At 43.6% G+C, this 132812-nt stretch overlaps 16 non-coding genes across 16 annotated transcripts; 8 read left to right on the plus strand and 8 right to left on the minus strand.

Annotated features, from left to right (window-relative positions):
- Window positions 1–6239: 6239 nt before the first annotated feature.
- TRNAT-UGU (transfer RNA threonine (anticodon UGU)) lies at window positions 6240–6311 on the minus strand. The gene has a single exon. It is a non-coding gene; the product is annotated as a tRNA-Thr (tRNA).
- Window positions 6312–13396: 7085 nt separating this feature from the next.
- Window positions 13397–13468, plus strand: TRNAT-UGU (transfer RNA threonine (anticodon UGU)). Its single transcript has one exon. It is a non-coding gene; the product is annotated as a tRNA-Thr (tRNA).
- Window positions 13469–14487: 1019 nt separating this feature from the next.
- On the minus strand, window positions 14488–14560 carry TRNAR-UCG (transfer RNA arginine (anticodon UCG)). The gene has a single exon. It is a non-coding gene; the product is annotated as a tRNA-Arg (tRNA).
- A 9652-nt stretch (window positions 14561–24212) lies between these two features.
- Window positions 24213–24284, minus strand: TRNAT-UGU (transfer RNA threonine (anticodon UGU)). The gene has a single exon. It is a non-coding gene; the product is annotated as a tRNA-Thr (tRNA).
- Window positions 24285–30763: 6479 nt separating this feature from the next.
- On the plus strand, window positions 30764–30835 carry TRNAT-UGU (transfer RNA threonine (anticodon UGU)). The gene has a single exon. It is a non-coding gene; the product is annotated as a tRNA-Thr (tRNA).
- Window positions 30836–36119: 5284 nt separating this feature from the next.
- TRNAT-UGU (transfer RNA threonine (anticodon UGU)) lies at window positions 36120–36191 on the plus strand. The gene has a single exon. It is a non-coding gene; the product is annotated as a tRNA-Thr (tRNA).
- A 3148-nt stretch (window positions 36192–39339) lies between these two features.
- On the minus strand, window positions 39340–39412 carry TRNAR-UCG (transfer RNA arginine (anticodon UCG)). The gene has a single exon. It is a non-coding gene; the product is annotated as a tRNA-Arg (tRNA).
- Window positions 39413–40995: 1583 nt separating this feature from the next.
- TRNAT-UGU (transfer RNA threonine (anticodon UGU)) lies at window positions 40996–41067 on the plus strand. The gene has a single exon. It is a non-coding gene; the product is annotated as a tRNA-Thr (tRNA).
- A 4371-nt stretch (window positions 41068–45438) lies between these two features.
- TRNAT-UGU (transfer RNA threonine (anticodon UGU)) lies at window positions 45439–45510 on the plus strand. The gene has a single exon. It is a non-coding gene; the product is annotated as a tRNA-Thr (tRNA).
- A 7603-nt stretch (window positions 45511–53113) lies between these two features.
- TRNAR-UCG (transfer RNA arginine (anticodon UCG)) lies at window positions 53114–53186 on the minus strand. The gene has a single exon. It is a non-coding gene; the product is annotated as a tRNA-Arg (tRNA).
- Window positions 53187–59814: 6628 nt separating this feature from the next.
- TRNAR-UCG (transfer RNA arginine (anticodon UCG)) lies at window positions 59815–59887 on the plus strand. The gene has a single exon. It is a non-coding gene; the product is annotated as a tRNA-Arg (tRNA).
- A 3835-nt stretch (window positions 59888–63722) lies between these two features.
- On the plus strand, window positions 63723–63795 carry TRNAR-UCG (transfer RNA arginine (anticodon UCG)). Its single transcript has one exon. It is a non-coding gene; the product is annotated as a tRNA-Arg (tRNA).
- Window positions 63796–70477: 6682 nt separating this feature from the next.
- TRNAT-UGU (transfer RNA threonine (anticodon UGU)) lies at window positions 70478–70549 on the minus strand. Its single transcript has one exon. It is a non-coding gene; the product is annotated as a tRNA-Thr (tRNA).
- Window positions 70550–74316: 3767 nt separating this feature from the next.
- TRNAT-CGU (transfer RNA threonine (anticodon CGU)) lies at window positions 74317–74388 on the minus strand. Its single transcript has one exon. It is a non-coding gene; the product is annotated as a tRNA-Thr (tRNA).
- Window positions 74389–79791: 5403 nt separating this feature from the next.
- TRNAT-CGU (transfer RNA threonine (anticodon CGU)) lies at window positions 79792–79863 on the minus strand. Its single transcript has one exon. It is a non-coding gene; the product is annotated as a tRNA-Thr (tRNA).
- Window positions 79864–102468: 22605 nt separating this feature from the next.
- On the plus strand, window positions 102469–102540 carry TRNAT-CGU (transfer RNA threonine (anticodon CGU)). Its single transcript has one exon. It is a non-coding gene; the product is annotated as a tRNA-Thr (tRNA).
- Window positions 102541–132812: the final 30272 nt, after the last annotated feature.

Consider the following 132812-nt stretch of genomic DNA (forward strand, 5'->3'; position numbering starts at 1 on the left):
TTAAACTTCTTCGGTTGTTCCTCATGAAGTTTAATAATATTAACAATTTGAGTCTGACCTGAAACATTTGCCGAATTTATCCCACTACTGTCCTGATTTACGTAAGGATTGGTGTTATTTAAGGGATTAGCCATGTCCACCACTTTTGGAGTCGAAGACGGGACTTCACCAGACGTCCGCTTCTCTAATTGACCTTGCCTTTCCAATAATGTAGAAGTGACAATATTATGCCTCTCGCCCTGAAGTTTAATTATCTTAAGCTCTTCAACAAGCTCCTTAATTCCGTCCTGAAGTTCACGCTTCGATGCTTCGGACTCAGCTTTTACTTCGCTAATTTCCTTGTCCATTTCAGTTTTTATTTCTTTGAGACCTGTCTGCGTCTCTTCGATAGTCTCATAGAAATATTCTAGCCTTTCTGACGTGGTTACTTGGGAAACTTTTATTTCTGCTATGACTCCCTTTTCCACTTGTTTCAAAGTTTCGTAAAGGCCGGTAAACTTCTTACTCCATGCTGCCTTAGTCGCTGTAAGGTCGTCTGCATTATCCACAATTTTCTCCTCGATATTCTGAAAGTTTTTCTCCACCTCATTTTTGTATTTATCAAGCCCCTGTAGTACATCTGTCTGGACTTTAGCGAGTCTCTCACTAACTTCGTTCGACATCTCAGCTAACGAACTTGTAATACCCGCCTGTATTTCACCTTTAAAGTCTGAGAAATTCTGTTTCACTGCTACAAGTTCACTTTGAATGGATGCTATTTTCCCATTAAATAATTTCACGTCCATGTGCAGCTCATTAATGTTTTCGTCCGTCCTATTCTGTATTTCTTCCAAAGCATTTTTAAGATCGGATTTAAATTTATCCTGTCCCTCGTTCAGTTCTAATTTCAGTTTTTCATTATTCTCACTAAGATCCTGTTTTAATTTATCATTGTTCTCGGTCAGTCTAAGCTCAAGTTTAGCTTGATTTGCACTAAGGTCCTGTTTCAATCGCTCCTGATTTTCATTAAATTCAGCACTAAGTTCCTGCTTTAATTTAGCACTACTTTCACTTAAATCCTGCTTCAAACTATCCTTCAAATTCCCTAACGCATTCTCCAAAAATGCACGCCATTCATCCATAATAACAATAAACTTTTCAAGAAACGGCAGTTCAGACCTCGGGGAGAATAATATCAGAGTATAAACCAGAGTCCAGTTCCACGTCTACTAATGAATTAAGCTCACCTCCTTAGGGGAAGATTTGTATATCATTTCAATAATATTTAACTATTAAAATCCGAAATGTTGCGCAAATGCAGTCGCATAAAAAAAATGAAATTTTCCTAATCTCCAAGATTTTGTTTCAATCATTCAACATGGCCCTTCCTAACTTTAACTAAAGTGCTCTCTGCCACAGAGATCTGGGCTAATAAATGTTATCAAATAACCCAAAAATCCTATTGTCGCCGCATCTTGCTTATGTCCAAATTGTGGACTGCAAGATCGAGTCCTTAGATTGGCGTCGTCAATTAAATTCGAGCCAAACACGTTACGGGCGCCAAATTTGTACTACCTGCCCCCGTTTTGCCGGGCAGCTCAGCCGGTAAGCAAAAGTTCCCAGAGGCGGAACGTTCGCTTACAGGCGACGCTAAATTATAGGGGTCAGGGACAATCTAAGGACTGACGACAAATGAAAACACTAAAAAGAAATGGGTTTTAACATTTATTAAAATAAATATTAGCACTTTCCAGGTTCTAGAAATATTTTCAAAATCTTGAAATAAAATTAAATAATTCTTCCCTGCCGGAATTCTTCCGCAATTCTCCATTAATTTGAATTCTGTAAACAGACGAAATTAAGCCTTAATAAATCGTCCTAAGAAATTAAACAAATTATTATTTGAGAAAAACCTATCTCAAAATCTCAAAATATGAATTATTCTTCCTTTTCTTGAATTATAATTTAAATTGACAATACTCTGCGATTCATTTAAATTGTAAGTCAAATTTCTACGTCACATGAAAATCCAATAACTCCCTTCTATTAATTGAATATTATTTCAATTAATTATTTAAGCTTCAAATTATATAACAAAATTATTTTGAAATCAAGTATCTAACTCATTTGATTCTTATTCTTACGTCAATTGTCCTAGTGTTGTGCACAACTCACAATAAAGGCTTAAAATTCTCGCATTATAGCGTTAAACATTTTACATTCTGTGAGCTTATTTCATTGACGCGATCCTTGCTTAAGTATTTTTTCTCGAAGCAAAGATCCTAATCTATCTTATTTCGTCATAAAATCACTTAAAGATTCATAATTGAGCCAAATATGCTCGCCACAAAACAACAAAATAAACGAAACTTTACGCGCTCAGCGTACACACAACATGACGAAATATAACCATGGAAATCACAATTATAAATAAAATCAATCATTCATCCATCTCACATTCAAGCTTTGGTCCACGTTAATATTATTAAATAAATTTATCGAATCCTATCTTTTGATTTTTATTTTTAAATTTTATCTGAAACATGAGAACTTCTCTCGATGACCATATCAGACAAGGGTTATCATTACAAACGTCTGACGTGTGATTGTGACAGGATTACCACTTTTCCAATGAAATAAGTTCCACAACGATGTTCCAGAATAATTTTGTAGTAGAAATCGTCACTAAAAATTCCATAGAACTGCCTACAGTCACAGATAAATAAACATTCGCGCATACGGTCTATGAGTCACGACTACGTTATTTTTAATCTCTCATTATCACAAATTATTGACCAACATGTGCTGCACAAGAAGAAATTATGTTTAAAAACACATTCTCTTCCTTAATTGACTCATGTAATGGACACACAAATAAAATCCTATCTTAAGATCCATTTACAAGTCTCAAAAATTACCAATAACAGTAAATGCAAAATCTGTGGACATTCAAGCCACGACCAATATTCCAGGTCACATCTACTTCAAAATAGCACATATTAATAACTTATAAGCACAGCAATAATTACACTCATGACCTTTAAATATTCTATTAGACCGTAATAATGTCAATTATTATTATTATTATTATTATTATACGCGCGCGGTCGCGTCATCGCAGGCTATGTTTTAAGGAAATCATAGATGACTCTATTCTATTTCGGATCTATGGTAAACCACAAAACATCAAGGAAAAATCCTAAATTCACAGAACACGTCGATATTCTGTCCCAGATAAATCAAAAATTATTCCATCATTAATTTATAAATTGAAAATTATTATCGCGTGGGTCAAATATTTTTAACACTTCCCTAGACTTAACATGGGACAGTGAGAATATGTCACGAAGCACTCACTCACATAGAACAAATTATAGGTCCCAAAAACACTCTCGCACACATCAAATCTACCAACACCAGTGAAAGAAGAGTGAAATTTCTAACTACAAAGACTATTAGAAATGACTTTAAATATTCAAGCAAGGACTACGTCTACATAATTATTACAACAGAGAAAAGAGAAAAGTATAATTTGAAATCTTAGCTGTAGTAGACTTGACTTCTGGACTCGGCTGATGATCAATGAATATTTAACCAAACTCCATCTCTGATGTTATTCTCTCCCGGGCTGAATTATGCCTCACATTTTAAAGATTCATGGCTGCAGCAGGCGAGGACTTAGGATAAACACACACTTCGTCGTAACGCTGAAGTTCCATTCTTCCAAACTATTTTTGGGTTGCTGGGGATCTTGCGTCTTCTGGTTGAAGCTGAAACTAAAAGATATGTCTTAGAAAAAATACTCCACACACACTCGATTCTTCAAGATGGCACAGTTTTACCTACTTTATAAATTCTCTTCAGATTTATAAAACTAAGGAAATCTGAACTGCTGCGTTTCCGATAATTTTATGTCCCAAAATTTCCTCAGAAGCAGAAATTTTTCGTCTTTCCTTAAATGAATACTGGTAATATTCCACGTCGAATACGTCTTTTCCAGTAACACATGTGCTCGAACAATTCTTCCCGTAGACAACTGAGCAAAGACCAAATGAGCACTGAGCGAATGCAAATGAGCAAAGAAAGCAAAAGAGAATGATTTCCTCAAGTACATGGGTATTTATTCCTTCAAGACGTAGGTGTGTCTGTTAATTAATTTTTATTGGCTAAGACTTTGCGATCAGGCTAACCTTGCGGTCCAATTGGTTGAATATCATGACGTCAAAATCTCAAAGTATTGATCGCTTTTAATCTGGTCGAGTTCCTGTCCACGTGCCACCTTCTGCTGTCTTCAACAAGGCACAAAAAAAAAAACCAGACTCGTATGCACGGCACGGGAAAAACCTGTTCCCCTCGCTGGCTAGCAGACAATGCAGAGTTGAAATCACCTTCCTGGATGATAAATTTATGCATGGTTCCACACTAGAAATAAAATATTCTTCCCAAATAAACTAATAACCAATTTTCAAGGGTGCAGTACCATCCCGGCATTTTCCTGGAGGAGGAGTGGGAAATCACGGAAAACCACTTCCAGGATGGCTGAGGTGGGAATCGAACCTTCCTGTACTCATTTCACCTCCCGAGGCTGAGTGGACCCCGTTCCAGCCCTCGCACCAGTTTCCATATTTCGTGGCAGAGCCGAGAATCGAACCCGGGCCTCCGGGTGTGGCAGGTAATCACACTAACCCATACACCACAGAGGTGGACAACAGTGATTAGTATATTTTTATTTCGTTAGTTATTGCGAACATTCATGTCATGCGTCCCAATTAGCATGTTCACGACTTGTTTTACGTACAATATGTGAAAACAATTAATGATATCACCTAGCTTCTGGGCGAAGAGCCTCCGTGGTTCAAATCTCGGTCACTCCATGTGAGATTTGTGCTGGACAAAGCGGAGGCGGGACCGGTTTTTCTGCGGGTACTAGGGTTTTCCGTGTCATCTTTCATTCCACCAACACTCTCCATTATCATTTCATTTCAATTGTCATTCATCAATCATTGCCCCAGTGGAGTGCGACACCGAGCTCGATAGCTGCAGTCACTTAAGTGCGGCCAGTATCCAGTAATCGGGAGATAGTGGGTACGAACCCCACTGTCGGCAGCCCTGAAGATGATTTTCCGTGGTTTCCCCATTTTCACACCAGGCAAATTCTGGGGCTGTACACTAACTAAGGCCACGGCCGCTTCCTTCCCATTCTTAGGTCTTTCCCATCCCATCGTCGCCATGAGACATATCTGTATCGCTGCGACGTAAAGCAAATAGCAAGTAGAGGAGTGCCGGCACAATTCCTATTCTCGCCGCTAAATAGGGGCTTCACTCATTCCATTCCTGACCCGGTGGAATTACTCGAAACAGGCTGTGGATTTTCATTTCAAATAGCTTCTGGGCCGAATGGTCAGCTTACTAGATTTCGGTTCAGAGGGCCGGTCCTGCGTGTGATCGAGGTGCGAATGCTCCGATGATGCCTTGGGGCAACATTGTTCGCTCACGCCATGAATGACAACATTCCACGACGGCTGAGAATCGCGTCAACCGTGGCGGTACTGCAGGAAGTGATGTTTAGATGGTATGGGCATGGCACACGCAGCAAGGAAGACTCCGTTGCGAACGTTAAGATACTGATCGACATGGGCCATGTAGTAGTCTCAAGAAACAGTCGATGGATCGGATTATGGAGAAAGTCTACGCCGGAGATCGAGACGGTCAAATGAAGACGGACATGTCAAAACGCGGACCATTCTATGAAAAATGAAAATCCACATCCTGTTTCCATTGATTCGAACGGGTCAGAAATGGAATGAATGAAGCCCTCATCTTGCGGCGGTGATAGGAAATGCGCCGGCTGCCGGAGCCTGTCACACTTCTCTAGGGTAATGATTAATGACTGACAGATGAAATGACATTGGATAGTGCAGCTGGAATGAAATATGACAGGGAAAACCCGCAATACTCGGAGAGAAACCTGTCACGCCTCCGCTTTGTCCAGCACAAATCTCAAGCAGAGTGACCGGAATTTGAACCATGGAAACCCGTGGGGAGAGACCAGCGGGATGCCGCCTGGGCCAGGGAAGCTCTGTGGACCATCCTATAGCGTTGGGAAAACGCTAGGGAAGAAACGAAGATCGCATCCATACATATTACGAATCCTGTAAAGAAATAGAAAGAATTTTTAACTGGCCTAAAAATCGAAAATGAGTGTTGTTTCTGGTGGTGTACTGTATACAGCGTGTTAGTAATTTAAGACCAAAATTTGCGGCCTCCTGTGAGGATTGAACTCACGACCCCTGGTTTACAAGACCAGTGCTCTGCCACTGAGCTAAAGAGGCGCTGTTATGTTTCGCACTTAAAATCACTCATTTCTATGTCGTAATCACTATGCCTGACTAGGAGTCAAACATAGTTACCAGTTAATTGTGGTAAGCCGTATGTAGTGAAAATAACTTCTGAAACTGAGTTAGCAGTACATATATAATATTATAGTCCGCCTCTGTGGTGTAGTGGTTAGCGTGATTAGCTGCCACCCCCGGAGGCCCGGGTTCGAGGGCTGGAACGGGGTCCACTCAGCCTCGGGAGGTCAACTGAGTAGAGGTGGGTTCGATTCCTACCTCAGCCATCCTGGAAGTGGTTTTCCGTGGTTTCCCACTTCTCCTCCAGGCGAATGCCGGGATGGTACCTAACATAAGGCCACGGCCGCTTCCTTCCCGCTTCCTTGCCTATCCCTTCCATTCTTCCCATTCCTCCACAAGGTCCCTGTTCAGCATAGCAGGTAAGGCCGCCTGTGCGAGGTACTGGTCATTCTCCCCAGTTGTATCCCCGACCAAGAGTCTGAAGCTCCAGGACACTGCCCTTGAGGCGGTAGAGGTGGGATCCCTCGCTGTGTCCGAGGGAAAAGCCGACCCTGGAGGGCAAACGGATGATGATGATGATGATGATGATGATGATATAATATGATAAAGTAGGGCATGATTTTTTTTATAAGGATCTTAAATGTCGTTCCAGTCTTATCTTAATCACTTTATCTCAAGTCAGTTTACACCTGACGAGACACACGCTGTACTGGTCGCCCGTACACCATTCGTCTTCGGCGGTTGCGGAGTAGTAGGTTTCGGCGTAAAGAGGCCACGACTCTATCGTGGCTCTACGCCTCTGTATCCGGGAGACTGATGAGCTGGTCCCACCGTCGGCTGTACGGAAAATGGTTTTCCGTGGTTTTCCATTCCTCTGCAGAGGCCACAGCCGCCAACCCTCTCACCTTCTCCGAGCATCTCCTTCACCATAACAAATCTCCTGGCCTGAGAGACGGCGTCACCGTCTAGGAGGCCCGCCTCCCCCTTCAAGGGAGGAATGAAAACGTTAGGAGTTGTAGTAGAACACTATCCTTGACCGAGCACCGTGCAGAGTGGATTACCGCTCAACAGTTGCTCGTTTTACTAGCCTTGCAGCTCTGCATACGGGAGGTGGAGGGGCTGGTCCCTACCGTCTACTGTCCTGAAAATGGTTTTCCGTGATTTCCCATTCTCTTGCACTAAGGCGAATGCCGGTACAGTTACTTTTATAGGCCACGGCTGTCACCCACTCACTTTCTCCGCACCTCAAATCTTCTTCGCCTTTATCTGTTTACCCTCCAGGATCGGTTTTTCCCAGAGACTCAGTGAGGGATCCCAACTCTACCACCTCAAGGGCAGTGTAGAGCTGTAGATTCTGGGTCGGGGGATACAACTGGAGAGGATGACCAGTACCTCGCCCAGGTGGCCTCACCCGCTATGCTGATCGGGGGCCTTGCGGGGGGATGGGAAGATTAGAAGAGATAAACATGGAAGAAGGAGGAAGCGGCCGTGGCCTTAAGTTAGGTACCATTCCGTCATTTGCCTGGAAGAGAAGTGGGAAACCACGGTAAACCACTTCCAGGATGGCTGGGGTGGGAATCAATCCCACCTCTACTCATTTGACATCCCGAGGCTGAGTGGATCCCGTTCCAGCCCTCGTACGACTTTTCAAATTTCGTTGCAGAGCCGGGAATCGAACACGGGACTACGGGGGTGGCAACAAATCATACTAACCACTAACCACGGAGGCGGACGCATCTCAAATCACCGTATCAAATTTCCCTTGGTCTGACTGAGGGCGCAACATTCTAGAAAGCCCACCCTACCCCTTCAGGGAACGGAATAAAAACATTTAGTACTGGTAAGTAATAGTAGTGTCCGCCTCTGTGGTGTAGTGGTTAGTGTGATTAGCTGCCACCCCCGGAGGCCCGGGTTCGATTCCCGGCTCTGCCACGAAATTTGAAAAGTGGTACGAGGGCTGGAACGGGGTCCACTCAGCCTCGGGAGGTCAACTGAGTAGAGGTGGGTTCGATTCCCACCTCAGCCATCCTGGAAGTGGTTTTCCGTGGTTTCCCACTTCTCCTCCAGGCGAATGCCGGGATGGTACCTAACTTAAGGCCACGGCCGCTTCCTTCCCTCTTCCTTGCCTATCCCTTCCAATCTTCCCATCCCTCCACAAGGCCCCTGTTCAGCATAGCAGGTGAGGCCGCCTGGGCGAGGTACTGGTCATACTCCCCAGTTGTATCCCCCGACCAAGAGTCTGAAGCTCCATGACACTGCCCTTGAGGATGTAGAGGTGGGATCCCTCGCTAAGTCCGAGGGAAAAACCGAACCTGGAGGGTAAACAGATGATGATGATGATGAAGTAATAGTAGTAGTAGTAGTTGACTGAGAACGCGCCAACACGCATAATAAATCTGGAGAAAGATTGTTCACTTTCGACTTCATGCAGTCAACAACACTTGAATAACTTATTTCAGAAAACAATATAACTCACGCCCATCTCTGTGGTGTAGTGGTTAGTGTGATTAACTGCAACCGGGAGGCCCGGGTTCGATTCCCGACCCTGCCACTAAATTTGAAGGTACGAGGACTGGAACGGGGTGCACTACTCAGCATCGGGAGGTCAACTCAGTAGAAAGGGTTCGATTCTCACCCTTACCCTCGAAGTTATTTCCTACTTCTCCTCCAAGTAAATGCTGGAATGGTAGCTGATATGAGGTATCTGGCATAAGAAGTGAGCCTTCCTGGGTGAAGTACTACTCCTCCCACCCAGTCTCACGCTCCAGGATACCGTCCTGCATGATGCATCTTGTAGACGTGTCCATTTGTGTCTCTTCCTGCCTACGTTCGCGATTTTTTTCACGGTACTTGTAGAGCTCTTCGTTGGGTCGCCTGTTGTGTTCGTTCCCTTCCTTCATTGGTCCTAATGTCCGACTCGTTGTCTGAATGGTCAGCGTACTGGCCTTCGGTTCAGAGGGTCCCCGGTTCAATTCCCGGCCAAGTCGGGGATTTTAACCTTCATTGGTTAATTCCAATGGCCCGGGGGCTGGGTGTTTGTGCTGTCCTCAGTGTAACCTTTACTACAGTGGTTACGCAAAACAAGGCACTAAACACAATAAAGGGGTGGGGAAGGTGCCTTTACGCAGTGCCAAAAACTTCACACACAGTTGAACTTCAGTTGGAACTACGCGGATCTCCGCCGACAACATACGTAAAAATCAGTAGGGCCAACTAGTGGATAATAAACCGGGAAGGTGGGAGGAGCTAGGACTTAGCGAGGGCGTGGGAATGGCTTAGATTGCAGACTGCGAAATGATGAACCGTGATCCTTGAATTTAAAAGTATTATTTACAAAAGGAATTTACAAATACATTCCGAACAAAACCCGCCAACTTGCAACTTACGAACTATATTCTCTGTGATACACATAACTTAGAGGTTCTTTGATAATACCTTCGTACATGTTGAACATTTCAAACCAACTATACATCTAGTTACAAATCCAGTTGTACAATGCAATTTAAAGTGAAGTAGACGTACTCTCCAAAACTGTAGCATACATCAAGTGACACTGACTTACCAGAGGCAAACCACAAGGTAAATATATTAAACTACAATCTACATTTTTAGTGAAACAAGAAATGGGAATGCCTCGAAAGCAAACAGGCAAGGCCAGTTGAAAAGCTAAGGCGTCATAAATAATTAATTTGGCGAATCTAGGTTAGGCTAGGGCAGACTCCTATACGAAATAGCAACCGAACATTTACGGAAATTTTAGCCGGAACGGAATTCAACAGTGCTTACCCGAAGGCGGCCCATTCCGTTAGCGAGGCGTCGCACACGACGTAAAACTTCAGACAGACCAAGACAGACTAAGGTAGACCAGGGCAAGACAAGACAAGACAAGCCGACGAAATGCTGCCTCGCACTCAATATAAGGGTAATCCCTGGCCTTGGTGTAGCCCATCGGAATGCATGAGTCCGCCTATCCCCACCTAGGTTCACCAGTCACAATTCCTACTACAGTCGCGAACTTTAAATACGTTTCTCGAATACGCACGTTCGCGAATCTTCCATTTCCAGAATAGTTAGAAAATGCCTTCTAGAACACATAACCAACAAAAGGCAACATACCCTGTTCAAAAAATTCATGTAACATTTCTGCAACTCACGCACCACACACAACACTATCCTCCACCAAAATAACACGCAGTTACCTACACATGGCAGATGCCGCCCACCCTCATCGGAGGATCTGCCTTACAAGGGCTGCACTCGGCTAGAAATAGCCACACGAAATTATTATTGTTATTATTGGTCCTAATATCTTCCTCACCAGGCGAGTTGGCGCACAGCTATGAGCTTGCATCCTGCAGATATTGGGCTCAAACCCCACTGTCGGAAGCCTTGAAGATGGTTTTCCTTGGTTTCCCAGATTCACACCTGGCTGTACCTTAATTAAGGCCACGACTGCTTCCTTCCCACTCCTAGACCTTTCCTATCCCATCGTCATCGTAAGACCTAACTGTGTCGGTGTGACGTAAAACAAACTGTAAAAAATAATTCTGTCCTCCTCTGTGGTGTAGTGGTTAGTGTGATTAGCTGCTGCCCCCGGAGTCCCGGGTTCGATTCCCGCCTCTGCCCGAAATTTGAAAAGTGGTACGAGGGCTGGAACGGGGTCCACTCAGCCTCGGGAGGTCAAATGAGTAGAGATGGGTTCGATTCCCACCTCGGCCATCCTATAAGTGGTTTTCCGTGGTTTCCCACTTCTCCTCCAGGCAAATGCCGGGACGGTACCTAACTTAAAGCCACGGCCGCTTCCTTCCCTCTTCCCTGTCTATCCCTTCCAATCTTCCCATCCCCTACCAAGGCCCCTTTTCAGCATAGCAGGTGAGGCCACCTGGGCGAGGTACTTGTCATTCTCCCCAGTTGTATCCCCCGACCCAGTTCCTTACGCTCCAAGATACTGCCCTTAAGGCGGTAGAGGTAGGATCCCTCACTGAGTCCGAGGGAAAAACCAACCCTGGAGGGTAAGCAGATTAAGAAAGAAAGAAAGAAAAAAAAATAATTCTTCCCCAACATTTCCCCCTCTGTTTTCGAGCTTGTTCATGAATACCTTCCTGTTGAATAATATAAAATTCTGAATCATATAAGGCTTCATGATGGATGACTGTCTGGTCGTGCTTTATTTTAGTGTTAAGGGAGAGACTCTTTTTTTTTTTTTTTTTTTCTATTTTGTAGGTGTGCCTGGTCATTTGGTATATGCCGGTTCTAGCTGTTTAACTCGTGTTAATAATGCTACTCCTTCGGAGAGATTAGGTTCCAACAATTCTCCCATGTACTTAAACCTGTTGGTTTTCTTGATCGATCCTTGCTTCAGATGCAGAGTACAAGGAGATTCAGTGATGTTCGCGATGTTTGTGTTATATCAAGTGAATTGTGTAGCCCTACCTTTGCTGCGTGTTGTCTGAGAACATGAGTTGTTTCACTGAAATTAATCCCAGGCCAGTGTCCTGGAGCGTGAAACTTTGTGTCGGAGTATACGACTGGGGAGGAGGACCAGTACGTCGCACAGGTGTCGTCGCCTGCTATACTGAACCGTAGCCACATAGCGTGGGTGGTGAGGGCGGGGGGAGATGGAAGGTTGGAACGGAAGGGCACAACGAATAGGGAAGGAAGCGTCCGTGACAAAATGAACGTTCAGATGAACTGCTGTATACAGGAGTCTAATGGTACAAAAGCAAACATGTGTCCGCATATGGTTTTACATTTTTCAAACCCTTTGGTCGAATTAAAATGTGAAGAAAGGTGTTTATTGCCTTTGAATTAATATGATCTTCTTTATCTGTTTACACTCCAGGGTCGGTTTTCCCCTCGGTCGCAGCGAGGGATCCCACCTCTGCCGCCCCCAGAGCAGTGACCTGGAGCTTCAGACTCTGGGTCGGGGTTAAAACTGGGGAGGATGACCAGTACCTCGCCCAGGCGGCTTCACCTGTTATGCTGAACAGGGGCCTTGCGGGGGGATGGGAATATTGGAAGGGTTAGAGAAGGAAGAGGGAAGGAAGCGGCCGTGACCTTAAGGTAGGTTCAATCCCGGCATTTGCCTAGAGGAGAAGTGGAAAACCACGGAAAACTATTTCGAGGATGACTGAGGGGGGAATCGAACCCACCTCTACTTAGTTGAGTTTCCGAGACTGAAAGGACCCCGTTCCAGTCCTCGTACTACTCTTCAAATTTTGTGGCAGAGCCCCGAATCGAAACAGCGCTGGGGGTGGCAGTTAACCACAATAACCACTACACCACACGGGCGGGCAATATCTTGATTAATGACGTCAATTTTCTCAACAGTAACGAGAGGTAAATGGTCTGTCTCCTGTGAGGCTTTGCTTAAATTATCACTGCCCTACCACTGAGCTAAATATACGCTACACGCAGTGTTTCTTCGATGTCGTTAACATTGTCACTAATTCCACGTGGTGATCGCGGTGAGTGACTCACAACCAGAATGTGAAATTCAGAGTGTAGGTATCGTGCACTGTATCTGATAACAACAACCTCGATTGGACCTAGACTTGGACTATCAGATAAATGTATGGTTTATCTTTACCCGACAGATAACACATTTATCCGCAAGTTGGGTTGAGAACGCGTACTATGACTTCCGTTTATATACAATATGGAGGAATATTTCTAGTTTAACTATCTATCTTTGTAAAAATAGAGGTAAGAGAATTTATATAAACAACATCCTGGGGCACTTTCCAGAAAAGATTTGAGACAGAAGCCAATCTCTAGATCAAGGACATTTATCCAATCTTCCTCTTAATCTGTTTACCCTCCAGGGTCGGTTTTTCCCTCGGACTCAGCGAGGGATCCCACCTCTACCACCCCCAGAGCAGTGTCCTGGAGCTTCAGACTCTGGGTTGGGGGATACAACTGGGGAGGATGACTAGTACCTCGCTCAGGCGGACATGGTCATATTTACCGTATCCGCATAGGACCTCTTCGTATGTTGTGATTAACGAGTAATATAACATGGCCAAATACCCTGACCTGCGCAGGAAGAAGGTAAGTTACCCATCGCCTCTTTAGCTCAGTGGCAGAGCACTGGTTTTGTAAACCAGGGGTCGTGAGTTCGATCCTCACAGGAGGCACATATTTTAATACCTTACTTCCTCACCAGAAACTAATAATACGTAAAGCTGTTTCTTATTTGAGCTTTTGATGGGAGAAAATAACTTAAATCCGCACATAATTTTTCAAGATCACACACACCCGAATAGCCATTTTTCTTTCCGAACCCAGTAGTATTACATTTGCAACCCCTAGACAGAATGTCAAGTAGGTTTAATAAGTTTATGCCTTTTAATTTCCTGGCACCTTTAAACGTTATACAGGGTCATACTTACGCATAGCTCAACAATTTGGTTTTCGCGCTCATGGTATAATGTTTAATTAGCATTTTATTTTTAAAGAATGGACAACTTCAAATCCGTAATGATGTTTGATATCAGAACACATTACACAGTCGTGTCATACATAGCAGAATTTACGCTTGCAACTTCCTATTTTTACGCCGCAGATCATATTTTGGTGTAGTGGTTAGTGTGATTAGCTACCACCCCCGGAGGCCCGGGTTCGATTCCCGGCTCTGCCACAAAATTTGAAAAGTGGTACGAGGGATGGAACGGGCTCCACCCAGCCTCGGGAGATCAGCTGAGTATAGGTGGGTTCGATTCCCACCTCAGCCATCCTGGAAGTGATTTTCCGTGGTTTTCCACTTCTCCTCCAGGAAAATGCCGGGATGGTACCTAACTTAAGGCCACGGCCGCTTCCTTCCCTCTTCCTTGTCTATCTCTCCCAATCTTTTCATCCCCCACACAAGGCCACTGCTCAGCATAGCAGGTGAGATCGCCTGGGTGCGCTACTGGTCCTCTTCCCCAGTTGTACACACGGCCCAGTGTTTCACCCTCCAGGACACTGCCCGTCAGGCGGTAGAGTGGGTATCCCCCACCGAGTCCGAGAAGAGAAAACAAACCCTGGAGTGTAGACGGATTAACAAAAAAGAAAGAAAGGAGTTAGGAATTGGAATTTATCCTTTACCAAAACGCAGCCGTGCGCTCATTTTTAAAATGAATTTGAACATTTTCACATTTCTGCCATGCAAAATAACCGACCGGGACAGGACTCGAACCTTCAATCTTCGGATCCGAAGTCCGACGCCTTATCCATTAGGCCACACGGTCTACGCCAGGGTGCCCTCTCCCCTCAACGTACAGTGTAGAACAGTGGTAGCTTGAGTGAGTATTCCTCCTTATTGTGCGCCTGCTACTGTAGTCCGAACTGGCCTGTCGGTCAGTAGTCTTCTTCAGATCTCACGCACTCCGACGATGAGGATGGGACGGTGTTTGCCGGGTCGGCTTTCGCCGTACTAATGAATAAGGCTTGACCCGTTGCTCCAAAGCTCTGCATTGCGACCCGTGTCGTCTCAGAATTCACGAGTCTTAAAACTCAGGAATATCAAAATTACCGAATTCCAAGAAGAGGATAAGTATGAGTAGGTTTCTTTTCCAGGGCCAGTTCTTTGAATACTAACATAGTCCATACTACCTACATAAGCACTGTAGATATTTGAAAATGTAATCGGAATTGTGCGAAATGGTCGAGGGGTGTTTGAGCCAGACGGAACTACCTGCCCTCTTGTATCTTGACTGGCACCTCTCTCATCAAGAGGTGAGCCTGTCGTGTAGCCTCGCACGAGGTATACGCGACAGGAGACTGAGAAACCCACGAACATCAGGTATACCCTGGTACGTTGTTAGAAGTAGAACGCAGCCGGGAAGGCGGTTTGAAAAGGGTTGCGCAGTAACATTCACGCGCTTGGTAGTATGACGTGTTTTCCGCTGAGCCTATAGAATCATTTCAGTAAGGCCCGGTTGTATAAAGACATCTGACTGGAGATCAATTAAGAACTTAGTTCTGAAAATGAACTGAGATTACGACTTTATCGCGTTGTATAAAACTGAACTCGGTTTACACATGCTTAGTTCAAATGTAATCGTAGTTCAAAAAATTGGACGTGGCAACACCGCAAAACTTGCTTGCTTGCTGATGCTTATGGGCTGTGTCTACGACATTTCACCCAGTCAATACTCGCTTACTCATGTAAACACACTAGTATAAATGAAAAACTTCAGTTCAATAATGGATGCTTGAGCTTGCAAGTAGAAAAACACAAAACACTGATCTTCACTATATCACAAAACAACCCTAGTTTGCTAGAGCAGACTGTTTCCAATCTTGCAATCACACTGTGTCTAAAGCTTCACCCACACGAAGAATCCAAAATAGCACTCGCAAGTAATACACGAATGATATGTGAAATCACTCAAATGGAACCTTCAAAAGCATGAGCAATTCTCACCCGATATTACAGACAGAATTATAACACGATATTGGCTTCATCTAGAAACAAATTTAGCACTCGAATAATCTCGACTGTAGGATTACAGAGCAAACAAGAAACACTGGTTGGAAAAACCTGCTTGAGTCGCTTAAGATTAGTCATAAGTTTTTTACGGGGGTTAGCATATAAAGAACATTCAAATAAAATGTGGTTGGAGTCGCCATTACGAATATTTGTACCACACAAACAGTTTGTATCCTGCGTTAAATGGAAACGTGATCTATATTGTGGTGTAAGGGCATGATTAAACCGTAACCGAATGATGTTAATAATATGTCGTCTAGTATAAGATCCTCGTATAAACCAAGGTTTAACTAAAAGTGTTGGTTGTAAATGATAATAGAAGTTACCTTTGACTTGTGCAGTCTGTCTATAGAAATTCTGCCATTCTTGACGCCCCTCCTGTCGGATAACAACTACATAATCAGAAGCTGGAACAATATTGTTAGTATTCGGAACAGGAAGACGAGAAGCTTGTTTTGCAAGACAATCTACTTTTTCATTGCTCTCGATACCCACATGACCTGGTACCCATACTAAAGTGATGTAAATACCGACGTTGTCAAGCATACAAAGGAGACTCTTGACATTGTATACATACCAATTATAGGATAACTCATACGAAACCAAAGATTGCAATGCACTCAGCGAATCCGTATAGATTGTAACTCGCGTATATCCCTGTCGCTGAACATAAAGTACAGCTTGCTGTATAGCGAATAACTCCGCCGTAAAAATCGAACCGTCAGTAGGCAAACCATATTGTTCTTTAACATTTAGAGAAGGGATATAATAAGCGGACCCAACGCCATGAATGTTCTTTGCCCCATCTGTAAAAATGTTTATGCTTCGTGGAATAATAGAAAATTTCACTCTTTTAACAGGACAAATCTCGGTCCCCTGCAGACAAGTAACGTTAGTAGAGCCATTACGGAGAGGCCATATTATGTGAGGCTTATAATAAGAAACCTGATAGGGTAAGGTATAGGGTATTAAATTAACACTGTGTATTAAGGTACACTGTTTCGACTTCAATGTAGCAAAAGCATGAAACAGTACTGGCAATCTGCGTAAACCCTGACGCCGTACGGAATAATACTCCGAAAGTAACTGTAACTTCGGAATTAAAGGATGACTTGTTAAAGAAAACTTTTTAAGTAAATATTTCGTCGCAAGTATTTTTCTACGTACTTGTAAGGGAGCTTCGCAGGATTCGACTAAAAGTGCATTGGTAGGTGTGGACTTTAAAGCTCCAATACAGGAGCGTAGTGCTTTATATTGACAAGTGTTAAGAATATTCAAGTTAGTATACGATGCCAAGTCAAAAATATGCGATCCGTAGTCCAATACCGATCGAATAGTGGTTTTGTACAAAGATAGCACCACAACGGTATCTGCCCCCCATTGCCTACGGGTTACAGCTTGTATTACCTGAATATACTGTTCACTCTTCGAACGCAAATATAAAAAATGATGTTTCCATGTAAGTTTTTGATCGATAAATAACCCAAGATATTTATGGTGACTAACCACTGGTATTTCATACTGATCAAAAACAAGTGGCGATCGGTCTTAGGTTCGGTGATGTGTAAATATCATCGCTCGACATTTCGCTATGGAAAGATTTAACCCATGGGCCTCTAACCATGTTCTAGCTTCATGAAGCGTGTAACTAATATGTTGTCTACAGAGCTGTAAATCTTCTTGTGTATAATAAAGCAAAAAATCGTCAGCATACGCCTGTAGTCGAGCATGACGTAAAATGACCGTTTCAAAATCTTTCATGAAAAGAGCGAAAAGAATACCACTCAGAATATCGCCCTGTAGCAACCCATTACTGACCTGCCGGGGCTGGATTGTATAAGGTGTCGATGTAAATCTGAGTGTTCGATAAGTCAGAAGTTGTCTGAGAATGATAATAAATCCCTCAGGAATCTGAAGAGTTGCAAGTTTTTCCCATAATATGTTCAAAGGTACGGAATCATAAGCCCGTTGAATATCAAGGAAAACCGCTATGGTACTCCGTTTTCTATGACGAGCTAATAGTAAATCGATAACAAAACTATTAAATGCATCAGATGTACTGCGTCCCTTAAAAAAGGCATATTGATATCGAGGCGTCAAGTTATAGTATTCTAATACCCATATGAGTCTGCGAAGTAAGATCTTTAGAAAGACTTTACGGAGGCACGAACCGAGTACGATACCGCGATAATTACTAACCTCAGTGGGTAACTGCTTAACACCGCAAAACAAATGAAATACGAAATAGCTCGGCCCGTTGGATAATACTTAAATAGTGGGATTGACCTGGCCGTGACTGTCAACAAATGAAATACGAAATTGCCGTGACTGTCGAAAAAGGAGAAGAAGATAATATTGTAATCTTGCGAAGTAAACATGGAAGGAACTTCACACAGAAAGGAAAGGGCGATCTGGTGGATATTGTACTATCAAGGTACAAACATATAATATAAAATAAAAGAACCTATATGGTGACATCAAAGTTGAAAGAGAAAGCCGTTGACTTGTCAATGTTAAAGAGCTCTCCAACAACCATTTGAAAACTTACTGTAGCATAAAACCTAAGAGTTGTTAGGAACATACACATGGGTGACAGGGGATAATTTATTTGACTAGGTTTTTGTAGTGTGTCCCTTAACTTTAGTTCCAGTCGTTCCACAACATCTTTCGATAAACGAAATCTTATTTTGAACATTTCACACAATTCAATAATCGGATTCCGTCTGTGCCGAAAGACGCGAGGAGCTCGTTGTAAAATCAACTCTTCATCAGACGAAAAGTCGGAATAATCTGACATCCCTGCTAAAGAAAATATATATGCTTTGTTTTGAAAACTTGAAACATAATAGAAAACTAAGTAAGAACATGTTGGTATAGCAGTAGGCTATTGTTTATATGATATTCACATAACCTCACTTCTGAAAAAAATCGAGCGATCTTTAGCATTATTTAACTACTAGCATTCAATATATTTATAACGCACCTCGATATTATTAAGGTACGGTATTCTTACGCATATACGATACAAGGAAACACTTTTCAAGTCTTCAGGTCTAGTTCAATGTTTAATATGAATGATAATGATCTAAGTTCAAGGAGATTAACCGACGAATATTCGGCAGTCAAATCTGAACTTAGATCAAGACGAGATGATCTTAGGTTAGCGTTTATACAACGGAAAATCGAAGTTCAACTTGACTGGCAGCCATTTTTCCTCTTTAAACTCAGATCAAAAGTTTTATACAACCGGGCCAAGAGGTGCCTGTTTGTGCGGATCACGAGTGAATGTTTCGAGTTTCATTTGTAAATATCATAATCAACGAATTTAGGGATCTATTTGCGTGTGTACGACAGATCCAGGCAGAGCAAAAATACAAGTATTCCATCGACAGACGAGGGAAATAGTATTTAGAGTGTATTTGTATTTTGTAAGCATGCAGCAGCAGGCGTTCGATGGCGGGGAAGATGAGAAACGCCATGTTGCCACGCTTCAAAAGAAGACAGCACTCGCGTGTGGTATCGGCCTGCGAACAGTACAGAGGGTAAAACAAGCTACGGAAACAAGAATAATGCATTGTTCAGGTCGCCAGGGAAGAACTCTAAGAGGAAGAAGCCAGTGACGGACCTCGATGATTTCAATAAAAATGTTCTGCGTATAACAATGTTTGATATATATAAAAACGGCGAATATCCTACGGCATTGAAACTGGACCGTCCATTTATCTTCCTTAATATCTCGAAAATTTTCCTCAACACTTTCTCGGAGTTTGATGTTAAAAATTAATTTAGACTTTCAGGAAACATTTAAGCCCACGTAAAACATAGGTCATCGCTTTGAAATTCAAGATATAAGTGGATGAAAAAATGTTTACACATTCGTGCTGTTATGAGTAGCACAATTGGCATCACCGCACCTCATACTTCTGTCTCTCTCTCTGGGCAACGAAACCGCCTTCCGGGCTGCGTTCTACTCTAATACATGCAATATTATAACTTGACCCGCAAGCGCGGATGACATTTTTTTCATGACAAAAGCTTACGGCTTCGCCCTCGTTGTTTTTTAACTGCTTATAAAACCTATAGTCCGCCTCTGTGGTGTAGTGGTTAGTGTGATTAGCTGCCACCCCCGGAGGCCCAGGTTCGATTCCCGGCTCTGCCACGAAATTTGAAAAGTGGTATGAGGGCTGGAACGGGGTCCACTCAGCCTCGGGAGGTCAACTGAGTAGATGTGGGTTCAATTCCCACCTCAGCCATCCTGGAAGTGGTTTTCCGTGGTTTCCCACTTCTCCTCCAGGCAAATGCCGGGATGGTACCTAACATAAGGCCACGGCCGCTTCCTTCCCTCTTCATTGCCTATCCCTTCCAATCTTCCCATCCCTCCACAAGGCCCCTGTTCAGCATAGCAGGTGAGGCCGCCTGGGCGAGGTACTGGTCATTCTTCCCAGTTGTATCCCCGACCAAGAGTCTGAAGCTCCAGGACACTGCCCTTGAGGCGGTAGAGGTGGGATCCCTCGCTGTGTCCGAGGGAAAAGCCGACCCTGGAGGGTAAACAGATGATGATGATGATGATGATAAAACCTATAACCGTTGTACATTAAATTTAAGGCAATGCATCTGTGAAAATCCTAAAATCTACAGTTTTCGTCCTATCACCTTAGAATTTTTGATCATTTAATGTCAGTATCAGCATCATACAACATACAAAGTTTCAAGTTTTTATCAATAACAGTTTTTGAGATATTCATAAATTTATCTATATTTTTAACAATTTTCGATGTATTTATAAAATGCTCCTCATGCCAAACGGCTCAACAGATCTGGCTTAAAATTTAATCTTGGTCTTAAAAGACCAATATAAAAGAAGTGATGTGTGGGTTTTGACAAATTTTAATTACACTGAAAGGAACAAGTTATTTCACATACGCTTAACTTTTTAAATATATTTCATGATCATGATGAGAAAAAACTAGATTGCCACTGAACTATTACATGTATTTTAAAATTTGCACATCAGTTTTTTATTATGTTGTATCTGAAACTATCCTAAAAGTTACAAGTAGATTGATTGAAAACTGTGGCACGAGGAGCATTTTGAATCTTGAAAAGTGCTGGAAAATAAATTCTGAGGAAAAAGAGATTGAAATTTTAGAGATGAACTATAGTCCAGTACCTGAATCTAGTTGACTTAAAACTCCCCAGCACTATATGTTGGACCCTCTGCTGCCTTCTTCCTGGCCTCATTAGCAGTTTAGAGAGTTTTAGTTTCCTTCGGGCTGTTTTGAACCCTTGTTGCCCAGACACTCCACTGTGGTCAATTCTACGCTTGTGCCTCATTACACTAATTTTCTGTCCTGAGCTGCTAACTTTAACACCCCTAACACTAGCTTCTAGTTTCTCACTTGCTTCACAACCAATGTTGAATTCAGCAATTGCTGATGTTACAGCATTCTCTAGTTCTTTATTTGATATAAACACTTCCTTCGGATACTTAGCCCAAATTACATTATGCATTCCCTGGGCACACTATTTGGTGTGGGGATTTTAACTTCCCCTACTTGATCTTGTAAAATAGTACTTACATTCTTATTCCTGTTAGAAGTGGCATTGTTTCACTTTATCCAACACTTTACTAGGTCGTTTCTTATGGCGACGACAAGTCTCAGTTCTTCTGCCCATTATGTACACTGATAATAACACAACCTTACAAATCCCAACCTAAAAAACTAAGCCGCTTGCACTAAGTAGATACTGTTATTGTTCATGGATCATTTATAATACACCTATTACAAATGTCATCTTACAGAAAAGCAGAGTAGGCCTAAAACACGAATGATAAACACAAAACGTGAGATCACAACTCTTTGTTTACATTCAACACATGGACAAGCTCCATCCTTGAAATAAGCGCCAATTCCACTCGATTTATCGATAGTCCATCAGAATAGCCAACATTAAGACCCACAGCAACAAAATTTCTTACATTCAACCCGGACGCTCAATTCAAAATCTTCGAAAAACGAAAGATATTCATGAGAATAGTGTCGATGGGCGGCAACGCCCACTTGCACCGGGTCATTTAAATGGCCACTAAGGGCTTTAAATGGTTGATATTTAAGTAAAACAAAGCTCAAAAATAAAGTACAAGGTATAAACATTATGAGAACGTAAAAAACTAAAAATTGATTTTTTTTAAAAAGATTGCCAAATTTCACCGATACATTGCCGTAAGAGGATGATGATACTTATTATTTAAAGGGGTCTAATATCTAAGGTGATCGGCTCGCACATTAAATTTTGTTTCCCTTTTCCTCTTTTCTTTCTTAATCTGTTTATCCACCAGGATTGGTTTTCCCTCGGACTCAGCGAGGGAACCTACCTTTACTGCCTCGAGGGCAGCGTCCTGCAGCGTGAGACATTGCGTCGGTGGATATAACTGGGTAGGAGGACCAGTACCGCGTACAGGCGGCCTCACCTGCTATTATGTGGTGAATACGGGCCTAAGAGGTGGGCCTGTCATGTAGATTGGAAACGATAGGTAGGGAAGAGGGAATGAATCGGCCGTGGCCTTATGTTAGGTACCATCCCGGCATTTGCCTGGAGGAGAAGTGGGAAAACACGGAAAACCACTTCGATGATGGCCGAGGTGGAAATCGAACCCACCTCTACTCAGTTGACCTCCCGAGGCTGAGTGGACCCCGTTCAAGCCCTCGCACCAGTTTCCATATTTCGTGGCAGAGCCGGGAATCGAACCCGGGCCTCCGGGGGTGGCAGCTAATCACACTAACCCACACACCACACAGGCGGACAACAGAGATTACTATATTTTTATATCGTTAGTTATAGCGAACGGTCATGTCATGAGTCCCAATGACCATGTTCACGACTTGTTTCACGTAAAATATGTGAAAACAATTAATGATATCACCTAGCTTCTGGGCGAAGAGCCTCCGTGGCTAAGACGGCAGCTCGCCGGTCTCTCACTGCTGGGTTCCGTGGTCCAAATCCCGGCTACTCCTTGTGGGATTTGTGCTGGAAAAAGCGGAGGCGGGGCAAGTTTTTCTCCGGGTACTCCGGTTTTCCCTGTCATCTTTCATTCCACCAACACTCTCCAGTATCATTTCATTTCAACTGTCATTTATTAATCATTGCCCCAGAGGGGTGCGACACCGAGCTCGACAGCTGCAGTCGCTTAAGTGCGGCCAGTATCCAGTAATCGGGAGATAGTGGGTTCGAACCACCTGAAGATGATTTTCCGTGGTTTCCCAATTTCACACCGGGCAAACGCTGGGGCTATACCTTAATTAAAGCCACGGCCGCTTCCTTCCCATTCCTAGGCCTTTCCCTTCCCATCGTCGCCATAAGAAATATCTGTGTCGGTGCGACGTAAAGCAAATAGCAAGTAGAGGAGTGCGACAGGCTTCGGCAGCCGGCACAATTCCTATTCTTGTCGCTAGATGGGGCTTCACTTATTCCATTCCTGACCCGGTCGAATGACTGGAAACAGGCTGTGGATTTTCATTTCACCTAGCTTCTAGGCCGAATGGACAGCTTACTAGATTTCGGTTCAGAGGCCCGGGCCGGTTCCGCGTGTGATCGAGGTGCGAATGCTCCGATGATGCCTTGGGGCAACATTGTTCGACCACGCTGTGAATGACAACATTCAACGACACCTGAGAATCGCGTCAACCGTGGCGGTACTGCAGGAAGTGATGTTTAGATGGTATGGACATGGCACACGCAGCAAGGAAGACTCCGTTGCGAACGTTAAGATACTGATCGACATGGGCCATGTAGTAGTCTCAAGAAACAGTCGATGGATCAGATTACGGAGAAATCCTACCCCGGGGATCGAGACGGTCAAATGAAGACGGACATGTCAAAACGCGAACCATTCTATGAAAAATGAAAATCCACATCCTGTTTCCATTCATTCGAACGGGTCATAAATGGAATGAATGAAGCCCTCATCTAAAGGCGGTGATAGGAAATGCGCCGGCTTCCGAAGCCTGTCACACTTCTCTAGGGTAATGATTAATGACTGACAGATGAAATGACATTGGATAGTGCAGCTGGAATGAAATATGACAGGGAAATCCCGCAATACTCGGAGAGAAACCTGTCCCGCCTCCGCTTTGTCCAGCACAAATCTCAAGCAGAGTGACCGGAATTTGAACCATGGAAACCCGTGGGGAGAGACCAGCGGTATCCCGCCTGGGCCAGGGAAGCTCTGTGGACCATGCTATAGCGTTGGGAAAACGCTAGGGAAGAAACGAAGATCGCATCCATATATATTACGAATCCTGTAAAGAAATAGGAGGAATTTTTAACTGACCTAAAAATCGAAAATGAGTGTTGTTTCTGGTGGTGTACTGTATACAGCGTGTTAGTAATTTAAGATCAAAATTTGCTGCCTCCTGTGAGAATTGAACTCACGACCCCTGGTTTACAAGACCAGTGCTCTGCCACTGAGCTAAAGAGGCGCTGTTATGTTTCACACTTAAAATAACTAATTTCTCTGTCGTAATCACTATGCCTGTCTAGGAGTCAAACATATTTGCCAGTTAATTTTGGTAAGCCGTATGTAGTGAAAATAACATCTGAAACTGAGTTATCAGTACATATATAATATGATAGTGCGCCTCTGTGGTGTAGTGGTTAGCGTGATTAGCTGCCACCCCCGGAGGCCCGGGTTCGAGGGCTGGAACGGGGTCCACTCACCTCGGGAGGTCAACTGAGTAGAGGTGGGTTCGATTCCCACCTCAGCCATCCTGGAAGTGGTTTTCCCACTTCTCCTCCAGGTGAATGCCGGGATGGTACCTAACATAAGGCCACGGCCGCTTCCTTCCGTCTTCCTTGCCTATCCCTTGTTTAGCATAGCAGGTGAGGCCGCCTGGGCGAGGTACTGGTCATTCTCCCGACCAAGAGTCTGAAGCTCCGGGACACTGCCCTTGAGGCGGTAGAGGTGGGATCCCTCGCTGTGTCCGAGGGAAAAGCCGACCCTGGAGGGTAAACAGATGATGATGATGATGATGATGATGATATAATATGATAAAGTAGGGCATGATTTTTTTATAGGGATCTTAAATGTCGTTCCAGTCTTATCTTAATCACTTTATCTCAAGGTTAGTTTACACCTGACGAGACACACGCTGTACTGGTCGGCCGTACACCATTCGTCTTCGGCGGTTGCGGAGTAGTAGGTTTCGGCGTAAAGTGGCCACGACTCTATCGTGGCTCTACGCCTCTGTATTCGGGAAACTGATGGGCTGGTCCCACCGTCGGCTGTCCGGGAAATGGTTTTCCGTGGTTTTCCATTCCTCTGCAGAGGCCATAGCAGCCAACCCTCATACCTTCTCCGAGCATCTCCTTCACCATAACAAATCTCCTGGCCTGAGAGACGGCGTCACCGTCTTGGAGGCCCGCCTCCCCCTTCAGGGGAGGAATGAAAACATTAGGAGTTGTAGTAGAACACTATCCTTGACCGAGCACCGAGCAGAGTGGATTTCCGCTCAACAGTGACTGGTTTTACTAGCCTTGCACCTCTGCATACGGGAGATAGAGGGGCTGGTCCCTACCGTCGACTGTCCTGAGAATGGTTTTCCGTGATTTCCCATTATCTTGCACTAAGGCGAATACCGGCACAGTTACTTTTATAGGCCACGGCTGTCACCTACTCACTTTCTCCGCACCTCAAATCTCTTCGCCTTTATCTGTTTACCCTCCAGGATCGGTTTTTCCCTCGGACTCAGCAAGGGATCCCAACTCTACCACCTCAAGGGCAGTGTCCTAGAGCTGTAGACTCTGGGTCGGGAGAAACAACTGAAGAGGATGACCAGTACCTCGCCCAGGTGGCCTCACCCGCTATGCTGATCAGGAGCCTTGCGGGGGGATGGGAGGATTAGAAGGGATAAACAAGGAAGAAGGAGGAAGCGGCCGTGGCCTTAAGTTAGGTACCATTCCGTCATTTGCCTGGAAGAAAAGTGGGAAACCACGGGAAACCACTTCCAGGATGGCTGAGGTGGGAATTGAACCTACCTCTACTCATTTGACATCTTGAGGCTGAGTGGATCCCGTTCCAGCCCCGGTAAAACTTTTCAAATTTCGTTGCAGAGCCGGGAATCGAACACGGGACTCTGGGGGTGGCAGCAAATCATACTAACCACTAACCACAGAGGCGGACGCACCTCAAATCACCGTATCAAATTTCCCTTGGTCTGACTGAGGGCGCAACATTCTAGAAAGCCCACACTACCCCTTCAGGGAATGGAATAAAAACATTTAGTACTAGTAAGTAATAGTAGTGGTTAGCGTGATTAGCTGCCACCCCCGGAGGTCCGGGTTCGATTCCCGACCCTGCCACGAAATTTGAAGGTACGAGGACTGGAACGGGGTGCACTACTCAGCATCGGGAGGTCAACTCAGTAGAATGGGTTCGATTCTCACCCTTATCCTCGAAGTTATTTCCTACTTCTCCTCCAAGTAAATGCTGGAATGGTAGCTGACATGAGGTATCTGGCATAAGAGGTGAGCTTTCCCAGGTGAGATACTACTCCTCCCACCCAGTCTCACGCTCCAGGATACCGTCCTGCATGATGCATCCTGTAGACGTGTCCATTTGTGTCTCTTCCTGCCTACGTTCGCGATTTTTTCACGGTACTTGTAGAGCTCTTAGTTAGGTCGCCTGTTGTGTTCGTTCCCTTCCTTCATTCGTCCTAATGTCCGACTCGTTGGCTGAATGGTCAGCGTACTGGCCTTCGGGTCAGAGGGTCCCGGTTCGATTCCCGGCCGTGTCGGGGATTTTAACCTTCATTGGTTAATTCCAATGGCCCGGGGGCTGGGTGTTTGTGCTGTCCCCAACATCCCTGCAACTCACACACCACACACAACACTATCCTCCACCGCAATAACACGCAGTTACCTACACATGGCAGATGCCGCCCACCCTCATCGGAGGGTCTGCCTTACAAGAGCTGCACTCGGTTAGAAATAGCCACACGAAATTATTATTATTATTATTGGTCCTAATATCTTCCTCACCAGGCGAGTGGCGCATAGCTATGAGCTTGCATCCTGCAGATATTGAGCTCAAACCCCACTGTCGGAAGCCCTGGAGATGGTTTTCCTTGGTTTCCCAGGTTCACACCTGGCTGTACCTTAATTAAAGTCACGACTGCTTCCTTCCCACTCCTAGACCTTTCCTATCCCATCGTCACCGTAAGATCTAACTGTGTCGGTGTGACGTAAAACAAATTGTAAAAAATAATTCTGTCCTCCTCTGTGGTGTAGTGGTTAGTGTGATTAGCTGCTTCCCCCGGAGGCCCGGGTTCGATTCCCGCCTCTGCCCGAAATTTGAAGTGGTACGAGGGCTGGAATGGGGTCTACTCAGCCTCGGGAGGTCAAATGAGTAGAGGTGAGTTCGATTCTCACTTCAGCCATCCTCGAAGTGGTTTTCCGTAGTTTCCCACTTCTCCTCCAGGAAAATGCCGAGATGGTACCTAACTTAAGGCCACGGCCGCTTCCTTCCCTCTTCCCTGTCTATCCCTTCCAATCTTCCCATCCCATACCAAGGCCCCTTTTCAGCATAGCAGGTGAGGCCACCTAGGCGAGGTACTGGTCATTCTCCCCAGTTGTATCCCCCGACCCAGTTTCTTACGCTCCAAGACACTGCCCTTGAGGCGGTAGAGGTGGGATCCCTCACCCGAGTCCGAGGGAAAAACAATCCTGGATGGTAAGCAGATTAAGAAAGAAAGAAAAGAAAAAATAATTCTTTCCCAACATTTCGCCCTCTGTTTTCGAGCTTGTCCGTGAATACCTTCCTGTTGAATAATAGAAATTCTGAAATTCTGAATCATATAAGGCTTCATGATGGATGACTGTCTGGTCGTGCTTTATTTTAGTGTTACGGGAGAGACTCTTTTTTTTTTTTTTTTAGGTGTTCCTGGTCATTTGGTATATGCCAGTTCTAGCTTTTTAACTCGAGTTAATAATGCTACTCCTTCGGAGTGATTGGGTTCCAACAATTCTCCCATGTACTCTACTTAAACCTGTTGGTTTTCTTGATCGATCCTTGCTTCAGATGCAATGTACTGTACAAGGAGATTCAGTGATGTTCGCGACGTTTGTGTTATATCAAGTGAATTGTGTAGCCCTACCTTTGCTGCTTGTTGTCTGAGAACATTGAGTTGTTTCCCTGAAATTAAATAATAATATAAATTGCTTTACGTCCCAGTAACTACCATTACGAATTTTGGAGACCCCGAGGTGCCGGAATTTAGTCCCGCAGGAGTTCCTTTATTTCCCAGTAACTTTACCGACACGAGGATGACGTCTTTGAACATCTTCAAATACCACCGGACTGAGCCAGGATCGAACCTGCCGAGTTGGAGTAAAAGGCCTGGGGCTCAAATGTGCGAGCCATTGAGCCCAGATAAAAATGTCAGGTCGGAAGCGAATGCCGGAAAATCAGCATTTAGTCCATTGCACTTATGTCCCAAGGAGATTTTACATGGAAACCCCTGTCTAAATAACACCTTTCGCCACTCTCTTGTTACCTTTTCCAGTGCACAGTTATAGAGGAAAAGAGAGAAGACGTCTGCATGTCTTACACTTGTTTTGTCAGGCTCCATGGCTAAATGGTTAGTGTGACGGCCTTTGGTCGCAGGAGTCACGGGTTGGATTCCCGGTGCGGACGGAAATTTTTACCATCATTGGTTAATTCCGCTGGCACGGGGCTGGGTGTATGTGACATCTTCATCATAATTTTATCCTCATCACGACGCGCAGGTCGCCTGTGGGTGTCAAATCGAAATACCTACACCAGGCGAGCTGAACATGTCCTAGTACACTTCCGGCACTAAACGCCATACGCCATTTCATTTCATACCTTGTCTGATTTCAAAATTTTCTAAGAGCGTTCCTCTGTACTTCACTCGTGACCTGGTGTAATTTAAAGTCTGCAGAACTCGGACTCAGCCAGCGATCCCAGGTCTACCGCCTCAAGGGCAGTGTCCTGGGACGTGACTCTTTTTGCCGGAGAATACGACTGTGGAGGAGGACCAGTACGTCGCCCAAGTGGCCTCGCCTGCTATGCTGAACAGTAGCCATATAGGGGGGCGGAGGGGGGGGGGGGGGGAGATGGAAGGTTGGAACGGATGGGCACAACGAATATGGAAGGAAGCTTCCGTGACAAAATGAACGTTTAGATGAACTGCTGTATACAGGAGTGTAATGGTACAAAAGCAAACATGTGTCCGCATATGGTTTTACATTTTTCATACCCTTTGGTCGAATTAAAATGTGAAGAAAGGTGTTTGTTGCCTTTGAATTAATATGATCTTCTTTATCTGTTTACACTCCAGGGTCGGTTTTTCCCTCGGACGCAGCGAGGGATCCACCCTCTAACGCCCCCAGAGCAGTGTCCTGGAGCTTCAGACTCTGGGTCGGGTTTACAACTGGGGAGGATGACCAGTACCTCGCCCAGGCGGCCTCACCTGTTATGCTGAACAGGGGACTTGCGGGGGGATGGGAATATTGGAAGGGTTAGACAAGAGGGAAGGAAGGGGCCGTGACCTTGAGGTAGGTACCATCCCGGCATTTGCCTAGAGGAGAAGTGGAAAACCACGGAAAACTATTTCGAGGATGGCTGAGGGGGGAATCGAACCCACCTCTACTTAGTTGAGATTCCGAGGCTGTAATGACCCCGTTCCAGTCCTCGTACTACTCTTCAAATTTTGTGGCAGAGCCCCGAATCGAACTCGCGCCGGGGGTGGCAGCTAATCACAATAACCACTACACCACACGGGCGGGCAATATCTTGATTTATGACGTCAATTTTCTCAACAGTAACGAGAGGTAAATGGTCTGTCTCCTGTGAGGCTTTGCTTAAATTATTATCACTGCCCTACCATCATCATCATCATCTGTTTACCCTCCAGGTTCGGTTTTTCCCCCGGACTTAGCGAGGGATCCCACCTCTACCGCCGCAAGGGCAGTGTCCTGGAGCTTCAGACTCTTGGTCGGGGGATACAACTGGGGAGTATGACCAGTACCTCGCCCAGGCGGCCTCACCTGCTATGCTGAACAGGAGCCTTGTGGAGGGATGGGAAGATTGGAAGGGATAGGCAAGGAAGAGGGAAGGAAGCGGCCGTGGCCTTAAGTGAGGTACCATCCCGGCATTCGCCTGGAGGAGAAGTGGGAAACCACGGAAAACCACTTCCAGGATGGCTGAGGTGGGAATCGAACCCACCTCTACTCAGTTGACCTCCCGAGGCTGAGTGGACCCCGTTCCAGCCCTCGTACCACTTTTCAAATTTCGTGGCAGAGCCGGGAATCGAACCCGGACCTCCGGGGGTGGCAGCTAATCACGCTAACCACTACACCACAGAGGCGGACATCACTGCCCTACCACTGAGCTAAATACACGCTACACGCAGCGTTTCTTCGATGTCGTTAACATTGTCACTAATTCCGCGTGGTGATCCCGGTGAGTGGCTCACGACCAGAATGTGAACTTCAGAGTGTAGGTAGTGTCCACTTTATCTGATAACAACAACCTCGACTGGGCCTGGACTTGGACTATCTTGTAAATGTATGGTTTATCTTTATCCGACAGATAACACATTTATCCTCAAGTTGGGTTGAGAACGCGTACTATGACTTCCGTTTATATACAATATGGAGGAATATTTCTAGTTTAACTATCTATCTTTGTAAAAACAGAGGTAAGAGAATTTATGTACGGTAACCAACATCCTGGGGCACTCTCCAGAAAAGATTTGAGACAGTAGCCAACTATATCAAGGACATTTAACCAATCCTGGATCCAAATTGTCACATTTACCGTAGGCCTATATTATTTCAGAAACTTCCCGAGTAGGACCTCTTCGTATGTTATGATTAATGAGTAATGTAACACGGTCAATTGTCCTGACCTGTGCAGGAAGAAGATAAGTTGCGCGTCGCCTCTTTAGCTCAGTGGCAGAGCACTGGTCTTGTAAACCAGGGGTCGTGAGTTCGATCCTCACAGGAGGCACAGATTTTAATACCCTACTTCCTCAGCAGAAGCTAATAATACATTAAGCTATTTCTTATTTGAACTTTTGATGGGAGAAAATAACATAAGTCCGCACATAACTTTTTTTAAGATCATACATACCCGAATAGCCGTTTTTCTTTCCAAACCCAGCAGTATTACATTTGCAACTCCTAGACAAGAGTGGCTCTTGACAGGACCGTGACAGTTTATGCCTTTTAATTTCCTGGCACCTTTAAACACTATCCAGGGCCATATTTACGCATGGGTCAACACTGGCCATGACCTGGAACGTAAATGTTGAGTGACGGCGGGGGGGGGGGCATTCCAAATATCATCATGCTATAAGTAAGACATTCATCAATTTGGTTTTCGAGCTCATGGTATTATCTTTAATTAGCATATTACTCTTAAAGAATGGACAACTTCAAATCCGTAATGATGTTTGATATCAGAACACATTACACAGTCGTGTCATGCATAGCAGAATTTACGCTTGCAACTTCCTCTTTTTACGCCGCAGATCGTATTTTGGTGTAGTGGTTAGTGTGATTAGCTGCCACCCCCGGAGGCCCGGGTTCGATTCCCGGCTCTGCCACGAAATTTGAAAAGTGGTACGAGGGCTGGAACGGGGTCCACTCAGCCTCGGGAGGTCAAATGAGCATAGGTGGGTTCGATTCCAACCTCAGCCATCCTGGAAGTGATTTTCCGTGGTTTTACACTTCTCTTCCAAGCAAATGCCGAGATGGTATCTAACTTAAGGGCACGGCCGCTTCCTTCCCTCTTCCTTGTCTATCCCTTCCAAGCTCCCCATCCCCCCACAAGGCCCCTGTTCAGCATAGCAGGTGAGGTCGCCTGGGCGAGGTATTGGTCATCCTCCCGAGTTGTATCTCCCGACCCAGAGTCTGAAGCTCCAGGACACTGCCCTTGAGGGAGTAGAGGTGGGATCCATCGCTGAGCCCGAGGGAAAAACCAACCCTGGAGGGTAAACAGATTACGAACGAACGAACGAACAAAAATCGGAATTATCAGAAGTCACCAGAAATAGTTCTAGCGAAATTTCCATCAGAAGAAGCAAGGAGTCGCCTCCGTGGTGTAGTGGTTGGCGTGATCAGCTGCCACCCCCGGAGGTCCGGGTTCGATTCCCGGTCCTGCAACTAAATTTGAAAAGTGGTACGAGGGCTGGAACGGGGTCCACTCAGCCTCGGGAGGTCAACTGAGTACAGGTGGGTTCGATTCCCGCCTGAACGTGGTTTTCCGTGGTTTCCCACTTCTCCTCCAGGCAAATGCCGGGATGGTACCTAACTTAAGACCACGGCCGCTTCCTTCCCTCTTCCTTGCCTGTTCCATCCCTCCACAAGGCCCCTGTTCAGCATAGCAGGTGAGGCCACCTGGGCGAGATATTGGTCATTCTTCCTAGTTGTATCCCCGACCCAAAGTCTGAAACTCCAGGAAACTGCCCTTGAGGCGGTAGAGGTGGGATCCCTCGCTGAGTTCGAGGGGAAAACTGACCCTGGAGGGTAAACAGATTAAGAAGAAGAGAAACAAGGAACAATTTGACTTCGGAGCCCCTCCGGCGTCTTAAGACATATGCGAGAACCAGTCAACGGCGAACTATGTTGCACAACCCATATGCCCTGTACCTCCCTTTCGATGCGAACTGTTGTACGCGTACGCTTTATGTTCAGAACGTGTTGTGGAAGAAGTGTGTTTGCAGAAATGTCCAAAGAAAAATCGTCGAAGTCCTGCTGGCTGAAGCAGTGGATCACAGGGGATCCCAATTTCACTGCGGATCTGTCAAGCTTGCTGTAAGGAGGTACGTTCGTTTGTTACTTTTATCTACTTTGTGACTGAGAACTATGATCGCATTTCATTGTAGCATATATAGGCCTAATAGTTGTGGCAAGTTGTTTTGTTGCAATGCTGTATTAGTCGTGAACTTTCTGTAATATATATTGCTAAAATGTAAATAATCATTAAATTACTGAACGAGGAGTTAGAACGCCGGTAGTCTCCTGTCACAGAATGGATGAAAATTAAATCGGTATTTTGAACTGTGTCCGCCTCTGTGGTGTAGTGGTTAGCGTGATTAGCTGCCACCCCCGGAGGCCCGGGTTCGTTTCCCGGCTCTGCCACGAAATTTGAAAAGTGGCATGAGGGCTGGAACGGGGTCCACTCAGCCTCGGGAGGTCAACTGAGTAGAGGTGGGTTCGATTCCCACCTCAGCCATCCTGGAAGTGGTTTTCCGTGGTTTCCCACTTCTCCTCCAGGCGAATGCCGGGATGGTACCTAACATAAGGCCACGGCCGCTTCCATCCCTCTTCCTTGCCTATCCCTTCCAATCTTTCCATCCCTCCACCAGGCCCCTGTTGAGCATAGCAGGTGAGGCCGCCTGGGCGATGTACTGGTCATTCTCCCCAGTTGTATCCCCGACCAAGAGTCTGAAGCTCCAGGACACTGCCCTTGAGGCGGTAGAGGTGGGATCCCTCGCTGTGTCCGAGGGAAAAGCCGACCCTCGAGGGTAAACAGATGATGATGGTGAAAATAGAGATTTACAACTGAAAAGCAATTTTTAAAACTTCCTTTAAAAATCATGAATTCTATTACACTTCCACTAAGCCTTCGCGAAACACAGGTTGCAGATCCAATGTAGCCCGCCTGGCACGATGCCACAAGGTGTTTTACAAGGTTGCGAAGACTATCTTTTTAAGACCAGGCCAGCGAAAAAACCGTTGGTCTGGATTGGTGAGGTCCGGTTAGTAACCGTTGTGCTTGGGGCGAGGGGGAATAAAATAGTGTCTGAGGGGCGTAAGCTCCCAGGGTAACAAGCCTCTAGCATCCCCTCTAGAGTCTTGCTAAATCGTCACAAAAAAATAAGGCTATGGTCGCATGTCAAAATATGCGGTTTTCAATGGGGCAGGCGGCCTTGTGGGCACACATGACGCAGGATCTATTGCAGGCAACAGAAAATAGTCTTCATGACCTTTTACCCGGCCGACGAAAGCCGGCGAATAGAAAAAAATAAAATGTTCACAAATCTGAGATTTATAGTGCCTCCGTTTTCATTCTTCTATATAAGTAAGAATATTGCTAGGGCCAGCTTGGTGGGTCCTTGGCAAGCATAAAGGACGGATCTCTCCTCTACGCTACTCCGGTACCGTTTCACGTCTTTTTTTACTATATTTTCCATTCGATTAACTCGACACAGGCCAGCACTATAAATTAGCAATATAAATTACTGAAAGTTCACGACTAATACAGCATTGCAACAGGCCAGTCAGTTTGACATGCATTGTATGTGAGCTTTGGGAAAACATTCTTTCTGATTATATAAGACATGTTTGCAAAATTAAAAATTGGTTTGACAGAAGGCAGTTGGGTTTAGGAAAGGTTATTCCACTGAAGCCCAACTTGTAGGATTCCAGCAAGATATAGCAGATATCCTGGATTCAGGAGGTCAGTTGGACTGTATTGCGATTGACTTATCTAATGCATTTGATAGGGTAGATCATGGAAACTACTGGCCAAAATGAGTGCAATTGGACTTGACAAAAGAGTGACTGAATGGGTGGCTCGGTTTCTAGAAAATAGAACTCAGAGAATTAAAGTAGGTGAAGCTTTATCTGTCCCTGTAAAAATTAAGAGGGGAATTCCTCAAGGCAGTATTATTGGACCTTTATGTTTTCTTATATATATCAATGATATGTGTAAAGAAGTGGAATCAGAGATAAGGCTTTTCGCAGATGATGTTATTCTGTACAGAGTAATAAATAAGTTACAAGATTGTGAGCAACTGCAAAATGACCTCGATAATGTTGTGAGATGGACAGTAGGCAATGGTATGATGATAAATGGGGATAAAAAATCAGGTTGTCAGTTTCACAAATAGGAAAAGTCCTCTCAGTTTTAATTACTGCGTTGATGGGGTAAAAGTTCCCTTTGGGGATCATTGTAAATACCTTGGTATAAATATAAGGAAAGATCTTCATTGGAGTAATCAGATAAATATGATTGTAAATAAAGGGTACAGATCTCTGCACATTGTTATGAGAGTATTTAGGGGTTGTAGTAAGGATGTAAATGAGAGAGCATATTTGTCTCTGATGAGACCTCAACTTGAGTATGGTTCCAGTGTATGGGACCCTTACCAGGATTACTTGATTCAGGAACTGGAAAAAATCCAAAGAAAAGCAGCTCGATTTGTTCTGGGCGATTTCCGACTAAAGAGTAGCGTTACAAAAATGTTGCAAAGTTTGGGCTGGGAAGACTTGGTAGAAAGGAGACGAGCTGCTCAACTAAGTGGTATGTTGCGAGCTGTAAGTGGAGAGATGGCGTGGGAGGACATCAGTAGACGAATAAGTTTGAGTGGCGTTTATACAAGTAGGAAAGATCACAATATGAAGATAAAGTTGGAATTCAAGAGGACAAATTGGGGCAAATATTAATTTATAGGAAGGGAAGTTAGGGATTGGAATAACTTACCAAGGGAGATGTTCAATAAATTTCCAATTTCTTTGCAATCATTTAAGAAAAGGCTAGGAAAACAACAGATAGGGAATCTGCCACCTGGGCGACTGCCCTAAATGCAGATCAGTGGTGATTGATTGGTTTATTGATTGATTGATTGATTGATTGATTGATCGATTGATTGATTTATTGATTGATTGATTGATTGATTGATTGATTGACACGTTACTGCCAAATTGTAACTGAAAATCCTTTGAGGACATATTTCCATGTAGATTACTTATTCCATTGATCCTACTTTAAAGGTTTTTACTTCCAGAAACATAATCTCTAATAGTTTTTTTTATGAAACCAATCCATGATACTAAGCATTATTGTCAATTAGCCCAACTGTAGAAATTTAAGATATAGGGACACTGTAATTCATGTCAATTTTATTATTTTTCAGATCAAATGTGAGAAAAATACCGCATAGATCAACTTAGAAATTCTGCGATGCATCTGATACAAGTACAGACATCTGTATCAACACAGCCTTTCTACCAGTCCACTTTGGGCGGCGACGAACAACCATTTTCTTCAGACCTATGCTCTGCAATGTTGGGAACTAATATGCCCCTGCATAAACCGGAGTATCTTCACAATTCAGCAAGCTGCCGGGAGCAATCACCAGGTTGGAGAAGAGTGGCATGCCTCTGGTGAAGTCATTTAGGATTTTGTTAGAAGTGTTTTAAGAACCTGGGAATGATCCAGTGATGGACGCGTAGTATAACACCAACTGTGCTGATCTGCTTAGTAGGACAGCGAGCTGCTCATAGCCTCTTTAGCTCAGTGGCAGAGCACTGGTCTTGTAAACCAGGGGTCGTGAGTTCAATCCTCACAGGAGGCACAGATTTTAATTCCTTACATCTTCGCCAGAAGTTATTGATGCATTACCCTGCTTCTTAATTGAAGCCCATTTCTGAGAAAATAACCTAATTCTGCAAATAATCAGCGTCAGTTTGTGAATACCGCATGTTCAAAAGGCGTTTTTGTTTCCCATGAACCATGTGAACAGGAGACTTAATTTCCAGGTACCTTTAAACCCCATCCAGGGCCCTACTTGCACATGGCCTAACATAAGCCATGACCTTCTGGAGGGAGGGGGGCGGCTTAAAAATTATTATTCAAGATTATTTAGTGTGCGGTGAGAAAGGAATTTATAAATTTTGTATTAGTGCTTATGACACAAACAACTTATTCGAATTTTATTTTCAAAGAATGGTCAGCGTCTTTGTGGTGTGGTTAGTGTGATTAGCTGTCATCCTCGGAGAACCGGGTTCGATTACCGACACTGGCACGAAATTTAAAAAGTTGTAGCAGGATTGGAGTGGGGTCCACTCAGCCGCAGGATGTTAGCCGAGTAGAGGGAGTTGTATTCCCAACTCACACATCCGAGAAGCGGTTTGCCGTGGTTTCCCACTTCTTCTCCAGGTAAATGCAGTGGATGCTACCTGCCTTCAATCCACGGTCACTTCCTTCCCTTCCAATCTTCTCATCCCATACAAGGCTCCTGTTCAGCATAGCAGGTGAGGTCGCGTGGTGGTTGTGGTGGTGGTGAGGATTATTGTTTTAAGAAGAAGTACGACTATTTATAGGCAACCATCCTCTATATAACACTTATCAAAGAGAAAAAGTGAAAGGGACCCAACACTTCGAAAAATGAAGGTATCGGCCAAAGGAAGACAAGGGCCACGAACGGCATGAAAATGAAAAACTCCCTATGCCTCAAGTGTTCTAATACCGTCGGGGTCGGAAAAGAACAAGAGTTGACCAAGGAAGGTAGGATGGGATAGATGAAAGTGAGGAGCCTGGCACAAGTAACTGGAAGAAATGCCAGGACTCAGCTAAGTGGCCCGCGGTCGCCAACCCCCGCTCCCAAGTTGAGAGCACCTGGGACCCCTTTCAGTCAACTCTTACAACAGGCAGGGGATTCCGTGGGTGTTCTACCACCATCATTCACAGAAGGATGTGGGCGCCTGGGCGGGGGTACTTGTTTTTAACGCATTTGTACACGCGACCACATGTCTCACGCTCCAGGATACTGCCCCTCAGGTGGTCGAGGTCGGGGAGAAACTAAATTTCCACTCTAAACCGATCAAATCAAATAGAAAAATTTAAAAAATGGAGAGAAATAACTTCCATTCTAACAGACCGTTGTAAGAGAGCGACATCTGACTCTTTTACTTTTTAAATTTTCACGCCTTGAAGGTCCACCAACACAGTATTACTGTTCCACAGAAAATACTCCAGTTATTCTTTCTAAATCCGTTTTTCCCTCCAGGGTTGGTTTTTCCCTCGGACTCAGTGAAGGTTCCCACCTCTACCGCGTCAAGGGCAGTGTCCTGGAGCATGAGACTTTTGGGTCGGGGATTCAACTGGGAAGGAGGATCAGTACCTCGCCCAGACGGCCTCACCTGCTATGCTAACAGGTGCCTTGTAATGGGATGGGAATATTGGAAGGGATAGATAAGGAAGAAGCCGTGGCCTTAAGATAGGTGCCATCCCGGTATTTGCCTGGAGAAGTAGTGGGAAGTCACGGAAAACCACTACGAGAATGGTAGAGCCGGAAATCGAACCCGCGCCTCCGAGGGTGGTAGCTAATCACCCTAACCACTACACCACAGAGGCGGACTCATACTGACGCACGGAACACAAATGACTACGTGCCGCCGCCACTACTGAAATATAAATAATATTTTGATTCCATTCGTGGTTTGCAAAAAAATTGCACAAATGATGTCCGTTATTGAGCGGAAACGAAGAACGAAGCCTGATATGATTTTCCAAGAGAGTGAATTGTTATTGAATTCGGTAGCAGAAAACATTAACAACTTAGAGAGTAAGAAAACAAATTATAGCCTACACATCACATATTTCACTCAAAAAAATAAGGCCGTATTCCGTAATTCTTCATTACAAAGTCACCCACTCGAATACCGTACACGATGTAAGCTATAATCCAGAATTCATCTTAGGCCTTCCTATGTGTTGGGAATTCCAGGTTATGTTGGATCATGAGTAACCATGACAGTGTTGAGGCTACAATGTGTCTGAAAATCAGTGTCGTCCCAGTCCTCGAAATATGTCGCACGTCCTTTTATCCACCCTGTACGTTTATTAATTGCATAATCTTGATCATTTATCTCGTCGCTGTGACTTTGTCTTTCAGTTAGATATTCCAGCCGTGTACGAGCTGTCATCTTGGAAGGTTATTATCTGAGATCTCCCAATTGACCGGACAACCAATCTCCGGTATGATTCCGGATATCCGACATAACGTTGTTGGTAAATACAAACTTACCTGCTGTCTCGGTTTACGTAGCTTTAAACTAAGATAAAAAATTCTACTCGTGCTGGAGGATCGTTCGTTCGTAATCTGTTTACTTTCCAGGGTCGGTTTTTCCCTCGGACTCAGCAAGGGATCCCACCTCTACTGCCTCAAGGGCAGTGTTCTGGAGCTTCAGACTCTGGGTCGGGGATACAACTGCGGAGGATGACCAGTACCTCCCAGGCGGCCCCCACCTGCTATGCTAAACAGGGACCTCGTTGGGGGATGGAAAATTTAGAAGGGATAAACAAGCAAGAGGGAAGGAAGCGGCCGTGGCCTTAAGTTAGGTATTGTTGGGAGATCAGAAGAATGCCCATGCCCGGTGAGGCACGGGGCAAAGGGGTTTTCACCAGCATACCCAGTGACGCAGTGTTTACCATAGCAACTCCGCTACTACCCAGACGACTTTATATTATCTTCTACTGGCAGCTCTTCGCTCTTGTCAGTTGTAATCCAGCAAACTGCAAAGTGTGAGTCAATGTTTTCGTGTAGTAGATAAGAGCAAACTGTGGTGTAGTGGTTAGCGTGATTATCTGCCACCCCCGGAGGCCCGGGTTCGATTCCCGGCTCTGCCACGAAATTTGAAAAGTGGTACGAGGCGGGCGCTGGTGATTACAGGTCTTAATATCGGCATTTCGTTTAGATTTATCCTGTAGTGAAAAATACACGACCATGACAGGACTCGAACCTGCAATCTTCGGATCCGAAGTCCGACGCCTTATCCATTAGGCCACACGGTCACGCACTAGCGCTCCTTAGCAAAAAAAATTCTCCTCACTTCACCTCACCATACCATACACTTCCTGGTATAAAATTTGACCGGCTCAAAGTTTGCTAAATTCCCGACTGCAAGGACAACCGAAAGAAAGAATAATGTGATTAATCACCGTAACTTAAGCAAGATCCGCCTCTGTGGTTTAGGGGTTAGTGTGATTAGCTGCTGCCATCCCCGGAGGCCAGGGTTCGATTCCCGGCTCTACCACGAAGTTTGAAATGTAGTACGAGGGCTGGAACGGGGTCCACTCAGCCTCGGGAGATCAGCTGAGTAGAGGTGGGTTCGATTGCTACCTCAGCCATCCTGGAAATATTTTTCCGTGGTTTCCTACTTCTCCTCCAGGCAAATGCTGGGATGGTACCTAACGTAAGGCCACTTCCTTCCATCTTCCTCATCTATCCCTTCCAATTATTCCACTCCCCACCATGGCGCCTGTTCAGCATAGCAAGTGAGGCCGTCTGGGCGAGGTACTAGTCCTCCTCCCCATTGCCACCCCCCGACCTAAGTCTCATGCTCCAGGACACTTGAGGCGTTAGAGGTGGGATCCTTTGCTCAGTCCGAGGGAAAACCAACTCTGGAGGGAAAACACATTAAGAAAGAAATAATAATAATAATATTACTACTACTACTACTACTAATAATAATAATAATAATAATCATCATCATCATCATCTGTTTACCCTCCAGGTTCGGTTTTTCCCTCGGACTTAGCGAGGGATCCCACCTCTACCGCCTCAAGGGCAGTGTCCTGGAGCTTCAGACTCTTGGTCGGGGGATACAACTGGGGAGAATGACCAGTACCTCGCCCAGGCGGCCTCACCTGCTATGCTGAACAGGGGCCTTGTGGAGGGATGGGTAGATTGGAAGGGATAGGCAAGGAAGAGGGAAGGAAGCGGCCGTGGCCTTAAGTTAGGTACCATCCCGGCATTTGCCTGGAGGAGAAGTGGGAAACCACGGAAAACCACTTCCAGGATGGCTGAGGTGGGAATCGAACCCACCTCTACTCAGTTGACCTCCCGAGGCTGAGTGCACCCCGTTCCAGCCCTCGTACCACTTTTCAAATGTCGTGGCAGAGCCGGGAATCGAACCCGGGCCTCCGGGGGTGGCAGCTAATCACGCTAACCAATACCCCACAGAGGCGGACACTAACAATAATAATAATAATAATAATAATAATAATAATAATAATAATAATGATAATAATAGAGTATAACCTTCGAAGAGGCCTGGTGCAGGTCTTTCATATATTTACCTATAGGTGACCTGTCTATCTATGAAGATGAGGCACTATCTGTGACGAATTTACACACATTTACCCAGTCCCCGAGTCGGAAGAGTAAACCTGCAATCGAGACCGGGGTCTCTTGGCCTGGGATCTCAGTATGCTAACCATTTAGTGTGATTTATAGTGATAAACTATTTGTGAACGTGCTGGTAGATTGGACATAGCCCTCAGTGACGATCGTATTCTAGCCCTGAGTCAGTTACAGGAATTACCACTGGAGTATAACGTCAAGGTTAATAGTATCCGAGCATCTTTTACTCGTCGCCTCTTTAGCTCAGTGGCAGAGCACTGGTCTTGTAAACCAGGGGTCGTAAGTTCAATCCTCACAGGAGGCACTTTGTTTTCCTTCCGTTTCTATTAAAAATGTATTTTTCTTTGCTAGTTGCTTTACGTTGCACCGACACAGATACGTCTTATGGCGACGATGGGACAGGAAAGGCCTATGAATTGGAAGGAAACGCCCGTGGCCTTAATTAAGCATCTGTCTGGTGTGAAATTAGGAAACCATGGAAAACCATCTTCAGGGCTGCCGACAATGGGTTCCAAACCCACTAACTCCCAGATGCGAACTTACAACTGCGCGCTCCTAACCGCACGGCCAACTCGCCCGGTATTCGTTCCGATATCGGATGTGAAATTCTTGTTAAAATTATTCAACAAATTCTAAGTTACATTTTCATAAGAATGTAATGTCTAGGACTGAACATAATTCAAGGCTACGTTTACACTAGAAATTTCTTGTAGCAATTTACTTGCACAGAGCAACTTGCTGCATCACTTGCAAGTCTAAACTCCCCAGCTAGCTGAATTGCAGCGGTTAGCAATCTCTTGTACAAGAAGCTTGCAGCCAGTCTCGTGCAAGCAGTGTGAAGGACATTTTGTGTGCTTCCACAAACTACTTGCACCTATAGAATCCAATCCTTTCTTTGTGCAAGTGGTGGGCGCAAGTTGGTGAGTAGGTGGTCACATTTCACACTTTGTTTCTGAGTATATTGTAATTTAATTTGAAAAACGTAATTACATTCATGCAATAACCACGCATAAGCTCAAATTATTTTTCAGAATTGGAGGAAAAATCTGAATGATCCAGGAAGAACAATAGTGAATTGATACAGAAAATCGAGAGCTTCCCAGAAATTTGGGATGTTCACCGGCGTGAATTCAGAGACAGAAGTAAGAAATGTAATTATGTAGAAATGTAATTATGTAATTATTAAAGAAACTAGTGTGAAAGAGAACGAGGAGTAACAAAATCTGTCAGACACTGGGACGGCGACCTTCAGAGTGAACTGGAACATGAGAAGTTGCTGAGGAAACTTTCTGGATCAGCAGATGGAACACTGAAGCAGCTCGAGGGAGAAGTCGTCCAGGAGGGACGTAAAGATCGTGCCAAACTTGGCTCTGGAAAAATCACATGATCATAAATATGTGTTTCAATAAACGAAATTTAAACTGATATTATTACTGTATTTGGATCTAACAAATCGTTTACGGGAGACATTTGTATGGAATTTAGAAGCGACAAGTGAAAATTCAGTGCATCGAAAAGGGGAAATTGACTCAGAGCAAATGAAACTATCACCAATGAAATAATCAATTCTCTATAGCAGGGCCTCTCAGGGTGCATGCGCCGTGCAGTGCACGGGCGCAAGGTGCAGGAGACGACTTCACTAGGTTGACCAGAGTGCAAACTCCCACTCCACTCCCCCTACACCTGTCTCACCCGTTCGGCCTGTCTTCGCCATCTCCACCTTCCCCGCTGATCCTCCCCTCACTGCGAAATGTTTATGTGCGGTGAGCGGTGACACTGTTGTATGGGACAACGTTACCGGTGTTAAAGCACTCTTCTTTCAATTTGGTTTGAGCAGACAATTTATCTTCTCTAGCTCTTCTTTTCCTTTATCTTTGCAATGATACCAGTTATGCCTGCAACAAGGGGCCGGCTGACAGCGATTTGAGAGCCTTCTTTAAATTACAATCACAAATAGGCCTACTCGCAAGCAATCTAGTTTTCATACAAGTCAAAGGAGGAAAAAATACCTTTCACATATGCATGTGGAACCAAATATAGAAATAATCTTAGCTGCTTTTCGATGCAGCTTAGGAAAATCTTCTTAGCACGGGAAACCTTCTTGATAGAGGATTTAAGATTACAAATGCCTCTACAGCAAACTCCGGCATACGAGGAGCTGTTACGAGAACTACGAGAGAAAAGGGACTCGATCGAGGAAAGCTTTTACAGTACAGACGCACTGATAAATAAGGATTGGATGAAAGAGGAATATGAGTTGAGACATTTGGTGACACGCTTTGCAATACACGGCTTTCATCGCCGTATCTGTGCCAAGAAGTCCTACCACCGGGCCAGCCAGGAGTGTGTATGTGTACTGTGCAAAGAACAGTGTGATACATATCACGTAATGAAGTGCAAGAAGAGAACAGTCTCTCTGAAGCAGTTTCGCTCTGAACAAAGTGCTCCTTAAGCGAATTGTAATTTAATTGATGTAATATGTAAATTTTGCACATTGTGCACAATAAAATTTATTATTATGTTGTTGTCTTGCGGTTATCTATTTCACTGATAAACAAGCCGTCTCACCGAACGCTTCGTCGCTCTCAGCGCACTACACCATCCGAGTCAAGCCGAGTTGAGTCGAGTCGGAACGATGCACAGTGCACGGTGTCTCTGCGCCTCGATATGCACGCGTGAGATTTTGAGTGTTTGAGAGGCCTTGCTCTATAGTATGATGATGGAGATCTTTTTGAAGAAAGGCCCCTCTGTATATCTCTCAGTAATGGCCATTCACCAATTACTTCACATCACAGCCTGTGTGGTTACCTGATAGGTAACATAGCGTCACTTATTTTCCATCGGTAATTTCGTGACCCCACCCTAACCCCATGTCGCCAAAGCTCCGAGCGTCCATGGCCTACTAAGCAACTCCTGCTCAGCCCGAAGGCCTGCAGATCACAAGGTGTAGTGTGGTCAGCACGACAAATTATGAACCACGTTCCGCGGTTATAAGACACTGTTAAAAGTAATTAAATGTACATGGACTGTGATGCTGCAGAAGAATTGCTTTATTACAGTATTTAGTCCGTTTATACCGGGCGAGTTGGCCGGGCGCGGAGAGGTGCGCGGCTGTGAGCTTGCATCCGGGAGATAGTAGGTTCGAATCCCACTATCGGCAGCCCTGAAGATGGTTTTCCATGGTTTCCCATTTTCACACCAGGAAAATGCTGGGGCTGTACCTTAATTAAGGCCACGGCCGCTTCCTTCCAACTCCTAGGCCTTTCCTATCCCATCGTCGCCATAAGACCTATCTGTGTCGGTGCGACGTAAAGCCCCTAGCAAAAAAAATTAGTCCGTTTATCTCCAGCGTTGTTTTCCCCCAGACTTAGCGGGGGATGCCGCCGCCTCAAGGGCAGTGTCCTGGAACGTGAGACTTAGGGTCGGGGAGGGTTTACAACTAGGGGAGTAGGACTATGCTACTATGCTGAGCCGGGGCCTCATGAGGAGATGGGAACATTGGAAGTGATAGACAAGGAAGAGGGAAGGAAGCGGCCGTGGCCTTCAGTTAGGTATCCTTTTCATCATCATCATCATCATCTGTTTACCCTCCAGGTTCGGTTTTTCCCTCGGATCCCACCTCTACCGCCTCAAGGGCAGTGTCCTGGAGCTTCAGACTCTTGGTCTGGGGAGTATGACCAGTACCTCGTCCAGGAGGCCTCACCTGCTATGCTGAACAGGGGCCTTGTGGAGGGATGGGAAGATTGGAAGGGATAGGCAAGGAAGAGGGAAGGAAGCGGCCTTAAGTTAGGTACCATCCCGGCCCGGCATTCGCCTGGAGGAGAAGTGGGAAACCACGGAAAACCACTTCCAGGATGGTTGAGGTGGGAATCGAACCCACCTCTACTCAGTTGACCTCCCGAGGCTGAGCGGACCCCGTTCCAGCCCTCGTACCATTTTTCAAATTTCTTGGCAGAGCCGGGAATCGAACCCGGACCTCCGGGGTTGGCAGCTAATCACGCTAACCACTACACCACAGAGGCGGACACGATAATAATAATAATAATAATAATAATAATAATAATAATAATAATAATAATAATAATAATTGTCGGCCTCTGTGGTGTAGTGGTTAGTGTGATTAGTTGCCACCCTCGGAGGCCCGGATTCGATTCCCGGCTCTGCCACGACATTTCTGTGGTTTTCCATTTCTCCTCCAGGCAAATGCCGGGATGGTACCTAACTTAAGGCCACAGCCGCTTCCTTCCCTCTTCCTTGCCTATCTCTTCCAATCTTCCCGCTCCCCAGCAGCAGGTTAAGCCACCTGGGCGAGGTACTGGTCATCCTCCTCAGTTGTATCCCCGATCCATTGTCTCACGCTCCAGGACACTGCCCTTGAGGCGGTAGGGGTGGGATACCTCGCTGAGTCCGAGGAAAAAAACAACCCTGGAGTGTAACCAGATTAAGAATGAAAGATAATAATAAGAGTTAACTTGGAATCGAAACCGAGATGTCTTGCACTGGGTTCCCAGTATGCGTGGTTAGCGTGATTTACAGTGATGAACTATTTGTGGATGTGCAGCTAATGTGGACATTGCCCTCGGCGATGATCGTATTCTAGCCCTGAGCCAGTCACAGGAATTACCACTGGAGTATAGCGTCTAGGTTAACAGTATCCAAAGACTGGAAACGTGTTGCCTCCTTAGCTCAGTGGCAGAGCACTGGTCTTGTAAACCAGGGGTCGTGAGTTCAGTTCTCACAGGAGGCACTCCATTTTCCTCCAGTTTCAATTAAGAAAATTAAGATATTACTTCTTCTTCTTTATCTGTTTACCGTCCAGGGTCGGTTTATTCCTCGGACTCAGCGAGGGTTCCCACGTCTATCGTCTCAAGGGCAGTGTCCTGGAGCTTCAGACTCTGGGTCGGGGGATAAAACTGGGGAGGATGACCAGTACTTCGCCCAAGCTGCCTCACCTCCTATGCTCAACAGGGGCCTTGCGGTGGGTTTGGAAGGTTGGAAGGGATAGACAAGGAAGAGGGAAGGAAGCGGTCGTGGCATTAAGTAAGGTACCATCCCGGCATTTGCCTGGAGGAGAAGTGGGAAACCACGGAAAACCACTTCGAGAATGACTGAGGTGGGAATCGAGCCCACCTCTACTCAGTTGACTTCCCGAGGCTGAGTGGGCCCCTTTCCAGCCCTCGTACCACTTTTCAAATTTCGTGGTAGAGTCGTGAATCGAACCCGGGCCTCCGGGTGTGGCAGCTAATCACACTAACCACTAACCACTAACGACAGAGGCAGACGTAGTAATTTATTTACAGCAGCTAGTAGCCGTACCACAGATCTAAAACTAATAAATATAATAAATAGCACACATATTGGAATATCTGATATATCTTATCCACCACAGTGTCTGCAGTATATATACATTTCCTATTCGTCTGGCGAGTCCTTTACTTTACAGTTAATCTGAATTGAAGCGTGTCAGCGATAGTTTCCTCCGGGCGCAAGAGATAGCGTGGTATCTATCACAAGCACTGCCACACACACCGAGCGCAAGTACACTGGTTGTCTGTATCAGTCGGTCAATATTGATCTGCATTTAGGGCAGTCGCCCAGGTGGCAGATTCCCTATGTGTTTTTCCTAGCCTTTTCTTCAATGGGTGCAAAGCAATTGGAAACTCATTCAACATCTCACTTGGTAATTTATTCCAATCCCGAACTCCCCTTCCTATAAACGAATATTTGCCCATATTTGTCCTCTTGAATTCCAACTTTATCTTCATATCGTGATCTTTCCTACTTTTAAAGGCATCACTCAAACATTTTCGTCTACTGATGTCATTCCACGCCTTCTCTCCACTGACAGCTCGGAACATACCACTTAGTCGAGCAGTTCGCCTTCTTTCTCCCAAGTCTTCCCAGCCCAAACTTTGCAACATTTTTGTAACGCTATTCTTTTGTCGGAAATCACCCGGAACAAATCGAGCTGCTTTTCTTTGGATTTTTTCCAGTTCTTGAATCAAGTAATCCTGGTGAGGGTCCCATATACTGGAACCATACTCTAGTTGGGGTCTTACCAGAGATAAATATGCTCTCTCCTTTACATCCTTACTACAACCCCTTAATACCGTCATAACCATGTGCAGTGAGCTGTGCCCTTTATTTACAATCATATTTATGTGATTACCCCAATGAAGATATTCCCTTATATTAAGAATTAGTGCACCCGCCCCCTACCCTAAAAGGCTCCGGCAAGAAATCTACAGGGCGTTAACGGGTTAAAACGAACAGGCGCATATCTAAAGTTAACTTAGCGGCATACAGTGTAGGAGAAAACGGGGCATACTAGAATGAGAACACAATCCTATATAGTTTCAAATAATTCAATCGGTTTATTGAATCCTGATGATTATGGAAATGAACATATATATATATACAAATGAGGTACATAATTGATTCTACATTTCGTTGTGAATTGTTTATTAACCTTTGGTCTTGTGTGATAGGTCCGACTACTATCTCTCGCGATGCGAGATGCCATGACGTAACGTGAACGGAAAGATTTATCATAAACACTGAAGCTATCCCATATTACTGGGCAAATGAAATCTATACTAATCCGACAAGTCTGAGTGACGCCTAATCTAGAACACACACATTATTTCCCAACGGAATACCTGAAGATAAATTATACAGACAAGGATCAAACACCCGGGTTTGAACCGAACCCTCTCTAGAATACACAATTTGCCGTGCCGTTGGTATGAAACCGTCGCCGACGCTAATTACAGTCACTACATGTTACACAGAGCATCATGAAATATTCACACATTTTATGTACAAGAATCAAGTGAGATACACATCATTCATCCCACCACTGTGGAATGACGGTGCCCACGCCCAGGACTGAACCGATGACCCCAGTAACGCAGGTGGTGCTGAAAACCCTAGCTAATTTATACTCAAATAAATAATAATAATAATAATATAGCAAAATATTAAGTACCAGTTACCGTGTCGCTTATTAGCAAAATACACTAATCTGCCGTGTTAAATAATTCCAACCACATGGTTCGCGCTAGCCATATTCAGTCAGGCACTGCTTCTCTCAGCCCAAAGTTCCTTTTCTTGAGACGAACACACAAAAAAAATATATCTGGCTCAAGGCCGACTCTTACCCCTGCTGTAGGCGGTCATTAGCCTCACCTCTTACGGTCATAACACGCCGTCCCTTTAATGATACATAGTACCGCAGTACACACTCTATTATACTGAGGTCAATTCCTCATTCATAATCCCCTATGTGTGTGATTACAACACCTCACACCGTGAGTTCAAACTTCAAACCGTCCTGACTTCAAAATAAAAAGAACCTCAATTACACATGTACTCTGCACACGGCCGAATCTATGACTTCTAATGCCGCGCCTTTCTCCCAACATCACGACACCGGTTTATAATACTAATATTCGTATAATAATAATAATAATAATAATAATAATAATAATAATAATAATAATAATAATATGCTCTCTCCTTTACATCCTTAATAATAACAATCCTATAAAGTTTAAAATAATTCAATCGGTGTATTGAATCCTGATGATTATGGAAACGAACATATATATATACAAATGAGGTACATAATTGATTCTACATTTCGTTGTGAATTGTTTATTAACCTTTGGTCTTGCACTCACTGCACATGGTTATGAGGGTATTTAGGGGTTGTAGTAAGGATGTAAAGGAGAGAGCATATTATTATTATTATTATTATTATTATTATTATTATTATTATTATTATTATTATTATTATTATTATTATTATTATTATAAGTTTCAGCTGTCCTCTGACATTTTTTACGTGATCTACCTCACTCATACGCAGTAATCATGCCACACCCCCGGTAATCGGATCGAAATGAAATCATCCCTGGTAATTAAATCATATTAAATCATCACACGGTAATAACCTCTTAATTAAATCATAATTAACTCATACTTAACTCATAATGAGCTCATAATTAAATTGTCTCAGGTAATTAACTCATAATCGACTCGTACTTAAATCATCACAGGTAATTAACTCATAATTAACTCGTACTTAAATGATCACACGGTAATTAACGCATAACGAAATCATACTTAAATCATCACACGGTAATTAACTCATAATTTGCGCACACTTAAATCATCACACGATAATTAACTCACAATGAACTTATACTTAAATCATCACACGGTAATTAATTCTTAATTAAATCATACAATTTGATTAAAAGCGGCTCATCTTAAATAGAATCAATCTCTAGCTAAATATTTCAGGGGAGTAGTTGGGCTATCAGCCCGGTGAGCATCTCTTGGAGTTCTGTTACTTCTCACGTAGTTCAACTAACAGTACCATCACTACACATGCAACTACCAGCCCTGGATTAACTCCAGCCTATCTTAAATTATCAATCCTTGAATCTATTAAACTATTAAATCTATTAAACTTAAAAAGCATTCAGTAACTATGAATTTCCCAAATCATGTAAATAAATGAATCTTCTCCCGCAAATAAATTCCCATATTTAAATTTTCCCATATTTTCAATGAAAGTCACTCAGACTTGTTACTAAGAAAAAGAAAACTACGTGCTCATCTTTGGCACATCTACATTTAAATAAGGTTTAATTCTCTAACATCATTGCTACAGTTTTATGACAAATAATTCCCGTCTCCTCTAGTCATGTCATTTAATTAGAAAGTACTCAGCCTAAATCCTTGGGCGGCCCATATTGGGTTTTAGTACTGCTCCATCAGCACCAAGTGATCGCTGATACCTCCAATTCACCACCAAGATGGAATTCCCTGGTCCTCGATCGATGATGACACTTGCAGTTACCTGAGCACTGAACACGTCACTAGTTTATTTCCACGATACGTACGACTCCGTTCCGCGCGCACGTCCGGCCGCGATCTTTGATTAAATTATTCCCGATCGAAGAGTACTGGTACTGGGTACGGGCGTACCTTGTAGTCCGCGATTCAATATCGAGTTACCCTGTACCTCTCAGCCACTGTTCACTTTATTACTACACGTCGCGACCTTGGTGTAATAATAATAATAATAATAATAATAATAATAATAATAATAATAATAATAATAATAATAATAATAATAATAATAATAATAATAATAATATTAATTGTACCACGCGGTACATCCCTACGCCGCAACTTTAAATCTTGGGCCAATAAATCCTCCTCTACTGGAGAAAATCTGAACCTTAAAAACTGGACCAATTTATAAGTTTCTCAAGACGTCACTGCAGTAAAATTTTGTGATTACGAAGTTGTCAGTACTGTGTGTATTTCAACGTGCTTTGTTTTCTATTGATCAAGAAGTGTGGACTTTCTCTTATAGATGTCTCTACTAAAAAACTATGATAATGCACCCTGGTGCGAAGTGGAAGAACCTTATTTGAAGAAATTTTGTATTCATAAGTTTGTTCTTTACTAAATTTCTTTCTTTCATTTGTGGGTTGGCAATATAAATCTTTTCTTTCCGCCAGTTTTAAACTTAGCCAATCCAGAATTTCTGTAATTAATTTATGACCAATCGTGTCTTTCTTCTTCGATGTTGATGTGTAACTGTAAGCTACCCAATAAACGACTGTGGGTGTGTCTTAATTATCCATGAAAGGTCTCGAATCTTCCCCGAGAGTATAAAAACTGCTGATTTTCCTGTCTCTCCGCCACTTCTTCTACATCTAGCTTTGTGTATGGACGTGTAGCAGGGGGCGGGTAGCGCCTCTTCCTTCGGGCAGCAGCTCTTCAACAAGGTAATGGCCGTTTAACATTTTTATTTCTTGCTAGCTCAGCAGTTTAACCCGCGGGGCAGGTCCGAAACCTTTAATATGTAACCTATCTCTTGAAATATGTAAAATTCGCCCGTCCTTGTAAAACTTCATATATCTTTAACTGTAATCCGGGGATAGAGAGTGCTTTACCCTCTCGAGCTCCCCTTCATTTTTGATTTGAGGTGACTACGTTTTTATAACCGATTTTCTTCTCTTCCTTAATGTGTTAATTTTTTTCTTATAAGAGTCACCTCCCTAGCTTGGGAATAGCCCCTGTGTCATCGGCCTAGTGCCTCTTAGGTTTTAAAATGTGTATTTAGGAGTGCTAATTCTCTCCTCCTTTCCTTTTCTGCATTTAGGGTCATTTAAATTAACCTATTATTTTTCTTTTAAGGCCCTGTAGGCTGGGTACGAGATACCCCTGTTTAATTCTTGTAAGTTGTGCCTTGATTGCAAGTGATTTTAAGTCTGGTATTGCCTTTAATAGGCTTGAAAAATTGAGATCGGGTCAGCTCTTTCTTGTATTTGAATATGTGCCTCTAGGAGACTTGACATTGCCAGATGGGAGCAAGTGCTTCATGCAATAAGGGGATTTCTGCCCTTTGGTAATATGTGGTTGTGAGCTGAGAGCTCAGGAATTGTAAAAGGTGGGGCTTGAAGCCCAGATCGTTAAAGTATCTCTAAATTTTGGCTTTCCTTGTCTAGTACCTGATTTGTTAACTTGTTGTTATTTGTTGAATGTTCTAATTCTATGTCAAAATTGTTGAGTTTTGCTAACTTTGAAAATATAACCTTTAATTCAATTTTAATCAATATCTCTGCTTTGTAGTTAGACCCATTCCAGCCCGCACCTTCTTTCACCTCTGCATTCCACGGGTAACCCCGTAATAATAATAATAATAATAATAATAATAATAATAATAATAATAATAATAATAATAATAATAATAATAATAATTTTACAAGTGGAATTAAGTGTTTGCGATTCGCCACAGTTTAAATATTTAGTCATTAGCGTCACGTATGTCAACGCTATGTACTATTCACTCGACTTACTCTCTTTCATTTGAGTTTTAAGTTTTCAAATCATCAAACAAAGAATTACGAAGAGCTGGACAACATAGCTTCGCCCTTCGTGAGCTGAAAGTCCTAACTGAGACGCTGCACCCTTGGCAGTGCTTTTTACAAGAAGGAGGCTACCCCCACTTAAATATGCATATGACCTATCCACGGCCCACTAGAGGTCAAATAGTGAGACCATTAAGTGACCAGTATCCACCTGATGTAAATGAGACACATCCGTGCGATTATTTTTGGTAGGATCTCTTGTAATTCATTAAAGTTTTTTCTCGTTCCCCCACTATTCTGGGGTAAATCCCCGCGTGAATGAGGTGTCTTAACACTAACCAGATGGCCTCTGGTACTTTTCCACTATATATAACGAATTATTCTTTCTCTGTCCGTAAGTTATCAGAAAAAAGGACATTACACACTAAATAAATGCCCCAATTATAACTACCTCTTCTGGATCGAAAAGCGACGCTGGTATATCGATTTTATTAATTTTCACAGCGTATACAATCAAGATGGCTCTCATATTTTGGTTCGAAAAAGTTCGCTTTTCCCCCTTTTCTTGGACGTGAGGTGGGGATAACTTCTCCCTAGTGAAGCACCGGCACAACCACGCCCATGACGTCACTCTTCCGCGGGCTCACCGCTGGAAAAAGAACACGGTTGCGCAATAGATCGCAAATACTGAAATTTATAGAATAAATTTTAAAGACTTATTCATCTGTCTCAGTGATGGTGATATTTATTAACTTCAAGATTTCTTTTCTCAATATAGCATTGCATCTGCAATTTAGATGGCCAGTCTTGACCGGAAGTCCTTGGATCATGCCCCTGTCGGGTACAATAGGTACTTACAGTGATCCACAAAGGGAACTTTTACCCCGTCAACGCAGTAATGAAAACTGAGAGGACTTTCCTGGTTCGTGATATCCTTTTCTTGCGAAGATCTTGAAGTGGAAACCGTGGACTGCAATGCGGGTGATCGTGTGTCGTAGGCCAAAGTTGGCATTCATCCAGTCTGTTGACATAAGAGCTGCTGTGGAATAGAAGTCAGGCGATATTTCACTTCACTTGGTGTGTAGTTCTTGGATCAGCCTCTCGTTCTGCACTGTTGATGATAGCGAGTTCTGGAATCGCAGGTGTTCTGCGAAGAATGTCTCCCTTGCTAGCATGTACGTTAGACTAGTTCGTGTATACTTCGATATGCGTAGGATGTGCAGGAAATCAAACGCACTTTTTGAATACCTTGAGGAACATGGCCTATTCCTAACGAACAGACGTGACGAGAAGACATACATAGCCTTCAACGGCACCAGCACCATTGACCTCCTCTTCAAAATCAACGACATAAGAGCATCGCACCAGGAAGTACTATCCAACATTGTAGCAAGAAAACAACTTCCATTAGAAACTACCGTCTTTGTTTTGATTTATCCTCTAGTGAAAAACATACGACCGTGACAGGACTCGAACCTGCAATCTTCGGATCCGAAGTCCGACGCCTTATCTATTGGGCCACACGGTCACGCGCAGATACATCTTACCAAAAACATATTTCTCCTCACCTTACGTTACCTGATGTAAACATTTTTTTTTTTTTTTTTTGCTATTGGCTTAACGTCGCACCGATACAGATAGGTCTTATGGCGACGATGGGATCGGAAAGGCCTAGGAGTTGGAAGGAAGTGGCCGTGGCCTTAATTAAAGTACAACCCCAGCATTTGCCTGGTTTGAAAGTGGGAAACCACGGAAAACCATTTTCAGGGCTGCCGACAGTGGGATTCGAACCTACTATCTCCCGGATGCAAGCTCACAGCCGCGCCTCTCACCGCACGGCCAACTCGCCCGATGATGTAAAAAAATTAATTGGCTCAAAAATTGCTAAAATCGTGACTGCAAGGACAACTGAAAGAAAGGGTAATATGATTAACCACCGGGCGAGTTGGCCACGCGCGTAGAGGCGCGCGGCTGTGAGCTTGCATCCGGGAGATAGTAGGTTCGAATCCCACTATCGGCAGCCCTGAAGATGGTTTTCCGTGGTTTCCCATTTACACACCAGGCAAATGCTGGGGCTGTACCTTAATTAAGGCCACGGCCGCTTCCTTCCAACGCCTAGGCCTTTCCCATCCCATCGTCACCATAAGACCTATCTGTGTCGGTGCGACGTAAAGCCCCTAGCAAAAAAAACAGTAACACGGGGCACCACTGTGTGGTGCATGCGAAGTGACTGTCCTTTGTTTAGTACTTAGGTTTCCACTAGTAGCGCTGAGGTAGTCCGCCTCTGTGGTGTAGTGGTTAGCGTGATTATCTGCCAGCCCGGGTTCGATTCCCGGCTCTGCCACAACATTTGAAAGGTGGTACGATGGCTGGAACGGGGTTCATTCAGCCTCGGAAGGTCAACTGAGTAGCGGTGGGTTCGATTTCCACCTCAGCCATCTTGATTTTCCGTCGTTTCCCATTTCTTCTCCAGGCAAATGCCGAGATGGTACCTAACTTAAGGCCACAGTCACTTCCTTCCCACTTCCTTGTTTATCCCTTTCAACCTTCCCATCCTTTGCTAAGGCCCCTGTTCAGCATAGCATGTGAGGCCGCCTGGGCGAGGAACTGGTCATCCTCCCCACTTGTATCCCCGACGCAATGTCTCACGCTCCAGGACACTGCCCTTGAGGCGGTAATATGTAATCGCTCGCTGAGTCCGAGGGAAAATACAACCCTGGGTGGTAACCAGATTAAGGAAGAAAGAAAGAAAGAAAGCGCCGAGGTAAGTATAAGTGAGTAGAATGCACTGTTGGTTGTTGTTCTGGTGTGGCGGAGAATACGCGCCGCGGCGATAGAAAAGACCTCTGGAATGGAGCGTGGCTTTTGTTCTCAGGACAGAGATTGGATGTACGAGAATACGTGAAAGCTAATAAATGACCTATTTTTCTTGCCGTAATCCCCGAGATTAAAGGAGGAGTTAATAAAGTGTAAGGTTACCCTCCGACTCCATGACACTTTGAAACGTCGCGGGCCTCTTTAGCCATTTTTCTATTGCAGTGGTAGATAACATCGGCCACTGCCCTTGACCCATGATCCTTGGTGATCCTGGACTACTACATTAGGTTATAAAAGTATATATATTTCTAAGGGCAGATTGGTTGGACCCTAGAAGGCGTAGTGAACACATCTCCTCCAGAAACATTTCTAGATAAGAACAGAAACACTGAAACTAACATATTATGTTATAATCCCTTTGGGACTGACTCTGTATTACTATTTCGAAGAGTCAACCAACTATGTGGACCTCAGAATCCCCATTATTGCAATATAACCATTATTCCGGACCCCAGGTCCATGCCATAGAATAGCATACGTAGAGGTCCTATGCGGGAATTTTCAGAAATTATGTATGGGTGATCCATCTCTGTGGTGTAGTGGTTGGTGTGATTAGCTGCCACCACCGGAGGTCCGGTTTCGATTCCCGGCTCTGCCACGAAATTTGAAAAGTGGTACGAGGGCTGGTACGGCGTCCACTCAGCCTCAGGAGGTCAACTGAGTAGAGGTGGGTTCGATTCCCACCTCAGCCATCCTGGAAGTGGTTTTTCCGTGGTTTCCCACTTCTCCTCCAGGCAAGTGCCGGGATGGTACATAACTTAAGGCCACGGCCGCTTCCTTCCCTCTTCCTTGTCTATCCCTTCCAATCTTCCCATTCACCCGCAAGGCCCCTGTTCAGCATAGCAGGTGAGGCAGCTGGGGGTACTGGTCATCCTCCCCAGTTGTATCCCCCGACCCAGAGTCTAAACCTCCAGGACACTGCCCTTGAGGCGGTAGAGATGGGATCCCTCGCTGAATCCGAGGGCAAAGCCAACCCTGGAGGGTAAACATATAAAGAAGAAAGAAGAAGAAGTAATATCTTAATTTTCTTAATAGAAAAAGGAGAAAAATGAAGTGCCTCCAGTGAGCATTGAATTCACGACCCCTGTGCATGTGTTGGGTAGTCAGTTAAGAGTCGTGAGTTCAGAGTTCAGTGTGCCCAGGGGTCACGTGAGTTGACTATGCGACTTACGGGTCTTGTATGGAGTCGAACCAAGTGTACAGCAGTCGAACGTTATGATAGGCAACGGTTGTGTGTTCGAGCCTGACTGGGTGGAGCTGTTGTGTGCAGTGACAGTGACAGTGGTGCGTGCGCGACGAATTCAAAGCACTATCACCACCACCACCACCTGTAAGTATCAGCTATTTTTAACGGACAGACCGAGGAGAGTAGGTTGCGGCTTAATAGTTTCTAGTCCTACAAGCTTGCGGCTCCACATTCGAGAGCTGGAGGGTCTGGTCCCTGATGGGGTGCAGCGAGCCTCCCAGACGGTAACGCCATCTCTCAGGTTAGAAGATTTGTGTCAGTGATGTAATTTGCGGAGAAGGTGACGTGGGTGCGGCCGTGGCATGTAAAGGAAATATTCCGGCATTCGTCTTAGTGCAGGAGAATGTAAAACCATGAAAAACCATTCTCAGGACAGACGATAGTGAGGTACAAAAGGCATTTGCCTACAGAATGAGAGACCTTTCTCAGAACAGCCGGCGGTGTGGCCAACGTACCGTATACTGACTATACAGCCATGTTTCAAGCCTTAGTTTCTCGGTGTCCGTTAAAGAAGTGGTGGTACTGGGTAAAGGTTTTTCAATCCATGCCCTTAAGGAGTGCGGCGGGCATCCTATACGGTAAAGCCGTCTCTCAGGCCAGGGAGATTTTTGTCGGTGACGTTAATTGTAGAGAAGGTGAGGCGGGTGTAGCCATGGAACTGTCCGGGCATTCGCCATAATGAGGACAATAGAAAACCACGAAATACCATTCTCAGGACAGCCAACGGTGGGGAACAGCTCCTCAACTTCCGCCTTGTAAAACTAGTCGCTGTTAAGCCAAACACTTCTCTACTCTGTATGTCCATTAAAAACTATATCTAAAAAATACAGACGGTGGTGGTGGTGGTGGTGGTGGTTATTGTTTTAAGAGGAAGTACAACTCGGTACCAGTCCTCTATTAACATTTATCAGTGAGAAAAAGAAAGTGAAGGGGTCTAATATTTCCAAAAATTAAGGTAACGGCCAAAGAAAGACAGGAGCCATGAACATGAAAGGTTCTCTAGGCCTCGCAATCTCATACGGTTGGGGTCGGAAACGAACAGGAGTTGACCACGAGAAGTCGGATAAGACATATGAAAGTGAAGAGCCTCACACAAGTAAGTGAAAGCAATGCCAGGACTCAAGTAAGGGCCTCGAAGTCACCAAACCACGCCCCTATTAGTCGCATGCAGGGAACACCGCGGATGATATTCTACCGTACCCTCCCACAGGGGGATCTCATACGTACAAATTTGATCTACAAATACAGGTATTTTTTTTATTAAAGTGTAAGTTGACAACTTGTTGCCACCCAGTGAAATGGCCGTGCGGTTAGGGACGCACAGTTGTAAGCTTGCTTTCGGGAGATAGTGGGTTCGAACTCCACTGTCGGTAGGCTTGAAGATGATTAGCTGTGGTTTCCCATTTTCAAACAGGACAAAGGCCACGGCCGCTTCCTTCCCACTCCTACCCCTTTCCTATCCCATTGTCGCAGTAAGATCTATCTGTGTCGGTGGAGCATCAATCAAATTGTAAAAGAAAAACAGAAAATAGACACCTTGATATCTCCTTCTTTATCTGTTTACCCTCGAGGGTCGGTTTTCCCCTCGGACTCAGCGAGGGATCCAACCTCTTTCGCCCTAAGGGCAGTGTCCTGGAGCGTGAGACTTTGGGTCGGGGATACAACTGGGGAAGATGATCAGTACCTCGCTCAGGCGGCCTCACCTGCTATGCTGAACAGGGGCCTTGCGTGGGGATGGGAAGATTAGAAGGGATAGACAAGGAAGAGAGTAGGAGGCGGCCGTGGCTTTAAGTTAGGTACCATCCCGGCATTTGCTTGGAGGAGATGTGCGAAACCACGGGAAACCATTTCCAGGATGGCTGAGGTGAAAATCCAACCCACCTCTACTCAGTTAACCTCACGAGGCTGAGTGGACCCCGTTCCAGACCTCGTACCACTTTTCTAATTTCGTCGCCGAGCCGGGAAGCGAACCCGGGCATCCGGGGGTGGCAGCAAATCCCAACAACCACTACACCACAAAGACGGATCACCTTGATATCAGTCCTGAAAATACACTAGTGTCAAAAAGTTAAGCATAAGTTACGAGTAAGCAGGGCAACAGGAAATAGACCGCAAATCGCACGACATATGCACCTACCAACCTTACGTGTTCGCTCTGTATAGGAAATGAGTGTTTCCTGCTTGGACTAGCGGCGTAACCGCAAGGTAAACACAGCCAGTGCCTGCGCCCCATATTCCCTCAGTCGTGTTTGCCCTCTTAAAGTGTGCGGAGTGTAGCCTCGTGGTGAACGTGACAACATAATGGCACAACGACGCCATTTCGACCCCGTTTAGCAGGGTATAATACTCGGCCGCCTAGAAGCAAGCCAGACACAGACCGAAGTCCCCGTATCATTGAATGTGCTACTAAGCTTCATTTCCAGGCTTTGGAGACGATTTCGAGACGCAGGAGATGTTAGTCTTATGCCAGTACCAGGTCAACCAAGGGTAACCACCCCACAGCAGGACCGAAATCTGGCCTTAACCGCCCGACGAAATTGGAGTGCATCTGCATGACAATTGTCTGCGGAGCTTGACGTCGTCTCAGGGGTTGCCGTTTCCCGGCACACTGTGTACCGGCGGCTCTGAACAGCAGGTCTGTTTGCCCGACGTCCAGCGGTGTGCGTCCCGCTCACTCCAGCACAGAGACGGGGGCCCGTTTACTATGGAGCCATCGACATCGAAACTGGAGGCATGTGCTCTTCACAGATCAATCCCGCTTCAGTTTGCAGATCGATTCCCGTCGCACATTAATCTGGAGAGAACCGGGTAGCCGATACAACCACAGGAACATCGTGGAACGGGGCCAGTATGGTGGTGGCATCATGGTGTGAGGCGGCATCATGTTGAATGGCCGTACGGACCTGCACATCTTCATGGGTAGTCTGAGGAACACTGTTAACGCTCGGAGATACAGGGATGAGGTACGGTGGTCACATGTTCGACTCTTCAGAGATGCGGTGGGTCCAGACTTCCCCTTAATGAATGATAATTCCAGACCGCATCACGCTGCTCTGGTGAATAAATTTCTGGCTGGGGAAGACATTCATCGTATGGACTGGCCAGCGAGGTCTGCGGATCTGAATCCTATAGAATATGCCTGGGGTGCACTGGGGAGGTGAATTGCATTCCGTCAGCCTCCACCAAGGACCCTCCAAGACCTACACATTGCCCTTTCGAAGGAATGGGGTCGACTACCACAGGAGTTCTTGGACCATCTGATAGAGAGCATGCAACGTCGCTGCGAAGCATGTGTGGCCGTTAGGGGTAACCATGCACCCTATTAACAGCATATTTTGTTGTGGAAGACATTGCCAAGTTTTGTTAGTTGTTGTCAGAGGTGTACCTTAGCTTCCAGAACCTTTCTGACACTGTTTTTTTGGACAAGTTGTGTGACATATGATGTGTGATTCAGTTTCCGTTTGTCAGCAATCCGTCTGACATTCCTATCAGGCGGTATGGCCTCGTTTAGTGATTATGCTTAACTTCTGGATACTAGTGTATTTGATTGAGCTCTTGGATTAAATATTTTTTTAAATGTGTTTTAACATATCGACGAAAACTCCCCTCATATCCCTGAATGAGCAGAGCCTCCGTGGCTCAAGCAAAAGCGCGCAGGGCTCTCACCATTGGGTTCCGTGGTTCAAATCTCCGGCACGCCATGTGAGGTTTATGCTGCATGGAGCAGAGGTTGTACAAGATTGTTCTCCCGATACTGCGGTTTTCACTGTCATTTTTCATTGCAATGACATCCTCCATACTTTTTCATTACATCTGTCAGTCATTAATCATTGTCCCAGGGGAGTGCGACAGCCTTCGACTACCGGCACAATTTCTATCCTCGCCGCTAGATAGGGCTGGATTCATTCCATTCCTGACCCGGTTGAATGACAGGAAACAAGAGTGTGGATTATCATATCCCTGAGATCGAAGATCGCCATGGAGAAAAGTCTGAGTTTGCAAGGTAGTACGCTAGAACTGAGTAACTGGACGTGACCGCGTGGCCTAACGGATAAGGCGTCGGACTTCGGATCCGAAGATTGCAGGTTCGAATCCTGTCACGGTCGTTATTTTCCTGTGCCAATAAACGGGAAGTAGCTCACCGGAAGACCATGATCGTTAATGTCTGACATTATAGTTTGTCTGTTCCAGTCCTGTTGATGGAAAACTATTGACAACCAGAATGTTGCCCGGTAGGAGGAGAGAGATGGTGGTAGACAATTTCGAAACAATAGATTGCTTGCGGAAGTCTGGATACAATTCCAAACCCTCCGCTTAGTTCATATGAAATAAGAGCATATGGGACTGTAGATAGTGACTCATCCGTTGGATGGAGAGGTTAAGCCTTGGACAGACTCCTTGCTCTTATTCAACAGGACTTGTCAATGTCCAGACACCAGGCTTCATCTCCTCGCTACCTCATTATCATAACCATCCCACATGCAGAAAAGCAGGTTGCCCATGGGGTGGTAAATAGAATAACTTCCACCAGGCGAAACGAACATCTCCTTAGTAAATAAATACGTTCCTTATTGATCCGTTTACCTTCTAGGGTTGTGTTTCTTCCCCGAACTTAAGACGATCCCACTTCGACTGCTTCAAGGGCAGTGTCCTGGAGGGCGAGACATTTAATCGGCATAGCTGGCGAGGTCGCCTGGACGATGAACAGGTTTTCCTCCCCGGTTGTATCCCCAATCTACCAGATGGACTTACGGCGCGAATGGTGTAGAAAATGGCTTGGAGTGCGAAGGAAGCGATCGTAGAATGAATTAAGGTACAGCCCCAGGATCTGCTTGTTGTGAAATGTTAAATCACGGAAAACCATGCTTAGGGCAGCTGACAGTGGGGTTCTAAGCCACTATTACCTGAATCTTTCCTAGTAACTGGATTTGAATACAGTGCCACTGGCTATACAACACACGATGACTGTTCGTTGGTTCGATTCCACAGACAGTCCAGTAATTCACAGAGTCACATGCAGTGAACTACTGAACAACTCAACAGTATTCAACAACAAGACGATACTCACAACAGCGAACATTACTACGGGTCCATTAATCGTCACACTCACGATCTTCAAATGGAGATACAGCATTCCTATGGAACTAGCCGGGCTGTGTGGCTCAGATGGTACAGTAGAAGAACAGGCGTGGTGGTATTTGAATGTGTTCACATACGTCAACCTCGTGTCGGTAGATTTAGTGACACGTAAAAGAAATTCTGCGGGACTTAATTCAGGTACCGCGGGGCCTCCGAAAACCGTGAAGGTAGTTAGAAGCATGTAAAGCCTATAACATTATTTATTACTGTTACCGAGTTTTGGTGGTAGGTAGAGGTGTAAGAAGGTGCGGGCGTGAATGGGTCTCAAACTACGGAATCAAAGTTAATGTAAAAGTTAACAAGGTTATATTTCCTTTTCAATATTAAGTAATAACAAAAAACAGGTACTTAGTAGCCGAAACACAATTTGAAATGTACAATTACAGGGATTACAGAGTTTGGGCTTCGAGCCCTGAGTTCACAATTTTTGAGCAACTAGCCCAACTTTCCGATATACAAATTTTAACAAAGGGGCAGAAGACCCCAATCAAACCCTGGAGCACTTGCTCCAAATTACACAGTAAAGCCTCCTCGAGGCATACAACACTCCGTTTCCAAAAGAGCCACACACTCTTTAATTTAAGCCTCTCCTAGGCCACACCAAACTCCACCTTCAAGTTGTCCTCAACGGACATAAACACAGGGGTAAAATACCCAATCTACTGAGGTCTATTAAATGAAAAGCAGGTTAATTGGATGACCTCTAAAACAATTTGAGAGGAGGCGAACTTGCACTCCTAATACACTTTGATTTTAAAACCTACTTTGGCACTAGGCCGTTATTACAAGGGCTAATCCCATACTACAGAGGTGACTTAATAGCAATTTACATTACATTACGGAAGAATTGGTTGAGAGAATAAGTTCACCTCAAGACGATGTGAGTGGGAGCTCGAGAGGGTTAAGGACTCTCTATCCCGATATGTCGTTTTAAAATAGAATAGATACCAGTTGTTTTAACATTTTAGGAAAAGGTTACATGGTTGAACGCTTAGAACCCGCCCCGACAGTTAAACTGCTGAGCAAGAAAAGAAAAAATTTATTAATCGGCCATTACCTTATTGTTGACCGCCGCCGAGGAAAGAGGCGCTTCCCGCCTCCTGCTATGTACTAAATACACTGAAAGATGGAACAGAAGTGGCCCGGAGACCCTAAAATCAGCAGTTTATATACTCTCGCGGAAGTTTCTAGGCGTTAGGGGAATGAAAACACCCGCCCACAATGTTTTTATTGGATAGGACCCCGCAACAGATACAAGTTGGGGGAAGATACACCAGATTGGTCAGAAATTACTAAAAGAAATTCGGGATTGGATAAATCTAAAACAAGGGGAAAAAGAGGGGTATACAGCCAACTTAAACAATAACAGAAAGAAATTTAACAAGAAACAAACTTTTGAAATAAAATTTTCTCCAACAAAATAGTTTTTTGACTCCGCACTAGGGTGCGCTATTGTTGATCTTCAGTAGTGTCCTCTAGAAGAGAAAGTTCACACTTCTTACTTCAAGCGAAACAAAAACACATCAAAAGTGACACAGTTCAAAAACTCAAAATTTTCCACGTGGTGACATCTTCTGAGAAAGTAGAGAATTAATAGAGTAGATAAAGTTCAACCTTCCTCCAGAAGAGGAGTTTCAACTGGCGCAACTTTTAAATAAACGGTGTAGAGGTGTACCGCCCGGTACAATTACTATTATAATTTATTTATTATTATCAGCATGTTCTTTTTTCTTAGTTTGTTTACCCTCCTGGGTTGTTGTTCACTCGGACACAGCGAGGCATCCCGCTTCTACCGCCTCAAGGGCAGTGTCCTGGAGCATGAAACTTTGGATCGGGGGATACAACTGGGGAAGAAGGCCAGTACCTCGCCCAATCGGCCTCACCTGCAATGCTGAATAGGGGCCTTGAGGAGGGATGGGAGGATTGCAAGGGGTAGACAAGGAAGAGGGGAAAAAAGCGGCAGTGGCCTTGAGTTAGGAACCATCCCGGTATTTGAACGGAGAAGTGGGAAACCACGGAAAACCACTTCGAGGATAGGTGAGGTGGGAATCGAACCCGGACTAATCACGCTAATCACTGCACCACATAGGCGCCACTATTCTTATTTATGAAACTAAAGTGTAAGATGGCATCTTATCAGTTTTGAACAATTTCCTATTGTGCTTTTGGTCTAAATTATGTTTCAAATGTCTACTAAACGTTCCTCCGATATCCTTGAGTACGATAATCAGAGTCCGCCTCTGTGGTGTAGTGGTTAGCGTGATTAGCTAACACCCCCAGAGGTCCAGGTTCGATTCCCGGCTCTGCCACGAAATTTGAAAAGTGGTACAAGGACTGGAACGGGGTCCACTCAGCTTCGGGAGGTCAACTGAGTAGAGGTGGGTTCGATTCCCACCTCAGCCATCCTGGAAGTGGTTTTCCGTGGTTTCCCACTTCTCCTTCAGGCAAATGCCGGGATGGTACCTAACTGAAGGCCACGGCCGCTTCCGTCCCTCTTCCTTGCCTGTCCCATCCAATGTTCCCATCCCTCTACTAGGCCCCTGTTCAGCATAGCAGGTGAGGCCGCCTGGGCGAGTTACTGGTCATTTTCCCCAGTTGCATCCCCGACCCAAAGTCTGAATCTCCAGGACACTGACCTTGAGGCGGTAGAGGTGGGATCCCTCGCTGAGTCCGAGGGAAAAACCGACCCTGGAGGGTAAACAGATTACGAAAGAACGATAATCAGAATGCAGGATGTTTTGTGCGTATCAATAAAGCTTTAAATTCGTTGAGCTTGTTTACTTGACAGAGCTCGATGGACATGATCGTGTGGCCTAACGGATAAGGCCTCGGACTTCGGATCCGAAGATTGCAGGTTCGAATCCTGTCACGGTCGGTATTTTACTGTATTAGTAAACGAGAAAATGTGGTATAAATGATGCAAGTGTTAATAAAGGCCTCGTTTCTTTCCTTCTTTCTTAGTCTTTTTGCCCTCAGGGTCGATTTTTAACTCGGACTCTGCGAAGAATCTCACCTCTACCGCCTGTGGGGCAGTGTCCTCGAGTGCAAGACTTCGGTTGGGGGGATACAACTGGAATGAGGATCAGTACCTCACCCAGGCGCCTTCACCTGCTATGCTGAACAGGAGCCTTGTGAGGGATGGGAAGATTGGAAGGGATAGACAAGGAAGAGAGAAGGAAGCGGCCGTGGTCTCAACTTAGGTACCATCCCGGCATTTGCCTGGTGGAGAAGTGGGACACCTTGGAGAACCACTTCGAGATTGGCTGAGGTGGGAATCGAACCCACCTCTACCCCGTTGTAACCATCGTACCACTTTTCAATCGTTGCAGAGCCGGGAAGCGAACCCGGGTCTCCAGAGGTTGCAGCTATTCACACTAACCACTACGCCACAAAGCCGGACGATTATTTTAATCGTGATCCTCCATGGCTGAGGCGACAGCGTGCCGGCCTCTCACCGCTGAGTTCCGTGGTTCAAATCTCGGTCACTCCATGTGTGATTTGTGCTGGACAAAGCGGAGGCGGGACAGATTTTTCTCCGGGTACTCCGGTTTTCCCTGTCATAATTCATTACAGCATTCCTTTCCAATAGCATTTCATTTCCTCTGTTATTCATTAATCATTGTCCCAGAGGAGTGCGACAGGCTTCGGCAGCCGGCACACTTCCTATCCTCGCCGCTATATGGGGGCTTCATTCATTCCATTCCTGACCCGATCGAATGACTGGAAACAGGCTGTGGATTTCAATTTTTCCAGTGTTACTGGCCCTGAGTAATTTCCCCATTTCCATGCACTTAATTTAATTTCGCGTGGCTATTTCTAGCCGAGTGCAGCCCTTGTAAGGCAGACCCTCCGATGAGGGTGGGCGGCATCTGCCATGTGTAGGTAACTGCATGTTATTGTGGTGGAGGATAGTGTTATGTGTGGTGTGTGAGTTGCAGGGATGTTGGGGACAGCACAAACACCCAGCCCCCGGGCCATTGGAATTAACCAATGAAGGTTAAAATCCCCGACCCTGCCAGGAATCGAACCCGAGACCCTCTGAACCGAAGGCGAGTATGCTGACCATTCAGCCAACGAGTCGGACATTTCCATACACTGAACCCCGCACTTGTCATCTCCAAATTCAGTAATGTCTTTCGAAAACGATTCGTTAGATGCAAATAAATTTATTGTCGTCAATTTCAGTTATATTTAGTAGAGACTATATTTATGATCACCTTATTTTCCCAAAGCGATAGTTTACACCACTTTCTTGGACGACTTCCCCCTCGGGCTCCTCTAGTGTTCCACTCTGCTGATCCAGTAGGATTCCGCAACCAAATCTCATTTTCCAATATGAGTTACTCTGAGGTCGCCGTCCAAGTGCTGTGTCTGACCGGTTTTTTTACTCCTCGTTCTCTTTCACGTCAGTTTCTGTGGATCAGTGGTAGAGTGTCGGCCTCCGGATCCAAAGATAGCGGGTTCTAACCTGGCAGAGGTAGTCGGATTTCTGAAGGGCGGAAAAAAGTCCACTCGACACTCCATGTCGTACGATGTCGGCATGTAAAAGATCTCTGGTGACACATTTGATGTTTACCCGACAAAATTAATTAAACCTCAGCCATAGACGCCCAAGAGAGTTTCGGTTTACTCGGTCTGCCATCTAGTGGGCCTAGAGTAAAACGGAACGTCGAAATTGACGAGCAGACAGCCAGATGGCGTCAAATTGAAATGTCTGCACACGGTAGCGGAGGCCATACGATTATTATTATTAGTTTCTTTAATTATTACATTTAAGACTAGCATGTACCCGCGGCTTCACCCGTGCTTATTAATTCAGCCATTATGTACCCGCGGCTTCACCCGCGCTTATTAATTCAGCCATTAGATGTTTAAACTATTTAATTAAAAGCAAAATAAAACGTTATATATTGTATTAACACATATCGTTTCTACATAGATACATTGGATGAAATAGAGTACTTATATTTTAAACAGCTGTGTCCGCGACTTCGAACGCGTTGAATTTTCTTTTTGACTTATAATGCTCCCTTGTCAACTTTTGAAGTATTTTTATTAGTTTTCGTATTAATCTCATTGGAAAATCTCTTTATAACTAATCGTTCGGTCCTCTCATAACCACTTTCATTAGACCTAGACATGGTTCGCCTCAATGGACAATTGTAAGAGGATTATCTTTATCCTGTTGGGATTCATGTTCACGTTGCAATCTTTGACTTTTGACCTTTCTCATATTTTTAGAGAGATATGATTTTCTTTTCGGCATGACTAATAACTTAATTACTCAATACGAACGAACACAAACAAGGCGCGCGTTGAGACTCAACCTTCCGCAATAGCCCGCTCGTGCGTACTGAGCCCGCGCGACAGCCAGCCTTTGTGATATTAAGTCGTTGGAAGGGGAAGCGTTGGGAGGCGTCTTTCGATGCGGCGTAGGGGAACGCGCGGTACTGGACCCTGCTTCTTTAATTTATTATTATATTTTGTAGACCACCAAAATGGCTCCCAGCAGTAGGCCAAGATCTGTTGCCTTAGAAACGCCTTAATGGAAGATGTAGTTAGTGGTATCTATGGAGACCAACAAAATTTAGCGAGTGGGTGGTTGATAGGGCAAATTTAGCAACCAAAATACACTCTTAGTAAGTTATCTATGGAGCATTTGTAGCAAAATTCAATATGGAGGCACTTAGGCCATTAAAAAACCAAAGTATGCCCTCAAATCAATTAAAATAAACTGTATACTCTTTAAGATAACGCGTTCACTCAACCACCACACGAAATAAATGCATAAATACCCCTGATACCCATTATCACACAGAACACGAGAATAGATGTTAAGATCGCGGAGCTCCACTACACACGATCCCTTCCAGCGAGTCTATACTTTGATCTTAGCCAAAAGGCCGAAAAGCGTTTTTGTCATGTACCGTTTATGAGCAGTACGTCACATCGACAAACCGATTACGTCATAAGACGCCTCGTTTAGCGATCTACATGGTTGGCCCTATGACATTTCTTCATATCCCCCGCATGTATGTGTAGGATTGAGTTAGAAAAAAATTGAATAGGGTGACATTTGGGCTATAGTTTTCGCACATTGCTTTATTCTTCAGGTACAGCTCCATCTAACGTATAAGGGACAGAGATGAGAAAAACAGTCATAGGGCCAAAGTTGTAGATCTCTTCATGTTGGGTACGACTGTGTTATTCGCTTTGTGATATGACTTGCTGTATAGCCACCAATTACTTCGAAACGAAGGTCGCATCGTCATTAAAAATGCCTCGATATATCCGTACTTTTCAGGGTAAAATGTTAAAAATTTGAACATCTTGGAATTTTCACGTCGGTTACAGGCTAAAAGCTATAGTTTTACAGAAATTCCATTTTCTAGCTCGTCTGGCAATGTGTGCCAGGAGATTTATCATTTACATACTGTACCAGAAAAAATTAAGGACATGGGCAAGATAATCTTGCAAAGGAGTGTACGGTCCTTACGGAGCAGGTACAGAGAGAGTAGATGCAGAGCAAAATAATGGATAGATTTTAAAACTTGAGAATTTGATGTATAAGTTCCCTATTATTTCTGACTCGTAGCAACAACAACAACAACAACATCATCATCTGTTTACCCTCCAGGTTCGGTTTTTCCCTCGGACTTAGCGAGGGATCCCACCTCTACCGCCTCAAGGGCAGTGTCCTGGAGCTTCAGACTCTTGGTCGGGGGATACAACTGGGGAGTATGACCAGTACCTCGCCCAGGCAGCCTCACCTGTTATGCTGAACAGGGGCCTTGTGGAGGGATGGGAAGATTGGAAGGGATAGGCAAGGAAGAGGGAAGGAAGCGGCCGTGGCCTTCAGTTAGGTACCAGCCCGGCATTCGCCTGGAGGAGAAGTGGGAAACCACGGAAAACCACTTCCAGGATGGCTGAGGTGGGAATCGAACCCACCTCTACTCAGTTGACCTCCCGAGGCTGAGTGGACCCCGTTCCAGCCCTCGTACCACTTTTCTAATTTCGTGGCAGAGCCGGGAATCGAACCCGGGCCTCCGGGGGTGGCAGCTAATCACGCTAACCACTACACCACAGAGGCGGACCTCGTAGCATTATATCAAATTAAAATATTTTCTGAACAAGTTAATGTCGCCTGGCGAATTGAAATAAAATCAATAAGATTGTCTATCTTTTAACTTGAAACGGTTATCTTTCGTTGAAAATTAATTTCCTTCCTGATAAAGTTCATAAAGTTCTTCAAATATTTCTTTAAATGACAAAAAGTGAAATCCAAAATAACATCCTTTTACTTGAAAAATGAACTTCCCTAGAATCTTTTTAATATTTTAACACTGCAAAATATCGTAAATTTTATCTTCTTATAAATTTCTGTGCTATAGTCTATTTTAGAATTGTCATTCAATGTAATATGAATTCCAATGAGCGAAATAGTTCGTTGAATTATGAATGAAATCACTGATTCCAAAGTTCAACTTGTGATAAAGTTAGTCTGTTTACATCTCAAGTTTGTTTGGAGAGGCACACATATCACCTGAATTATCTGGATATCAGGACTGGAAATGTAAAGAAATTCGGTTCAACGAAGAGCATATGAAGTCTATGGCAGCTGGTGTTGTGATGCCATCCCCATGGTACCACGCTTGACTCCCACATAGTAACCACGTTCCAAATCCAGCGTCGAACCACGTTCCACCTCCCGCGTAGTAACCACGTTTAAATTCCATAAAGTCACCATGCTCCAACTCCCACGTAGTCGAAATGATAGCAGATTGATATGACAAAATAGGCACTTGGTCAGGGTTTCAACATGTCACTTATAAACTTTATAAACACGAGAAAATTAACTGACAAGATTAACTTGTGAGTGTCCTATGGTTGTAAATCGTAAAATTGGCACTGTGTTTTACTAGGTGCATTTCCTCTAATGTTTAATCTTCTTCTTCTTAATCTGTTTGCACTCCAGGGTTGCTTTTCTTTTGTACTCAGTGAGGGATCCACCTCTACCGCCTCAAGAGCAGTGTCCTGGAGCGTGAGACTTTGGGTCGGGGGATACAACTGAGAATAATGACCAGTACCTCGCCCAGGCGGCCTCACTGCTATGCTGAACAGGGGCTTTGTCAGGAGATGGGAAGATTGGAAGGGATAGACAAGGAAGAGGGAAGGAAGCGGCCGTGGCCGTAAGTTAAGTACCATCCCGGCATTTTTCCTGGATGAGAAGTGGGAAACCACGGAAAACCACTTCCAGGATGTCTGAGGTGGGAATCGAAACCCCCTCTACTCACTTGACCTCCAGAGGCTGAATGGACCCCGTTCCAGCCCTCGCACTACTTTTCAAATTTCGTGGCAGGGCCGGGAATCAAACCCGGGCCTCCAGGGGTGGCAGCTAGTCATACTAACCACTACACCACAGAGGCGGACTAATGTTTATTCACTGGTAGAAAATTGCTGTTGCTCATTAGATTGGATTCACTGTTCATGTTGAACCATAGTTATAACATATTATCACGCGAAAATCAAAGCCTTATTCGCCATAACGAAATACTTAATTCGCGGATACTTACAAGTTCCTTAAACATTGTTCGCCTCTGTAGTGTATTGGTTAGCAGTAGAATGGTAGCTTGTGGTATGTCGGATTATTAAAGAAATTGCAGGGAATAATAGCTACTAAACGAAGCTCGCTGACAACAGCAAAATAAATTAAATATTACATATTATTAAGTCGGTCCGCCTCTGTGGTGTAGTGGTTAGCGTGATTAGCTGCCACCCCCGGAGGCCCGGGTTCGATTCCCGGCTCTGCCACGAAATTTGAAAAGTGGTACGAGGGCTGGAACGAGGTCCACTCAGCTTCGGGAGGTCAACTGAGTAGAGGTGGGTTCGATTCCCACCTCAGCCATCCTGGAAGTGGTTTTCCGTGGTTTCCCACTTCTCCTCCAGGCAAATGTTTAGATGGTACCTAACTTAAGGCCACGGCCAATTCCTTCCCCATGCCGGGCTGAGTGGCTCGGACAGTTGAGGCGCTGGCCTGCTGACCGCAACTTGGCGGGTTCGATCCTGGCTCAGTCCGGTGGTATTTGAAGGTGCTAAAATACGTCAGCCTCGTGACTGTAGATTTACTGGCACGTAAAAGGACTGCTGTGGGACTAAATTCCGGCACCTCGGCGTGTCCGAAAACCGTAAAAGAGTAGTTAGTGGGACGTAAAGTAAATAACATTATTATTATTGCTTCCTTCCCTGTTCCTTGTCAATTCCTTCCAATCTTCCCATCCCCCCGCAAGGGCCCTGTTCATAATAGCAGGTGAGGCCGCCAGGGCGAGGTACTGGTCATCCTCCCCAGTTGTATCCCCTACCCAATGTATTACGCTCCGGCACACTGCCCTTGAGGCGGTAGAGTTGGGATCCCTCGCTTTGTCCGAGGGAAAGGCCAACCCTGAGGGTAAACTGATTAAGAAAGTAAGATAGAAAGAATTGTAACAAGAATTTCACATCTGATATCGGAGCGAAAGTAATACCTTAATTTTCTAAATAGGAACGGGAGAAAAAACAAGTGCCTCCTGTGAGGATTGAACTCACGACCCCTGGTTTACAAGACCAGTGCTCTGCCACTGAGCTAAAGAGGCGGTGCTGCAGCAGTTCTAAGAGGCTATTAACCTTAAGGGTATACTCCAGTGGTAATTCCTGTGACTGACTCAGGGCTAGAATACAAATGTCACTGAGGGCAATGTCCACTTTACCTGCACATCCACAAATAGTTTATAATTGTAAATCATCCAGGAGATCCCCGTTTCGATTCAAGGTTAACTTTTCTGGCTCGGGACTGGGTATGGTTGTACATACGCCATAGATAGTGCCTCATCCCCGTAGATATGCAGGTCGCCGATATATATCAATTTGATTTTTTTTTTGCTAGGGGCTTTACGTCGCACCGACACAGATAGGTCTTATGGCGACGATGGGATAGGAAAGGGCTAGGAGCGGGAAGGAAGTGGCCGTGGCCTTAATTAAGGTACAGCCCCAGCATTTGCGTGGTGTGAAAACGAGAAACCACGAAAAACCAACTTCAGGGCTGGCAACATTGGGGTTCGAACCGACTATCTCTCGAATACTGGATACTGGGCACGCTTAACCGACTACTGTACAGCTATCGAGCTTGGTCCCGGTATTATTATTATTATTATTTATTATTATTATTATTATTATTATTATTATTATTATTATTATTATTATTATTATTATTATTATTATTATTATTATTATTATTATTATTATTATTATTGTTACCGTTTTTTGGTGGTAGGTAGAGGTGAAAGAAGGTGCGGGGTGGTGAACAGGTCTCAAGCTACGAAAGTAAAATTAATTTAAAATTTAACAAGGTTATATTTTCTTTTCAAAATTAAGAAATAACAATTACGGCAGGTACAGAGTAGCAAGGCAACAAGAGTTCCAATTACAGGATTTACAAGATTTGGGGCTTCGAGCCCCAAATTCACAATTCTTGAGCAATTAGCCCGACTTTACTCCAAAATAAATTTTACCAGAGGGGCCGAAAACCCCGTTCATGTTCCAGAGCACTTGCTCCAAATTACACAGAAAAGCCTCCTCGAGGCATACAACACTTAATTTTCAAGAAAGAGCCCCTCGCTCTCAACTTTAAGCCTCTCAAAGGCCACACCAAACTCCACCTTCAAGTTGTCCTCTCTGGACATAGACACAGGGGTAAAATACCCAACCTACTGAGGTCTATTAAGTGAGAAAAGATTAATTACTTGACCTCTAAAATAACAATTTGAGAGGAGGCGAACTTGCGCTCCTAATACGCTTTGTTTAAAACCTACTTGGCACTAGGCCGTTAATACAAGGGCTAATCCCATACTAAAGAGGTGACTTAAGAAGGAAACAATTTACATTAAGTCGAAGAAGAATAGGTTGAGAAAAATATAAGTTCACCTCAAAACAATATGAGTGGGAGCTCGAGAGGGTTAAGCACTCTCTATCCCAATATGTAGTTTAAAATATAGAATAGATACAAGTTTCTTTACATTTTAAGGAAGGTTACATAATGGAAAGACTTCGGACCCGCCCCGAGAGTTAAACTGCTGAGCAAGCAAGAAAAGAAGTAATTAGTCGGCCATTACCTGGTTGTTGACTGTCGCCGAAGAAAGAGGCGCTTCCCGCCCCCTGCTATGTACTTTACACACTGAAAGATGGAACAGAAGTGGCCCGGAGACCCTAAAATCAGCAGTTTATATCCTCTCGCGGAAAGTTCGAGGCGTTAGGGGAATGAGAACACCCTCCCACAAAAACTTTATTGGGTAGGATACAGCAACATATTCAAGTTGGGGGAAGATACATCCGATTGGTCAGAAATTAATAAAAGAAATTCGGGATTGGCTAAATACAAAACAAGGGGAAAGAGAGGGGTATACAGCCAACTTAAACAATAACAGAAAGAAATTTAACAAGAAACAAACTTTTGAAATAAAAATTTCTCCAAAAAAACAGTTCTTTCACTCCGCACTAGGGTGCACTATTGTTGATCTTCAGTAGTGTCCTCTAGAAGAGAAAGTTCACACTTCTTTCTACAAGCAAAACAAAAATACGTCGAAAATGACACAGTTCAAAAACTCCAAATTTTCCACGTAGTGACATCTTCTGAGAAATTTGAAAATTAATACCGTCAATAAAGTTCAGACTTCCTCCAGCAGAGGAGTTTCAATTGGCGCACATTTTAAATTAGCGGCGTGGAGGTGTACCGCCCGGTACAATTATTATTATTATTATTATTATTATTATTATTATTATTATTATTATTATTATTATTATTATTATTATTATTATTATTTTCATCGTCCGCCTCTGTGGTGTAGTGGTTAGCGTGATTAGCTGCCACCCCCGGAGGTCCGGGTTCGATTCCCGGCTCTGCCACGAAAATTTGAAAAGTGGTACGAGGGCTGGAACGGGGTCAACTGATTCCCACCTCAGCCATCCTCGAAGTGGTTTTTCGTTGTTTCCCGAACCTAGAGCGTAAACAGCGCGCTGGCTTCTCACCACTGGGTTACGTGGTTCAAATCCCGGTCACTCCATGTGAGACTTGTGCTTGACAAATTAATTGAATGGCAACCTGATCGAATTTAAATCTACAAAATAGTGCCTCCCCTTTACATATACTCCCATTTTTCCTGTCATATTTTATTCTATTTTATTCATTTCATCTGTCATTTATTAGTCATTGCCCCATAGGATTGTAACAGGCTTCGGCAGCCGGCACAATTCCTGTTCTCATCATCATCATCATCTGTTTACCCTCCAGGTTCGGCTTTTCCCTCGGACTCAGCGAGGGATCCCACCTCTACCGCCTCAAGGGCAGTGTCCTGGAGCTTCAGACTCTTGGTCAGGGGATACAACTGGGGAGTATGACCAGTACCTCGCCCAGGCGGCCTCACCTGCTATGGTGAACAGGGGCCTTGTAGGGGGATGGGAAGATTGGAAGGGATAGGCAAGGATGAGGGCAGGAAGCGGCCGTGGCCTTAAGTTAGGTACCATCCCGGCATTCGCCTGGAGGTGAAGTGGGAGACCACGGAAAACCACTTCGAGGATGGCTGAGGTGGGAATCGAACCCACCTCTACTCAGTTGACCTCCCGATGCTGAGTGGACCCCGTTCCAGCCCTCGTACCACTTTTTCAAATTTCGTGGCAGAGCCGGGAATCGAACCCGGACCTCCGGGGTGGCAGCTAATCATGCTAACCACTACTCCACAGAGGCGGCAATTCCTGTTCTCGCCGCTAGATTCCAGTCCTGACGCGGTCGAATGACTGGAAACAGGTTGCGGATTTTCATTATTATTATTATTTCTCGTACCTTTCTTTCTCAATCTCTTTACCCTCCATTGTCGGTTTTGCCCACCTCTACCACCTCAAGGGCAGTGTCCGGAGCTTCAGACTTTGGGTCGGGATATACAACTGGAGAGGAGGACCAGTACCTCACTTAGGTGGCCTCACCTGCTATGCTGAAGAGGGGCCTTGCGGGGGATGGGAAGGAAGACAAGGAAGAGGGAAAGAAGCGGCCGTGGCCTTAAGTTTAGGTACCATCTTGACATTTACCTGGAGGAGAATTGGGATACCACGGAAAACCACTTCGAGGATGGCTGAGGTAGGAATCGAACACCCCACTCTCCTCAGTTGAACTCCCGAGGCTGAGTGGACCCCGTTCCAACCCTCGCACCACTTTTCAAATTTCGTGGCAGAGCCGGGACTCGAACCCGGAGATGGCAGCTCCACTACACCACAGAAGCATGCTTTAAAAATGTTAAGGCGTAGCATGCCGAATATCAGGCTGTTTTAATATTCTGCAGAGAGCTTGTTGATCTTTAAGTTACCAAAAACTACGTGCCTCCTGTGAGGTTTGAACTCACGACCCCTGGTTTACGAGACCAGTGCTCTACCACTGAGCTAAGAAGGCATACAACGTGTTGTCTTCTTAGCTGCTAATATCGTCATAAACGCACGTTACGAGGCCGACGCTGGCCTCGCGCACGTTAAAACTTGCTGTGACATTCTATATTCTATATATGTATATATACCGAGTGGCACAGCTGCCACTACTCACTCAGTTTTATGCAACTCGCAGATAATAGCCTAACCTAAAAACATTGACCTTTGCTACTCACAGCGATGTCTGGACTTACTACGCTTTTAAAATTCGTTTATTCTTGTCAACGAAATCAACATTAACCATAAAATACGGAATGATTGTAGAAGTCCGCCTCTGTGGTGTAGTGGTTAGCGTGATTAGCTGCCACCCCCGGAGGCCCGGCTCTGCCACGAAATTTGAAATGTGGTACGAGGGCTGGAACGGGGTCCACTCAGCCTCGGGAGGTCAAATGAGTAGAGGTGGGTTCGATTCCCACCTCAGCCATCCTGGAAGTGGTTTTCCGTGGTTTCCCACTTCTCCTCCAGGCGAATGCCGGGATGGTACCTAACTTAAGGCCACGGCCGCTTCCTTCCCTCTTCCTTGCCTATCCCTTCCAATCTTCCCATCCCTCCACAAGGCCCCTGTTCAGCATAGCAGGTGAGGCCGCCTGGGCGAGGTACTAGTCATACTCCCCAGTTGTATCCCCAGACCAAGAGTCTGAAGCTCTAGGACACTGCCCTTGAGGCGGTAAACAGATGATGATGATGATGATTGTAGAGAATTGTGAAAATTCTATATCATTAAAATTCACTAAGTACCTCTTGAAAGAGCTATTTGCAGTAAAATAATCTATTACCGACAGAGGTGCAATGGCCATTTGATTAATGAAGGAAATGTTCAAAATGACCACCTCCTTCGTTAATGCATATCTGAGTACGGTAGAGGTGAATCATTCTTGCTTGCTTGCTTTAGGCTTGGAGGAAGCTGCCTGCACTTTGCTGTAAATGGGTGTGTCATAATGCTGCCAATAAGTGCAGTGTGCTTCATTCGTTGTAACCGCTTGCCATATAAAAGTCGGATCTTATTATTCCTTTCTGATGTCCGGGTCCATGACTAAATGGTTAGCGTGCTGGCGTTTGTTCACGGTGTCGTCCTGATTGCGAACAAGCGGGCACCTGAAGGGGATGATTTGGGTTTGACGCACATTAATGAGTCGAGATTGCGGCCAGGCATAAAATAGAGGCACTTAAGCGAGGATATATCATTTTATATATGTCACGCTGCTTATCTAGGTGGATTTTGGCAGCAGTATGCATCACTAGAGGCACCTACAGTCTTCTGAATTTCTTTAGAAAGCCGATTTAATTATTACCAGGGAGATTTGAATTTATTCACAAACCAGTTCTGGCAATAAAGAAAGCGGCAGTCAGGCCTTGTCATTCTTAATTAACCTAACACATAACAATCCTGTCACCTAAAATAAATGATATACTTACAGTCAGTATTTACAAATCTACATTTACAACTTTCCTCAACAGCTTCAGCACAACTGCAGAAAAGTTAACCCTCAGCTGGCACATCAAGTTCTGGTAAACACAATTGGAATACTGGGTAGTACACAAAAAAAGTTAAATCATGTAAGGAAAAACCCACTTGCTTCCAAATAAACTGACTATTTCGCTTCTTATGTATTATCTTGGCCGCCTCTGTGGTGTAGTGGTTAGCGTGATTAGCTGCCACCCCCGGAGGCCCGGATTCGATTCCCGGCTCTGCCACAAAATTTGAAAAGTGGTACGAGGGCTGGAACGGGGTCCACTCAGCCTCGGGAGGTCAACTGAGTAGAGGTGGGTTCGATTCCCACCTCAGCCATCCTGGAAGTGGTTTTCCGTGGTTTCCCACTTCTCCTCCAGGCGAATACCGGGGTGGTACCTAACTTAAGGCCACGGCCGCTTCCTTCCCTCCTCCTTGCCTATCCCTTCCAATCTTCCCATCCCTCCACAAGGCCCCTGTTCAGCATAGCAGGTGAGGCCGCCTGGGCGAGGTACTGGTCATACTCCCCAGTTGTATCCCCCGACCAAGAGTCTGAAGCTCCAGGACACTGCCCTTGAGGCGGTAGAGGTGGGATCCCTCGCTGAGTCCGAGGGAAAAACCGAACCTGGAGGGTAAACAGATGATGATGATGATGATGATGATGATGATGATGTATTATCTTGAATAAATAAATAAATAAATAATAATAATAATAATAATAATAATAATAATAATAATAATAATAATAATAATAATAATAATAATTCTAAAGGATAATACCTTGTCGATGGAACCACTCACTTCATTCATTGGCATAATAATAATACCGGACGAGTTGGCCATGCGGTTGGGGGCGCGCGGCTGTGAGCTTACACCCGGGAGATAGTGGGTTCGATTTTCCGTGGTTTCCCATTTTCACACCAGGCAAATGCTGGGGCTGTACCTTAATTAAGGCCACGGCCGCTTTCTTCCAACTCCTAGGCATTTCCTATCCCATCATCGCCATAAGACCTATCTGTGTCGGTGCGACGTAAAGCAACTAGCAAAAAAAATAAATAATAATAACCTATTAAAAGTGGTACGAGGGCTGGAACGGGGTCCACTCAGCCTCGGGAGGTCAACTGAGTAGAGGTGGGTTCGATTCCCACCTCAGTCATCCTGGAAGTGGTTTTCCGTGGTTTAGTAACGGATATGGGTCAAATAGAAAAGGTAAAGAAATTCAATATTTGGGTGAGACAATTCAAGAAAATGGTTTTGACAAATCTGCTATAGAGGAGAGGATACAAAAGATCGAAAGAGCGTACGGTATTACTAAGAATACTTACAACAAAAAGTGCTTATCAAGAAAACTTAAAATAAAGCACTACAACACAGTAGTGAAACCTGAATGCCTTTATGCCAGCGAATGTCTAGCACTGAACTACAAGCTTGATAAATTAGAAATATTAGAAAGAAGAATTATAAGAAAAATATTAGGTCCTCTAAGAATTGCAGAGTTTTGGAAATTAAGAAGTAACAATGAAATTTATCAGAACGTAGAAAACATATAAGAAACAATAAGAAAGGAGATTGCTATTTCTTGGACACATTTACAGAATGGATGACAACAGACTAACTAAACGAATCTTCAAGTACCTTTGGGAAAAGAAATCAACTACCACCTGGATTCAAGAAGTCAAGAAAGACCTGGAAAGGAACAACATACGAGAAGAAGAATTATTGGAAAGAAAGATTTTTAGGAAGAAAGTCTTACAAATGGAAGGATTCCAAGGGAGGAAGGAAAAGAAAACAGGCACAAAGTGGACTGAAGACAGGAAAAAGAAACACAGTGAAACAATGAATGAATACTAGAAGAAAAGGAAAGAACAACCAAGGAGGAAGAATTGAAATTGTAACGTGGTCCTTAGAAGGCCGGAACGCAAGAAGGAAGGAACCTATTAAAAATACAACTCTCACTAATCCACCATAAAGAACTACCCCACTAGTTAAGTTATACAATAAAAAAGATAATATTCTAAATGGTAAGATTAACTCAGCCCGCCTCTGTGGTGTAGTGGTTAGCGTGATTAGCTGCCACCCCCGGAGGCCCGGGTTCGATTCCCGGCTCTGCCACGAAATTTGAAAAGTGGTACGAGGGCTGGAACGGGGTCCACTCAGCCTCGGGAGGTCAACTGAGTAGAGGTGGGTTCGATTCCCACCTCAGCCATCCTGGAAGTGGTTTTCCGTGGTTTCCCACTTCACCTCCAGGCGAATGCCGGGATGGTACCTAACATAAGGCCACGGCCGCTCCCTTCCCTCTTCCTTGCCTATCCCTACCAATCTTCCCATCCCTCCACAAGGCCCCTGTTCAGTATAGCAGGTGAGGCCGCCTGGGCGAGGTACTGGTCATTCTCCCCAGTTGTATCCCCGACCAAGAGTCTGAAGCTCCAGGACACTGCCTTTGAGGCGGTAGAGGTGGGATCCCTCGCTGTGTCCGAGGGAAAAGCCGACCCTGGAGGGTAAACAGATGATGATGATGATGATGAAGATTAACTCAAACTAAATGACTGAACATTTTCAATAAGAAAAATAATTTTTTAAATGTGGTTAGGTTATCTAATACATCCCAATGTACCAGTTAAGGTTAATACTACTAGAAATTTTTTTTTAAATATGAGACTGTTTTGAAAATTGTTCGTTCGTAATCTGTTTACCCTCGGTTCTTCCCTCGGATTCAGCGAGGGATCCCACCTCTACCGCCTCAAGGGCAGTGTCCTGGAGATTCAGACTTTGGGTCGGGGATACAACTGGGGAGAATGACCAGTACCTCGCCCAGGCGGCCTCACCTGCTATGCTGAACAGGGGCCTCCGGGGGTGGCAGCTAATCACGCTAACCACTACACCACAGAGGCGGACTATGTACTTATTACTTGGTTAAAACACAAAACACTATCCTCCGCCACAATTACATGCAGTTACGTACATGTGACAGATGCCGCCCACCTTCATTGGAGGGTCTGCTTACAAGGGCTGCACTCGGCTAGAAATAGCCACAAGAAATGAAATTAATTAACTTGGTTAAATGAGTTCAGCCCGGGTTCAATTCCTGGCTCTGCCACGAAATTTGAAAACTGGTATGAGGGCTGGCACCGGGTCTCTCAGCCTCGGGAGGTCAACTGAGTAGAGGTGGGTTCGACTAGATAGGACTAGGAGACATTTCATTCCTAGCTGGTTGCATACGTTTTTGGGTAAAATAGGGGCAGCCGTACCACCCTGCATATATTTCTTGGAGTTAACGCAAGGTACTGACGAAGAAAATTCTGGGAGTGGAAATAAAGTGTAGTGTTTCTTTTTCTTCTTCCTCTTATTCTTCTTCTTTATCTGTTTACCCTCCAAGGTCGGTTTTTTTCCCTCGGACTCAGTGAGGGGTCCCACCTCTACCGCCTTAAGGGCAGTGACATGGAGCGTGATACTTTGGGACCGTGTGATACAACTGGGCAGAAAGACCAGTACCTCGACAGACGGTGTCACCTGCTGTTCTGTACAGGAGCTTTGTTGGAGGTTGGGAAGACTTGAAGGGATAGCAAGGAAGAGGGAAGGAAGTCGTCATGGCCTTGAGTTAGATATAAACCCTGCATTTACATGGAGGAGAACTGGGAAACCACGGATATCCCCTTTTAGTATAGCTGGGGTGAGGTGGGAATCGAATCCCACTCTACTCAGTTGACCTCCCGAAGCTGAGTGGACCCCGTTCCAACCCTCGCACCACTTTTCAAATTTCGTGGCAGAGCCGGGACTCGAACCCGGAGATGGCAGCTAATCACACCAACCACTACACCACATAGGCATGCTTTAAAAATGTGAAGGCGTAGCATACCGAATATCAGGCTGTTTCAATATTCTGCAGAGAGCTTGTTGATCTTTAAGTTACCAAAAACGAAGTGCCTCCTGTGAGGTTTGAACTCACGACCCCTGGTTTACGAGACCAGTGCTCTACCACTGAGCTAAGAAGGCATATAATTTGTTGTCTTCTTAGCTGCTAATCTCGTCATAAATGCACGTTAAAACTTGCTGACACACAACGGGCAGCTGATGAACTAGTTTACGGGTGTTGTCGAATTGGTCCGATGGTTATAGGAATTTGGAGATCAACCAATTAATGGGATCGAACTGGTTCGACCGTTGGCGCAGGGAAGTAGTCAAACTGGTCCGACGCCAGAATATCAAAACGAAGGATCGAAGAAGGATTGTAAACTGTCCCAATAAAAAGACACAGGATATTACAGTAAATACATGCAGCGAACTTTCGGCCTTATCAAATAACGTATATACTGTATGTAGTGGCCTTTAGGTTATGTTAGGTTAGGATCGCCACTTTTGACCCGATTGTGTCTTGTCACCTTTTAATTATTTAGATCCCTTAAGAACTAATAACGTCCGCCTATGTGGTGTAGTGGTTAGTGTGATTCGATGCCACCCCACGGAGGCCCGGGTTCGATTCCCAGCTCTGCCACGAAATTTGAAAAGTGGCACGAGGGCTGGAACGGTGTCGACTCAGCCTCGTGAGGTCAACTGAGTGGAGGTGGAAGTGGAATTCCGTGGTTTCCCGTTTCTCTTCCAGGCAAATACCGGGATGGTACCTAACTTAAGGACACGGCCACTTCCTTCCCTCTTCCTTGTCTATCCATTCCAATCTTCCCATCCCCCTGCAAGGCCCCTGTTCAGCATAGCAGGTGAGGCCTCCTGGGCAAGGTACTGGCCATCCTCCCCTGTTGTATCCCAGACCCAGAGTCTGAAGATCCAGGATACTGCCCTTGAGGCGGTAGAGGTAGGATCCCTCGCTGAGTCCGAGGGAAAAACCGACCCTTCAGGGTAAACAGCTGAAGAAGAAGAAGAGGAAGAAGAAGAAGACACTTAAAGCCCTTCAATGAATCACTTTTTGAGGGGTGGGGGTTAGGTTAGTAACGCATCCGGAAATTCCTGCCTCTACCTTACAACTACCCGTCGGAACAGTTCAAGCGCTACCGTCTCCGAGAGAATCACTGTAACGAGCGGAGCATGTTGAAATCGCAGCTGTTTGGCTGAAAGCTCGCTCCGCTGTACTATTCTTTCTTCTTCTTAATCTGTTTACCCTCCAGGGTCTTTTCCCTCGGACTCAGCGAGGGATCCCACCTCTACCACCTTAAGGGCAGTGTCCTGGAGCGTGAGACATTGGGTCGGGGGATACAACTGGGGAGGATGACTAGTACCTCGCCCAGGCGGCCTCACCTGCTATGCTGAACAGGGGCCTTGCGGGGGGGGGGAATTGGAAGGGATAGACAAGGAAGAGGGAAGGAAGCGGCCGTGGCCTTAAGTTAGGTACCATCCCGGCATTTGCCTAGAGGAGAATTGGGAAACCACGGAAAACCACTTCCAGGATGGCTGAGGTGGGAATAGAACCCACCCATACTAATTTGACCTCCAGAGGCTGAGTGAACCCCGTTCCAGCACTCGTACCACTTTTAAAATTTCGTGGCAGAGCCGGAAACCGAACGCGGGCCTCCGGCGGTGGCAGCTTATCACATTAACCACAACACCAGAGAGGCAGACGATTTTTAATTTATTCGATTATCCCATTTATCCATTCAAAGAAGAACTGGTCCTGCTCGTTAGTTTTGAGACTGGCCCAAGTAAAGGAACCTGCTCTAACTAATCCTCTTCCTGGAATTCGTGAATTTTGATAGTTGTGAGTTCTGATACGACACGGGTCAACTTATCGAGGCGAAATATAGCCTAACTGGATCAGTAGCGGCTCGTGGCTCAAATGGCTTTTGGGGGGGGGGCTAATGTGCGTATTATTATTTACACTGTTATAGTCTACATTATTATTATTATTATTATTATTATTATTATTATTATTATTATTATTATTATTATTATTATTATTATTAATGTAGTTTCTGTTGTATATACACCCATATTAAACCTTGTCATTATATTTTTATTGCCAGTATCAGTACAGTTAAGCATACCAAAACAAACCCTACGGCACTTAACGCCCTTGAAAGGGCGTTGGCCTGCCCAGCGACCGCTGCTCAGCCCGAAGGCCTGCAGATTACGAGGGGTCGTGTGGTCATTACGAAGCATCCTTTCGGCCGTTATTCTCGGCTTTCGAGACCGGGGCCGCCATCTCACGGTCAGATAGCTCCTCAATTCTAATCATGTAGGCTGAGTGGACCTCGAACCAGCCCTCACGTCGAGAGAAAAATCCGTGACCTGGCCGGGAATTGAACCCCTACACCACGGGGCCGGCACAGTTAAGCATGCTTGATTCTAATGCATGCAAAAAATTAAAATACTCTAAAAGTGAGGGCGTACCTCATTTATAAAGGAACTGCGCTCGTCGATTCTTCTGCGGTGCAAACTATTCACTATTTTAGACGTTACATACTAATCAGTAATCACTGTTGAACAAACACTATTCAGAACTTATGCTCTCTACTCCGCAACTACTAAATGCGAATTGTTAACCAAGATTCGAAACGTGTCAAAAGCTTCACTCCCTGAATTGTCACAAGAACATGTTACATGAGATTAGAAGAGTACAAGTAAGTTTGCAATAACATCGCCGTAACACCCGCCGCTTCAGCCTCGTCTGTATTGTTCTTTTTAATTGCGGGCGTGTCAAAGCTAGCCCTAGCTTGACATTTTAAAATGCATTGAAACTTGTACTCCCTCAAAGGTTCACTGACCTTCAAAACAGTTACCAATACTCAGTGAGAGGACTGACAGCGAATTAGCCCCAGTGTGATGATAAATATACGAAGCGTGTGTTTTGAAGTAAACATACTTTCATTTTCTCATATCGTTAACTACTTCAGAGCAGTGGTACTAAGATATTAATTTGGTCTCATTAAATTAATATCTAAAATAAGAGTAATATAACACTTCTAAACTCTTTATGTCCGAAAAATCTTGTGGGGCTAAGCCATTTTAGCCCTTAATGACGCACCGCCCTGAAACGGCTAAAGGTAAAGCATAATGCTCGACAGGTGGTCAACTTACAGAACAATTTGCACATATAAAATAGTGGAGGTTTTCCGGTTTCCTGAATATGTGGTCAACATCGGCAGGTTGTCGTGTTGTAGAGGTTGTCAACTTCACAGGTAATAATGTAATTCGGTTAAAACAGCTGTTATCCGGTTCTTTTGCCACGTCTGTTTGAAATACTTCTTCTTTGGCTACCGCTTTTTCCCACTCCTGTGGCATCGCGGGTGCAAACTGTGTCGTACGTGTGGATTTGGCCCTGCTTTCCGGCTGGATGCTCTTCCTGACGCCAACCCTATATGGAAGGATGTAATCACTATTGCGTGTTTCTGTGGTGGTTGGTAGTGTGGTATGTTGTCTGAATATGATGAGGAGAGTGCTGGGACAGAAGAATTAATCAGAAGCGATTAAAATCCCCGACCCGGACGGGAATCGAACCCTGGACCCTCTGAACCGAAGACCAGACGCTGATCATTCAGCCAACGAGTCGGACAGTTAAAAGTCTTCTAGTATTAAAGTATGAAGGCTTTCACGGCCGGTGTCAGTATAATAAAAATTTTCCGGGCTCTATTATGCCGTGGTCCACTCCTCTCGATTCTTCCAGACTTTTCGACTATTGCTGCGGTAGTCATCTTCTGTGGCGTCGTGTAGATACGCTCTCCTGTATCCCGCTGGCTAGTATTATTTAAATTATTTACTAGCCGTCAGCCCAGTGCTCTTCGGTTTAGATTGCCCCGAGTTCGAGTCTCTGCTAGGTTCGAGGTCCATTCAATTACAATTGATGAGCTATCTGACGGTGAGATAGCGGCCCCGGTCTAGAAAGCTAAGAATAACGGCTGAGAGGATTCGTCGTCTAATCACGCGTCACCTCGGGCGTCTGTGTGGTAGTGGTTAGTGTGATTTAGCTGCCATCGCCGGAGGTGCGGATTCGATTCACGGCTCTGCGACGAAATTTGAAAAACTACTGGAACGGGGTCTATTCGGCCTCGGGAGGTCAACTGAGTAGAGGGGGTTAGACTCCCGCCTCAGCTATCTTCGAAGTGGCTTTCCGTACTTTCCCACTTCTCCACCAGGCAAGTGCCGGGAAGGTACCTAACTTAAGGCCACGGCCTTTTCCTTATACTTATCTGTCCCTTCCAGTCTTCCCATCCCCTCACAAGGCCCTGTTCAGCATAGCAGGTGATTCCATCTCGGCGAGGTACTCGTCCTCCTTTCCAGTTGTATTCCCGACCAAATGTCTCAAACCCTTGATGCGGTCGAGGTGGGATCCCTCGCTGAGCGGGAGCATCAAACGGTATTTCTCCTTTTCCAAGACACAATGTTCAAGTGTCGGAGTGAATCGATTCACAGGAACGGGGAGCTCACGGCACATGATTCAGGTGACTCGCAGCAGACAGTGCTGGGTGGCTCACTCACTGATCAGTGAGACACAACACACCACACGCACGGTTGATTAACGGTACACTAGACATTGGAGGGGAGCCGAACTTCCGCTGCAGTGAGACATACAGAGCCATGGCACACTTAGGCCCGGTTTCATCAACACATGTTAAATATATACTAACAAGTAGTTAGTTAATACGGAGTTAGAAATGTAACATCTTGTTAGGTTTCTTGCGTTTCATCAAACTTTTTTTGTGAAATGTTAACTAATCGACTGTTAACTCTCCTAATATTGCGAACTGGTGCGAATCAAGGAGGCAGTGGTACGAAAATACTGTTTTACAACGCGCTCCGATGCGCTTTTGTTTGAGCACAGCTGTAAAATATGGCGCGTGAAGTGAAACGGAATCGTAGTTCTAATTTTTCCTCCTTCGAAAAAGACTTGTTAATTGAATTAGTAAATGTATATAAGTTATTGAGTGCAAGCGCACAGATGGCTTGACGATAAAATAAGAGGACGAGGCGCGGGAAAAGTCCGCGAGGGTTTCAATGGGGTAAACAGATACTTTTTTTAGTGGGTATCCGCTGTCACCTAACAAAATCACTTCGTTAATTGTCCCACTTAAAACTGTGCTCCGATAGGGGAGTTATTAAATATTGTATTGTCGTGTGCAGAACCAGACCACCTAGCAAGTATATCCCTGATTTGGAGGTTAGGCTCACTAAACACCTGAACATTAACATTAACTGAGAAATATCCCTTTCGATTACGATATATTTCGGCCCAATTGCCTCCAGGTGATTGGATTCTTACATGTGTGCAATATATTGCACGTAGAACAAACACCAGGAAAACGGCTTATTTCATAGAAGTCGCGGATAATTTGCTGACGCTCTTCTACTGAAGGGAATGTTAAATACCTCCTTCTCATGGATGCTATTGCTGCAGACACTCGACAAACAACTCTATTAACAGTGGCTTTAGAAATTCCAGCATTGTCCCGGCCATTATGCGAAAATAACCAGTAGCAAAAACTCGTAATATTATCAGTACCTGCAACATTGGAGAAAGAGGTAAGTTTCTCTTCGTAGGATATTCTAACCTCACTTGAATTTCGTCAACAACCTTAGCAACGACTGTTTTCGATAACCTGTATCTATGAAGAAATTTCGGATCCGTCAAATTTTCAAAGTCATTACGTCGCTGAACTCTTCTTCGATCAGGATTGTTTTGTAAAAGATCTAAATAGAGCAATTCCGCCTCGAAAGCGAGATTCACAGCAGCCATTTTGGAATAGGTTGCTAAATGCTAATGTTAGCCATTTAACATTGGAAATGGCTGATGTTAACTTTAATACGCAGTTTAACATTTGTTAATGTTAACATTTGTTGATGAAACGCAAATTTTCTTAAATCGTATGTTAAAATGATTTAACACCTTGTTAAGTACTAACATGTGTTGATGAAACCGGGCCTGAAAGAATCAGGTGACTCGCAGACAGTGCTGGCTCACTCACTGATCAGTGAGACACAACACACCACACACACGGTTGATTAACGGTACACTAGACATTGGAGGGGAGCCGAACTTCCGCTGAAGCGAGACATACAGAGCCATCGCACACTGAAAGAATCGTACGCAAGCACCGATCAGTGAGACACAACACACATATGGTTCATTAACGGTACACTAGATATTGGCGGGGAGCCGAACTTCCGCTGCAGTGAGACATACAGAGCCATGGCACACTGAAAGAATCATATGATATAACGGACTCCCGCTCTCAGCTCATTTGAAAATAATACACACTTGCATTCACTGCCCTCTTACAGGGAGGTATAAATAATGGACGGATTTATTTGCAGGGTTAAAAAGGTAGTCAAAACATAATTCCAAAGTAACTGGCTGGTAAATAGGTAGGCTATTAGGTTCTTCTATTTATTAGTGTAATGAATCAGTATTAAAACTTAGTTGACATTCGACAATTAATTCAAGTCAACTCTCCAGCCTACCATATGACTAAGTCATGCTCATGACCACTCGAAATTGTCATTGCACAAGACTTCAATAATCGAATCACGAGTTCACTGGTGTACGTGGACAGTGAGTAAGTGAGCCGACTGACGCAATAACTTAATAAAAAAGATGTTGAATCAGAAAACCACAGGGCTACTGTACGTCTTGGGTAGCCTATAAAAATATGTCGATGTAACCAATCCTCTGCTGATAGAGACATATTTTCAGAGATGACCGTGGGAGTTGACCACGCGGTTGGGGTCGCAGGGGGATGGTGGGTTCTGATCCTACCGTCGGCAGCCGTTAAGACGGTTTTCCGTGGTTTTCCATTTTCACACCAGGCAAATGCTGGTGTTATACCTTATGTAAGGCCACGGCCGCTTTCTTTTCACTCCTAGCCCATCGTCGCCATAAGGCCTGTCTGTGTCGGTGCGAGGTAAAGCAACTTATTTACATACGCAAGTTGGAACTTAAATAGTACCAACTATTTTTTTACAACAGAAACAAAAGAGATACATGTTAGAAACCTTTACTGTCCTTCAATGTATTCACCAGCGTTGTGTAAAACCCGTTGCCACCGATGTGGAAGTCGTAGTATACCTTTAGCAGAGCCTGTTATGTTGATGGTGCAAATGGAGCGGTCTACTGCCTGTCGAATCTCTGCAACAGTTCTGAGCTCACGAATCGTCTGGTTTCGATCACTGTCCAGTGGGAAGATTGGAAGGGATAGACAAGGAAGAGGGAAGGATGCGGCCGTGGCCTTAAGTTAGGTACCATCCCGGCATTTGCCTGGAGATGAAGTGGAAAACCACGGAAAACCACTTCGAGGATGGCTGAGGTGGGAATCGAACCCACCTCTACTCAGTTGACCTCCCGAGGCTGAGTGGACCCCGCTCCAGCCCTCGTACCACTTTTCAAATTTCGTGGCAGAGCCGGGAATCGAACCCGGAACTCCGGGGGTGGCAGCTAATCACACTAACCACTACGCCACAAAGGCGGACACTCATTTAGTTTCAACATTTAAAGACTCATTTGATGGAGTAATCAAATACAAAATAATCGCTTGTTCAATTATTTTTTCGATTATTCTTTTAAAATGGGACAATTGAATAATGAATGCTTTCGAAATAATCGAATGGAAAGTAATCCTAATCTTCATAGGGAAATTTTTATTATCTATCTCCACTCAGTTACAGGAAGTGAGCGGGTAGGGCGTTCGGCCTGTGACAACCTTTTCTAAAATAAGATGAACTCATGCTCCACACGTATGAATGAGTCGTGCACTCTCAGATGCCGTTACTTAAAATGCATAGATTAATATGTCGCATCAGGCCCACGCGGTTACACGGAGCGCAATGCTATTCATCAAGATCAAGTAATAAATTAAAATTCGTGAGAATTTTATCTAAAATATGGCGAAGTCACAAGTCGCTATCTTTGAAATTCTGTCGCTAATTGACTTCAAAATCTTCAGATCGCTAATGATGATAATGATGATATTTTGTAATAGTGATTTTTTCACCAGCCAAGAAAATGTAGAAAAGGTCGTTACAAATCAATAAGGGGTGAGAATATTGAAGCAAAAGGTGCTGATGGTGATTACTGTTTTAAGAGAGAGTGCGACTGAACAGCCATCCTCTATTAATGCTAACCAGAGGGGAAAAAAATGAAAGATGCCCCACAGTTCATAAAATGAAGGTATCGGGCAAAGAAAGACAACGGTGACGAAGGGCGTGAAAATGAAAGACTCCCTAGACCTAAGGAAAGTCGATTAGGATAGATGAAAGCAAGGAGCCTATTAGAAGTGAGTGGAAGCAATGCTTGGACTCAGCTAAGGGCCCTGCGCTTGCCAACCACCGCTGTCTCGCTCGCTCAATCAATCAATAAATCAATCAATCAATCAATCAATCAACACTGATATGCATTTAGGACAGTCACCAAGGTGGCAGATTGCCTATCAGTTGTTTACCTAGGCTTTTCTTAAATATTTTTTTTTTGCTAGGGGCTTTACGTCGCACCGACACAGATAGGTCTTATGGCGACGATGGGATAGGAAAGGCCTAGGAGTTGGAAGGAAGCGGCCGTGGCCTTAATTAAGGTACAGCCCCAGCATTTGCCTGGTGTGAAAATGGGAAACCACGGAAAACCATCTTCAGGACTACCGATAGTGGGATTCGAACCTACTATCTCCCGGATGCAAGCTCACAGCCGCACGCCTCTACGCGCACAGCCAACTCGCCCGGTCTTAAATAATTTAAGAGTCCCTGGAGCCCCTTTTATTCACCTCTTATGACAAACTGTGGCACTGGCGTAGCCAAGAAGGAGCCAAGCTCCCCCCCCCCAAAAAAAAATGTTTCCTGAAACTAGAGCGAGGATCAAACGTTGTTTTACTTACGGTACAAACAACTTACAAACTTACACCGAAATGTTAAATTAACGTAGCGACAAAGAATCTACTAGCAAGGCTCAGTAGGACCATACATAATTCTCCATATTTGTACTGCTTGAATGAAAGGAAAACACGTGCATCCTCGGTAAGTTATGAAAAAGTTTTTTTATTCTGACAGTAGCAAGACAGAGCGTGGATGCGTGCCTAAGTTCTATAGGTAGACCTATATATTTTGCCAAATCCCCGTGGACTGATTGGAACCTCAAATGGCACCGTCGAAAGTGCGTTTAACTACACACATCAAAAAAAGTGTTGCAGCACCTCGGTTCCGACAATGCTGGAACACTGACGTTAAATGCTTATATTGCATTTTTTTTTAAACAGTCCCTTCCACTGTTGCTAGATGTCACTAAACCTAGCCAAAGAAGTAAACAGCCATCCATGAGCAGCGCCTATCAGACGGAGTGCGTACGACAGCCGATCAGTTCCAGTCATTCCACCAGGAACGAGGTACGTTGCTCGTGTTGTCTGTAATTCTGCCATGTTTAGAAAGTCAATACCGCAGTTTGATCGTATCCGTTGTTACGTTGTGTCAGGAGGGGCTCTCATCAAGGGAAGTTTCCAGACGTTTACGAGTGAACCAAAGAGATGTTGTTCGAACATGGAGGAGGTACAGAGATACAGGAACTGTCGATGAATGCCTCGCTCAGGCCACCCAAGAGCCACGACTACAGTGGATGACCGATACTCACGGATTTCAGCTTGGCGGAACCCTGAAAGCAATGCCATCATGCTGAATATTACGTTTCGCCGAGCCACAGGACGTCGTGATTCGAATCAAACTGTAAGCAATAGGCTGTATTATACACACCTTAACTCTCGACTTCCATGGTGAGGTCCACCTTTATAACCTGGACACCATGCATCGCTGTAGAGATGGGCCCAAAAACATGCTGAATGGACCCGTCAGAATTGTCATCACGTTCTCTTCACAGATGAGTGTCGCATACGCCTTCGACCAGACAATCGTCAGAGACGTGTTTGGAGGTAGTCAGGTCAGGCAGCATTTCGGAGAGGACGACAATTTTCGCCCTCATCGTGCACATCTTGTGAAAGAGTTCCTTCATAATAACGACATCGCTCGACTAGAGTGGCCAGCCCGTTCTCCAGACATAAACCCTATCGAACATGCCTGGGATACATTGAAAAGGGCTGGTGAGGTCCACCTTTGCAACCTAGACACCATGCAGCGCGGTACAGATGAGCCCAAAAACATGCTGAATGGATCCGTCAGAATTGTCATCACGTTCTCTTCACAGATGAGTGTCGCATATGCCTTCAACCAGACAATCGTCAGAGACGTGTTTGGAGGTAGTCTGGTCAGGCTGAACGTCTTAGACACACTGTCCAGCGAGTGCAACAAGATGGTGGTTCCCTGATGTTTTCCGGTGGCATCATGTGGGGCCAACGTGCGCCACTGGTGGTAATAGAAGGTGCCGAAACGGCTATACGATACAGAAATGACATCCTCCGATCTATAGTGCAACCGTATGGGCAGCATTTCGGAGAGGCATTCATCTTCATGGACGACAATTCTCGCCCTCATCGTGCACATCTTGTGAAAGAGTTCCTTCATAATAACGACATCGCTCGACTAGAGTGGCCAGCACGTTCTCCAGACATAAACCCTATCGAACATGCCTGGGATACATTGAAAGGGGCTGTTTTTGTGTGTATGTAATTAGCGGGCGTGAAAACTCAGTTCCAATGGTTCTATCTTCTCATCAAGACGTCCGAGGCTTGAATCGCAGTCGAGCGTGAAACATTTTTGAAATGGGAAGTCACGTTCTATTGATTCGGATTCTACTTAAAACACTAGCTACCGTCCCTTGCCTTTCTTTAGTACTTTAGAGCCATAACCGCATCATTTATGGTGGTGTATTTTGAGTATCCAACCATTCTTCGGGCTTACCTTGTACCTTAAATGGTGAGTGGATGCAGTGCGTACCCACAACGTAATTTCAGTGGGTTGGGTATAAGTTCAGGCCAGTAGCGTGGATACAACTATTCCTTGGAAGGGGTTGTGAAAACATTTTATTTTTATTTTTTATTTAGAATTTGCTTTACATCGCACCGTAGGTCTTATGGTTACGATGAGAAAGGAAAGGGCTAGGAGTGGGAAGGAAGCGGCCGTGGCATTAGTTAAGGTACAGCTCCACCATTTGCCTGGTGTGAAAATGGCACACCACGGAAAACCATCGTTAGTGCTGCCGACAGTGGAGATCGAACCACCATATCCCGGATGCAAGCTCACAGCTGTGCGCCCCTAACCGCACGGCCAACTCGCCCGCTGGATATGAAAAGAAAGCCGGTCCTGCCGAGTGCGGTGACTAATCTTCAGTAGATATTGAAGGTTTTGATTCTTACCACGTCATTATATCCAGCAATCGAAATCATAGCTTCTGTACTCTTAACATAATCCGGAACTGTTCGTAAAATCGATATCATTCTTCTGTTTGTGAGGAAGTAGAATCTTCATCTAATTTGTCTTCTTGAAAAAAGGAACCATTTGGTACTACGCCCCATGAAAGTGACTACCTTCCAGGTCGTAGATAATTCGATTACGGGAGACTCGAGGCCAACTCTATTGCACCACAAACAAGGTTGTGTCTTCCCCATCCCATGGCTTTCTTAACTCTTTTAATGCAGGGAATCGAATGCAGGATGCCTCGTCAAATTCTAAAATGAGGAGGCCTAAAAGTAAACAGCCGGCCCAGCGGTGTAGGGGTAGCGTGCCTGCCTCTTACCGGAGGTCCCGGATTCGACTCCCAGCCAGGTCAGGGATTTTTACCTGGATCTGAGGGCTGGTTCGAGGTACACGCAGCCCAGATGTTTATAACTGAGGAGCTATCTGACGGTGAGATGGCGGCCCAGGTCTAGAAAGCCTAGAATAACGGCGGAGAGGATCCGTGGTGCTGACCACACGACACTTTGTAACCTGCAGGCCTTCGGGCTGAACAGCGGTCGCTTGGTAGGCGATGGCCCTTCGGGGCTGTCACACCATGGAGTTTGGATTAGAAAAGTAAACACAGAAGGAAGTGACACCCCTGCAAGGCTCTTTAGCTTCCAGCTAGTTCTTCTGTCCGGCCTCGTGCATTTAGGACAGTAAGATAACGTACGCCTTAATAAATGCTCCTCATAAAACCTTTGTAAAAATACTAACTGCATCTCTTTATAACAATAATCACAAACACCTGGTTTTCGTGTGGCTCTGTTGGTTGAGTCGCTGTCCTTCTGAGTCCGAGTTCGCAGGTTCAAATCGCAGCTAGGGTCGATGGCCCTTAAAACGGCGTTGAAATGGCAACAGCTCCATGTCGTTGGTTTCTGGCACATTGATAAGAATTATACAGACGAATATTAGCTTCACAAAACTGTAACTTTATACTACCTATTCTGTATCCCAGCCTTACTAGGGAAACTAATAGGACAAGGTAAAACCTACCTAGCATATGTTGAGACATGCATTTTTCTTTATCAACTAACAAAATATCTATAGCCTTACTCCTTACACTCTATATACTGTATATGTTGTGTGTGCGTGCGTGTGTGTGTGTGTGTGCGTATATTTTTATAAAATGTCACTTCTTTATAGCTTTATCACATGACCATTGTTATAATAAAATTACCGTATTTATTCTAAACCAGAATAATGCATCTTTACTCAAATTGTTGATTCTTGCATTCATTTCTCTTGTATTCGGAATATATGAAATGCTGCAGTTATGTTGGGATGGAAATAACAGAGGTTGGCGGGAAGGGGGGTGGGTTGTCGTCCAAGGAGTCCAGACACCCCAGGACCCCAGAAGTTTTAACGAATGTACTTTTACTAACCCTTTTTTATATAACGCATATGTTACGGCGATACCCGTGGATCAGCAGAGGTGAAATGTAATTACTGTTCTGCTACTGAAGATGGCCTTGAGATTAGGCTGAAACATGTTTAGACTTTGCTTCATCTAACAGATGAGTTGATTTGTATTGAAAAGGAGGATATTTAAATATTTTATTTTGTAAAGGGGTGTCTAGTACCCAACCTATTGGGCCGTAGTAGAAAAGAACAGGTTAAGTAAATGGCTTGAAACACAAATATAATAGAGGCGTGTACCTGCACTCCAAGATATGAAGTCTGAAAACCTAAGGGGCACTAGGCCGATAAAACAGGGGCTATTCCCAAACTATGGAGGTGACTCGTATAAGAATAATTTAATACATTGCGGAAAGGAAGAAAACCAGTTACAACACGCAGTCACCTCAAACCAAATATGAAGGGGAGCTCGAGAGGGTACATCACTCTCTATCCCCGAATTACAGTTAGAGATTTTGTGAAATTTTTACATTAGCCGGCAGAACCTACATTTTAGAGACGTTGGTTACATAGTTAAGGTTTCCGACCTTTCCCTCAGGTTAAATTGCGGAACTAGCAATAAAGTAAGATGTTAGATGGCCATTACCTTGCTGAAGAACTGCTGCCTGATGAAAGAGGTGCCTCCCGCCTCCTGCTTGACACACACACTAAGATAGATGACGATCAATTAGCCAAGAGACGTGAAATCCGTAGAGAATTTAAAAGTTACACTCAAAATCGAAGAAGAAGAAGAAGAAGAAGAAGAAGAAGAAGATGGTGATTGGTAGGAAATTAATTACAGAAATTCTTGATTGGTTGAAGTCAAAACTGGCGGAAATAAAATATCAATGTTGCCAACCCAACAATTAATGAACATAATTTAGTAAAAAATTCCTTATGAATACAAAACTTCTTCAAAAAAGTTCTTTCACTTCGCACCAGGGTGCATGATCATAGTTTTCTAGCAGTGACATCTATGAGAGGATGTCCAAACTTCTGGATGAACGGAAAACAAAAACAAGTTGAAATTCACACAGTACTGGAAACTTCACAATAACAAAATTACGTCAAATTACAGTAGTGACATCTTCTGAGTAAAGGTTTAAATAGGTCTAGTTTCAAGTTCACTGTTTCTCCTGTAGAGGAGTTTTTAAGGCGCAATTCTGGAATCCAGCACTCTTACTTGGATCCAAGCACTCCCATTTCCTTTTTAGGTGTTCTATACTACCTAAACTCTGGAAGTTTGGACACTTATCAAAATAAAATTCTGGATGAACTACCTTAATCCCCCTCCCCCCCGCAAACTGAAATCCTGGCTACGCTACTGGAAAGGGCATACTGTGGATGTTATTCTGCCACTCCAACCTACAGTGGAAAACAATGGTTGTGAATGAAAGAGGCAGAGGTGTATTATTATTATTGTGCCCGTTCGCATCCCGTAGACCAACAACAAAATGGCGGCGTAGGAAGGTATGGCCCATGCGATCTACTAAGGCAATGAACTTTGTATCAATGCAATGTATAGGAGGCTATGTACGTCACGGAAAGGATATGTTTCGAAGACACTGGAGAACAGTAGAGGCTCATTTGAATTGTTTTAAAAAAAAATATAGCAGCGGGTGAATTGTTTAACGAGACTCTAAAAAAATTACTTTCATCTAGACAAGACGCAGATGCGAGCAGATCTACAGATTCCAAGAATAGATTTGCCTACTGAAGAAGAATATTAATTATATATATTCGCGACAGCATATAATTAAAGTATTCATCGTTGTATGCCAGTAGATGAGCCGAAAAAAAATATAAATATATAAATTTTGGTGATATACGACGGATTTGGAAGATCAAGTAGCAACGTAACGATCGAAAGAATCGGAATTCACCATTGTGAAATATTTAATAACTACACACGAGAAGAGTATAACTACCCTAGCAGTAAAAAAAATAATAATTATTTACGGAGAAAACTTTTTATAGAAAGAAAAACTTTAACGATTATTTTAAATAACAGAAAATGCAGATTATCATGACTAATTACTGCGCACAGGGAATTCTTTTCATTGTCAACAGATATACGGTGATGACTGTCTGCTAATTCATCAAGATGGACCGAACTGGGGATATGTACCGTCGAATCAGATGACCAGGCGGAGATTATTGGACAGACCAACCAGTGGAGATGAGGACGTTGGATGAGCATCGGCCAGCCGAAAGACCGGATGATACGAAGTGGTCTGACGAGCTATGTAACCAGCAGATGACCGCGAATGTCCAGTTCAGACAGAGATCCAGTTCCAATCTGTGGGTCTAGCAGCAAGTGAAGGACGGAGCAACCACCAGACCAGATGTAGCAACTGACGAGCTAAGTCCATACTTTTCTATAGTAGAGTAGTTTCTTGCAATCTGCACCCTCAATCTATTTTGGCATGTGCTGAGAGTTTGGTGATTTATGAAATAATTAAGAACGCGTGTGTAATATAAGTAATGTGTGAAATACTTCAGATTTTAAAATTAGATGGAAGTGATGAATTAGAATGACAATATGACATATACTAGATACTGCACTAGCACATCGACAGTGGAAATAATATCCGATAAGAGAAAGGTATGTTATTTGAGTAGAGCTAGAATCAATGAGTCTAAGTTACTAGTAAAGGTTCGATTAATCTCGTTTCACCTGAGTATAGTTTACGTCACGAATTACCTGCGCAATACGATGATCATTGACAAATTAAGTATTCCTTTCGTCAGAGAAAGAGGGCATATGAATTCATATTACTGTTATTAAAAATAGAGGTTATTGACTGCGTAATTTGCTAAGCAATTCTTAAATATTTAGCATATGGTTTCGGAGTTATGGCTATATGCATGCGGCTAAATGGAAGCCGATAGGATGTTAAAGTATCGACGGTAGTGTATTGAAATGTTATTATATATTGATGAATGGTTTAAGTGAAGAGATTTAGTTATGTTCTACGGGAAGTGTTAGAATTGCTATTTGACGTGTTAATGATTTATTAGTAATATAAGGTGAGTTTCTATGCCATGTTTGAAAATATACGTCAAGAAGAGAATTCCGCGCAGATGTCTATTTCAAGGTAAGACAAACATGAATTATGTAGAATTGTGTATCGTGACAGTGATATTGTGTTTGACTTGGGTGAATAACAGGTACTGCGTAAGAGAGAGTGTTCTTATATATGATGCAATAGACTCATGATTGATTAGATATCTAGTATTTCATGGAGCGGTGATCTTACAGGTTGATATGAAATACCTGCATTCTATACTATCCATACACGTTCAGTAGCACGTATATAAGTGAAATATTGAGACAGTGCAGATTATAAGAGTACATTGAGCCACTAATAGATGAGTGTGTAGATTAGAAACTATTCGAAGAGTTAGTTAGATATTTTTTTTTTTTATTTCTACTCAGATAAATATGATTTTAACTCAGTATATAAAAATGAAGAATATTACAATGGTTAGTTAGGAGCCAGATATCGTAGGCACGAGGCTGGTATTGCTTTAGCTCGTAAGTCGTTACTTGTTCACACTAGAAAGATATTACCTAACACTCGGAGTTCAAACCTATGAAAGACTTTAACTTATGAATGGAAGGTCGGTGAACACTGCCACAATTTAATACATGCGAAAGTGTATACTTGGGAAACATGTCTCATATGTTGTGAGGATAACTTTAATAATTAACAGAGCAGTATTTACAATATGAAAATTTTATTTGATTCCTTGAATGCTCAATGATCGCAAATATTAAAAAAAATGTAATTCTTTCGGAACATGGCTACGAAGGTTCACATGTGTATTTATTGGAATTTGAACTTATAAATGAGAGAATGTTAGTATTTTTTTTAAGTTCCACTATTTTATCTTAAATGAGCCAGCGCTGACTCTAACTTATTTTCAAATGATGAGATAACACGGAATTAATACTACCCAGATTTCACTATATCTCGAACATTAATTTTTTGTCAATAAATAATCTTTTATATTTTCTTTAGTATGTGACTGAGTTATGATTTCTGTTCTGGTAACGTTTAGAGTTAAGTTAGCTGTTAAGTTTTCTAGATGTAAGCAATCGACAAGTTCTTACAAACGAAATGCGAGATGATTTCTAGATATCGGTCCTCATTCTCGTGGATATTGATACTCCCATCACGAGTACCCCAGCGGCTATTTTCTCTTCCGAAACCACGTTAAATAATTACATATAAAATCTCAGATTTTATGGGCGGAAAAAGGATACCCTGAGAAGAATTAATGAGCTACCGGGATAATCTTGCACTGACCGTTGCAAGAGCGGGTGCATTATTATTATTATTATTATTATTATTATTATTACTATTATTATTATTATTATTATTATTATTATCATTTTAGGAAGGCTCGGCTTGTGCCGGTAACATAATGGGCTGACTCGGCCTAAGCAAGGAGTCACCCTCTTGATTATGAAACTACAGGTACATATATGTACAAATATTTACAACAGAAATAATTACAACATATACATTTATACAATAAATACAAACAACTTCAGACTTCTTATGTCCCCGTTTTGGGAATCTGTTCTTCAGTATTACTGGAACTGCGGCCTGGATCTTCATGCTGTTTGGCGTGAGTCAGAGGAAAAGTCGTTCCTAGGAACTTCCTCACAATGTGGCAAGTGCTCAGGAGGGTGGCTTTCTGTAGTTCTACGTATGTGTGATGATGCAGGTTTAATGCGGCCTGAGAGCTGTGCAAGCATTTTGGAATAACACCGGTACATGATATTACTATTGGAACTGTGGTGACTGATTCTAGTTTCCACAGACGTTGTATTTCTATTGCCAGTTCTGTGTATTTTGATATCTTTGTGGCTATTGTTGTTTGCAGATTGGGGGTATTTGGACAAGCAATTTCTATAAGGGATGCGGATCTTTTTGATTTATCGATTAGAATAATATCTGGCCTATTGTTGCTGAGCGTGACATCGGTTATGACTTCTCGGTCCCATAGTAGTTTGTATGAAGAGTTTTCGAGAATGGGCGGAGGTGTATATTTCCAATATGCAGTTGATGACTGAAGAAATCCACATTTTACAGAAAGTTTCAGGTGAATGATTTTTGCTACCTGATCATGTCGGTGCTTATAATCGGTGTTGGCCAAGTGTGGGCAACCAGAGATGATGTGCTGTATGCTCTCTGTAGTTCTGGAACAGCGGCGGCAGTTGTCTGAGACAACTGTTGGATCCTTCATGATAAATCTACGGTAGTTCCGTGTAGCAATTACTTGATCTTGGATGGCCAGAACAAATCCTTCTGTTTCTGGGAAAAGACCGGAGTAGGTCAGCCAAGCGTGCGACGCAGGTTTGTCAATATGAGGCTGATCAAGTTCATGGGGGTATTTCCCGTGAAGAGGTTTTTGCTTCCACATGGCCATATTCATCTGTTTTGTAGGTGGGGTAGAAACAGGCATTTCTGGCGACAACAGATTGAGAGGTGTATAGTTTATATCAGCTCTGCAAACAGCATGATGAAGACACGATGTATCAGCTCTCGAGTGGAAATATTCTCTTAGACTTGATATCAGATTGCTATGTAAATTGACAATGGATAAGAAGCCCCTACCACCTTCTGATCTCGGGAGTGTAAGACGTTCGGTTGCAGATTTAGGATGGTGCATATGGTACCGGGTGAGTGAAACTGCTGTTATTATTATTATTATTATTATTATTATTATTATTATTATTATTATTATTATTATTATTATTATTATTATTATTATTATCAAAATATTTAGCTGTGGTCACCCCGCACCTTATCACTCCTGCGGTCATCGCAGGCACCTACTATCCGGAACCGTGGATTTTAAGACTCATTAGGATGTTAATTTAGCTACTAGTATGTAGTGGTGAGTTTTGAGACTCATGAGTTTTGAGACGTAACCAGTTGACCAAGCTTATTCTTCATATTGTAACAAGGCCACATTCCCAACGTCTTGCCACCCTTCCTATTTGTCTCTTTAAATGATTATATGCAGGTAAGATGACACTGGTGGGTTTCCCAAACTAAAAGTAGTCTGGGCCAGGGTGATTACAAGATGTTATCAACCACAATAATTACTGCATGAATTGTAAGAGGACAGATGGAGAAATACGCTCTGGGCGACAGTCATTTTCATTACCGTTGGTTCTTATCAAACAAAAATGATCATGAAGCGAAGGCGTACTGTTTAAATAGTTTTCCTTAAGTGAAGAGTAAATTTGGTGTTGTTCAGTACTGTGCTTCAAGGTGTAATAGAAACTGATATGTTCATAAACCAAACCCCATGGCACGACAGCCCTTAAAAGGCCTTGGCCTACCAAGCGACCGCTGCTCAGCCCGAAGGCCTTCAGATTACGAGGTGCCGTGTGGTCAGCACGACGAATCCCCTCGGCCGTTATTCTTGGCTTTCGAGACTGGGGCCGCTATCTCACCGTCAGATACTGTAGCTCCTCGATTCTAATCACGTAGGCAGAATGGAACTCAAACCCGCCCTCAGGTCCAGGTAAATATCCCTGACCTGGTCGGGAATCGAACCCGGGGCCTCGGGGTAAGAGGCAGGCATGCTACCCCTACACCACGGGGCCGACATGTTCATAAGGTCGATTAATTTAACCGGATAAGGTGATAAATATGTGTGTGCATTCTGTAATACACCGAGCGAGTTGCATACGGGAGATAGTGAGTTCGAACCCTATTATCGGCAGCCCAGAAGATAGTTTCCCCTGGTTTCCCATTTTCACATCAGGCTGTTCATTAATTAACGCCACGGCCGATACCATCCCACCCCGTCCCTTTCCTATCCCATCGTCGCAATAAGACGTAAAGTAATTTGTAAAAAAGTTGTTATTGTTTGTGCCATTACTAAATAGGCCTGCCTCTGTGGTGTAGTGGTTAGCGTGGTTAGCTGCCACGCCCGTAGGCCCTGGCTCGATTCCCGGCTCTGCCATGAAATTTGAAAAGCGGTAGGAAGGCTGAAACGGGGTTCACTCGGCCGCGGGAGGTCAATTGGGTAGGGAGGTTGGGTTCGTTTCCGACCTCAGCTATCTTCGAAATGGTTTTCCATGGTGTCCCACCTCTCCTCCAAGCAAATGCCGGGATGGTACCTAAATTAAGGCCACGGCCGCTTATCCTGTGCTAACATTTTCATGTTTACATCTACTATAAATGTGTGTTTATGTCCTGGTATACCGCTACCCATCATTCTGTCGCTTCTTCGAGTCAAATTTAAACAAATTGTTCTCTTATCTTCTTCTTCTCTATCTCTTTACTCTCCAGGGTCGGTTTTTTCCTTGGACTCAGCGAGGAATCCCACCTCTACCGCCTCAAAGGCAGTGTCCTGGAGCTACAGACTGTGGGTCGGGCATACAACTGGGGAAGATGACCAGTACCTCGGCCAGGCGGTCTTACCTGCTATGCTGAATAGGGGCCTTGCGGGTGGGGGGTAGAGATGGGAAGGGATAGACAAGGAAGAGGGAAGGAAGCGGCCGCGGCCTTAAGTTAGGTACCATCCCGGCATTTGCCTGGGGGAGAAGTGGGAAACCACGGAAAACCACTTCCAGGATAGCTGAGGTGGGAATCGAACCCTCCTCTACTTATTTGACCTCCCGAGGCTGAGTGGACACCGTTCCAGCCCTCGTGCCACTTTTGAAATGTCGTGGCCGGGAATCGAACCCGGGCCTCCGGGGGTGGCAACTAATCACACTAACCACTACTTCACAGAGGTGGACCATTCTCTTTTCACCAATTCGATTCAGTATATTTTCATTCGCGATTCGATCTGGGTCAACCCATGTTACCTTCAGTATTCTTCTATAACACCACATTTCAAAAGCTTTTAAGTTAATCACTCTTTCTTCTTTTCTTTCTTTCATAGTTATTGTTCATATTTCACTCCCGTACAATTCCGGGCCCCGCGTTATGTACCTCATAACAATTATTACGTTTACATGGGGATTGAGATCGATTTGAGTACACTTACCGTATTGAATACGATCCCCGCTTACATGTTATTAGGTTATCGTATTGAATCCGCCAGGCAACAATGACGACCAGTTACGAACGATGCAGAATAGTAGAATCGATATCACCTCTTAGAATTTAAAAACGCCAAAGGTAGTTTTTTGCTAGTTGCTTTACGTCTCACCGACACAGATAGGTCTTATGGCGACGATGGGACAGGGAAGGTCTAGGAGTGGGAAGGAAGCGGCCGTGGCCTTAATTAAGGTACAGCCCCAGCATTTGCCTGGTGTGAAAATGGGAAACCACGGAAAACCATCTTCAGGGCTGCCGACAGTGGGGTTCGAACCTACTATCTCCCGAATACTGGATACTGGCCGCACTTAAGCGACTGCATCCAAAGGTAGTAGAAGCCCAGGAGATAACTTTCAGTTTTGAAATTATGTGTCGTATTCCAAATGTAATTGGTGTAATAGATGGAGCGCAGTCCGCCTCTGTGGTGTAGTAGTTAGTGTGATTAGCTGCAACCCCCGGAGGCCCGTGTTCGATTCCCGGCTCTGCCACGAAATTTGAGGTGGTACGAGGGCTGGAACAGGGTCCACTCAGCCTCGGGAGATCAACTGAGTAGAGGTGGGTTCGATTCCCACCTCAGCCATCCTGGAAGTGGTTTCCCACTTCTCCTCCAGACAAATGAAAAGATGGTACTTAACTTAAGGCCACGGCCGCTTCCTTCCCTCTTCCTTGTCTATCCCTTCCAATCTTCCCATCCCTCCACAAGGCCCCTGTCCAGCATAGCAGGTGAGGCCGACTGGGCGAGGTACTGGTCTTCCTCCCAATGTCTCACGCTCCAGGACACTGCCCTTGAGGCGGTAGAGGTGGGATCCCTCGCTGGGTAAGCAGATTAAGAAAGAAAGAAATATATTTGCTTGCTTATTATATTTGTTATTTCGACAGAACTTTGATGATGATGATTTCGTCAGAACAAACATGGAGTGTGTGCGCCGTCGTTTCTAATACGATCTCAGTAAGATCCGCATTTACATGCAACTCAATTCGAACCGAGACCCCGTTTACATGGCGTTTTCAGTACGGGAAGTATAGCCTATAGCCTACTCAGTTCGATCTGAATCCTGCACGTAAACGTAATAATTGTAGGAAGCGAAATATATGGTGGTACGCTATTATTATTATTATTATTATTATTATTATTATCATCATCATCTGTTTACCCACCAGGTTCGGTTTTTCCCTCGGACTTAGCGAGGGATCCCACCTCTACCGCCTCAAGGGCAGTGTCCTGGAGCTTCAGACTCTTGGTCGGGGGATACAACTGGGGAGTATGACCAATACCTCGCCCAGGCGGCCTCACCTGCTATGCTGAACAGGGGCCTTGTGGAGGGATGGGAAGATTGGAAGGGATAGGCAAGGAAGAGGGAAGGAAGCGGCCGTGGCCTTAAGTTAGGTACCATCCCGGCATTCGCCTGGAGGAGAAGTGGGAAACCACGGAAAACCACTTCGAGGATGGCTGAGGTGGGAATCGAACCCACATCTACTCAGTTGACCTCCCGAGGCTGAGTGGACCCCGTTCCAGCCCTCGTACCACTTTTCAAATTTCGTGGGAATTTCGGGAATCGAACCCGGACCTCCGGGGGTGGCAGCTAATCACGCTAACCACTACACCATTATTATTATTATTATTATTATTATTATTATTATTATTATTATTATTATTACATCTTTTTAAACTGAGGCACTGGTAACCATGACATGAAAATAACGTTTCCAGTCATCACTACCAAACAAAGCAACCCGCGGAAAGGCTGGCCTTCACCCACTCAAGGTCATTCAAAATGACGCGTAAGGTTCTTCTGCGCCTGTTCTTCTCACAATACTGAGTGCCTCCTTAGCTCAGTGGTAGAGCACTGGTCTCGTAAACCAGGGGTCGTGAGTTCAAACCTCACAGGAGGCAGAAGTTTTTAAAATGTTCAGACCAAATATTAAAATAAAGCAAGTAAGCTCAACAAGAAGTTCAAGAAAATCTCACTACTGACCGCTATGAGATTTTTTTGACAATTTCGGTAAAATAAGAGCTCAAGCGTGGATAAGGAATGCACAATGAAAATTAATGAATGCAAAATAGAAGTAATTTAGTGCAGGCGAACGTAGTCAGATGATACAGAAGCGATTAGATTAGCATATGAAGCCTTAGTCCGCCTCTGTGGCGGGTGTAGTGTTTAGGGTTCGATTCCCGGCTCTGCCACGAAATTTGAAAAGTGGTACGAGGGCTGGAATGGGGTCCACTCAGCCTCGGGAGATCAACTGAGTAGAGGGGGGTTCGATTTCCACCTCAGCCATCCTCAAAGTGAATTTCCTTGGTACCTAACTTAAAGCCACGGCCGCTTCCTTCCCTCTTTCTTGTCTATCATTTCCGATCTTCCTATTTCCTCACAAGGCCACAGTTCAGCATAGTAGGTAAGGGAGCCAGAACGATGTACTTGTCTTGCTTCCCAGTTGTATCCCCGGTCCAAAGTCTCACGCTCCAGGGCACTGCCCTTGAGGCGGTAGAGGTGGGATCCCTTGCTGAGTTTAAGAGAAAAACCAACCCTGGATGGCAAACGGATTAAGAAAGAAAGAAAGATAATAATAATCTTCTTCTTTTTCTCCTACTTCTTCTACTTCATCTGTTTATCATCCAGGGTTGGTTTTTCCCTCGGACTCAGCGAGGGATCCCACCTCTATCGCCTCAAGGGCAGTGTCCTGGATCGTAAGACTTTGGGTCGGGGATACAAGTAGGGACGAAGACCAGTATCTCGCCTAGGCGACCTCACCTGCAATGCTGAAGAGGGGCCTTGTGGGGGGGGGGGGAGGGTGATGGGAAGATTGGAAGGGATAGACAAGGAAGAGGGAAGGAAGCGGCCGTGGGCTTAAGTTAGGTACCATCCCAGGATTTGCCTGGGGGAGAAGTAAGAAACCACGGTAAACCACTTCGAGGATGGTTGAGAAGGGAATCGAACCCGGGGATCCGGGGATGGCAGCTAATCACACTGACCACTACACCAAAGACGCGGAAGATAATAATAATAATAATAATAATAATAATAATAATAATAATAATAATAATAATAATAATAATAATAATAATAATAATAATAATAATAGTTACAGACTTTCCGTGGAGCACAGAATTGTAAGAAAGTGCGGGCGTGAATGGATTGACAGAGAAAGGATCAAATCTTAATTTGAAACTCTAAAATTTGAAATTTTATTTCTTTTCTTTTTCTTTTCAAATTTTAAAATTTATTAAACAATAACAGATAACAGTTGGATAGACAGAAGGGGAGCTCTTCAGCTCCTATAACATTCGTTATTTGAAACTTAAGAGCAAGCAGGTACAATAGACTAAATAATTTTTAAAGGGATGAGTTAGGTAGCTCAAACGTTACACTATTACAAAGAGCACTATTGCTCCAATCAATTACAAGTAAGGAGACAATTTACCACTTTATAAAGAACGTCTTTGCTCCACACAATTAACTAGAAGACTACTCTCCAACATTTACAAGATTCAAGCCTATCCAAAGCACAATCTAACTTTTGGTGTGAAAATATCACTCATAGGGTCGGTTGGTGCATGCATTTCAGTGGGCTTGGCAGACTGATATGCTGTAGCAACTTCTGGCTCGATGAGGAAAGCAACCGGAAACTACCTCACTCCTCATTTCCCTAGTACGCCTCTTCAGTGATGTCTAAGCTATTTATGACAGCTGTTGGTGGAGCTGTGGAGGATCAAACCAGCCTCGGGCTGAATACCCAACATACATTACTATTATTATTATTATTATTATTATTATTATTATTATTATTATTATTATTATTTTTCCATGTTTTCATATTACTTTGTTCAAAGTTTTCTATTCTATATTTTCATTCTCTGTAAGTAGGGCTAAATTTGTTTAATGGCAATGTATTGTGATTTCTTATGTAATTACTGGAAATGTGTTCATTTTCCTTCTTTATACAATATATAAGTATGTAGCCTATACCTTGTTTTTTTAATTACTTTATAAAATACGTTATGCATCTTTGAGTGCTTTCTTCATTAAGAAAACTTTGAGAAGGTTCCCCCAGTCTGTGTACTTGCTTCATCACCACACCCACATGTTTTGATCGCCTAAAATATGGCGGACGCTGCCTTCAAGTAGACTCAAATACGGCGGTCCAATAGCCTCTCTATAGTCCTCTTTCAGGCTCGTTGCTATTGGTAGTGTAACGGAGCTTCGATACAAGTCGAATGCTTTCGATCGATTGATGAAAACAGGTCGAAACAAAGGAAATGATTTTAAATTATCCATGAATGCGTGAATATGCATGAGAAATGGGTGTTCAAGTACTAATATGCTCTTGAGGGTCCGCCGCCACTGATATTACGTATTACTTTGGGCGAAGGATATTGATGACGAGTGGGTGTTTATTTGTATGTGAGCAGACAGAAAATTAAATTTCACCACAGGCTTCTCGCATAATTGCAGAATAGTACCTACTAGATGAGCCTGTGGCAGACTTTACCTAACTCAAGATTTTACCTCATTGAGCTCAGGGTGGAGTAAGCCATCGAATATTTTAAACCCATCAAAATAAATCCAACCGTGACGGAATTAACTACCAGCCTTAAGTGGCCATATCTTGTATTTTTGTTATACAGCCAGAAGACTAAAAACATATTTCGTAATTTACAATTGCCACATAATAGCTGGGAAATCCGAGAAGCTGTTACCAAACTGATCTTAAGGATTCTATGTTTACATGAAGAAAACAGGCCATTACGATCTGTCCCAATGCAGCTTTCACAAATGAATGAGAATTCACACCATCCTATGAATCATATCAAACATAATATAGGTATAATAAACAGGAATGGCGATAGTTTAGAGTTCTATATCCTGGTTGAACAGCGTTGTCATTTTGTGTATCTACTAGCTACAAGTACCAGTTCTTTGTAGGATTAAAATGGTTAATGTCACAAAGTGTCCGCTTCTATGGTGTAGAGGTTAGTGTGATTAGCTGACACCCCCGGAGATCCGGGTTCGATTCTCGGCTCTGCCACGAAATTTGAAAAGTGGTACGAGGCTGGAACGGGTTTGAGGTGGGGAGGGGGGGATCGATTCGAACTTCAACCATCTTCGAAGTAGTATTCTGTGGTTTCCCACTTCTCCTCCAGGCAAATGCCTGGATGGTACTTAACCCTATAATGCCCGGCGTGACAAATTTGTCACACGACTTTCAGATGCTAACAGAAGCTATAACACATCTCTTTTATTCTTCCCGGACCACAGTTGAAGAAAATATTCACCAGAGTGTGTTCATGACTGTGTGACAAATGTGCTACACTGGGCATTAAGAATAAAAGAGATGTGTTATAGATTCTGATAGCATCTGAAATTAGTGTGACAAATTTGTCACGCCGGGCATTATAGGGCTAACTTCCTTCTCTCTTCCTGGTATATCCCTCCCAATCTTACCCCCCCCCCCTCCACAAGGCCCCTGTACAACATAGCAGGTGAGGCCACCTGGGCGAGGTATTAGCCCTCCTTCCCAGCTGTATCCCCCCACCCAAATTCTCACGCTCCAGGACACTGCCCTTGAGGCGGTAGATTTTGGATTCCTCGCTGAGTCCGAGGGAAAAATCAACCCTGGAGGGTAAACAGAATGAGAAAGAAAGAAAGAAAGAAAGAAAGAAGACAGATCCCGGTCCAAAGTTATGCGTAATTCTCCCTACTTCTCGGTTACATATTGTTGTTAATCTGAAACCTGCAGTGGCGCTATGGCTGAAGACTCATTAAACCAATCATTGACGATGGTAGGTAAGAGTTTTTCTGCCCGAAGGCAGATCCGAACCTCCACAGAGGTGTTCCTGAGCCGGAGTTTACGTGCGGTAGGGTGGCCAGTTCCTTTCCGCTCCTCCATTCCCTTACCCCCACCAACAGCGCGTAGCAACCCATCCAACTCCTGACCACGCCCAATGTTGCTTAACTTCGGAGATCTCACGGGATCCGGTGTTTCAACACGGCTACTGCCGTTCATTGACGACAACCTCTCTTATGATGTGTTCTATCGAAAGGAGTAACTTGAAATGACATGGCAGCCTGTAAAACAGTACATTAATGATATCTCCCTTATTAATCCTCGTATCGAAATGATGCAGATAAAAAAATCGAAATTGATTTCCATTAAGTTTGGTTGTATATATTTTGTGGGAGTCCAAAATCACGGTTCGGTTCCGTATAAACCCCCTGTCAACTCAGCTAATTAGAAACAATATTGGCCCTAAAACTTATCCAAGGGCAGGTGGATCTAAATATGAAGTTTGGTAGAAATATATCCAGTAGTTTTCAAGTTCTAAGAACTCAGACAAACAAACAGACACCAAAGGTTAAAAAAAAATATGCAGATTGTCATTACTACACCTGAAACGGATAACTAAACGAAAATTTAGACAAAGTACAGCGTTATTATTTTATTCATATAGATAACCGTTTACCACAGCCACAAAACTTGGAACCCGAATTTTCTCGAAAAAAAATTGCATATAGCGCTTCTTGTAGAATTTAACTTCAATGACATACTATGAACTTATTTTTTGACAGGGCCAACCGTTTACCAGATATTTTGGTTTCCTCAAATGGTGAGACATACGGCTGCAAACCACCCCACTTGTTTAAAATAGTTAAATATATCATAATAATGTTATTGGCTTTACGTCCCACGAACTACTTCTACGGTTTTCGGAGAAGCCGCGGTGCCGGAATTTAATTCTGCAGGAGTTATTTTACGTGCCAATAAATCTATCAACGCGAGGCTGTCGTATTTGAGCACCTTCGAATCCCACCGGACAGAGCCAGGATCGAACCTACCAAGTTAGGGCCGGAAGGCCAGTACTTCACTATCTGAGCGACTCAGCCCGGCCAAAATAAAGAGTGTCCAAAAAACACCGACAACGCTTAGTATGTTGCGCGGGAAGTCAAAATGATCCATTTTCGAGAAGGAACCCTTAACGGTTCAAATCCCGTTACAAGCATCCATCTGTATTATTATTATTATTATTATTATTATTATTATTATTATTATTTGATTCAATTCTATAATCTGATTTCGCTATGTATTAATTAATTATCGCTTACTTTATTGTATTTCATTTATAATGTATATACAGCAGGCCCTATATGTGTATGTTAGCATCAAAATAATGTAGAATGAGACTTACTGCCTAATATCAGATGTGGATATCTATTATATGTGATATTACTTTTAAAACATTGCAACATATGCTGCAATACTTTTACAGTAATTGTCGAGTCATCGCTCTGTCATTGTATGCTTTTAGCGATGAAATAATATTTAGGGAGTTCCTAATTTGCCTGAGTTTATTTTAACACAATACGTAACATTTGTAGCTGGGTGGGAGTGACATCATGTCTGTTTTTAACTCTGGCGTGGGTGTAATTCCATGTGACAACTAATGTCTATATAAAGGGCTGTATCCTATAGCAGCTAGTCAGTTGGTGTCAGTTGGAAGGAGAGTGAGGACAAAGTTGGTCAGGGAGTGAGTTGAATGGAGAGGTTTGCCATGAAGTGTGGCAGTCAGATGGATGGAGCCTTGGTCGAAGAATAGTCATTTGGTTGGTTGGTCAGTCAGTCAGTTGAAGATAGAACAGTGACAAGGATACGTAGTCGTCAGTGACCAAATGGATTATATGTTGGGAGTTTGTTTCGTGTATCTCTTCGGTCGAGTTCTTATGTCAGTTCGGTGACAGCCGAATACTGAGTCGTCGTAATGCAGACTAACAGTTATCAGTGAATTACCTGTAAATTTGATTGAGAAGTGTGAATATAATTTCAAGTCATCCTATATCTCGTTTGTGAAACTAAAAGGATACATCACCGAATTAGGCTTGAGATACCTACAGCTGATACCAATTCAAAGGAATACGTCGTAATAACACTCAAAGTGTTCAAGGTACAATTAAGTGAAGCAGTGCGGGAAAAATTTCTTGTACAACTTTTAACTGTCCGGTCAAGAGGATTTCAAATTTAATGCCTAGAGTTTCTTTCAGTTGTAATTTCAGAATTTTGTATTTTATATCTATATTATCGCAACAAGTCTTGCCATTTCAATTATCAATTTAAAGAATATGTTTCGTTTAGTATCAAACGCAATTAATTGTTTTATATCAATAGTTGATCAGATGACTTGAAATTTTAATGGGGAAACCAAACTTCAATGTCCTTTTCCCAGAATCTATATGCCATGCTGTCAAAGTAAGCTTATTACCCTACACCCTAGAGATATTCAAGATTCTCACTCTATTATCGTTACATTTATTATGAAGCTGGCGCCCATCACCAATTGTATGTGTAAGTAAGTGTGAAGTGTAAGTGTGAATACATAGTCCGACGATTGAATATTTTATTTCATGAATGTTTTAATATGGTTTCATTTTAAAGTTAGTGAGATAATCACAACGCACGGCTTGGGCGCTGTAGCGCATCGAAGTGTGAAGGGTGTGCGTTCCGCATGTCGTCAATAAACCCAACATAAGTAGCACATCGGGCTCTTGACAAACGGGGTCTGAAATGTGTACCTCCTGCCTCATTGCAGAGCCTACATAGGCGGTGCTGAGCCCCACGCACATGACTAGAGGCATGATTTTTTCGCATTAATTTTTGAACGATTTCGCGAGAAGGTTAATAATTTTCGCGCTATTTCGCGAAATAGATATTGCCGTATCGCTTTAATGAAATTCTAAAATTAATCATTAAAGGTTTCATCACTATCACTGATCGTTGATTGTGGAGGTTTAAACGATAGACTGTACATACCTGGTATATACTTTTGAAGCCATTTCCGGACTGCAGGGTCGTCTACCTTCTCCAGCGGGATGTTGGCTTTGAGTAGTATCGTTGCCTGCCGTTTCACTGTTGGATGCTAAATTTACAGTACGTTCTGAATGTTCCTTCTTTTTAAAACAATGTTTCCAGACCGTATCTTTTTTCTCCCACTCGATACCAACATTACAAAATTTGCACATTAAAATATTGCTTTCCGAAACGTATAAACCTTCACTCGCAAACTGTTTAGCTCTGCTGTGTACCTTAACACTTGTCGAGCGACCCATCTTTGCTACTGTGTGTGATCACTTTTTTTAATTTTACCTGACCACGAAGCCGAAATACACCAGTCAATTGTGCTTGCTTGTAGACGTCATTACGGATTCCAGGATTGCACAATGCCGTGAGGATACAGGCAGGGGTGGAATTACCAGCCACCACAAGAACAACATTCCAAACATTTCGTTTGGCAAGAAGCCTGGAGCCAACCCCTTTTCTTTGATGCCTTGTCTTAAAGAATTTTCCAGAATATTATAACATATTTTTTCCCGCTGATGAATCTTTCTTCGCTCTTCCTTTTCTTTTCATACATAATCTTGGAACAAAATGTCAAGTTCGTTATTTACTACAGATTTCGCTGTTATATCGCGCTTATCGCGAAATGATTGAATTTCGCTTTAAAATGCCCTTATCGCTTTAATTCGCGAACATAATATCCATATTTTCTTAACCAGAAACATATGATTCGTAAAGATATCGCAAAATCGCTAAAAAATATTTTTTGTCGCGTTTATCGTTAATGCGAAAAAATCATGCCTCTACACATGACCCAATACGCGCGGTGTTTCTCCGTGGACTCGAGCAATAAGGTACTCGGCTGACGTTACAGGAGTGCCATGCACCATACTCATCATACTACCTACATGTCCGGCTTCCCTTAGTCTCTCTTGATGGCCGCGAACGTAGAATTATGTGGGGTACGTTTGTTTGGAAAACGTTCCGCATACAATCTTGCAGCAGCTCTACCATTGCAATCCGCTTGTAACCGTACAACAGGGTTACAGATTCCATTCAGTATTTATTATTATTATTATTATTATTATTATTATTATTAACCCGATTCATTAGATTTTATATATTCGGTTTCTCATCATTTAGACTGTAATAATTAGGTATCACGTATATTATTGTATTTAATCATAGGTTAAGTGAAATTTATTTGTAATTATTCTGTATTGTAGTAAGTGAGATTTGTTGGTTTCATATTGTCATGCTGTGGCTTGTAACTCTGGCTGGATGAGCTGGCATAGTATTTTGCAATCGAGGCTATGTTTAACTGTGCAAGTAAATTTTCCGGTGACGCATTCAGCTTAGTCATTCTCAAGCCGCTTGGGTACGCTTAGACAACACTTGACTGACGACATCAGTGCGTGGGCACGTGATTGCGACTAAGTGTCAGTATTCGCCAGCTACTGTATGTTGAAGTGGAAGGGATGGACAGTGAGTAGGGAGATGAGTCGTGATCGCGAGGTGAGATAAGTCGAGGCGACGGTGGGGAGAGGTACTCAGTTCATATCGTTCAGATCATAGGTAACAGTCAGATGTATCAAATGGAAGAAGTGGTCTTAGTGTGATGATCAGAGCTAAGAGTTGTGTTTTCAAGAGGTCTGGTAATAATCGAGGAGGTCTACAAGTGGTGGTTGTATCCGAGCAGAGACGGGTACTATGCTGATAAAGAAACATCATCTTCTTGTGAGGATGGACTTCACAAGATGTTTCAATAATATTTTCCAATTATTTATAATATATTGAGTGGACGTAATTACATTGGAGCTCCCTACACGCGTACATGGTATGTAGGCCAACTCCTTGTTATATAAGAAGATAACAGCAGACGGCTCCCGACTTCAGCTCAGAGGTTTTCCCAAGAATTTCAAGTTCAACAGCGGTGTATGCAGACAACAGGTAATTAAAGCATCAGACATGTTATGCATTCATAACATGAAGAAGAGTGTAATCAGCGGCGATATCACATCGCACTTCAAGTTCATGCCAATAGCTTTTTTGTTTAGATTAAATTTTCCTTTTCTTAGTACCGCAAATCTCACGATATATTTCTTTTGTTAAATTAAAAGACGTCAATGATTGTTCATAGTGACGTAAATTATAGTCATAAACTCAGTTTTATTTTAATTAAATAAGTGATTCCAGTTCCATGTACAATCCTCAATTGTGGAAATGCAACAGTAATTTAATATTGTCCTGATCCATATCCCTGTATATTGCCAGATATGTGAGTTTATCACCTCACGCCTTGAGATAATTGATATAAGAGGTATGCTCTACCGAATTTTGTTGTTTTTCCTAAAAAAGCAACTGGCGCTCAAACAAAAGTTATTTATATTGTGTGGAAGATATGAAGGTATAAGAGTAGTTGTTGGAGTAGCCACAACGTGTCGCCAGCAACGTGGGACTCGAAAGGTTCAGAAAAAGTGTTTCTGAATTGCAATATACATGGATCAGTTCTTTTAATGAGTACGCACATGTTAAATTCACTGAGTAATGTTAGGAAGGTCATTTTGTTGAAGTTTGTATTTAAGGGGTAATGTCAAAGGAAGTGCAAGGGGAAATAGCTTTGAGATCGCGAAAAATTAGTAGGAAACCGAAGATGGACAAGGATAGCAATATGCAGTCAGGTGATGAGGCTGAGGTTATTGTGTCCAAGGAAATCCAAGGTGGTAACATAAATAGGAAGTTGGTGACTAAGATGGGACCTGCTGAAAGTCAGAAAATAGTAGAAACTGAGGAAAACGCTGTCACGCAAGATCAAAGTAAAGGGGTGATTGACCTGGGTTTATTTAATTTGCTGATGTCCAAAATGACTGAGCAGAATAATATCATTAGTGAGAAAATTGAATCTCAGAATAATATTATGAGTGAGAAAATTGAAACGGTCATTAGTGAGAAAATTGAATCTCAGAATAATATTATGAGTGAAAAAATTGAAACGGTCATTAGTGAGAAAATTGAATCTCAGAATAATATTATGAGTGAGATAATTGAAACGGTCATTAGTGAGAAAATTGAATCTCAGAATAATATTATGAGTGAGAAAATTGAAGCGGTCATTAGTGAAAAAATTGAAGCTCAGAGTAATGCCATAAATAGTATTAATAAGAAGATTGATGATGTTAGTAATAAGATAGATCATAAGGTGTTAGAAATAAGTAAGCAAATTAATAATTTAGAAAGTAAGGTAAATAGGGAGTGTAGTGACATCAGAGCTGAGATGGAATTGGGTCGGAGCAATCTCCATACGGAAATAGAGCAAATTAGTGAGACATGCATCAAACAGATTGATGAATTAGGCGCCAAGATCGAGTCTAATAAAGGAGAAATCAATGAGTTAGTAGAAGAAAGGTTTGAAAAGATAACCAATACAGTGGGGCAAGAAACTAGGAAATGTATTAGTAGGGTAGAACATGTGGAAAGAAAACTTGGAGAAGTAGGTGATCTAGAGAGTGAACAAAAATCATTATCACAGAAGGTGAGAGAATCGGAAGAAAAGTTGCAGGAGGAATTAAGAAAAATTCAAGAAAAGGCTGAGGAAACAGTGGAAGAAAAATTTCTGAGTTGCCAGAGAGTACTCCAGCAAGAAGTGCGTGATAGTAAGAATGTACGTGAGATAATTGTAAATAATGGTTTAATCACCAGAGATCATGATTTACCTAAGTTTTCTGGGAAAGAATTCAACCCGATGGAATTTATGAGAGTAGTAGAGAAAAAATTTGCTGTTCAATTAAGAGACAATATTATTAGCTGGGAAACTGTATTGGAGATCTTATCTAATGCTTTCGTAGGAGAAACTAAGTCTTGGTTTCAAGTATATAAAAGCTCGATGTCTAGTCTAACTGAATTTAAGGAGAAATTTATGGCTAAATTTTGGAGTGAAGGTGTTCAGAGTAGAGAGAGAGAGAGAGAGAGAGTAATGTTTGGCAGGTATAATTCTAACGAGGGTGTTAGAATGACTGAATACTTTTTGACTCATGTTTTGGTGTGGAGAAATTTAGAATGTATTGGACCTGAGGCTGATATAGTTAGACTTATGGCTAAGCACTATCCCGATAGAATAAGAGAAGCTGTTTGTATGCAAAGAGTGGAGACTATTAAGGAAATGGAGATTTTGTTGGAAAGTTTTGATGCTTTAGGTAGTAGCTTGAATAATAGTGGGACACTAAATAGGAATGTAGAAGGAAGGGGTAACCAATCTAATAATCAGGACAGGCCTATGAATAATCGTAACTACCGAAGAGAATATCAGGAGAGACCTAATAATAATTTCCACAGGGAGAGAAATTATCAAAATAGTTCGGAAAATTTCAGGACTGGGAGGCGTGATTATGGTAGTCAACCAGAAGCTGCGAGGCGGGAGAATACAGGCCATAATAATAATAATAATAATAATGAAGCTAGAGGAAATAGGCAACAGGGGAGGCCGACTGAGGTGTGTAACCAACAAGTCGTAACCGAACCAAGTACTTTAAACGCTCAACGGACTGTATAAACAGGTCACTGAGACAGTCCGTAAATGGTGAGTTCACGTATAAGGTAGATAAGTATGTTAATGTCGACCAGCCTATAGTTGTAAGTGAACATGATTGTGACCTAAGTAGCAATAATTCAAATATTTTAAGAGACGACTTAATCGTAGACAATAAATTTTATAAGTGTAATTTAAATTTAGATATAAGGCAAGATTTGTTAAGTGATCTTATATTATGTAATGAGGATAAATTAAGTAGTGTTACTGTTACACCGACGATTGAACTGCTGATATGGGGCAGAAAAGTTAAGATTTTGTTGGACTCTGGTAGTGAGAAGTCATGTGTAAATTCCAAACTGTATGAGGAAGTTTTGAGAGAGAAGTATGAGGTAGCGGAAATTCCAGTGAGGAATACGTTCATCGTAACAGCTGTTGGAAACAAGTCTCAAAGAGTGAATAAACAAATAGCTGTCCCCATTAGCATAAGTGGAGAATGTATTTTCCAACCATGCTTAGTTGTGCCTAATTTAGTTTATGCCGTTATTTTAGGTACCGACTGGTTAACGTGTCACAAGGCTAAATTAAATTTTGATCTGTGTAATGTCAATCTTATTTGGGGAAAGAGTAGCAGGGAAGTCAGTTTACCATATGATGTTTTGTCAGAAATTAGTGCGAATAAAGTGTGTTCTAGTACGGAAGGATCTTGTGAAATTCCTAATATTAGGAAAAATATTGATGTCTGTCATGTGTCTATACAGAGAGATTCTAGAGATGAATTGTATGAGACAGTGGAGAAATGTAATTTAGCGGAGAGTCAGAGGGACGAATTGTGTGAATTATTGATATCACAGAGTGATGTTTTTAGTGACCGGCCTGGTAGAACACATCTTTACGAACACAAATTTAATGTTCTTGATAACTCAACTTTTATAGGACCGAAATATCCCATTCCGTTAAAATACGCTAGCGCTGTTGAAGAGCAGATTGACATTATGCTAGATTATAATATAATTGAACCATCATGTAGTCCTAATTTAAATCCACTTGTTATTATACCTAAGAAGGATAACACGGTAAGATGGTGCATGGTAATTTTTGTAAGACTATATTGGATGAATTTGAACTTGGTGACAAGGTTTTACTCAGAGTGTCACTCCCGTCATCAGCAGAAGCTGGTCAATTTTCTAAGTTTTTCTTGTTATATCATGGATACTTCACTGTAGTGAAACGGATTGGGAAATGTGCTTATTCATTAGAAGACAATGAAGGAAATATCGTAGGCACATACAATATAAGAAATCTTAAGAAATATATCATGTGAGTTTGTTGATTAATTTTTATTATTATGTTAATTCACCATACTTTATGAAGCTGGCATTGCGAACAGGACTTCAGTGAAATTAGCGTGTGTTGTGATAATAAGTGAAGCACGGCAGTGCAATAAACTCCAGTGCTTGGAGACAGTGTATATAATGAAATGTCTTCGAGAATTACTTTTGAACACTCAATGAACGTTCGAAACGACAGAAGTGAGAAAGAAATGTAATCTCTGTATGTAAATAATACTGTATAATCAAAGTGAAAATGATAATTGATCAATGTTTTATATGTGTAACAACGAACATCCAGATGGATGATACTATGTACCCAATTTGAAGGGCATTTTATACATGTATATTTTGGTGTACTCGATTTCATGTGATTATGTATATATTTCATGAATCAATCGATTCAATTAATCGATTATTTCATGAGGGAGGCGTTCTGTAACCGTACAACAGGGTTACAGATTCCATTCAGTATTTATTATTATTATTATTATTATTATTATTATTATTAACCCGATTCATTAGATTTTATATATTCGGTTTCTCATCATTTAGACTGTAATAATTAGGTATCACGTATATTATTGTATTTAATCATAGGTTAAGTGAAATTTATTTGTAATTATTCTGTATTGTAGTAAGTGAGATTTGTTGGTTTCATATTGTCATGCTGTGGCTTGTAACTCTGGCTGGATGAGCTGGCATAGTATTTTGCAATCGAGGCTATGTTTAACTGTGCAAGTAAATTTTCCGGTGACGCATTCAGCTTAGTCATTCTCAAGCCGCTTGGGTACGCTTAGACAACACTTGACTGATGACATCAGTGCGTGGGCACGTGATTGCGACTAAGTGTCAGTATTCGCCAGCTACTGTATGTTGAAGTGGAAGGGATGGACAGTGAGTAGGGAGATGAGTCGTCATCGCGAGGTGAGATAAGTCGAGGCGACGGTGGGGAGAGGTACTCAGTTCATATCGTTCAGATCATAGGTAACAGTCAGATGTATCAAATGGAAGAAGTGGTCTTAGTGTGATGATCAGAGCTAAGAGTTGTGTTTTCAAGAGGTCTGGTAATAATCGAGGAGGTCTACAAGTGGTGGTTGTATCCGAGCAGAGACGGGTACTATGCTGATAAAGAAACATCATCTTCTTGTGAGGATGGACTTCACAAGATGTTTCAATAATATTTTCCAATTATTTATAATATATTGAGTGGACGTAATTACATTGGAGCTCCCTACACGCGTACATGGTATGTAGGCCAACTCCTTGTTATATAAGAAGATAACAGCAGACGGCTCCCGACTTCAGCTCAGAGGTTTTCCCAAGAATTTCAAGTTCAACAGCGGTGTATACAGACAACAGGTAATTAAAGCATCAGACATGTTATGCATTCATAACATGAAGAAGAGTGTAATCAGCGGCGATATCACATCGCACTTCAAGTTCATGCCAATAGCTTTTTTTGTTTAGATTAAATTTTCCTTTTCTTAGTACCGCAAATCTCACGATATATTTCTTTTGTTAAATTAAAAGACGTCAATGATTGTTCATTGTGACGTAAATTATAGTCATAAACTCAGTTTTATTTTAATTAAATAAGTGATTCCAGTTCCATGTACAATCCTCAATTGTGGAAATGCAACAGTAATTTAATATTGTCCTGATCCATATCCCTGTATATTGCCAGATATGTGAGTTTATCACCTCACACCTTGAGATAATTGGTATAAGAGGTATGCTCTACCGAATTTTGTTGTTTTTCCTAAAAAAGCAACTGGCGCTCAAACAAAAGTTATTTATATTGTGTGGAAGATATGAAGGTATAAGAGTAGTGGTTGGAGTAGCCACACGCTTTACCGTATGCAAGCACCATGTCGGTCATTTCCACAGCTGTGAACTGGTACATGTCGCACTGCAGTTAACAGAGTTACTGCACTGGCAGACTACAGTACAGAAGTAGCGCAGTAGGAGTGTATGGAGGAATGTAGCGCATGCGCAGTATATTACTCCGATGTCCTCCATCCACAGTACACAGATGGGTAAAGGGTTGCATACCTTCCGTGTTAAGATACCAAACCGGAGCAGATTGTCACAACTGTTCTCAGACTTCGACGCTCCCCAGCGTCTAGACCGCGCATTTCCGAACAGGGGTTCCTTCTTGAAAACCGATCAGTCTATAATCCCGCACAGCATACTAAGCCTTATCGGTGTTTTTTGGGGACAGCCTGTATATCAAGATCAAAAGTATCCCTTACGTGACTCGTAATTACAAGCTATATCTTTACAAAATTTCAGCTCAATGGGCCCAACATTTTCAACCCTACCTGGAAACACACACACACACACACACACACACACACACACACACACACACACACACACACACACACACACACACACACACACACACACACACACACACACATACACACACACACACACACACACACACACACACACAATTATCACGTAATTTTTATTTATTTATTTAATTAAAATGTATTTATTTATTTATTTATTTATTTATTTATTTATTTATTTATTTATTTATTTATTTATTTATTTATTTATTTATTTGAACCCTATTGTACATGAGTATATTAGGGTTATAGTTTTGATCAGTTTTTTTTAAATTATTGGTCCTTGACACAAAATTAAGAAACTAAATTGTTGAAGATGTGGTGAATGAACTCAGGGAACTGTTTGTAACAGCAGGATTTCCTGAACAGATGGCATAATGGTTTTGAAAGATACACAACACAATTGTTTAAGTGACACTCAAGTTGGAATCTTGTCCTACCAAACATGGCACAGTCAAACAGTAAATGGTCCGCTGTTTGTGAAGATCCACAAAAGCACAAGTAATCGCCTGCAATGTTAATTTGGAAGGGTTCAAAGTAACACTTAAACTTGTCCGGCCCCGCCTGTCTCCCGGCGGCCCCGGATTCCATTCCCGGCCGGCCGGGTCAGGGGTTTTAATTGTAATTGATTAATATCCCTGGCCTGGGGACTGGATGTTAGTGTCTTCATTAACGTTCCTTGCCAAACACATTCAACATTGGTCACTTCCTCTCTCATATGGTGAAAAAGTAGCAAAAGATCGACCCCACGAACAAATATAATTTTAAAAAAGCACTTAAACTTTCCATGACCGGAGAGAAACTGGGTGAGGATGAATTCGGACACATGTTTTGCACTGGAGTTGGCTATATATGTCGGGACTTGTAACAGATCCTTTTGTACTTGATGTCCAGAGGTTGTTCCACTGTCTTATTAGATGTGTTTTGATTTGGGCTTTTGCATAGCGTGGGGGTGATTTTTTTTTCACTGATTTTTATATTGGATGAGGAGGCTGCTTTTGCAAGGATGTCTGCCATTTCATTTCCAGAAGATCCAGGAAAGACCGTGGGGGCACTGCTGTGCTTTTAGTAGCACCTATTGGATTGACGTTGTGCTTGTCGTTGATTGCGTTCAACGCAGCCTGCGAGTCACTTAGTATTTTTATTAATATTATAGATTATAGAGCCTCCGTGGCTCAGGTGGCAGAGCACCGGCCTCTCACCGCTGGGTTCCGTATTTCAAATCCCGGTCAGTCCTTGTGATATTTGTGCAGGACAAAGCGGAGGTGGGACAAGTTTTTCTCTGGGTACTCCGCTTTTCCCTGTCATCTTTCATTCCAGAAACACTCTCCAATATAATTTCATTTCATCCGTCAGTCATTAACCATTGCCCCACAGGAGTGCGACAGGCTTCGGTAACCTGCACAATTCCTATCCTCGCCGCAAGATTGTGGGGGATTGTTGTTGTTGTTAGTCGTTTAGTCGCTTTCGACTCTCCGTGGCCCCATAGACCAAAATGCGCCATTTCTTCCTGTCATGAACTATTTTCCGAAGTCTTTTTAAATTGAGAGCCGTGGCTTCCTTGATGCCATCAATCCACCTCATCCGTTGTCGCCCTCTTCTCCTGTTACCATCAGTCTTCCCCAGCATTAAGGTCGTTTCCAGTGAATCATGTTTTCTCATAATATGACCGAAGCACTTTAGTTTTTGTCTGAGTATTTGACCTTCCAGTGAACAGCCTGGCTTGATTTCCTGTAATATGGACTTATTAGATCTCTTCACAATCCACGGAACTCTAAGGAGTTTTCTCCAACACCATAGTTCAAATGCGTCTATTCTTCGACGCTCAGCCTTTCTTACTGTCCAGGTTTCACTTCCGTACATTGCTACTGGAAAGACCATAGCCTTCACTATACGAATCTTCGTTCTTAAAGTTACGTCTCTACTCTTGAAAATGATATCAAGGTTGGCCATTGCCTTCCTCCCAAGGAGCAAGCGTCTCTTAATTCATTCATTCTATTCCTGAGCCGGTCGAGCAACTGAAAACAGGCTGTGGATTTTCAGCTGTTGCTATTCCAGAAACAACCTCAACTAACAGACAGAAAATGTTCTTGTACGATGGACGCCGTGTTCAGCTATTAGAGCAATTGAAACTTCAGTATTAATTTTAATTATTCGTTTACTGGTCATACTTTATTTTTAGTTCTGGGGAGTCCGAAGTCTTGAAGCAGCCTGAGACACATTCTCAACAATGACGCAGACATTCCGAGGCGACTGCATACCAAGCCGACCAATCAATGGATTGAACTACGATTCCTTCAAGGAAGTATCAAGAAATATAAATAAATTATTTTTGGTTCTACCGAGCGGGTGTTAACACGCTACGGCCATGGGTCGAAGCTCTGTGTTCGGGAGACATGTGGGTTCGAGTCCCACTGTCGGCTGTCCTGATAAATTTTTATGTATTTTCTCGTAAGTCCAAAAGAAAGTAATGGAGTGCAGTCGAACGAAGTCGGGTGATGCAGAAAATATTAGATTAGGAAATGAAGTCTTAGTCCGCCTCTGTGATGTAGTGGTTAGCGTGATTAGCTGCCACCCCCGGAGGTCAACTGAGTAGAGGTGGGTTCGATTCCTTACTCAGCCGTCCTCGAAGGGTTTTTTTCATTTGTCTCACATCTCATCCATGCAAATGCCAGGATGGTACCTAACTTAAGGCAATGGCCGCTTCCTTCCCTCTTCCTTGTCTATCCCTTTCAATCTTCGGATGCCCCAACAAGGCCCTTGTTCAATATAGTACGTGAGGTCGCCTGGACGAGGTACTGATCCTCCTCCCAGTTGTATCTCCAAAGTCTCACACTCCAGGACATTGCCCTTGAGGTGGTAGAGATGGGATCATCGCTGAGGGTAAACTGGAGGGTAAACATATTAAGAAGAAGAAGAAGAAGAAGAAGAAGAAGAAATGAAGTCTTAAAGGAAGTAGATTAATATTGTTATTTGGGTAGTAAAATAACGAAGAATGAGAGAAGTAAAGAGGACATAAAATTCACACTAGAACAGGCAAGGAAGACCTTTCTTAAGAAAAGAAATGTCACTTTGAACATTGATATAGGAATTAGAAAGACGATTTTGAAGACTTTCGTCTGGAGCGTGGCATTATATGGAGTGAAACATGGACGATAAAGGGAATAGAAGCTTTTGAAATGTGGTGTTACAGAAGAATGCTGAAGGTGAGATGGATAGATCGAATCACGAATGAAGAGATACTAAATCGAATTAATGAGAGGAGATCGATTTGGCTAAGTTTGACAGGAAGAAGAGATATAATGATAGGACACATCTTTAGATGCCCAGGACTTGTTCATTCGGATTTTGAGGGAAGTGCAGGCGGTAGGAACGGTAGGGGCAGACCAAGGTATGAATATGACAAGCAAATTAGAACAGATGTAAGATTGTAGGAGTCACGTAGAAATGAAAAGATTAGTACGGGATAAGGTGGCATGGAGAGCTGCATCAAACTAGTCAATGGACTGATGACTCAACAAGAGTTCCCACTTCCACTTCCAAGTAAACGTCGGGCAGTTACCGTTCATTGCTTACAGCTGATTCCTTACCCAATTTATTTCACCATCATTCGTTTCATCTGCATTAGCACCTCATTTGAGATTGACGTCAAGAAGGGCATCCGGCCGTAAAAACGTGCCATTGATATTCATGTCACGTCATCCTCGACGCTATATCAAGAAACAGGACTAAGGGATAGACAAACATATATTTTCTTGTTAGTTTTGAATTTTGATTATTTGTATTTGAGTATAGCTTACGTGCCAGGATTCTGATCCTGATGGTTTGTATTCTCTTTCTTGTAAATAAGGTGTGGCTCAAAGACAGACAATTCTAACGTTCTATATTAGGTTCAAGAAAATGGACAACTTTATCAGCGAGATCAAGGAAAGGCAAAACTGGGACATTCTGAATGCGGGGAGCTAATATTGGACGTGCCGGATGGTGAAATGCTCAGACCAAGGAACACTTTCAAGAAGAGGCACTGTTATGAAACGAAGAACAGAGTCGACTAGCCACTCAAGGTTATTCTAAATGTGAAAGGAATAGTTATACAAAAGGAAGCCTGTTGAATTAACCGTAGTGTTCCATGGTAGAATTTTAAATGCTGCTAAACAAAGCCAGTTTTCTTCCAATTAACGTAATCAAATCATTTATTTCCAAAATGCAACATGCCCATGATAGTGTGAACTAAGAGAAATGAAAGAAAAAGCACCTGCTTACAGTTGTACTATTAAGGGGACACTATAGTGAAATCACTAACTATATTTTTAAATTAATTTTGACCATTTTTTCCCTAAGGTATATCTCCTCTGATATAGTAATGTTGCCAGCTTTCAATATTGTACCTATAACACTTTTTGAATATGAATGTTTATTTACTTCCACCTTATCAGCATCGTTAATAAAGTACCTATCAGGCGAGTTGGCCGTGCGGTTAGGAGCGCGCAGCTGTGAGCTCGCAACCGGGAGACAGTGGGTTCGAACCCCACTGTCGGCAGCCCTGAAGATGGTTTTCGGTGTTTTCCCATTTTTACAACAGACAAATGCTGGGGCTGTACCTTAATTAAGGCCACGGCCACTTCCTTCCCATTCATAGGCCTATCCTGCCCCATCGTCTCCATAAGACCTATCTGTGTCGGTGCGACGTAAAGCAAAATAGCAAAAACAAGTCCCTCGCATCGCATTTTTTTCATTTGATACCAAATTTCGCACACATCTGCTGGATAATTTCGCTAACAAATACCAGTGTTAAAGTTTGTTGTTTGACAAATATATTGGTACATAGAATTTTTTAAATATGTAATGTTTATCTTTCAAAAAATATGTGTACACACAATATTTCGTAGGTCAAAAATAAATTTTGAATCACATTCCACCGTAAAATGGACTTTATCTTTTATGCACCAACTATCGACACGGTAGAATTTCATCTACACCAGACAAAAACTGCATGAAAGAAAACATGAAGATAAGCCATAAAATGCAAAATACAAATCTGTGCAACTCCCACTTTAAAATTGCCCTGCACAATAAGTGTGCCCTTCAGACTTCTTTCTTCTCTCCTCCAGTGATATTTTCATCACCTTTTTTTCTCAGTTCTTTGCTTTCACCTGAACTCCTTTTCCTGCATTTTTAGGGCGTGTCCAGTGGAGCATGGGACAATTAAACACCACCGCAGTGCCATTTAAAAGAGGCCCTGTGGACTAAAAAATGGTGACATTTAAAAAATAAAAGTTTTTTTGATATAACACGTATCAGGGTATTGTTTTTTTGTCCAAAAACCGAGTTCGATATTGTTATCAATAAAACTCTGCATGTTGTATTACTCTAATTTATTTCGGGATGACCCAATAAATGCACACACACACACACACGCACACGCACACACACACACGTATATATATAATTCTAACTAACCATGAATGGCCACACCCACATATTGCTGTCTGTTTACAAGTCTCTCTCTCTGCCTTATGGCACAGCAGGCGGCCTGACCCGTCGCTATACCTGGGGACGGTTAATCCTTACTTTCACTTCCCAAGTCCAGTCACCTGTGTGTAGACCGCTGGATCTGAACATAGGCCTACGGGCCACTCGACACACGACGACTGTTCGTTGCTTCGACTCCGCAGTAATTAACAGAGTCACATGCAGCGAACAACTGAAGAGCTCAACAGTGTTCAACAGCAGGACGATACTCACAACAGCGAACATTAACACAGGTGCGTTTTCCCTCACACTCACTATAGTGGTCTCCCCACGCTGACTTACGGAGATCCTCAGTCCACAGAAATACACAGACACACAGTACATTCAGGTAGAACACGTATTCCGTTCCGTCGTCTCCACCTACTCACTGGACTCTCCGACACCACAACCAGTAGCGGTGATTAAGGGGGCGAGGGTGGCAGTCGATCTCCCTCCCCCCCCCACCCAAGTTTCTGGAAAAAACATTACATTTTTATTTCATGTTGGCTGGCTGAGACTAGGAATTATTAAAAACAGCAATTTTTACAAGCTCTATTGTCTTATCAGCTCATTCTTTCCATTATTTTCTTTAATTATTAACACAATTTTAGCGGAAATACGCACAAAATGTCGTTCGTCCCGGCTAACCGATCTGTATAGCACCACAGCAAGTAGTGGAGACTTTGCAGGGGTATATATATTGCCAAATTCATGGACACTGTGGTATAATTCACCCGCTTGCCTCGCGCACTCCTCAGTCTGACAGTCTCTTTAGTGTCTGTTAGTTTCTTAGTATGTAATCTAATACCAAAGGATTTTAATTCCATAATCACACCGTACTTTTTTCTTGCAATACGTGTGTAATATTGTTAATTTGATGAAAGTTGTATTGTATAGTACTGAATCAAAATCTCAAAACGAAACAAAACTATTATTACCGCACTTACATTGGTAAACTGTCAACCTTTAACTCTCTGCCGAAATTCGCACAGAGGATATAAGAAACCTTACCCCTTTGTAGCCTTTCTTTTTTAGTTTTGATGTACTCCCTCCAGCCCCCCCCCCCCCCGTCCGCTATATCCCACAAACACGCGTACCATTTGTTGTCTGTATTTTTTGCCCCCGCACTTGTAATTCTCAATGGTCACTACTGACCACAACAACAGCTCCTCGTTCAGACCTCGGTGGGACACTAGCAACAGCCAATACCACTGTCGCCCTCAGCCCAGCCACCGAACCCCAACACACTGAGCCTCACACGGAGACAAAACTGACCCCGGGTCCAGCACTAACTCTGCTTTCCACTATAGAGCCCAACACTGACTGGCTGTCCCCTGGTTATCCCTATCTCTTCGGAGATAGGTGGTGTGTGAGGTACCGATACCGGTACACTTAATTGCGCTCCTCTGTCGGTCTGTAGTGAGTGTATAAATTGTAGATTTTTAGTATGATCGTTTTTAATCAGTATAATTATTCGTCTTGCCTGCTGCCATTTCTTGATGGATACAGTACTTTTGTATCCATCTCTTGGCACAGGCCAGAGTAAAGTGTAGCTTTCACCGAAGTCCCAGTCTCATCCATGGCTGTGACAATATGGAAGCTGCTGGGGTATGGGTGGTACTGAGTAATGACATTCAGAGCACGATTAGTGCATCTGAGTGTTATGAAAGGTGTTGCTCATAGGGTCAGTCGTGCTGCCATAGCACTTTCTGACCCAGTGAGGAAAGCAATGGCAAACTACCTCACTCCTCGTCTTGCCTAGTACGCCTCACTTTGGTGCTGCCATTGGTTTTTGCGGTTTCCTTATAACCGCATAACCTTTGGTGGTGCTATTTGAGGATCCAACCAGCCTCTGGGCTGATGACCTTACATACAGACAATTATTCGTCATCCGTTATATTTATATATTTATGTGTTTGTGTAAAATATGTGTATGTGTGACCAGGGAAGCTGTCCTGCTAGCGTTGGATGACACAGTAATGTATGTGTATCGGTATATGGTAGTCCTGGGTGGTCACCCATTCACGTACTGTTCACGCCAAAAGATGCTTTGGTATAGCAACGGGACTGTACAGATAATATTGTGCAGTGACTGACACATCTCGTTTATGTGAGTATGCAGATTTTGAATTTGGAAAAGCAGCATTAGAATAGGCAGCGTTTAATTTACAGTACATTGCACCCGCCTCGTCTCCGAGAACCAGTGCTTCATCTGGCTTATTGGTGTTTAAGTATATTTGAGGCCGTGTACCAAGTTTTAAGGAAGTGAGAATTATCTTGGTTTGGTCTTGGTATTCATGGCGGGTATGTTTAAGGGGGGGGATACTGATTAGGATTTTCAGGGTCTCGGCTACTCGATCCACCTGATCAGTAACCCCCCCCCCCCCCCGATAACCATGCATCGTAATAACTGGATGCTTTAATTTGGGTTGTGAATCATGTGATTTCCTGAACTTGAAACATTCATTACTCCCTTGCTTCCGTTTTTTAACATCAATACTCATCGCTCCTTTACTTAGTTAGTATTATATCCTATTACGGCATAAGTGAATGGATAAGTCAAGTGAGTATGGGGGTTCGATAACTTACCTGTTATTCCTGTCCAGATGCACCGCCTAGCAGCCGAAGAACACGGGGAACGGTTCGGTGGCCTCAAATAAATAACTAAAAGGATCTTACAGATCTAAATCGACAGGAATTGGCGTTGTATTTGCGTAAACGAGGAACAACTTGTAATAAACCAATTTAATAAATGAAAGCACAAAGTAAGAAAAATATTAAAATCCAACTGTACAACACCCTGGCATAAAATAGATGAGTTGTAGTGTTAGGAATAGTAACGTTTCGCAGATCTATGATTAACACTAGAAAGTTCCCTTACATACGGGATGTACATACAACTGTACACAAATACAGGACTTAATTACTCCCACCAAAAGCACAGAGGTTACTGTGGGCGCGACCCCACGAACACAGAGGAGTATGAACTCTCGACCCCTTGTAACTTGCGGGTTACATCACTATCTAAACGACAAACATGGGACAATATGGCACACATGAACAGCAAAAATAAGCACATACAATGATGTCCACAATCATACATCCAAATATGTTACCTGTAATAAAAGCACATACAAAGAGAAAGGAAATATTTCACATGCGGACTTTTAAAACAAAAGGGCGTCCCTTCCTGGGTGTTGGCTATGTCATTGACCGGGGGAACGGAGTGAGGAGCTCTCCCCTTCAAACAAAAAATGTAAACAATCACATCTATGCGACCTAGTTTCCACTCAGCTGATGCTGTCTTGACAAGACAGGGACTCTAAGTCTTCCACTCCTACAAGAGCAGGTATACATAGGCTTGCTAAGTCGTTCCCTGACACGCACAAGGGATCATCATCCTTCATAAATACAAAGGCCCAAGCACCTGACCTCATCTCAGGTCCACTTCATTAAATAAGAGTGCTCTCATGTTCTACTGTAATTCATCATAAATACACTGACAGTGACAATGCAACACCAAGGAGGAGTGGTTCGAAAGGGATGAAAGTTGGGGAAAAACAGAGACGGCACGGATGAATAATTGATGTTTATTTCAAACCGATATGCAGGTTACACAATGCGCACGGCATCGACTCAGTAGGATGTAGGACCACCGCGAGCGGCGATGCACGCAGAAACACGTCAAGGTACAGAGTCAATAAGAGTGCGGATGGTGTCCTCAGGGATGGTTCTCCATTCTCTGTCAACCATTTGCCACAGTTGGTCGTCCGTTCGAGGGTGGGGCAGAGTTTGCAAACGGCGTCCAATGAGATCCCACACGTGTTCGATTGGTGAGAGATCCGGAGAGTACGCTGGCCACGGAAGCATCTGTACACCTCGTAGAGCCTGTTGGGAGATGCGAGCAGTGTGTGGGCGGGCATTATCCTGCTGAAACAGAGCATTGGGCAGCCCCTGAGCACATGCTGCACGTAGCGGTGGGCATTTAACGTGCCTTGAATACGCACTAGAGGTGACGTGGAATCATACGCAATAGCGCCCCAAACCATGATGCCGCGTTGTCTAGCGGTAGGGCACTCCACAGTTACTGCCGGATTTGACCTTTCTCCACGCCGACGCCACACTCGTCTGCGGTGACTATCACTGACAGAACAGAAGCGTGACTCATCGGAGAACACGACGTTCCGCCATTCCCTCATCCAAGTCGCTCTAGCCCGGCACCATGCCAGGCGTGCGCGTCTATGCTGTGGAGTCAATGGTAGTCTTCTGAGCGGACGCCGGGAGTGCAGGCCTCCTTCAACCAATCGACGGGAAATTGTTCTGGTCGATATTGGAACAGCCAGGGTGTCTTGCACATGCTGAAGAATGGTGGTTGACGTGGCGTGCGGGGCTGCCACCGCTTGGCGGCGGATGCGCCGATCCTCGCGTGCTGACGTCACTCGGGCTGCGCCTGGACCCCTCGCACGTGCCACATGTCCCTGCGCCAACCATCTTCGCCACAGGCGCTGCACCGTGGACACATCCCTATGGGTATCGGCTGCGATTTGACGAAGCGACCAACCTGCCCTTCTCAGCCCGATCACCATACCCCTCGTAAAGTCGTCTGTCTGCTGGAAATGCCTCCGTTGACGGCGGCCTGGCATTCTTAGCTATACACGTGTCCTGTGGCACACGACAACACGTTCTACAATGACTGTCGGCTGAGAAGTCTCGGTACGAAGTGGGCCATTCGCCAACACCGTGTCCCATTTATCGTTCGCTACGTGCGCAGCACAGCGGCGCATTTCACATCATGAGCATACCTCAGTGACGTCAGTCTACCCTGCAATTAGCATAAAGTTCTGACCACTCCTTCTTGGTGTTGCATTTGCTCTGTCAGTCAGTGTACTATGGCGCATCTTTCATACGACACAACATCTCATCCTTAAGTCCCAGGTTCAAGCCGAGTGCATAGTGGTGGCAACTCTGTCGGAAATTTAGATAATCCTTCTGTTCCGACGTTTCAACAGCTTACACACAGCATTGCCCAAATCACTGAAAATCATGCATGTACAATCGTGCAAATCCTGACCTAAAGCTAACTAAAATTTTATTATCTTCCCCTATATCATCCTAAAGTAGCAGAACTTTCCCTTTTGAAAACATTTGCGTTACAACTGATTATTTCGTTAACATGCATAAAGAATAAACTGGAATATTTCCCTAGAGACAGTCCTATGTTACACCTAGCTCCCACATTTCCCGTAAATCATAACTAACTATACAGTTCCTAGATGCAATAGTCATGTGGAAGTTACGTAATCGCCATAAGGGCTTACTCAATTTCTTGATTATATTATCAAGTCGCCTGAGTGGCTTATTTAACATCTAACTATATTACACAGCTGCCAGAAGGGCTTAATTAGCATCCGAACTATATTACAAGCTTGCCAGGAGGGCTTAACTAAAATCTCATCTACATAATTAAACAAACAACCGTCTGCGAAATCATTACTACCCCTAATACATGCCAAAACACCTGTTCACTCAGCTCATTGCTGATGACCTCGCTGTTTCCTCCTTCTGGACATGGCTACTCCTTTTTAGCCCATCATGATGAAGCTGTCGTCCTGGGTTGATCCTCTTGGTCCCGTCCCCATGGATGGCCCCATCGTGAGGTCAGCTTCTTGATGTTAAGGTCGGAAGGTCTCGTGGATATCAGCTCTTGAACTCGATCCAGGTCTTCACTGCAATTAAATGCCTAATTATTTGACAGCACGGCACTACCGGCACTTCTACTCAATTCCACAGGCATAAATAAATTACTGGCGATCTGCAAAGCTAAACATCATTGTTCTCCGTCAACTGCATAACCACACACGAATTTGTGTGTAGGCTAACTTTAACTGTATGCTGAAAGCAATAGCCTAATCTGTCGAACACAATTGTTATTACCTATTGCTGAACTATTCACACACGTTAGTCTAGCGGTAACAATATTAACTGCTTTTGTCTGTACCTCCTCCTATACCGCACATTATTCTATATTTACACGGTTTTCCGTACCGCTTCTATGATGAAGTCTATGCGTATGTCATTCAATTCGGTCGGATAATTATACACTAGCGGCCGCACTGTAAAGTGTCTGACTGTAATCGCTCGATTGAACTGTTACTAATAAGTCACTTACCGGCTGAATAAATGCCAGCGCAACTGCACTAAGGCAAGCAAGTCTTGGTCCTAAGCAACGTTTATGGCGCAATTACTAAAAGAGACAGACATACGACACGCACAGAAGTAAATCTTGCTACGGAATGAGATACCTCCCTCCAGATCACCCGGTTCTTACAGGGAGCATCAAGCCAAGCCACGCTAGGGAATTTACCAAGAAACACTCTTAAGACTGGTATGCAGCTACTTGACGGTGTTCCACGTTGTGAGCTCTGATGCTGAATTATATAATTCGCTACTTATTAATAGCATTAGACACATCATAATGTTCCTAAAATTCTGAGAATTATTATTGTCATCGTTTTATCTGCTCCAAAAGTCTTCAGGGTGAGTAGATATCGCACGATTCCTACGAAGTCACAAGCCTGTTTCTTGCCGCTTTCTGTTTCGTTAAGGTGGGATGGTAGTTCCCCAAACAAAATCCACATATTCCTCTCCTACTCTGCCACATCTTCCTTCTCACACATACGCTGCCACGCCCGTTCTAGCGGACTGCAGCCAAGCTTCCGCGCCCAACATGGCTTCGCGCCAATAATCATTGTGTCCTTTTTGCGCAACATAATAATTGCGTTGAATATCGCCTTTCTTATCATGAACAGTATGGTTCAGTGTTAATTGAAAGTTAATTACTTGATTGGATATTTGGCTAGATTACGCAGAGCCTAATGAAGCATCTAACATACGCACACCTTTTGAAAAAGTAATTTGAAATTTTGATTTAATTTTACAGGAATGATCGTTCATTGCAAAGCTGTTACAGTGCAGAATGTATTTAATTTAACAGCGCTGTGTTGCTGATACAATTTCTACCGTTCCATTTGAAGAAAGCAAATTTCGTATTGATGAAAAATCCACACCCTGTTTCCAGTCATTCGACCGGGTCAAGGATGAAATGAATGAAGCTCTCATCTAGCGGCGAGGATGGGAATTGTGCCGGCTGCTGAAGCCTGTCGCACTCCTCTGCGGCAATAATTAATGACTGACAGATGAAAGGAAATGATATTGGAGAAGTGTTGCTGGAATGAATGATGACAGGGAAAACCGGAGTACCCGGAGAAAAACCTGCCCGCCCCCCGCTTTATCCAACACAAATCTCATCTGGAGTGACCGGGATTTGAACCACGGAACCATGCGGTGAGAGACCGGATCACTGCCGCCTGAGCCAGGCAGGCTCTTAAATTTCCTGTTGATGTCACCTTTATTAATAATCCCGCTGAAAATAAAATTATACTGCTTTATAAGTTTTGCAGTGCCATTGAGCATGAAGATGTTGAAATCTTCAACAATCAATCAATCAATCAATCAATCAATCAATCAATCAATCAATCAATCAATCAATCAATCAATCAATCAATCAATCAATCAATCAATCAATCAATCAATCAATCAATCAATCAATCAACTAATACTGATCTGCATTTAGGTTTTTCGCCCAGGTGGCAGATTCCCTACTTGTATTTTTCCTAGCCTTTTCTTGAATGATTTCAAAGAAATTGGAAATTTATTGAACATCTCCTTTGGTAAGTTAATACAATCCCTAACTCCCCTTCCTATAACTTATCTGAAAATATTTGAGGTGGACATTCCTGGGAAACAGGAAAGGAGCTGCTCGACTAAGCGAGATATCCCGAACTGTCAGTGGAGAAATGGGGTGGAGTGACGAATAAGTTTCAGTGGAGCCCTTAAAGGTAGGACAAATTAATTTGGAACTTAAGAGGACAAATTGGGGCAAATATTCATTTATAGGACGAGGAGTTAGGAAATGGAATAATTTATCAAGAGAAATGTTCGATAAATTTCCAAGTTCTTTGAATACGTTTAGGAAAAGGCTAGGAAAACCTGGGCGACAGTCCTAAATGCAGATCAGTATTGATTGATTGATTATTCATTCATTCATTCAATATATGTATTTCAGAGTAACGTTCCCTCGGGTTTGAAGTTAAATTAATTCCTATAGACACGTGTGGATAACAGAGTTCTACGGAACAAGGAAATACTTACCGCTAACTACAAGGATAATTAAGGCAGCTTCTTTCCCTCTAGCGGTGCTATCAACAGATGTATAGTCATTGTGCTGTGACGTGACTTCTTCTGGTGCAAACGCAACTGTTTCGTCAACGAACCAAACGTCGCTTCCTTCAGATACATGAACTGCACGACGGGGGACAGAAAAGGAAACATGTACGTTAATAATAATAATAATAATAATAATAATAATAATAATAATAATAATAATAATAATAATAATAATAATAATAACTGTTGTACTTCCAGAAAATTTGTATGACACTCTAATTGTATACAGAGTAATAAATAAGTCACAAGATTATGAGCAACTGCAAAATGATCTTGATAATGTTGTGAGATGGACATCAGACAATGGTATGCTAATAAACGGGGATAAAAGTCAGGTTGTGAGTTTCACAAATAGGAAAAGTCCTCTCACTTTTAATTACTGCGGGTATGGGGTGAAGGTTCCCTTTGGGGTTTATTGTAAATACCTAGGTATAATATAAGGAAAGATCTTCATTGGGGTAATCACATAAATATGGTTGTAAATAAAGGGTACAGATCTCTGCACGTGGTTATGAGGGTATTTAGGGGTTGTAGTAAGGATGTAAAGGAGAGAGCATATTGTCTCAGGTGAGACCCCAACTAGAGTATGGTTCCAGTATATGGGACGCTCACCTGGATTATTTGATTCAGGAACTGGAAAAATACAAAGAAAATCAGCTCGATTTGTTCTGGGCGATTTCCGACAAAAGAGTAGCGTTACAAAAATGTTGCAAAGTTTGGGCTGGGAAGACTTGGGAGAAAGGAGACGAGCTGCTCGACGAAGTGGTATGTTCCGAGCTGTCAGTGGAGAGATGGCGTGGGAGGACATCAGTAGACGAATAAGTTTGAGTGGTGTCTTTAAAAGTAGGAAAGATCACAATATGAAGATAAAGTTGGAATTCAAGAGGAACAAATTGGGGCAAATATTCATTTATAGGAAAGGGAGTTAGGGATTGGAATAACTTACCAAGGGAGATGTTAAATAAATTTCCAATTTCTTTGCAACCATTTAAGAAAAGGCCTGGGCGACTGCCTTAAATGCAGATCAGTAGTGATTGATTGATTGATTGATTGATTGATTGATTGATTGATTGATTGAATTTGATGAAATTGAAAAACAAGAACGAAAAATTCTTAGGAAAACATATGGCCCCGTTCATGTAAATGGTGTATGGATCAAAAGAAAAACTGTAAATTTGTACAAAGCAATCGACTAGTTCACCGATACCGTACGCAGGAGACGATTGAAATTCTTTGGCCACATCTGTAGAATAGACGACACTATATTTGCAAGAAAAAGTGCTTGGTATAATTAATTCAAAGAAGGTCAAAATCAGCTGGTTAGAGG

Source organism: Anabrus simplex, chromosome 11 (assembly GCF_040414725.1).
Source record: "Anabrus simplex isolate iqAnaSimp1 chromosome 11, ASM4041472v1, whole genome shotgun sequence".
NCBI classification, from domain to species: Eukaryota; Metazoa; Arthropoda; class Insecta; order Orthoptera; family Tettigoniidae; genus Anabrus; species Anabrus simplex.